The 139,504-nt window shown below is 41.7% G+C and overlaps 13 protein-coding genes across 16 annotated transcripts; 6 read left to right on the top strand and 7 right to left on the bottom strand.

The window, feature by feature from the left end:
* Window positions 1-3,094: 3,094 nt before the first annotated feature.
* phex (phosphate regulating endopeptidase homolog, X-linked) lies at window positions 3,095-20,169 on the top strand. The gene is made up of 22 exons (XM_087789402.1): window positions 3,095-3,457; window positions 6,437-6,493; window positions 6,566-6,727; window positions 8,898-8,981; window positions 9,057-9,283; window positions 9,900-9,968; window positions 10,550-10,666; window positions 10,727-10,810; window positions 11,970-12,112; window positions 12,303-12,396; window positions 15,878-16,006; window positions 16,095-16,196; window positions 16,516-16,593; window positions 16,675-16,778; window positions 16,849-16,907; window positions 17,089-17,143; window positions 17,223-17,290; window positions 18,019-18,149; window positions 18,226-18,291; window positions 18,373-18,477; window positions 18,768-18,844; window positions 18,938-20,169. Exons 1-22 carry the CDS (start codon window positions 3,334-3,336, stop codon window positions 19,038-19,040), a joined length of 2,238 nt encoding a protein of 745 aa, XP_087645528.1. The 5' UTR covers window positions 3,095-3,333; the 3' UTR covers window positions 19,041-20,169.
* A 9,673-nt stretch (window positions 20,170-29,842) lies between these two features.
* ptchd1 (patched domain containing 1) lies at window positions 29,843-43,546 on the top strand. The gene is made up of 4 exons (XM_087789401.1): window positions 29,843-30,279; window positions 33,281-33,995; window positions 38,934-39,607; window positions 41,774-43,546. Exons 1-4 carry the CDS (start codon window positions 29,866-29,868, stop codon window positions 42,872-42,874), a joined length of 2,904 nt encoding a protein of 967 aa, XP_087645527.1. The 5' UTR covers window positions 29,843-29,865; the 3' UTR covers window positions 42,875-43,546.
* Window positions 43,547-47,296: 3,750 nt separating this feature from the next.
* adgrg2a (adhesion G protein-coupled receptor G2a) lies at window positions 47,297-72,831 on the top strand. The gene is made up of 38 exons (XM_087790198.1): window positions 47,297-47,406; window positions 51,030-51,127; window positions 52,601-52,603; window positions 53,329-53,651; window positions 56,431-56,689; window positions 57,155-57,202; window positions 57,332-57,373; window positions 57,456-57,506; window positions 58,981-59,280; window positions 59,367-59,414; window positions 59,477-59,550; window positions 59,913-59,993; window positions 60,070-60,098; window positions 60,163-60,302; window positions 60,986-61,097; window positions 61,870-61,922; window positions 61,992-62,039; window positions 62,490-62,557; window positions 62,955-62,983; window positions 63,360-63,396; window positions 63,472-63,506; window positions 64,349-64,476; window positions 64,550-64,667; window positions 64,739-66,525; window positions 67,373-67,494; window positions 67,566-67,702; window positions 67,769-67,925; window positions 68,216-68,371; window positions 68,450-68,572; window positions 68,632-68,677; window positions 68,738-68,841; window positions 69,119-69,243; window positions 69,486-69,754; window positions 69,819-69,918; window positions 71,071-71,357; window positions 71,425-71,520; window positions 72,461-72,580; window positions 72,645-72,831. The coding sequence occupies exons 2-38, from the start codon at window positions 51,034-51,036 to the stop codon at window positions 72,743-72,745; spliced, it is 5,850 nt and encodes a 1,949-aa protein (XP_087646324.1). The 5' UTR covers window positions 47,297-47,406; window positions 51,030-51,033; the 3' UTR covers window positions 72,746-72,831.
* Window positions 72,832-75,432: 2,601 nt separating this feature from the next.
* On the bottom strand, window positions 75,433-78,656 carry LOC148082258 (uncharacterized). The gene is made up of 6 exons (XM_087790197.1): window positions 78,580-78,656; window positions 78,449-78,483; window positions 78,088-78,381; window positions 75,735-77,570; window positions 75,531-75,623; window positions 75,433-75,461 (listed from the first exon to the last, which is right to left on the bottom strand). Exons 1-6 carry the CDS (start codon window positions 78,654-78,656, stop codon window positions 75,433-75,435), a joined length of 2,364 nt encoding a protein of 787 aa, XP_087646323.1.
* Window positions 78,657-79,492: 836 nt separating this feature from the next.
* LOC148082257 (bucky ball-like) lies at window positions 79,493-82,124 on the bottom strand. Its single transcript, XM_087790196.1, has 6 exons — window positions 82,118-82,124; window positions 81,906-82,070; window positions 80,438-81,799; window positions 80,269-80,365; window positions 79,579-79,658; window positions 79,493-79,521 (listed from the first exon to the last, which is right to left on the bottom strand). Exons 1-6 carry the CDS (start codon window positions 82,122-82,124, stop codon window positions 79,493-79,495), a joined length of 1,740 nt encoding a protein of 579 aa, XP_087646322.1.
* Window positions 82,125-82,651: 527 nt separating this feature from the next.
* Window positions 82,652-90,787, top strand: kbtbd2 (kelch repeat and BTB (POZ) domain containing 2). Of its 3 annotated transcripts, none has more exons than XM_087789390.1 (4): window positions 82,652-82,807; window positions 84,412-84,900; window positions 87,571-87,736; window positions 87,797-90,787. In XM_087789390.1, exons 2-4 carry the CDS (start codon window positions 84,728-84,730, stop codon window positions 89,354-89,356), a joined length of 1,899 nt encoding a protein of 632 aa, XP_087645516.1. In that variant the 5' UTR covers window positions 82,652-82,807; window positions 84,412-84,727; the 3' UTR covers window positions 89,357-90,787. The 3 variants fall into 3 exon arrangements, with proteins under 3 accessions (XP_087645516.1, XP_087645517.1, XP_087645518.1); XM_087789391.1 differs by having other exon boundaries at window positions 82,652-82,834; XM_087789392.1 differs by lacking the exon at window positions 82,652-82,807 and adding an exon at window positions 83,309-83,521.
* Window positions 90,788-91,466: 679 nt separating this feature from the next.
* Window positions 91,467-98,131, bottom strand: avl9 (AVL9 cell migration associated). The gene is made up of 16 exons (XM_087789393.1): window positions 97,919-98,131; window positions 96,467-96,587; window positions 96,311-96,396; window positions 96,121-96,192; window positions 95,360-95,449; window positions 95,212-95,278; window positions 95,046-95,086; window positions 94,942-94,980; window positions 94,808-94,877; window positions 94,327-94,739; window positions 94,119-94,253; window positions 93,833-94,052; window positions 93,638-93,755; window positions 93,453-93,506; window positions 93,015-93,103; window positions 91,467-92,927 (listed from the first exon to the last, which is right to left on the bottom strand). Exons 1-16 carry the CDS (start codon window positions 98,000-98,002, stop codon window positions 92,764-92,766), a joined length of 1,863 nt encoding a protein of 620 aa, XP_087645519.1. The 5' UTR covers window positions 98,003-98,131; the 3' UTR covers window positions 91,467-92,763.
* A 429-nt stretch (window positions 98,132-98,560) lies between these two features.
* Window positions 98,561-101,365, top strand: lsm5 (LSM5 homolog, U6 small nuclear RNA and mRNA degradation associated). Its single transcript, XM_087789400.1, has 5 exons — window positions 98,561-98,647; window positions 99,011-99,106; window positions 99,186-99,213; window positions 100,887-100,959; window positions 101,228-101,365. Exons 1-5 carry the CDS (start codon window positions 98,605-98,607, stop codon window positions 101,258-101,260), a joined length of 273 nt encoding a protein of 90 aa, XP_087645526.1. The 5' UTR covers window positions 98,561-98,604; the 3' UTR covers window positions 101,261-101,365.
* Window positions 101,358-103,946, bottom strand: psme2 (proteasome activator subunit 2). The gene is made up of 11 exons (XM_087789398.1): window positions 103,762-103,946; window positions 103,241-103,273; window positions 103,091-103,153; window positions 102,936-103,016; window positions 102,825-102,870; window positions 102,655-102,752; window positions 102,135-102,203; window positions 102,004-102,071; window positions 101,778-101,832; window positions 101,603-101,689; window positions 101,358-101,507 (listed from the first exon to the last, which is right to left on the bottom strand). The coding sequence occupies exons 1-11, from the start codon at window positions 103,804-103,806 to the stop codon at window positions 101,427-101,429; spliced, it is 726 nt and encodes a 241-aa protein (XP_087645524.1). The 5' UTR covers window positions 103,807-103,946; the 3' UTR covers window positions 101,358-101,426.
* Window positions 103,947-104,930: 984 nt separating this feature from the next.
* LOC148082252 (neutral cholesterol ester hydrolase 1-like) lies at window positions 104,931-110,776 on the bottom strand. Its single transcript, XM_087789396.1, has 5 exons — window positions 110,568-110,776; window positions 109,090-109,312; window positions 108,068-108,137; window positions 107,642-107,813; window positions 104,931-106,941 (listed from the first exon to the last, which is right to left on the bottom strand). Exons 1-5 carry the CDS (start codon window positions 110,700-110,702, stop codon window positions 106,330-106,332), a joined length of 1,212 nt encoding a protein of 403 aa, XP_087645522.1. The 5' UTR covers window positions 110,703-110,776; the 3' UTR covers window positions 104,931-106,329.
* Window positions 110,777-112,445: 1,669 nt separating this feature from the next.
* emc9 (ER membrane protein complex subunit 9) lies at window positions 112,446-114,460 on the top strand. Its single transcript, XM_087789399.1, has 6 exons — window positions 112,446-112,596; window positions 112,703-112,908; window positions 113,273-113,349; window positions 113,467-113,536; window positions 113,629-113,723; window positions 113,974-114,460. Exons 2-6 carry the CDS (start codon window positions 112,714-112,716, stop codon window positions 114,152-114,154), a joined length of 618 nt encoding a protein of 205 aa, XP_087645525.1. The 5' UTR covers window positions 112,446-112,596; window positions 112,703-112,713; the 3' UTR covers window positions 114,155-114,460.
* Window positions 114,461-114,932: 472 nt separating this feature from the next.
* irf9 (interferon regulatory factor 9) lies at window positions 114,933-118,231 on the bottom strand. Of its 2 annotated transcripts, XM_087789395.1 has the most exons (10): window positions 118,072-118,231; window positions 117,935-117,996; window positions 117,401-117,523; window positions 116,983-117,166; window positions 116,771-116,895; window positions 116,632-116,707; window positions 116,512-116,571; window positions 116,058-116,447; window positions 115,863-115,984; window positions 114,933-115,535 (listed from the first exon to the last, which is right to left on the bottom strand). In XM_087789395.1, the coding sequence occupies exons 2-10, from the start codon at window positions 117,989-117,991 to the stop codon at window positions 115,344-115,346; spliced, it is 1,329 nt and encodes a 442-aa protein (XP_087645521.1). In that variant the 5' UTR covers window positions 117,992-117,996; window positions 118,072-118,231; the 3' UTR covers window positions 114,933-115,343. The 2 variants fall into 2 exon arrangements, with proteins under 2 accessions (XP_087645521.1, XP_087645520.1); XM_087789394.1 differs by having other exon boundaries at window positions 116,512-116,707.
* A 5,751-nt stretch (window positions 118,232-123,982) lies between these two features.
* LOC148082249 (E3 ubiquitin-protein ligase RNF31-like) lies at window positions 123,983-135,653 on the bottom strand. Its single transcript, XM_087789389.1, has 24 exons — window positions 135,522-135,653; window positions 134,499-134,698; window positions 134,260-134,400; window positions 133,941-134,096; window positions 133,828-133,875; window positions 133,605-133,689; window positions 133,340-133,501; window positions 132,120-132,258; window positions 131,923-132,062; window positions 131,605-131,750; window positions 131,173-131,385; window positions 130,821-131,114; window positions 128,945-129,130; window positions 128,680-128,886; window positions 128,113-128,280; window positions 127,954-128,052; window positions 127,810-127,899; window positions 127,614-127,728; window positions 127,266-127,378; window positions 127,083-127,196; window positions 126,072-126,120; window positions 124,611-124,704; window positions 124,385-124,550; window positions 123,983-124,322 (listed from the first exon to the last, which is right to left on the bottom strand). The coding sequence occupies exons 2-24, from the start codon at window positions 134,694-134,696 to the stop codon at window positions 124,275-124,277; spliced, it is 3,171 nt and encodes a 1,056-aa protein (XP_087645515.1). The 5' UTR covers window positions 134,697-134,698; window positions 135,522-135,653; the 3' UTR covers window positions 123,983-124,274.
* Between the last annotated feature and the right edge of the window lie 3,851 nt (window positions 135,654-139,504).

The following is a 139,504-nucleotide window of genomic DNA, read 5'->3' as shown; positions in this document are numbered from 1 at the left end:
TTAGACTTCTTACACTGAAACCACTTGAAGCAAAGTTACCTCCTTTATCTGTAACACATGCCCTTAATGTCCTAAATCTCAGTAGCAATTTTATCATATACATGAAAAACCTTCAGGCTTAACAGGAAGTAAAGATTTGTTGTACTTTTCTTCCTCCCTAGCTACTTTCACATCGGAAATTTGTATATAAGAAAAAGTTGCCATACACCACAGCTCAAGGTATTGCATTACTTTAAGTTACTTGCCCAACACGGGTTGCATGCAATAAACTCTTATGAGATGAAAGCGGGTCATGTGACATGTTTGTTGCAGCAGAGTCACATATCTTTTCTAGAAAGTATGTTTCAGGCAACAAGACGGTCAAGATTGAAGAGTCATCCGTATAATTATTTTTTCATGCCTCCACGATAAAGATAAATCTGCGTCGCAGCTTTACCATTTTGACTTTCTAGGAACTATAGAGCCAACATAAGATTAAGCCACTTCTTCAGATGAATGTGAAACGGGGTGAGAATTTGTTTTGGAAACCAACGACCACACGTGCATGAGTAGCACGAGTGCTGCCATAACACGTTGGGTGTAAACGCTCATCACTAGACGGTCAATTTTCAGCTGGTGATCTTCTTACAGACACATAATTTCAATTTTCAAAACGTTTATTATTCAGCATTTTACCAACAATTCAACTTTGATGACCTTGACAACACTACCAGCGCAACTGGGACTTGAAAGGTTGCTAGTCTGTTGCTAGTTGGGGGATGGGAGGGCGGGTGGGTCTAATGTCAGTGGAGAGTTTTTGTGGATCAAAGCGGCAGGATTGTAAGTCTTATTTTGAAATATGAAAAATATCTTCGATCTATCCATCGATCAATCTGTCCCTCTACTCATCCATCCATCCATCCATATTGACTTTACATGGATATCAGTGGTTTGTTTTGAACACGAGCAGATTCCTGATCAGCTTAAGTTTGAGGGAGAGCATGTGGAAAAGATGAATGACAAAAATAAAACTCAGTTAAAGAGTAAATAGCTGTCTTTTTAGCTGACTACCATAAGTGTACCAAAGGCATATATTGGTAATCCCAAAACTAACGCTGTGTCTCAAATCACATACTAGCATACTTAAAGTTAGTATTTTTAGTACGTTAGTGCATCTCAATTCTTACTATGCGAAATTTAGTGCGCCATTGACTGGTGCCTGGAAAACCACCTCCAGATCAACTCCAGCAAAACTAAGGAGTTGATTGTGGATTTCCGGCGGTGTCAGGACATTGAGATTGTCACGTCTTACAAGTTCCTGGGTGTTCACCTCAACAACCGCCTGGACTGGGTGGATAACACTGCTGCTCTTTATAAAAAAGGGCGGAGTAGACTCTACCTGCTCCAGAGGTTGAGGTCGTTTGGTGTCCAGGGGCCACTCCTGAAGTCATTCTATGACTCAGTAGTGGCCTCTGCCATCTTCAACGGTGTGGTCTGCTGGGGGAGCAGCATGACAGCAAAGGATAGGGCTAAACTGGACAGCCTTATTAAGAAGGCCGGTTACGTCCTAGGGCGCCCCCTGGATCCTGTGGAGGAAGTGTTTGGGAGGAGGATACAGAGCAAGCTGGCCTCCATGAGGAAGAACTTATCTTACCCTCTCCAGCACACACTGAGGGCATTGAGGAGCTCCATCAGTGATAGGATGCTCCATTCCAGGTGTGTGAGGGAGAGGTACCGCAGGTCCTTCCTCTCTGCTGCCATCAGACTCCACAACAAGAACACAGCCAGATAATATTTAACAGCACCTCTTCTTGTTATTTTTGTAAATATGTTGTATATATAATATGGTGCAGAATTATATTTTATTCTATTTAGTTTTTTTTCATTTTATTATTTTATTTCTGGGTGTTTTGTATTTGTTTGTATATTGCTGTTTAAACCGAATTTCCCCTCGCGGGAGAAATAAAGGATTCTGATTCTGATTCTGATTCTGATGCACACTAAATTGGCGTACTAAAACGCCCACAAATGGTGCGATGGACACTAACCACCCTAAACGGCTGCCATCTTAATGACGTTTTAAACGGAAGTTACGTCATATATTTATGCATGTATATGCATATACTTACAGGTGCATTTTCAGCAGCAGTAGGAGGATGAGACATCTTCGCTGCTGATACCAGCATAAATATTTAGATTCTCATATTTTTTCTTTATTTCTTTTTCCAAACTTGCAAAACGTGCTGCCAGCAGGTGTCGATAGCGTTCAAACAGCTGGTTGCAACCATCGTTAAATAGAAGTAGAAGAAGAAGCTGTCACCTTAATTCTGGTTAGTGCGTAGCAGCAGTGTTTGATTTGAGACATACTATCTGTGGAGAATTTGCGTACTAGTTAGTATGTACACTATCCTGATGCATACTAACTTCTAGTATACTAAGAGAAGTATTTGAGACACAGCATAATTCTACCTTTTGAGTTCTCCAGTGTGTAGATGGGAAACATCAGCCTAATATTGGAATAGAAAAACAGCAATTATGACTACACATGTTGTTTTTTTTATGTTTTAACTTTCTTCACCTCACAATTCCAAGTGGATCATAACAGAACCAACTTTCCTGCCCCTGCTATTGTTGTCCATGAGGTTTTACTCTCCCACTTCCTCCCCGCGAGCAATTAGCGGCAATGTCGCAATGACCCCCCAAAAAAAAGTCCCTTAAAATCACAACAGGAAGGTTGAGACACATGAGCGCGAACAATAGCCGTGCAGTTGAAGCGTCGGTGGCGATGTTTGTTTTCCCACCCGAGACTCCCAGGCTTACACCCCAAACTCTAATGAGCGTGTGCAGACAAGTGTGCGGGCCCGTCAATCCAGTTTGATGCGTTGTGACTTGTTTTCAGAGCCATCACCGTCATTCCATTAATCGATTGTTCAATGTGATTTGACTGCGGTCCACTGATCGTCTGATCTGGTCCTCACCTCCAGCGGATTACAGCCACGGCTCACACTCTGGGGCTCAGAGCGGCGTCATACCGACGCCACACTTGTTTAATCGCACCGGTGTCACTGATAAGACTGAAGTGTCATTAAGACCCCTTGTTTTCTGGAGCGAGCAGGAGGAGGAGGAAGAGGAGGAGGAGGAGGAGGAGTGTCATGGGGAGGAAAAGTGATGAGGGCGGGAGGAAGGAACAGTTTGAAGAGCCAAGAGGAAGTTAGTGGAGCAGCAGATGGATTAGTCAGTGGGGGATTTGGGAAGTGAGTGGTTTTTGCAGTGAGTTTTCCCTTTATTTTGTTAAATTTAAATTAGATTTTTTTTTTTTTTTTTTTTAGAGATTTATTGTGATCAGAGAGAGTCATGGAGCTGGAGCGTTTGGGGTGCACCGGGGTCAAACCGGAGCAGGGAAACAGCCGAGTGCTCAAGATCGCCCTGGCCATGTGTGTGTGCGTGTGCGCCGCTCTGCTGCTCGCTCTCATCCTGGGTAAGTCCAGACAGTACTTTGACATATTTTTTTACATCATGTTATAATTTGCTCTGCAGAAATACATCCCACAGAGGACGCCTCAGATTATAGTACATGCCGAGAGTAAATGACACACTTGTGAGGAGTAAAAAGGTCTGTTCTCCGGCGGGTGACTCGTGTGAGACTATTTTTGGTTCATATAAGGTTTCATGTTCGCCCACATGCACATGCAGAACTTCCCCACTCTGCCTTCGGGTCAGACTCTGGGACGCAGGGCTGAGAGTGACAGTATGGAATGATAAAGCTTGTGAAGCTACAGACGCTTTTGAAAGTCAGGTGACTTGGAGGAATTAAAATACTGCACATTATTTCTCTTTCTTTTTTTTCTCCAAATATATAAATGTTTTCTTCATATGAACATGTGAGGCCAATTCATGTCCCCAAAGTCATTTGATGTAAGGTATGTTCATTTGGCTCAAAATACTGACCCATGTGACCTACAAGTGCTTAAACATTTGACAGGTTAACAGGCTAGATTATGTCCATCGACAAAAAGTTGTGAAAAACAATGTTTAATGGAGGAAAACATAGTGTATGTGTTGCTGTCGGAAAAACACAAATTTATTGATGCTTCAATTAACCTCCAATAATTTAAAGACAGACTCATGTCACTTTATTTCCTTTGATAGACTAAAAAAATTTACATTTTTGTGTAGACCAGCGTGATTAACTAATTTTGATACCTCAATAAAGACTTATTATATCATAATAAAACTCAACAAAAGTATAGAATGACTTCAGGGAGTTGGTGAGATAAACATCTATTTGATATTGAAGATATAAATTCAATGTTTTATGTGTAAAGGCAAAAAGGTAAAGAGAAGAAGGGATTAATCACTTTTTTTCTACAAGCATTACTCTTGAAGGTTGGTCATTTTTCGCGGTAGAAGAAGTACATCTGTTTTCTTGTAAGACATTTCATCTCTGAACTATAGTGCTGCAACGATGTTGTTTCACCAGTTCCGCCCACTCCACCTTTAAAGTGGTCTGCTGTGATTGTAGCGGGAGTGACCGTGGTCGGACACTCTTGAGCAAAAATATTTTGGGTACACCCAAGAGTCTGTTTTATGTTTGTGAGTATTTTTAACCTGCACTTTTGAAAAAATGAGAACCAAGTCGATCCTTATAGGACTGTGTTGTTGAGGTAAGAGGAGACCCCATAAGGATCTGAACAAAAAAGTGAGGAAGACTTTTTCATTTCAGAATCGTTATTAGGGATCCCACCTTCCATACACCATTAAAAGATAATCTGCATGGTAAACAAGATTTTAGCTTGAGGAAAAACTAAGTGTTTTCAGTTAATGAATCAACTTCAGTTAAACTCAACTGAAAGTAAACATGCTGATGAGTCCAATAGAGGTCCAAGATCAATTTAAGATACATTAAGTTAAGATTTTCTTGAAATCTGGATTTTTCTTCCATTTCTTGTATGTTTTATCGCACATTCTGCTCTTCTATAACCAGTTTGTGTCTGTTTTGTGGAGTCACGTCATTCTAGCATGCACTTTAGAAAGTCTATGGCCATCTCAAGCTCATGGAACTCGCTGGAATAGGATTTGAACACATGGCCTCCAGCGTCTCTGATGTTCTACAGCTCATTCCAGTTAGTGAGGATCAACTCCCTGGAATCGTTCTTTCTCAACGGTTCTGTTTATACCTTTCTGGATGAGGGGTTTGGATGGATGGCTTCAGGATCTTATCTCAGCTGGAGGTGCCGTTGATGTTCCTCCATGTTCAGTTGGATGAAGCCAAACAAAGCTGCAAATGTTGCGGGGTACGCTGCAACTCAGGAGGGGCCCCCGGGCAGACGGGGATACACTGGAGAGGTTAATCACCCAGTCGGGGTGTGAGCACAGCTGGCAGATTTTCAATATGTTGTTCATGATCGTAGCACGCTGTTCAAGTTAATGTAGCTTAGCAAACAACAGCTAGCCCGCTGTGCACGATGAAGTGCAGGAGAACATCAGGGGAACAAGAGATTGAAAAGAAGGCAGATGTTGTCCAAACTTTCACTTGCAAACTTTTTGATTTAGTGTTGTCTCAGCAGTTTCCTGGATTGATAACATGATTTAAAAGGGAAAGTAAAGGCTGGGAGGAGTACGGGGTGCGGGGTGGGGTATTTTTTTCATTATTTAAAGAAACCAAGAATCTTGTGGTTGCATTGAAGTGTAATTATGTTATGTGCGTATGTATGGCTCGCCCACACCCACTCAAATGGAAACTCGCTCGTCTCCACAGAATCTTTCCCCAAAACTTTCCAGCTCATATGTTTGTGCTAATGCACAGTTTCACATGACACTTGAACCCCAGACATGTGTGTGTGTGTGTGTGTGTGTGTGTGTGTGTGTGTGTGTGTGTGTGTGTGTGTGTGTGTGTGTGTGTGTGTGTGTGTGTGTGTGTGTGTGTGTGTGTGTGTGTGTGTGTGTGTGTGTGTGTGTGTGTGTGTTCAGACTTGCGCGTTCAAGTCTGTACGTTGAACAAGAAGTGACACAACAAGGACACACGTCTGTGCCGCTCACAATAGAGTCGTGTTCTGCACCGAAACCACATCGTGTCGCCGCAGCTCGCCAGACTCCTCATTATTTTCTAGGAAAGGAAGTGAGTAAAACTGTGGTCGAACACGGAGAACTGCGAGGCTTCTTTCAGTCGCCCTGCGGCCGTGAGTCAGCGTGATATGAAGGTGTGCACTCTGTTCATTTCTGCGGGTGGTCAAGTGAGGGTCAGTGTTTATGGAATGGGGGATTTCGAACAGGTCAAGGTCACAAGAGTTCACAGTGAGGAATCATATGGCCTTCTCAATAGAAACCTTCTCAAAGCTCTTCTAGAAGGAATCCCAAAATGTTCCCAGCACTGGTGATGGGAATTATCTCTGAAAAAATGTTAAATGTAAATGTTTATTAAACGACTCCTGTGTGTGTTTTGGATTATTTGTGGCAGTTTCACAGAAATCCAACCAGGAGGAGTTCTGCTTGACTCCAGAGTGCATCGAGGCCGGTACGTTGACGCCGACCCTCAGCAGTCAGCCATGTTTTCATGTTCCTTAAAGTCGGTTCCTCTCCCCTCCAGCTGGTGCCATCCTGAGTAAGATTGACGATTCCGTCCAACCCTGCGAGGACTTCTACGGTTTCGCCTGCGGGGGTTGGCTGAAGGAGAACCAGATTCCTGAAGAGTCCTCATCGTACGGCATCTACCCTTGGTTACGTCAGAATGTCGACATCCGTCTCAAAGGTTAGCTTTTCCCAAGATTTACACTACTATACGCTGCAACTACTCTGCAATTATAATATTATTATTTTATCTTTGTACAAATGTAAAATTTTAGAATAGAAATAGAGTAGAAAAGCTTTATTCATCCCCAGAGGGGAAACACACTTTCACAACAGTGCAGTTTAAAAAATAAAGTGCAAGGAAAAATAAATAATAAAAGAGATAATACAAAATAAAATAAAAACGATCTTAAGAATATACAATTATTTACAAAAATTAGAAATTTAACACTATTAACAAAATAAAATAGAATAAAATAAAATAAAATAGAAAAAAAACGGGAAAAATAATAAAATAGAAAAAACACTCGAGAAGAAACACACTACGGATTAGCATCAGGATATTTAAAGTAGAGAGTTAAAATTTAACAATAGCTGGTTACATAACACAACTTAACTATATATATATATTTGTTTATTTATTTATTTATTAGTTGTTATATGTTAAAAAGCTATAGTGAAGTTTGTAACTAAAAAGTTTGTAACTAAAGAATCATATTACAATTGCAGAGTAGTTGCAGAATACAATAGTAAAGTAAAGCAAAGCATAACCTTTAATAAAATAAATACATTCTAAGTAGAAGACTTTTAAGACATTGATAAAACATGAACAACTGAAAATAAACAGCCCACATAACTATTCTAATGAAAATAACCCCAGACTTAAGTCAATTAATTTATTATTATTATTATTATTATTTATGTGTAAAAGTGTTTTCGAAATATATTATATTATATTACACACATTATGTGTGATCTCTTGTCAACATTTAAAATGAACTCCAGTTTTTAAAATGTATAATTTATGTATAAACGTCATATATTGTGCACATACTGTATGTTTGAAAGTATATTAAATACTACTTCAAAATTGTGGTAAATATAGACTCAAAACTGTAATGCAGGGACAAATATTTGTAAATGTGACATCAAGTAATAATATTATAAATTCTATATTTCTATAATATAAAAATACTTATTCTATTGAAAGTTAGGTCTCAGGCATTGTTGAGATTTTTCACTGACAAAATCAAGTTGATCAATGAGAAAATTCCCCCCCCTTATCTGTGGAACCCTGCTGTCAGTGACCCTCTCTCTAGTTTGTGGTCCTCATTTAACACTGTGACTTTTGCTGATATATCGGCACTGGTGAGCAATATAAAAACCCTCCACTTACTCCTCCGATGTCCTTTCTTGGAGGCTAAGTGTTTGATGTAATTGGCCCCTGGGTTACCAAAATCGTAAAGCTCTACCTTTCCACTGGTGTTTTTCCCAATGCATTTAAGCAGGCCATTGTGGAGGCTTTACTAAAAAGAAAACAGGTTTAGACTTTCAGATCTTGGACATTCTTCTCAAAGGTCTTAGGTAAGTTAGTGCCTGAGTAAGTAAAAGATCAAGATAACACCGAGAACAACACAGGAGTCTCAGAAAATCAGGTAAAAGCCTGTACGAATAAAAGTGTCTTAAGATGTTTCTTAAACGAGTCAGTAGATCCATCAAACACGGAGAGAGAGGAAGATCGTTCCAAGGCTTAGGAGCAACCGCCTGGAAGGATTTCTCTCCTCTGGTCCTGAACCGTTTGCGAGGAACCATAAACATGGTCAGGCTCCTCCTTACATCAGGGATCTGATCTAGCCTTACACCCCAGCTCGGGCTCTGAGGTCTGTGGATCAGAATCTACTGATGGTTCCTGAACACAATTCCGGACCAGAGGAGAGAAATACTTCCAGACTCCTTAGCTTTGGAACGATCTTCCTCTCTCTCTGCGTTTAAGAGGGCTCCATCTACTGACTCCTTCAAGAAACATCTTAAGATAATTTTATTTGTGTAGGCTTTTCCCTGATTCTTCGTGTTTGTTTCTATGTTATCTTGACCTTTTAAAGCATTATTATTATTATGCAAGTTTATTATTGTTTTTGATTGTTAAAGCGCTTTGTGACCCTGGTCTAGAAAGAGACTTTACAAATAATTACTTACTTACTTTTATATAAAGGTAAATATACAAATCTAACAAAAATAAACGATAATGTTGTGAGAATATGATTCTCCTGGTTAAGACAGAATTGGCAGAAAAATTAGAAACAACATTTAAAAATGTTTTCATCACTTAGTGTTTGTTTCACTGTCTTCAGAGCTGCTGGAAGCTCCGACTGGCCCCAGTGAGCTGGAGGCTGTGACCAAATCCAAGATAATGTACAGGTCGTGCATGAATGAGAGTGAGTCACACGTCAGTTATTTAGCCTGAGTCATGCTTATCGATCAAATAACGCAAGTCATGTTGGGATCCTAAGCTCTCCTGGAGCAGCTGGACAGCAAGCCGATGCTGAAGACCTTGAGGCAGCCCGAGTTCCGCTGGCCCGTGGTCGGCGATGGGCTCGAGGGAGAGTACAAGTGGTCCGAAGACGAGTGGAGCCTCCTGAAGACTGTGGCTGAGATGAGAAACCAGCACAGCAAGAGTGTTCTGGTCCGACTCTACGTGTCTCCGGATGACAAGAACTCGTCTAACTACGTCATCAAGGTGACCGACATCATGAATGATACCTATTATGACTTTTCCATGTTTCCATTCATTGTACTTATAACTCATATAAGAAACTCTAGTGAGGTTTTAATGATATATTCTTTTACTCTCAATTAAATACATTATTTCGACAAAAATAAATAGAATGTTTGTCATTTAATTGTTGTATTTTGTTTCATTAGAATTTTTTGATTGATTAATTCATTTTAAATCCTAATAAATATTATAAAATAAAATAAAATAAATATTTGTCCCATTATTTACTTATTTTGGTTATATTGTATAAAGAAAAATATTTCAAATCAATCTTTGATGTCATGATGATTTTCTTTTTACTTTCAAAAATTAAATTTTCCTTCCATATTATAAATTATATTATGGTATAATGAGCTGCTTTAATTATTTTGGTCATAAAACATTAAATTAATTAACCGTGCTTTTATGAGGTTCAACTGAGCATCAGCTGGTTGTAAATAATCTTTCTTTTAGATTATTGGGTTTTTTTTATGGCTGCGGGCAAACAAGCAGCAGACGGTAACCTCTGTGTGTGTGTGTGTGTGTGTGTGTGTGCGGCTGTGTGTGTGTGTGTGTGCGTGTATATGTGTGTGTGCAGCTGGACCAGGCCTCCTTGTCTCTGCCCTCCAGAGAAGACTACATCAGCAACAGCTCGTCTGCAGAGGCGGTGAGTCGCGGCAGCTCCAGGCTTCATCTATCTCTGGCTAAAAAAAGGGGGTTTTGGACAGAAACACTTTTTTCCTGTTTCGCACATTAATCATATAGTTGCGGCAGGTTCTGCACCCAAAGTTGATTTTTTTTTTTCAGTTCAGTCATTTCAAAGATACAGAAATAGAACATCCGAATTAATAATAGAACAGGCAAGACTTTTGCGGACTTAAAATCATAATTCTGTAAATATCTTTATTTTTTTGTGTGTGAATGAGAGTAAATAAATTATGAAGATGCAATTGTCTTCTCTCTAAACACCTTTTTTTTCCACATGATTCTGGAGTGTCAGCAACGGTTTAGAGCCGCGAGGAGTCAAATGTCAATTACCCATCGTGCGAGAGTTAAGGTCATGGGATTGTTGCGACTCAGCAGGAGTCATGTCTCGAGCAAATATCAGGGTGATCGATGGAACAGATCCTGGAGGGTTTCGGAGTTCAATGAGAAAAATGTCCTCCGAAGCAGCTAAAAACAACACTACAATTTACCTCTGGAGGTTCTTAAAGCCCTCATCCTCTGTTCCTCCTGCTCTCTCCTCAGTACCGCGCTGCCCTGCTGAGTCTGATGGTGGACACAGCCGTCATGCTGGGAGCTCCAGAGAAGGCAGCGCAGACCCAGATGGAAAAGGCTCTTGCCTTGGAGACCAAAATCGCTCATGTAAATAACCTTCCGCCAGATCCGACTTGGTGATCCACAACCTTCTGTTTGTTGTTGCAGATTATAGTTCCGTACGAGAACCGCACCAGTGAGAACATGTACAACAGCTATACTCTGTCCCGTCTGCAGCGCTCCATACCTCAGGTGATGACGCCCAAATATGTCTTCAATGTTGCACTGACCAGCCTCAAAAAAAAAAGTAATGAGTGTAGTAAGAGGATATGGAGGACCTTTATAATTTACATAAATATGGTGACCATCTTAGTTGTAATCAAGCAGTTATTACAAAAGGTTCATGAAATATTGCTTGACAATATAGATTTCAAAGAGAAATTTTAAAAAGTATTGAATGTAGTGGCATGATATGGTTTCATATAAGTGACATACATGTGGTGCCCATCAGTGTTGTATTTAATTAGTTATTACAATATATTTATGAAATATTGCATGGAAATTTTCCTTGAAAAAAACAACTAAGAATTTAGTGAAACGTGTACCTTTGAAACTATATTAATATTCTTCAGTAGTTAAAATCAGTCAATATTTTATTACATATAAATAATAATATATATTTTTGTCATTATATGGAATTTGTAGACGGTCCCTTATGTGATGTCTTCTGTGGAGAATCTTTGACATTGCTGCTCAAGTGCAACCGGGACATTTTTTCTTTTAAAACAAGGTTGAATTTCATAGTTAGTGTAACAGTGATTAGAATATATTGATTTGTTATTTTAAATTATTTGTATAAAAATGTATTAAAGCAGTTAGAAGACACGATTGTGTTTACTTTAGCTATCACTTTCAGTGCTACTATTGCTTACTACTACAACTACTCCATGCAAACTCTAGCTTTGCTTGTGGCTGACATTCTCAGGTTAAATTGACCGACCTCAACATTAGTGATTTTTAATTTAGGATTACATATAATAATATTATTAGTTTTCTTAAATAAATCAATTTCTATATTGCTTCCTTGATACTGTCACCGATTCCTTATGTTTTATAAATGCAACAGTTCCATCTTTTTGAACATTTACTGATTCCAAAAAGTGTTTGAAGAGTAATTCATAATATAATATTTAACATAAAGCAGGCCCACCATGGCTCTGTCTGCTGTAATACTGGTGATATTTTTGATCCAACTGTCGCTGCTGCTATTTCTGACTTTCTTTCACTACCTGAACTTCTGAAGATGTTTTCACTTGAACAATTAGAAAAACAATGACGTTCCTTGTTTCTGTCAGCATATTTGTTTGGCACACCACTGAACAATCATCTGGAATGTATTTGTGCGCGACAGTTTGACTGGCTGGGTTTCGTGAAGACTGTGGTGGAGTCACAAAGTGACGCCGCACGCTCCATCTCCTCCTCTGAAGTCGTCATCGTCCGAGTACCGCAGTACTTCAAAGAGCTCTTCAAGCTTATTAACGTCACAGAGCCCAGGTACTGGAACACAACATATGCGAAAGGAACACACACACACACACACACACATGCACACACACTCAAGCAAACACTCTGATGAGCCTGGTCTCCTCCAGGCTCCTGTCTCTCATTATAAGTGTATTATAGAGTATAATACGATTACACTGGCTGGTTTAATTAGTCTCCTCCCGTCTCACTCTCCCTGCAGGACTGTTGCCAACTACGTCCAGTGGAGAACTGTCTTCTCCAGGATCACCACTCTGAGTCGCCGCTTCCTCTACAGATATCTGGACTTTGCTCGGGTTGGTACTAAATACACACAAAAGAAGTTAAGAGTCTGAGTATATAAGTATGAGTGTTTGAGTGTTGGAGCGTCGCATCATTGGACTTCCAGAATGTAGGTTGTTTGATAAAATCTTGAAATGTTTTGTACAATGAGCGGACAACATTGAACAAGATTGTTGATCAGTTCAGGCCAGTGGTCCCCAACCTTTTCAACTCAGGGCCCACTTTAAGTCTCGAAAACCTTTGCGGCCCCCCCTTCAACCTCATAAATATTAAGGCATTGAAATGTGTCCTTAGAGCACTTTTTTTAATTGAAGATTGAACATTAATGACTGAAATCAATAGATTGAGCCGATTACAACAAAAGTTCTTATCTCTCATTCCCTTGTCACATGTATAATACTCGAAGGAAAAACAATATAATGAAAATAATATTTGAAAATGTTTAATATACTTTTAAACTTAACAAGTTTTACCATTTAAAAACATTATTATGTGTGTTTTTATTTTTACATAATTACATCCACCCTCCCACAAAAAAATGATACCATTTTGGAAACGATTTTGTGGCCAACTTGCAATACCTTCGCAGCCCACCAGGGGGTCGCTTGGCTAGGCCAATGCATTCTGAAACAAACATTCTAGTAACTTAAACCTCACCCACCCAACCCATTTCCTGGATAAAAAACAATCATGCATCCGTTCTTCCATCCATCCTCTGCTGCTTTTCCGAGGTAAGGAGTCAGCGGCCTGAGCAAAGAATCAGAATCAGAATCAGAAACCTTTATTTGTCCCGCGAGGGGAAATTCGGTTTAACAACAGCAAGAGCAATATACCAAAAAAAATAAAACACCCAGAAATAAAATAATAAAAAGAAAAAGAAAATCTAAATAGAATAGAAAATAAATCTGCACTATATTATATATACACAATCATATTCACAAAAATAACAAGAAAGGTGCAGTTATATAATTATCTTGGTGTGTTCTTGTTGTGGAGTCTGATGGCAGCAGGGAGGAAGGACCTGCGGTACCTCTCCCTCACACACCGGGGATGGAGCATCCTATCATTGATGGAGCTCCTCAGTGCCCTCAGTGTGTGCTGGAGAGGGTGAGATAAGTTCTTCCTCATGGAGGCCAGCTTGCTCTGTATCCTCCTCCCAGACACTTCCTCCACAGTATCCAGGGGGCGCCCTAGGACATAACCGGCCCTCTTAATAAGGCTGTCCAGCCCTATCCTTTGCTGTCATGCTGCTCCCCCAGCAGACCAGACCGTTGAAGATGGTAGAGGCCACTACTCAGTCATAGATTGACTTCAGGAGTGGCCCCCGGACACCAAACGACCTCAACCTCCGGAGCAGGTAGAGTCTACTCCGCCCTTTTTTATAAAGAGCAGCAGTGTTATCCACCCAGTCCAGGCGGTTGTTGAGGTGAACACCCAGGAACTTGTAAGACGTGAAAATCTCAATGTCCTGTCCCCGGATGTTCAGTGTTGAACATCCGGCCAAAGAGGCTCAGACTTTACCAGTTGGAGATGAGTCTCATCCCATTTGACCTGCTAAACCATCTAGGGTGACCACAGGACCTAGTTTGAGGGAGCGAACACATCGTCTGCTTCAAATGTCACCAAACTGAAAACCCTCTCCGGCCTGGTTGCCCAGAAGTGATAAAGGGTGGTCCCACCCTCACAGAATCCGACTTATTTATAGAAGTGTGTACCAGACTGGTCGCAGGTCATACCAGACCAGAAAGCCCAAGTCCAGTAACCCATTCTGCCGAGGACATCCACTCACCACCCAGAACATACACACAAGAAACGTTGTTTTCCATGAACACTCAAAGACCCTGCTGGAGGTGAAGAGCTGGTGTGCTGTACCTAGACCTTAAAAAAAACAGTTCTCCTAATCTAACGTTCGACAATCGACTGAAACATTCTCTGCATTAGATCTAAATAGACATAACATTGAGGCTAAAGGCCTTGACATGTGTCTGGCGCCGTCGGCGTGTCTGATTGGTCGAGTGCTAATTTTAGCTAGCGAATCAGCGCAGGACAATGAAACAGAAGTGACTATTGTAAACACTAGATAAGCAGCGATGGATGAAACTACAATTTTATCGAAAACTTCACTCTAATATTATCATGTGAATGAAGCAGATCAATGCGGCGCAGTCTAGACATGGTAATCTGGTCCATTCACATGCATCCAGCGAACATTATCATAACATTGAACACATCTCATCACCTCCTGCTCCATGTACTCATTCATTTACGTTAATGTATTGAATTTTTGTCCTATTCACATGTGAGTCACCTTCATCTGAACATTTGTACATTATCACCGCGTCTGATTCATTTTCATTTTGTGCTAATAATGATACAGAAGGATAATATTATTGAAATGACTTAAATGATCATCTGAGCTGCCGCTGTGAGATCCAGGACTTCACCCACTTAATGCGTTTTTTTCTGCGACGTCTTTCTTCCACAACAAGAAGACCCAGGGCTGACAATGCCGGTCTCTTCATATTCGTGTCGTTATCAATCGTTTTTTTTATTTAATATTTCTTTCAACGGGTGAAAACTCCGTCCGTTCTCGACTAGTCTCAAAGCATTTCCGGTTTTCACTTCTCTCCGGCGTCAACATAGATGAGCGCGGCTGCAGTCGCCCGACGGCGTCAGACGCCCGACAGTCCCTGCGGTGCGACCAGGTCTTAAGGAGTGTCATCACTCACTTATTCAGTCTGGTGCTTCCTCAACAGGTGAACAAGCAGAGCAAGAGCCTTAAGATAAACCGGGCTATTATACATGGACATCAGGGACAAAAATCACAGGTTGCTGATGCCTCAACAATCTAGATAGTAGGTCCTTGAATTTGAATCCCTTCCATCATTCAGAGGTGGTCTCTGGTTGAAGTCAAAATGATTATGTCTTTAGATTTAACTGATCTGCCACAGCTTCCAACAGCTTAGTCCTCAAATGGTTTTACAGATTCTCTTCTAAGACCAACATAAAGTCCTTTTCCATAGTCTCACAGAACTCATCCCTGATCGGGGGTTTTGGTCACTACGTTGCCTGTGTGATACCTGTCGAGGTGAACGACCTGGCTTCCATAAACAGACATGCCTTGGTGGAGGTTGTTCCTCTTCATCCGAAGCCAACGCAAGGGTTAACAGGAAATGTGTTTCTATTTCAGTCTGCCTTTCACTTTTTTGTGGATATTTCAATCAGGGTTTCCTCAAAGGACATTCTGTCAGCTTGTTCTGTTCTTTGAATTCTATTCTCACTTTTGACCAGTCTTTGATATCAACCTTTCTTCTATAATTTAACAATCTTGACAAAGATGTAGGCTAACCAAGATAGTATTATTAAACCAGATTAAAGCTGTTAGAATGCCCTTCATCTATTGTTCAGGTATATCCAGTGAAGTCGTAAGATCATAGCTGAGGGGTCACGTGACCGAGGTAACCTTACCTTTCATCTCTCCAACACCTATTGCAGGTTACCACGGGAACCACCTCTCTCACCCCTCGCTGGGACAAGTGTGTGAACTATGTGGAGAACTCACTGATGTATGCCACCGGTCGACTTTTCGTGGACACGCACTTCCAGGAGGACAAGAAGCACATGGTGTGTCAGCGGTCCGGTTACCAGTCGATCATAAGAAACACCGTCCGAGGCGACAAGCCAGCGCGTTATTCTTGTGTTCCTCTCTCAGATGGAGGAGCTGATCCAGGGCGTCCGCTGGGCTTTCATCGACATGCTGGAGAAAGAGAATGAGTGGATGGATGAACCCACAAAAAAGAGAGCTGTAGAAAAGGTGAGAAGTGCTGAGTCATCACTAAATGCTGTTTTCATTGCGCCTCCACGTCGTTGGTGAAACGAATGATCAGTTCTGTCAGTTATATCTTCTGTGCTCTAAATGATGCTGCAAGAACATTTGGTTGATGTTCACAAATATTTAAGAATTCATCTTTGTGGGGTTTTTTTAGTTTTTAAATGTTTGTTTCCTATTTAACCAGTGTTTAAAAAGTACCACCGGTGAAAGTTCTTATTGTAAATAAGTCGACCCTTACATACAAGACCTCAGATGACGGTTTAACTATAACCTTCTCTAAATGTAAGCCTGGTCTCTTCAGGCTCATGCTGTCCTTCCCAAAGTAGGATACCCAGAGTTCATTCTCAATGACACCTTCCTCAACGAAAACCTGAAGCAGGTTCGTGACCAGCTGATCCCCAGTGTTGTCCCTGGACTCACTTATGCGAGTTGACGTTCTGACACGTTTTCTCCGTTGTAGCTGCAGTTCACTGAAAACGACTACTTCGGGAACGTGATGCAGACTTTAAAGTTTATCGCGCAGTCGGACATTTCCTCGCTCAGGACTACTGTTCCACGTACTGAGTGAGTCTGAAAATCCTCTTCATCTGGTCCTTTTTTTTTTTTAACAACGATGTTCTCATCCGGTGTTTAGGTGGTTCACAAACCCCACAACCGTCAATGCCTTCTACAGCTCGTCAACCAATCAGATTCGTAAGATTGATTTTGTTCATTTCTTCCATACTTGTTGCTTAGTTACGGCAGGAGTCAAACCCACGTTCAGAGGGCTAAATCAAGCCCGCAAAGTAGATTTTTGTTGCCTAGTTGTGTGGTGGTGCTTACATAAATCACACTAGATGGCGCTGCATTTAATTCAATAAAACATTCTTTGTAGGATTCCCTGCAGGAGAGCTTCAAAAACCCTTCTTCTGGGGGAAAGCATATCCAAGGTAAACACTCGTTGGACATTGAAGAAACAAGCTAAATATACAAAGATTGGTCATAAAGTTTATTTTTGTTTGAATCCAGGTCTTTGAGCTACGGCGCCATCGGGGTGATCGTTGGCCACGAGTTGACGCATGGCTTTGATAATAATGGTGAGCTGTGTGACTGTCAATGTCTTTTTGTCCAAAGCTCTCCACGTCCAATTTTTGCTAAGATACTGTAAAAGAAATACTGTAAAAAATGTATTGTGTGATTGAACTGTGTGCAGATTGATGCAGGTAGAAGTGAACTACAGGGAAAAGGAAGTGCGATTCAGTCATTAACGTAATTCGTCGTGAAACACATGAATTCTTGATGCTATATTTAGCCTCCGGTGACTGATTCTGTTTCCACTTTCATTTCCGTTAAAGTAGCAGTGCAGGAGATTTAACAAAGTTGTTTCTGACACTTCCCGGTGTGAGAACCGTGCTGCACTCCCGCATCGCTGACACACTCCTCGGATTTGTCTTCCCGGACACTTCGAAAAGTCCTCTCAGTGCTATAGCCATTAGGGTAATGAATGCAACTGGCGTCTCCGACCCACTGCCATAAAGTGGTCACATGGTCGCCCAGACAAAGTTGCGCGGTGAAGCGCATCGATAAATGAATATCTAGATAGGAATGATGATGATGTGGCAGAAAAAAAGGTCTAAATGTTGGACAAGTTTCATCCATACCATCTTGTTTTCTGCCTCTTTCCACCCTGTCTGCACTCTCTTCCTCACCTCCCGCTCATCACTATTACATGTCTCTCCTGCCTCAATTAATTATCACATTCCCTCTCACTTCTGCTGACTTTCTTTTATTTTCTTTCAACATCCATTTTATATTTTGTAAACAGGCCGCAAGTATGACAAGGACGGCAACCTTGGCCCGTGGTGGAGCAACGCCTCTGTCACCGCCTTCAACGACAAAGCTCAGTGCATCATCGACCAGTACAACAACTACCACTGGGACAAGGCGGGACTGAACGTAGGAGCTGAATGCATCACGTTACGGTACTGATAAAACCTCAGAAGTCAAGGTGAACATGCTGGTTGTGTCACAGGTGAGAGGTAAGAGGACGCTCGCAGAAAACATCGCAGACAACGGAGGCGTGCGCGAGGCTTTCAGGGTGAGAATAGGTGTTTTAGATTCTGCTTAAATGATACACCTGTGAGAATATAACACATGTTTTCTCTGACGTTGTGTTTAGGCGTACAGGAAGTGGGTGGAGGAGAGCAGAGGGGGGGTGGAGGAGCCTCTGCTGCCTGGAGTCGGACTCAACAACAACCAGCTTTTTTTCTTAAGCTACGCACACGTAAGAACTAAAATAAACCTTCATTAAAAACATGGAAGAACACCTAGCGAATGACATGGTGTCAACAACCTTATCACACAACTGTCTTCTCTGTCACATGCTTTTTTGTAGCAAATGAACCAACATGTGTTTCTATTTTTTTTTTGCTGCTCTCCATCACCGCTCTCACTCCCTATCAGTGAACTCATCGTTGCAGCTACATGCTGTTAGCTGCACCACAGAAATCGAATTTTCCACGATTCCTCTGCTCTGTCAGAGCGTTTCTAATGTTCCAGCTGTTTGTCCTGCAGGTGAGGTGTAACGCCTACAGACCTGAAGCAGCCCGGGACCAGATACAGAGCGGAGCCCACAGCCCTCCGAAATACAGGTGACACAAGACAACAACTTTAAGCATTGCTATTTTTTCTTTCTTTTAATCTTCCTCCAACACTTGAAAACCGACATCTAAAAATCTCTGCAGAGTCATCGGAGCTATGAGTAACTACGAGGAGTTCAGCAAAGTCTTCAGCTGTCCGGGGTCGTCTCTGATGAACAGAGGTTCACAGTCCTGCCGGGTGTGGTGATGTGCAGACGTCAGCAACTTTCCAAACCTGACAGGGGCTCGTCACCGTCCGTTAAAGTCTGAGCCGGATGATTCTGATGGGCTTTGAATGACGTTGGAGGCTGTTGTGTCTGCACATGTCCGTGTGAAAGCGGCCGACTGTGAGGACCAACAGCTCACAACTCTGCAGCCTGTCAAAGCTGCTCTGAAACTGATGATGAAAGATTTGAGTTCAACCACCAGAGTGAACTTGTGAATCCTTTCTGTGTTTTGTAAAGAAAAACATCTGGTAATGGGACGTTAGCGCTGATTTACATTTGCACCATCAAGCTACCTTTGATCTTTGAGATTCTGTTCACAGTCAAATATTCATGGGATCGTGAGCACAGCTCGACCCTCCAGCTAACTGTTATTGACATGCTGACCTGCAGTTTCTTTGATGTTACAGCAAAGAGGCTGAAAATAACCTTTGTACGTTCTCCCCATTGTGTAGGTTTCCTATGAGCACTCTGATTTCCTGCCACAGACATACAGGTCTCCAGGTGTGTGTATCTCTGAGCAGCTTGTTGTCACCTGTTCAGCCAGGATTGTTTTCGATAATGGCTACATTCAAACTTATTTGTTTGTGGTCAAAAGAATGTCAGTGTGTGTTAAATATAAACTTGTACTTGTGTGTTTAACTATAGACATGTTGCTTGCATGAATTGATCGCTATTTGCATTTATAATGAGAAGATTGTCAATGATTTTATGATGAAATGAAGGTGCTAAAAACACTTATTGAATGTAGCCATTAGCATGATGATCCTACTAAGCTACTTGCAATATTAGCTGTTGATAAGAAAGATACAGATTGGTAAAGATAGATTGATATGTGTTCCCCCACCAAAAGTGTTTCTTTGTTCATTGTTTCTGGCTTTTTTTGTTGACAAACCTTAGTCGCCTTCCGTTGTGCCGTAGTAATAAAATATTTTGAAGTGAACAAAACACAAAGTAAAAATACCTAACTGGGTTTAATTGTTTTGCATACAGTACTCTACTGCATGTTCAAAATTAAAATGATGTGTTTAAAGCCTACTGTATAAGTCAGCCCACTGGGGGTTGTATCTTGATCGGGTCAGTGTGTTTGATTGTCCAAGAGACTGGTAAATAAAAAAAAGAGTAAAATAAACTGCAGGAATAAAATTAAGTCACAGATGAAAGTGGGATGAAGAAGGAGAAGTCTTCCTCGACCACCAATGATGGAGGAAGTTGTGACCTAATGTACAGCCCTACTGGCCTGAGGGTTGGTGAAATGGTGTTGGTTCGCTCTCCTCATGATTCCATCCACTGCTGTCAACACCACTTCATAAATTGTCAATAAACACAGCAGTCTTTGTAGCAGTCCCTGTAGGAAGAGCCAGGCTATACTTGCAGTGTAGGCCACAAGTTAGTGCAAGAGACATTACTGAAGACAAGTGCAGTAGTTCGATGGTAAGATAACACCATGTTCAAGCATAAGGGTATCCATATGTAGCTCGATGACCATCTTTGTAGTCACTGGTCACATGACACTTGGATGAAAAACGTCAACGGATCTAGTGGTGGGTTGGCTTTGATGGTGTGGATGGATAGCGGTCAGACTGATGGTAAAGATCAGTTAACAGTGAAACAGCAGGGTTGAAAATCAGCACCTTTAAATCTGAGTCCATGGTTCTCAGTCAGAACTGAGTGGAACCTTCTAAAGTACTATGGGGTCTTGTTCACGAGTGAGAGAAGAATGAAGCGTGAAGATGAAGAATGAGATTAACTTCATCAGTTTTGATTAAAGAAAACTCTGCCTTTGAAATCGTAGACTGTTTGATTTAAATATGACTTACTTATCAGGTTTTAAAATAATTTGCTCAAGCTAAAAAATCAGAGAATAAATGCTCAGATTTTCATTTTATTCCTCTTTGTTGTGAGCAGGCAACTAGTTCAACTAGTTGCCTATTTTTGGCATGTCCCACTTTGTCCATGCTCCTTGTCATTTGAATATCACGGTCCTGATCCCTTCCTCCTCAAGCTGCCAGATCTTGGCTAGGATCATCTCTCTCCACTGCCTAGAATTTGATTTCCCTGCACTGTTGAAAGAAGTTAGTGCCTAGTCCCTGCCACCCCAAGCTAATGTGCTCTCATGAGGAATCTCACGTTGTTTGCTGTTTAAATAGACGACATAAATCAGTGACTTCATATTCACCAGAAGTGAGTTGTTTGTTGCTGAATGGTTGACTATTAGCTTGCCTCTGCAGCAGAGGGCCCTCTACTGGGATATAATATCACTACACATATAGAGATACAATAACAGTGGATTATTCCATTGTCATGTTAACATAATTTTTTATCATATTAACATGAAAGTTCATTTATTTCTCTAATTCTCTAGTATCCTGTGTTTTATTAATGCAAGTGTTCTGGTTTAAGGTGGACACACTGCATGTAGTTTACAATTAACATTAATACTGTACACACACCTCCAAAATGTAGAAGTACCTTCATCCGTGAGTCCTCGTGGTGACGGACCAACCACAGATGAACCACCATTCACAGATGTGTAGCCCCTTAACCCAGGACATTAATGTGGCTTAATCCATCGTCATGAAATGAATCCATTACGGGCAAAGAACAACTCACCGAGGCACTAATTCTGTTGTCCTGCACAGTAAATAATCGTCTAAGGCACTCTGCAGAAGGCAAGAGAGCAAAAGGAATATATAAAGAGATATAAAGAAGTATCTAGAAAATCTCAGTTTCTTCGTAGTGATTCATTAATACAAGGAAGTGATCAGGTCTAAGAAAGAGAGAAGTGCAAATTTACAGGTGCGTTAGATTTAAATTAATATTCTTTAATCAGGATTTATTTCTTAATTGTTTCATTTTATCAGTTTGATATAATAAGAAGCAGTTGATGGATGGATGGATGGATGGATGGATGGAATGAGCTTCATAAAGATTCATTTGTCACCATTGTTTAAGAGGTGGTTGGTTTACAACATCTGCCTCTTTGAAAGTGACTTGAAATTAGCGAATGAATTCCTAGATGGTTCAAATACCGTGTAACGCCTTCGTCTCTCCTTCGTCTGATCCAAGAATTCCGTTCTTCACCTCGGTGCCTGTTCCTGATGGATGAGGTGAAGTAGCAGTGCGTGTTAGACGTCTGCTATCTCTTATTGATTTCTTTGTACCTGCTATTACACACCAATCATATAACTTGTATTAATGTCACCGGTTACCATGGTGACTCCGTCCTTTCCTTGAATCAAGTCTTTAACTTTGTCTCGCGGGGCCTGGTCGGGGGTCACATTAATGATTTGCATCTCTGGAACACCAGTGGCTCCTTCATTGACTTACACTCATTAGAGTTCAGTGTCTATTCTAGCGTGTGTGTGTTCGCGGCTTCACAACATGTGTAAGCAACAGCATGAGTCCTGACCGCCACCTGTCAATCACGTTCATTATCAATGGCAGCTGCGATGTTCTCAGGAACTCGGAGACCGATCACCAACAAGACCATCATGAGCTGTACAACTTCTTAAACTGCTCATGGTTTGTTCTGAATGTTAGTTTGTAAAGGACTTTGAACACATTTGTAAAAACTAGTTTAAAACTGATTTAAAACTCAACAGGTGTGTCAATCTCCTGATGGCTTTCAGCCGATAGCAGACCGTGCATTTCACAATAAACCCACAATAGTGCCCTAGGTAGGGCCTCTATAATAACCTTGTGCAATCACAATATTATGTTGGGGGACAAAAACACCTCCACCGTAATAGAGACAAAGGGTGCGTTTTTAACTAACTCCTCTAAAAAACATGAGTAGGTACTTTTCCACGACAAAGCTCATATTTATCGAGAATGAAATGAGTGTGAAAACAGGTGGACTCTCGACAGGTTTTAAGGTATCATACATATTTACTGATCAGATTCATGTGTGTTTATCGCAGACACATTAACGATCAATATTGATCCAAGATTAACACACGAACATGTGCATGGTTACATGAGAGGATTTAAAATGATTTCGCATTTGATTGGCTGAAGAAAGTGTTGGATCAACACTAACATTATGCCACCAGGTAGTTTGTGACCCTTGATGGCTGAACTCTGATTGGTTAGATTTAATATGGCAAAACTACCAATGTAGAAGAAACGCAACGGGAGGACAGCTACGAAAGGAAGAGGGAAAACTATTTTGAATAATGTAACAAGCGTTCATAGACAAAATATAATTGACATCAGTCTGTATTTTTTAGACAAGCGGAGAAGGCCTCGACTGACCTCCACTGCTATAAGCCGAAGCTTTTAGTAGCAATTTAACTAACATCGTGGATCACCGTAATAACTTGTATTCAACTCTTCAATAATCCAAGTTAACAAGGTCTACTGTCACTGCCGAGGACTGAGATGAGACTCTGTTAACCACACCATATGAAATGGGGCATAAAGAATTCAAAAATGTCTCGGCTAACTTCAAACCCTTGAGCCCCTCGCGTGCCTCCACATAAGAGTGCACAACTGCTTGATTTGGGATTCAGCCAAACACCATCCCTCTTTCTTTGAACCAGCTTCACTTCACTGCAACAATGTCACCAAACCAGTTTTTGGTGATGACATCATTATGTGGCTGTGCTCGTGACTAGTCTATAATCCGTTAAGAATGTAAACATAACATGCTAAAATGAACTGTCTCAACCAACCTTGCTTTTTTTCTGAAGACGGTCTTATCGCTGCGTGTTCTTGCTGAGAACCCTCAGAGAAAAGCAACCACATCTGCTACAACCCACATCTTCTATGACCCGTTTAGCTTTACATGCCCGTCCCCATACCCGTTTATATTTAGCCGCGTTGCTCTGTTGCATCATCATGTTGATAAATCCACTTTAATAGTCGATGTCAAAACGCTAAAGTGATTCAACCATTGATTTGTCAGCTGGACTCGGCGTGACTAAAAACCTGCAGAGTTAAAGCCATTCGACTGACGGCTGACATGAGCATTACCCAGAGGTGCCTGAGGTGTTTGGTTGAAGGTTCGAATCTGTAGAAGCGTTCGGTATCTCAAAGTAGTTAGTTTGATCAGGTGTTTGCACAGAAAAGACAATGTAAAAGTTTCCATAGGTCTGTGACACAGTAGGATTCTCAATTGTTTTGCTAAAACTGACTGGACCCCATTCAAAAGCTTGTCTGTGTTTTAGGGGAAAGATTGTTGTCTTTTCCAAAGCACTCAATTTTCTCAAAGGTGAAAAATGATGTCTGTGACCTTGACAAATCTATTTTCCCTTATTCTTGACTCTCTATCAGCCATTATCAATCTCCATGTTCGGATCCATTTGAAAGTAGAGGAAACGTGATGTGCTGTAAGCCAATTACTGTCTTCCGAATACATTCGTCTTTTCTGTTTATGCCCTCTCACTCTAATCCAATCAGGCCCTGGTAGTCCACGGAGATTGTTCCTCCTACATGGCTCCCCACTTACAACATCCGTCCTGGCCTTGTTAGCAAATGACATTTAGAGATAATGAATGTGGCTGACCACGAAGACTCTGACGATACATTAAAAGAGGCAAAAGCATACTGACAGAACATGTTGAACTAAATAGAATAAATAGAGTAGTTTCACAACTTTGAAACTACCTTGGATAACCCGGGGATTACTATGGTATATTTGGTCATCTGTGAAGCAGGAATTATATTGTTTGAATTCAATTAATGGTTCATTCCTCGGTAGTCGCTCACAGACAAATTAATAAATGAACAATATTCAGCTGCCACGACAAGACCACTTCCTGTCGTCTTTCAAGTAGGATCTAAAAAGAAGCTCAATCTGCTCAATCAAAGTGAGTGCAAAGTCAAGATTAAACCCCACAAACTCTGGCTCCATCAGGTCCCTTTAGAGTTATCTTCTAATAAATGTCATCCTTTTTCTTCTCAAATAATGTTCCCTCACTGCTTAGTCAACGTAAAAATCTGATTGATCATCACTTTCTTGTCACTGTTAAGACTTTCTAAACTTCATCGTTCAATGCAAACTGACGAGTGTTCTAACACGTCAGTTTTCATTAGAATACCGCTACACTTACTTTACATTTGAGTCGTTTCCAACACATACGTCAGCTTTACCTCTGCCTTTGTTCTTATCTTCAGTGTCTAATTGGACATTATAAATCACTGTCTGAGGAGGCAGATTCACCAATACGTTGACTGGCTCAGAGTCGAGACACAGTTTCATCAATACATCGATCAATACTCGTTTCTGAAACAAACAATTTGTTTGACAAAACTGTCTTTAATGACCTTTACATTGAATACATTTAACTTTTATTCTTTTGTCTAGACCCCTTTGCGCGAATGACACCTGCAAAAATGATGTGTTGATTTAAGTATCTCTTAAATTGATCTTAAACCTCTATTGTAATCATCAGTATGTGTCTGTTTGTACAAAACTCACTTTTAACTGAAATATTTGCTTTAAAAAATATATGCATAAGCTCGGCCCAATGAAAACGATTCTGGAGATAAATCTTGTTTACCATAACCAAACCCACTCGGGTTTGTCCCAGCTGGCTGCGGGCGGAGTGAAGACCATTATTGTGTCATAATGGGCTCCGCTCTCGTAACCCCTCGTTCACGAGATGGTTTCAACTTTATGAAGTAATAACTTCAAAACCTCTTCATTATGAGAGACTTGCATCTTGGAGGGGAAGACTTCAACATTGACAACATGTAATTGAGTCAGGAGAGTTGGGTTTCGCATTAGTTGCCATTCAAAGCAACAAACAAAGGTCATGATGATACTTAAATACTAAAGATTATCACAATATAACAATAACAACTGAGAAACATTCTACTTCTCACCCACTGCCACCAAATTCAAGTGTCCAAATGAATGACTTTGGGAGGTTGGCCAGACTCTTTCTGACAAAGGAAATTCAAGATTTTGTGTACATTTACATCATAAACCAGACCAATTAATGTCCATTTTAGGAAGTGACTGACCATTGTTTTCACAAACAAAAGGCCATTTATCCTTGCTAAAGTATTTTATAGCCTTTTTTTGGGTAGATAAATGCCTTGTTTGTCTAAACGTCCATGGTTTCATTTATCAACTGACATCAACTTGTTGAACCATCATTACTATTCCCGTGTTTTCCAAACATCGTGAAGAATAGAGGTGGTTGAGTTGATCTACTTTGCGTCTGGAGGAGGAGATCGATTGGTCCTCGTGCTCATCTAAATACAAGCTGCCATCATATGGAGAAGATCCTACTTACGATCTGAACGTGGACATGGATGGGTAGGTAAATAATACAAGAGGCAGGAGATGAAGTGGACAAGATTTTATTAATGGATGAACTCCTCTATGTGACGCATTGAGGGAAAGCAAGGAGTGGAGAGGCCATAGCTTCTAAATTTACCTCTTTAATAATAGACGGACAATGTTGTGTAGAAGGCTGGTCAAGTGTGTAAACTGCAGTGTAGATTTGTTTTGTCGGGCCACTTGTTTCGCTTCATATTAGACCAAAATGGGCTTAAATGTCTCCGCCGTCCTTCTTCCACACCAACTCAGAACTTTTCATCTTGTTATGAATCATTTAGTGACATTCATTAGTACTTTTGTTATCAGAAACGGCCGCCGGCGACGAGGGATTTCAAATTCTCCCCTTCCTTCCTCCCCGAGGAAATACATGCTCGTTCGTTTCCTCACCTCTGCTCCCTAACCGCTCTGGAAATGAGCTTTAAAGGGTAATTGAGGATTAATTGAATAATGGATCTGAACAGGGTTTATTCCAGCACTTTCCTTGACTATTGAATTATATTTCTTGATGCTTTCTTTTTCAGGAACCGGCATTCTGAATTTTTGCTTTTGGTTTTCCTAATTACATTTTTTTTTAACTGTAGCCGGGAACTGTTTTAAGTACCAGTTTGACACTGATATCAGATTAAATAGAAAAGATCCCACAACTCACAAGTCCACGTACACCCAGACTATGGATTCTCTGTTTTGAAAAATAACCCAGTTGGACACTTTTTAATTATAGGGAAACCTGTTTTATCTTGAACTTAACTGAAAAAACATTTTCAAAAAGACCAACTGAGAAAGATCTCTAAACTTAGGAAAATGATGTCACAACACGATCTGAAGCTTGTCATCCATGTGTTTGTGTCTTTTCGTTTAGACTATTGTAGCAGTTTATTTTCATGTAGAAACAAGAAGGAGCTGTCTCGTCTGCAGTTAATACAGAACTCTGCAGCGAGAATTCTGACCCGTTCTCCCCTAAAACTCTTCACTGGCTGCCAGTTTCTTTCAGGATCAACTTTAAAATTCTGGTTCTTACTTTCAGAGCTATTCATGGTCAGGCTCCTCCTTACATTACTGATCTGATCCAGCCTTACATCCCAGCTTGGGCTCTGAGGTCTGTGGATCAGAATCTACTGATGGTTCCTCGCACACGGTTCAGGACCAGAGGAGATAAATCCTTCCATGCTGTTGCTCCTAAGCTTTGGAACGATCTTCCTCTCCTTCTGCGTTTGATGGATCTACTGACTCCTTCAAAGAAACATCTTTTTATTTGTCCAAAATCTTTCTGATTTTCTGGGACTCCTGTGTTTGTCTTATGTGTCTTGGCCTATTAAACATTTATTTTAACTGTATATTGTTTTTGATTGTTAAAGCGCTTTGTGACCGTGGTCTAGAAAGGCGCTTTAGAAATAACCTTTACTTACTTACTAAATACTTACTTAATACTGTATGTGTCTTACCAGAAATCTCCTTCTGCTCCTGTTATTACCTCTACAGTTCCCGACGCCTACATTAAACACTTTAAGACTCAAGACCAGAAGCAGATTGAGAAACAGCAGGTGTGTGAATCAGGGTGTGTAGTTAACACTTGCTTTTTTGGAGGAGAGTTGGGAGGATGGGCAGCATCGCTATAGAAACTAAGGGTAGTCTTTAGTGCGACATATTCACAATTTTTTTTCTGAGGCTTAGAACCAGTGGGATTGTGATTATCAGTAATTAAAATAAAAAGTTACAAAAATGTATAAATGTAGATGTTATTGTTCAATATCGCTGAATCTTGGAGAAGATAAACATCAGAAAAGATAACATATACCCGACCATACGTACCACAGCATAGGTTGTCAGACCCAGCACAAACACATAACCAGTGTTAATAAAATAACATTTATTTAAAACACTGCATCAGGAAGCAGGAGAGATTATTGAGAGTTGGTGATGTTCTGAGTCATCATTTCGATCCATGAATCATTTGAAGAGACAGAACACATTTCTAACATTCCTTTTACTAAAAGTTTAATTAAACATTGAATTATTTAAACTCGGCCAAAGGTTGTCTTCTCTCTAACAGTCGCCCACTTTTCTTGCAACCGTATGCATAGATTAAGCGACCCTCAAAGGTGATTTGTTTTTGCCATCATATTTTCATGTCATGAGTCATAAGTTTCCATGTTACTTCCAATGATTAGGTGTGATTTGTTTCCCAAAGACTTGTTTTTTTTTTAGATTTATTGTATTTAGTAATAAATGGTATGTAAAAATGACAACAACAAAAAATGGCTGCACTTTTTTCTATTCAATATCTGTACGGTTGGCCAGCTACACCTTTATACACTATAAGCAACTTATCAATGACTCATAAATAAGTGTCCTCTTTTCTTTCCTTTATGACAACCTTCAAATTCATATTGCAACACACACCAGACCCAAATACAAATGTAGATGCCACTTATTCTAACCTTATTCATGATGATTTTTAAGAAATACACTTTTCAGTTGCAGACCACTTATATTTGCAGATGCATTTCTGTCCTGTCTAACCGGGGTGAACTCACACTGGGGAGTTGGAGTGACAGCCGGTATGACCAATCACGTGTCAACCTGAGAGCAATATTTAATTCAGAAGTTAGCTGCTAGCAAAGACATTAAACTCTAGGTCAATTTTTATGACAACCTCCATCGTCTGGAAAGTCCCACATTGATTGAATGTTCATTAAAAATATCATTTTTAAATAAAATCTTAAAAATGTATTCAAGATGTTTTCTTGTGACGCCCTCAATACAATATAATATGATTTAAAAACAAATATTATTCTTATTTATTTCAGGTCTATAAAACAATGAAGGTTTGAGAAATGTATTTATTTATTAATAAAGTATAGTACTTCATTTTGATAGAAAATAAAATGACAGCATTTGGGCCCTTGTTTTCATCCTCCAGAACTGTGGGAGCAACTGTTGGGCTTCACTGCATTGTTGAAAAGCGGCTGAGGAGGGGCAGAGGCGAGGGGGCTCGGCGTGCATCGTGAGGGCGGTGTACGAGAAGCAGGGATGGAGAGAGAGAGAGAGAAAGAAAGAAAAAGATCCGCTGGAAGCTGGTGGGCAGAGACGAGGCGGCGTGAGAGTGACGATGCTGCCGACTGGGGATCCAGTGACGCCGGAGCGAGCACAGATCCATCTGCCGCAGGCTCCTGTGACGTCTCCCGTGAGCCTCCTGTAGCCCACTCAGCCACCGCGACCACCCAGAGAGAAGAAGATGATGATGATGATGATGATGATGGTGGGGATCTCGTGTGATGCAGGGCGGAGCTGGACGAGCTAGAGCCCGGCTTTTTTGGACGCTCACTGGGTCAGCGCTGGTCCATCAGCACTTCTGTTGGCGCAACAGTGTCCCCCCCGCGGATGAGAACACGCCGGGTGACTTGGCAACAGCGTGACCGGAGAGAGGTCCGAACCCCCCGCGGCTGGAGACCCTCGACCCGTCGGTGGCACGTGTCGTCCCCCGGAGAAGACCCGGCGGAGGTCCCCGGCCACTGATGCTCGGCGGAGCTTCGGGTGTTTCCGGTCGGTGGGAGAGGCTCGAGCCGCGACCGCGCGCTAGGATGCTGCGCCAGGTGTTGCACGCGGGACTGCGGAGCTTCTTCCACACGATGGGCCGGTTCGTGGCGGGTCACCCGGTGTTCTTCGCCTCGGCGCCGGTCCTCCTCTCCATCCTGCTCGGGGCCAGCTTCAGTCGGTACCAGGTGGAGGAGGACGTGGAGGGTCTCCTGGCGCCCAAGCACAGCTTGGCCAAGATAGAAGGGAACCTGGTGGACAGTCTGTTCCCCATGAACCGGTCCAAACACGCGCTGTACTCCGACCTGCAGACGCCAGGTAGATACGGGCGCGTCATCGTCACGGCACGGAAGGGAAGCGTGCTGGACCCGGTCCACCTGGATACCGTTCTGAAGGTACGGATGTGGAAAACCTCTAGTTGGTTTCAATAACTAAATAATAAAGTTAGATTGTCCATCAAAAATGAGTCAACAGAAACAGCATCAATTTGTATAAATAGCCATCAACCTCAATATATATATAATTATAAATAATGTGTTTATTCATATGTTTCAGGTTTAGTCAGGTGGGAAATAAGGAAAATGTGGGCGATAACATGGAGCTTTTATCACTGATATGAAAGCTGTTTGCCCTGTACAAATAAACATGACTCAGTTTTTATTAAATCTTATCAGTTTTCAATACTGAAAATGACTTCACTGTTAGTTTATTAAATGGAAAAATGAAGCGGCTGCCAAGCAGCAGTTTTAATATCATAGATCACGTCTTCAAACTTTATTAAGTATAAATTTAAAGTGCACCGAAGGTAGATCAGAATCCTAAACTTTAATTGCTAGCGTTGTAAGCAAAACATAGGATTTTATTGTGATGGCTTTAAAGAATAAAATAATGAAATAAGATAACACAAAACAAGATCAACCCAAATCCATCATCCCCCTCAACAGTCATAGAGCTTTTTTCCTATAAGCAGGGATAATAAATGTCAATCCTATATCTTCAACATTCATTCACTCAGATCTTTGTGTCCTTTGGAAGAAAACAAGTCTTTTGCTTTGAAGTAAAGGTGAACAGAAAACTAAATATATCCTGCAGTAATAAAGAAAATGGCCCGGATGTAATAGTTTGTCAAGCCATTTCCTGCTGTAAACTTTTATTAACATGTAATTCATTTAGTTTTTGATAAAGGTACATCTGCTCTAGATATACGAGAAAACCAATACATTTTTATTTAATTTGTTTCAAGCCCATCTTGTCCTTCACATCAGTTCCGGTACAACTGTAAGATTTAAAAAACTGTACACTTAGAGTTTGTTTAATTTACATCATATATGAACAATCAATTTATGCTCTATATTTTTCACCCGTTGTCAACCAAATTACCTAAACCTAAAATGAAACAGTTTCCATCTGTGTTCACGCAGTTTTGAACTAAAGTTTCACCTTAGCGATTCCTTTAGCGATGGAAAAGAATCAGAGAGTTTTTACTATTTCATTGAACAGATTATTTTATACTTTAGTTGATGTTTTTATCATTATAATTATTTTTAATGTTACATAATGCTGTCTTCTATGTCTTATGATCATTTAAGTGATTATTGATTTATTCATGTGAGCATCATTTACCTCCTTGGAGTAATCTCGAAGTTTTACTTTCAAATTTCTTAGACTACTTTCACACTGGTTATGGTTTTAATTTCAGTAGGTAACGTGTCACACATCTCTGTTAATTCACCTTTTAAGACATTTGTCCTTGGTTTCCTCACAAACGAACATGTGTAATGGTTTGTGGGTGCTTTACAACCGCTAAATGTCAAAAAAATGATCCTTCACTCCATTAACTGATTGAAAAACAAGTCGATTTTTTCTTGCAGAAAGGCACGGAGGTCAATATCCACTGCCCAGCACGTAAACAAACTGTTCTCTACCCTCATTCTCTTTGATTGATGCTCAGTTAGTTGAACAGCGCAGCTCAATTCCAAGTAACACTCATCAACCCGACATTCACAAGGCAAATTGTCTGAGATACATGTGTTTACCTTAGAGACCTCTTAGCGTCATTTGTTTTTTCATATGTAATTATGAGATTATTTGAGGCATGTAGTACAACGTTACAATGTTTCTTCCCCAAACATTTGATGGCCCTTGGAATATTATGGATTGAAGTCAAGATCAGGAAGACAATACAGTAGACTTAAAGGAAAGTAGATGGTAAAGCAGCAAATCTAGATGCTGTCAAAATTTGTCAGTGATGGTTCAGCAGGGGTGGGGGGGCACCATATGGAAAGAGATTTTTTAAACAACAAATTGGCCCTTTGACTGTATTCATGTGCAAGAAAGTCTATCATGATCTGAGCCAAATAACCATTTTTGTATTTTTTTTTCCTCACAAAATAAGATGGTTCTCTACAGGTCACTCCTTAGTGTGTGGTTTCTTCTTGAAAGAGTTGATTGACAGCTGTAAAAAGAGTAAGGGTCTAGAGCAGGGGTGTTACATTTGCTAGAGGGCTACATTACATATATACTGGGACTGTTGTGAGGGGCCATCAAACAAAAAGAGACAAGTAATAACCACTTCCACATCAAGCACCCATTATATGGAAAATAAATTCTTTCAAGGATCATTTCTGTCCTTCCACTGACTAGGACTGGAGAATAATGAGTTACTGAGGCCCAGTGAGAGAGTGATAAAACAAAACATAAGCATCATAAAGTGTGAATATTCATTAACCTGCTTGCAGGAAGTAACAATACAATATGTGATAGATGGTGTGTCTACAGAGAAGGACCAATGTCCACCAGTCTGACAGTTAAGTCAATAGTTAGAGTCCATTTTCTATTTCATCTCGGTGAAATAATTATGTACAAAAACCTAATTAAAACCTATAAACGTTTATTATATATTAATTATAATAAAAACGATATAAATGAATACCAGTTCATCGATGGTATGTTACTAAACTTGACTGATTGTGATCACTAGATTAAAATAAGATAACCAGACATTATTATGTGTATAGTGCAGCAAACTGAGGTAGAATTTAGGTCTGCCAGTATAACGTTGTGGCAGGTACTAGCATCAGACTTGTTGCTAAGTAACCAGCTCACTGGATGTTGGCACAGACGTTGTCCTCTTGCCTTACTGTAGATAGGAAGAATTTTGTGATTATTGTTGTTGCTCTGTGAGGAACCACAAGGTGCTTTGTCTTTTTCAAACCAAACAAAAAATATGGAGGCACTTAAAAGTAGCTGGTGATCTTGATGCTTTCTGCCTCTCTGCACAACAAGAGCTTTTAGAGCTTCTTCTGTTCTGACTGCGGTTAAGTCAGCACAAAAATCTCCCAACGGAAAACAAATCCCTGTTTCTTTTTTTTTCTTTTTTTTGTATCTTCTTTGCAGCTGCACAGGAGGATCTATCAGATGCAAGTGACGGTCCCAGAAACCGGAATCAACAGCTTCAATTATTCCTTCTCCTACCTCTGTCTCCCCGATGACAAGAATGTCTGTATCATTGATGACATCATCCGTGCCATGGAGGAGATCCAGGCTGCCAGGACAGCGAACCGCACCATCCCGGCCTTGCGTTACCCTATAACACAGCTGGCAGACGGTCGACAGGCCTACATCGGACACCAGCTAGGGGGCGTCCAGGGTTGGGGTCCCAACGGGGGAGCACGTGCTCCAGAGACCGGGGCGAGGGTGGAAGGCGTACGTTCTGCCCGGGCGCTACAGCTCACCTACTACCTCCAGGCGCGCGGCGGACTGATGGACAGAGTGGCAGGCCACTGGGAAAGAGCATTTTGCTCTGAACTACAACACTTTGCAGATTTGCATCCAAAGCTCACCCTGTACCCGTCCACGTCTTCTTCTCTGAGGACAGATTTTCAATTCTCCTCAGTTCTTGCTCGGCGCCCTCTGTTGGCCAGCTTAGGTGTCTGCGGTGTCCTGGCTGTCTTCTGCTGCTCCATGAGAGACTGTGTGAGGTCCAAGCCGTGGCTCGGGTTGTTAGCCTTGCTGTCCGTCACACTGTCAGGCCTCACCGCTGCTGGGATTCTCAACTTAACTGGGACCACCTACAACTCCACCTACCTGGGCATCCCCTTTGTCATGCTTGGTAAGTCTGCTGTGGTTTCTTTACTAAAAATCAAACTTGTGTTTAAAATATTATGTATTTATTCTATTTATACCAAATTTGCACTATTGTTAACTTATTTGTATTTATACTTTATATAAATTAATTATTATATGTAATATTTATAATGTTAGTTATTTATTCTGTTTATACTATATTGCACAATTTTTCACTTATTAATATTTATATATATACTTTTATATATACATCTCTCTGCTGTGTTTTTTAACGGTTGCCAAGCAACGAAATTTCGTAGCTAGTTCCACTGCTTTCACCATTTCTTTGCATTGGCAATGAAAGAAAGTCTAAAGTCTAAATTAACTTTGGATAAGAGCAGCACTGCAGAAGATGGAGCATATTTGTTTATGGCTCCACCCACTGTTTTAACAGTGGAAATGCATTATAATTTAGAAAAGTAGTCTATCCATCCCCGCCTCTACTGTTAGCGTGTGCATTTGTAGTGTTGATTTTGTCTTCCTGGAACTTTGAAAACTCCTGTCAGTACTAAGGAAATGAATGAAACTGCTGCTCCTACACACTGCTGTAAATCAGCTGGGCGGCAACCATGTACCAGGCCAAGTTGTGTAGTAAAGAGGTCCATGACTGTTTAAAACCAAACCAATCATAGGAGATATGGAAAAGTCAAAATGTAATGTATTGCAGCATTTCCCGAAGGAGATCTATCTATCCATCCATCCATCCATCTATCCATCCATCCATCCACCCCCCCCCCCCCCTCTCTCTCTCTCTCTCTCTCTGTCTCTCTCTCTACCTATCTATCTGTCTGTCTACTCCATTATGTGAGGGGCCATCAAAAAATTGTTTATTTTAAATGTAATTATTTGTTGTAGAGAGAAGAAGTCATAGAAAAAAATAAAGGCTGGATCAGATCACTGATGTAAGGAGGAGCCTGACCATGAATAGCTCTGAAAGTAAGAAATAGAATTTTAGAGTTTTGTATCAACTGCAGGCGAGACAGCTCCTTCTTTTTAAGACATGAAAATAAACTGTTGAAATAGTCCAGACGAGAAGACACAAACGCATAGATTATGAGATCAAGATTGTGTTGTGTCATCATTTTCATAAATTCAGAAATGTTTCTCTTTTTTTGTCTTCTAAAATGTATCATTAAGCCTGATTCAAAATGAAGAAATTCACATTTATCATAAATGTTTTTTAATATTAACATAAGTGTTATCTCAGGGACCCTTACAAGGGATACCACAGACACATTTGTTTTCGGGCCTTCCTGTCACCTTGACCCGGGTTGAAAAGATATCAATTGACGTAGTATGAAAGTATTTCTGAGAAATTAAATGATGAATCGTAAACGGTCAGTCTATAAGCATAGGTTAGAGGGTCAGCTAAACACAGGCAGAAGACACATGTTCACATGTGTGTTAAGTGTGCTCTTGTTCTTTCACACACACCAGAATATATGAACAGCTCCATATTGAAATACATATTCATGGCGAGTCTTTCATTACTTGGAATTGTCTTCACTCCATCTTATATTATATCTCTCCATCAAGTTTCGTCAAATTAATTTTGCTCCATCAGCAATTCCTTATCTAAGGTCATCACAGAAAATCTAATCTGAAGCCACTGCCTCCATATCACAGGCTTTTTCCAGCACCTGTGATGAGTTCTGAAGTCGGTAGCCTCACTGTCATTTCAAAGTAGACAGAACGTCAGATGATTGACAGCTGGGGAAGAGCCGACTTGACTTGTCTGAGGGGGAGTGTGGCAGCACATGAAACACATTTCCTCTCAGTTTAGGAAATACTCTGGTTAGAAGGGATTCATCTGTTGTTGTTGTTTTTTTATATTACGAAACATAGAATGTTTTCAAATATAGAGAAATATTTATGTTCACCAAATCCAACAGGGGACGAGTGAAGCAAAATGTACAAATAATCCTAGGCAATGAAAAGTTAACTGTCTATTTCTTAGTTTATTTTATCAAATTTTCTTAGATTTTTGACTCACCCTCCCCTTATCCTGAGGCATGTGACTCTAATGGGGAGGTCACACCAAATGCGACTTAGCAACAGGACCTGCCCTACTGAGACCCAAGTGTTTGCTGATGTCTGATGGCAGAACAAGCAGGTCCAGGGATGGTCTTTTATCAGTGGAGGGTTAAAATGTCGGATCTGAGAAGGAAGTATTGCAGTTCTTTATCTAATGTGGAAAAACAAACATAAACTGACATCTCTGGGTCCATCAGATCCTACAATCCATCCTCGATATTATACCACAATTGTTTGTCATACTAACCAGTGGCTTCTCATGTTTGGTGCGAACACCTGCACAGGAGCCTAATCTTAATTAAGAGTTTAATATTTTCCTTATGACACCCATTGCTGTTGACTATAATCTTAAATCTACAGGAGACCTTGTTTTCTAGTGTATGCTAGGATGGTTAGGGGGTTTTGTGTTAGAGGCAATATTTTGACCTTTGCCGTATATTTGTGATGTTTAAAAAAATGTATTTTAATTAACATTCATTTTTAAGTACAATAAAATAAGTTACACAAATTAATAAATGGCATAGAAAGTATTAACCTTGACAAAAATATCTTGAGTACATTTGAGACATAGTCAAAATCCATAAGTGGAAAGTCTGTGAAAAATGTAGCGTTAATGTAGTATTCTGGAACCAACATTCAGATAAACACTGAGCAGGTGTGTGAGAAGAACGCAAGTATCTGCCTCCAAAAAATGTGTAATAGAAACCGTGGTAATGGTCACACAATCACACAGAGATGCACAATCCTGTGGACACACACGTGTGATCTCTCCAGTAATTACACTGTATTATTGAGGAGGGTCTGCAGCTTAAAATAGCTTCCTCAAGGATTGCAGGGGAATACAGGCGCATGAAACATCAGTCCAGATGAAGCTCAGTAAATTAAGTTAGATTGCAGCTGTGGAGGGAAGAAGAGGAGGAGGCTGCATTTTATAATGTTAGTTGGCAGGTGCAGGAGAGCAGGAGAGGAGGAGGGAAGAGATGTATAAAAAAGAGGAGAGCTGTGAGAAGATTCAGCTTCCAAAGGTTTTTGTTTATCATTAGTCTTAACTTGCTCATTTGCATTGAAGGATCTACACGGAATTAAAGTGCCTGTGACAAGACTTGCAGCCAAGTCATCATATGAAATAAGAAAATAAGAACACTTGTGTATTAGTCCTTTCAAATGAAAATGCTTTCATTTACAAACGTTGAAGCCACATTTGGACATAATGAGCAGAACCAAAGATGTAATAAACAGTAGAGATACTAAACATATATTTTAGTGATTTAAAAAAATAAAGCAAGATCGAGGGAAAAGCTATAAAACGGCCAAGAGCCCAAAATATAGTACGTATGTTTAAAGATCTTGCATACATCTTGAACTTGCTTAATATTTTCATGAAATTGATCGACTTGTCACACAACCTGCATTTGTGATCTGTAAGATGAACTTTCGTTGACATGAAAATGGATGATGAAAGGACTTCTTGTCATTACGTCTCAGAATATCAGGTAGTGCAACACGGAAAATCATTTTAATTCACTGCTGAATACGTTTACACGCATTTATCATTTAAATACAGACTTTGTGGATGATATAAAATCATTTCATACTAAATAGTCATGCATGGTTCCAACATTGTGTCACTGATAGAACAAGAGAATGTAAAGGATGTTACAATTGGGTTCAATTATGACCAGTTTCAATTGTGGCATCATGGTGTATTCGTGGTGAATCCTTAACCATGTTTCTTGGCTCGTTCAGAAGTCTTTTCTCACTCATCACATGTAAAACTATATCGTTAATATTGGTTGACACAACATGTAATCCTCTAGCACTTGTTGAAATCCTGGGGCATGTGCTCATCTCCCCTCGTCCGTCTTCTGCAACATCCAACTCCCTCTGCCTGCACCTCCATCACACTCTCGCGAGCACCAGAGGCTCAAGTGTTGGTTTGCTCAGCTTCTTCTTAGGTGTTAAGTGGTCCTGAGGTGGGGAGGGGGCAGACTTGTGTCAGTGGTGACGCACTGGTACCATGGAAACCAAGTCATTAAACGGCGTTTGCTTCATATATCTGTACATACAATGAGAGGCACCAGGGGACGACTTTGTATATCAATAAATCATGATCAATACTTTCTTTATATACATCTTTTACGTCTTTTCCTTTAAATTGAATCTTTTCCAACTGAAGCTAGCACCCATCCAGCAACCATCTCACGTTCCCAGCTCTCCGAGTACATACACTGTCAAACTCTGATAACATTTCTAAATGGCTTTTAACACTTGAGTTGATCATTTCCCAAATATTTATAGGGATTTGTTTTCCCCTTGATGTTTTCAATTCCAGAGGCTACTAGGGTATGCAAGTGAATATCCAAATAATTGTATAAATAAATTAAATAGTGTTGGCATAATGATGAACATAACTAGTATAAATTAGACATATCTTAGTGAGTACCTCTTTCTTGGAGGAAAGTGATTGTCTGTGTTTGTTATAACTCAATAAAAAAGTGTTTATTATGTTTGAAATTGGTCTGGCAAAAGTTTGAGTTCAAAAACTGTAAGAGCTCTCCCAAAAATAACGGTAGGTTTTATCTAGACTTTATTTGCATTTTTTCCCCTGAGATAAAACTTTTTTTTTTTATCAAACACAGCATTGGTTCAGAGATATTTCACCCTTTTGGGATTAGTTTTTATGTGTCAGTTTTTGAAAGCATCTCTTTGTTGTCCTCCCAAAGGCAGCTGTGTTTCCTGGTCAGTCTGTGAGCTGCCACATTATTTCGTCCGGAACAGCTCAGAGTCTCAATAAACGATGAACTAAACGTTTACGAGCTGCTAAACCCTTCAAGGAGAATGACCATCAACGTTCGACCCCAAAATCTCATTTCTCTTTGTCTCTGATCAGGTCATGGGCTTTTTGGTTCCTTTGAGATGCTGTCGTCATGGCGACGGACTCGAGAGGACCAGCATGTGAAAGAGCGCGTGGCGAGCATGTTTGAGGATGTGATGCTGCGATTCTCCGGCTCCACCCTGCTGCATCTGATGACCCTCGGCCTGGCCGCGTCCCCGCTGACCAACATGGAGGCCGTCCGGCTTTTCTGCCGGACCGCGGCGCTGTCCGTCACCATCAGCTACATCTACATGCTCTCTTTCTACAGTTCCTGTCTGGTGTTCACCGGGTATTTGGAGACTGGATACAGGCACGGCTGCTTCTGCAGGCGCGTTCCTAAACCCGAACGTTTGGACTCCAAACCAGCTTGGTACAGGTGCCTTATGTACACGCGGTACCAGGAAGAAACCCAGACCTCAACACACGGGGTCGGCCACAGTCACGCGCAGACACTAACGCACACACACCCGCTTCAGACGAACACCACAACACACGGGCATCCCAGTAGCTCAACACACCCACACGCTCATTCATCAGCAAACAACGACCCTCATCCTCAGGATTCTCATCTTCTGCTGGGATGTGTTAGACGTTGCTATGGAGACTGGATCACAAACACTTACGTCAAACCCTTTGTGGTTCTGCTCTATCTGGTTTACATCTCCTTTGGACTCATGGGATTTCTGCAGGTGAGATATTAATCCGTCACACCGATAGCTTCTATAACACGTTTCAAAAAAAACAATTGATAAAATAGATCTCAACAGAACAGTGTATATTATCAGCATTATTTAAATGTTATATTTATTTATTGGTTTTAACATATTTATGAATCATAAAACCATATAATGAGTTTTGACTGTAATAACAGTTTAGATGTAAAATAATAAAATAAAAATAATAAAAATAACAGCATTTTACACATTGATCTTAACAAAATCCTACCAGTTGACCGTTAATATCCAGGTGTTTTTGGTTGCTGTAGAAGTAGAGCTGAACAGATATGAAGTCAAAAAGAACAGATATATTTCTTTAAGTATTGATTTGAGTCTAACAAACCTGCCATACTAGACTAATATTATTTCAGTTCTTGACTCACAACTCAACAAACTACTCTTCAACTTATCCTCCAACACTGTGTATGTTTCTGCCATCATAGAACATCATTGGCAAGCTCTCTTTTTCTGCGATGGGGAACTGTTTTAATACATGTTTCAAGAGCTATAAAGAAACTTCCCACAGAAATAGCTTTGAAACCCAATTTCAGATTTGAGCCAAATAACCAATTGTAAAGTTAGCTTTATGAGACATACCCATTATACCCAAAATAATCTACAGGGCATAAAGCCTAGAAAACCCACAACATGAGAATCCACAACACAAAATCAGTATTAATAATAGTTCCTGGTAAAAAAAAAAAACACTCAAATAAAAAACAATCATATTATCTCAGGGAAAAAGCCAAAACTCGGATTCATCCAGAACTTTGGCCACATGACAAGCAAACCTGTCTCAGTCCACTTGAGTTAACTACAGTCCTCCCCGGTCCATGATTGTGTAGTAAACCATAGCGTCTTGTTGTAGTACAGCTGCAGCATACTGTTGCAGAGCGGCTTTAGAAGCATCCCAGATCATAAATAATTAGCTCATAATATCACGAACACTTGTTGTCAGATGGCTCTCTGCATAATCACCGGACGTATTTTCTTCCTGCGACAATGTTGTCAAACATTTGCAAAAGATAAAAAGAAAAAACGTTTGCTGCTGACATATAACTGGAATTAATAAAGGCCATGAAATTCGTTCTGGTAGGAACCTATTCAAAATGTTGGTGTGTCTTGTTTTGACGGGTAAAGCTTGATTGCATTTGATGGGGAAATTGTTTCTTAACCTTTCATTTGAAGAGAAGGCTGCTTTGAAATTCCTATGTAGATTTTGATTTTCGATTAGAAAATGCCAGAAAATTATAACAATTCTATTCAATCAGAGCAAGATTATTTTCCTAAACTTTCAAATATTTGGGATGAGTTGATGAGGCCTCATGAAGCAGCTGATGATGTATCATGATACAGTTTAAAAGCCCACTAGATGGCACCATCAGTGAAAATGATGTCAGGTTTCATTGAATTAGTCAATCAGAGCCAAAGATTATAAAGCAGAGATCACCATCTAGTGGCCTTTTAAAATAAAAACAGTGTATCATTAGGCCTCATCAACCCATCACTGTCGAATATTAATTATATATGATATTGACCTGGACCAACATATGAAGTAGTAGGATACAGATCCAGGTGTCTGATCCATGTTGTCACTACCCAACATAAACAAGGGCACATCGTTCATTTATTCCCTGGTCGTTGTTAATATTATGTCTCGGAAATTAAAACTTTGGTTATCTATGTCTATGCTTGAAAAATTGTTCCAAAATATTTACTCTGGTTTTAAAAGCACCTTTTAAAGTGACATAATATTGCTGTTTTGTGTGTTAAAATCGTACAAAAATATCATTTCAGTAGATGCTACATGTAGACATACAAATAAAAATGACTGACTTACATACTCACAACAGTATGGTCACTGACAGGTATTGTAGTGTCCTCAGGCTTAGGATTCCTCACATAAAAGTCAAGTTTGCTATTGAATCCACTTTTCCCCAGCAATCATGCCTCAACTTTGTGTGTGTTTTCATCCTCAATGTCTTAGCAAATTGGGCTTTTACCTGAGCCTTAGTTGTTAGTGGACAATTTGTTAGCCACATATGTGGCCATTTGATCAGTGATATGCCACAAAGCTGCACTTTCTCTCTGTAAGTTTAGGATTTGTTTTTAAACTTGTGTTTATTTTGTCGTGGACAGGTGACCCAGGGTTCTGATCCGAGTGCGCTGGTTGCCATGGATACAGCGACAGTGTTGTACACCCGTGCCCAACATCGATACTTCAGCTCTTATTCACCTGTGATTGGATTCTACATCTATGAAAGCGCCCCCTACTGGAATGTGACGGTACAGCGGGATTTACTGGAGTACGCCAAGGGCTTTCAGCGAATCAGCTGGCTGGAAGCTTACTTGAACTACTTGGCGGAGCGCAACGAGTCCACCAGCCAACCGCGAGAAAACTTCACGAACACTCTGAGAAATTCATTCCTGCGCGAGCAGCAGTACGCTCACTTCGCAGACGACATCATATTCGCGGAGCGAGGTCAAGGCGAGGAGCCGGACGTGGCCGCATCACGCATCTTTCTGGTGGCCAAGACGACGGAGAACAAGCGGGAGGAGATGTCAGTGCTGCTGGATACTCTGAGACGTCTCTCGCTGACGTCCAGGGTGCGCTTCCTGATCTTCAATCCTTCTTTCGTCTACCTGGACCGCTACGCTGCAGCGGTCAGCTCGCCGCTCAGACACTCACTGCTAGCCGTGGTCTTCCTGTTGGGTCTATCTTCTCTGGCGGTCGTGGAGCCGCTGGTGTCTGTGTGGCTGGGTCTCACCATGCTCTCGGTCCAGTTCGGCGTGGTGGGTTTCATGACCTTATGGGGCGTCGAGCTGGACTGCGTGTCCATCCTGTGTCTGATCTCCGCTCTGGGACACTCGGCCGATTGCAGCGGACCCCTGCTCTGTGGCTTTGCATCGGGCCGCGGCGACAGCCGGACTCGCTGGGTGAGGGTGGCCCTGGAGAGACACGGGGTCCCCGCCCTGCAGACGCTCATCTGCTACTGCGCTGCTCTAGTGCCTGTGGGCTCCGTACGCTCCAACCTGACACACACTTTGTTTCGATGCCTCACACTGACTGCTGGATGCTCAGCGCTGCACACGTTGGCCTTCTTGCCCACCCTCCTCACCTTCCTGCCCCCCTCCAAGAGTCGGGACGACCACTCCGGCGGGGACGGACTGAGACAAGAAGTGGAGTGCGTTGAGATGAACGATAGCACTCGAGTGGTTGACCAGATAACAACTGTCTGACTTCTTCCCAACCTCGTCGGTGGTCCACATGTATGTGTGTCTAAGACTGGAGGGTCCATTTTCAGATTCAATGGCCTTTTTATTACATATCAGTAAGGAAGACGGTTTAATAATGAGTTTAATACATATCTGATAGCAAAAAAACTTCAGCCTATTTTTAACCTAGATTATACACATTTTAACATTTTCCCCCCATTTTCAACTTCAGTCTGATTATAACCACCACTTATTTAATCATCATTAAAAAACATGAAAGGTCCTTGACATGGTTTTCAAACGATACATCATCAGATTTCTGTGCCAAACTGAGATTGAGTGGATGCGATTCAGCAAGACTGAGGGGTCTAGTCTGCTGTGAGGTTCTGCCGGGACGTTTTGCTGCAGAGGTTGTGGGTTTGATTCTGATGTGAGGGGAGAAGAGACAACAAACACTAGCTAAGAGACAACCAACACTAGCTAAGAGACAACCAACACTAATATGAAGCAGGAAACAACTCTGTACAGCTGGTTGACCAACTGGTTTTATGTGGACGTCTTCAACTCTGTGGTCAGCTCCCAGCTTTCCTTTTGACTTCATCTAAAGCACGCTGTTGAGTAACGATGTACATGTGGACCAGGTCTTAGTGTGCGCCATGAAATGGAAGAGAGGATTGGTGTAAAGTAAAATAGAGGTTGGGGGGGTCGAGGGAACACGAATTGTTAGTCAAAGAATTTACAGAAGAGACGAAATGTGTGTTGTTGTAGAAAAGCTGAGGTCGGAACATGTTGCTTCAGCTCTGATGACAGTTTTTAGCTACTCTCTGTCAAGCATATGATGTGGCACAAAAACTGCTGCCATCACCTGTATCACCAAACCATTTTTACTTTGACGCTGTTCAATAAAGACAGAATGAAAGTGCATGGATTTGATGGATGTTATTAACAATGTGAAATACATTTGGTATGTTAGCCTCCACAGTTCATGTTAATTATTGAGTAAATCAACTCAATAATGAGTTAATTATTAGTGATATTAGCATTTTGATTTTGATTGATTTTCTATTTAGACGCCTCACTGATGACGAGTCAGTGATGAGTATCTATCTGTCACATGTAAACGGCTGTGGTCATACATGTGCCATGAGTATGATGAGACCAGGAAGCACTTCGTACCTACACCTGTTGCACTGAATTCCAGCGTTCTTTTTAGGGGTTTGGAGAGATGATAGAGACACCCAATTCCTCTATTTACTGCTGTGGAGAGGTAAGAAAACAAAGTATGTTAAAAGATTATTGGTGACCATTGTCACCCCTAATTAAGGCATATCCTAAATAAACCAGTATTTATTTATTTATTTACATTTTTGGTTGTCAGGAGTATTTACCGAAGGTATTTTAAATTTGCAGTGACCTTTAAAAAGAACCTGTTTAAGGTCAGGGTGGGTGTAGGGTTGTAGGATTATTACATGACATCATGAATCTTCATTTTGTCTGTTGTTTTGTTACCACCTTGAAAATGTATGATCAATCTAATGCTTCACAACATATATTTACGTCATACATCAACTGTAGGGATGCAGTTGGATTTGATCAAATACCAGCTTCTTCTTTAATTCACATTAACATCTAATGAATTACCTTTTTTAACAATCAAAAAATGTGAGACGTCTGTAAAAGTCTTCATATCTATGCTCAGGTGAATCAGATGTTTGTCAGACGTCAGTCCGGGTGACGTGTGAACAGTTTCAGAATGACAGTGTGTGAAGCTAGCACAGGAGCCGTCTCTCTGGTGCCTCTGTCATTGTGAGAGGAGGTGTTGTGCTTCTCTTATCTCCTGTCGAAACCTCTCTTCTCTTTCTTTCATCCGTGAGTCTGCGCTTGAAGGCCTGTGTGTGGGAGTCCTCCTCGCTGTTGTCTCTCCAGGTAGCTCCCTGACTGTGTTGTTCGTACAATGTGCATGTGACAAGGGTCCTTCGCCGGCTGCTGCTCGACCATGTGACCGAATACGTATCAGTAAGTAAAGCTGTCTCACAACAATTAATTACATTTTCTCTACTTGAGTTTGATTTGACAACCAGAATGTAATATTGACCATGTGTGTGAGACATGTTTAATCATCCGAGATCCATTTCCAAGATCAATTAAATTAACATTGTCGGGTTTTTTCACCACCAACATAAATACAGGAATAAATACATTTTTGTGTTCTAAAACAGTCAAGTTCATGTCAACATTTTTCAAGAAGGCAAACACATTGGGCATGAATGTTTTTTAACCCTTGTGCGGCCTACGGGTGAAGTTGAACCGGTGGCTGGGAAGAAATGGGTTTGTGGTATCCCTTGTGTGGTCTCTGGGTGAAGGTGAACGACCTCCACCACTGCTTATGTATTTCTGGAAGCAAGGGAGGTCTTTCACCTTGACCCAGAGACAAAACTAATGGAGCCATATTTAACAAACAACTTAAATGCATGCAGTCAGGTTTCCTTATCTCTAAATGACATTGATCAATATGCGTGCGTAGGACTACTAATTATTATATAATAACTAATTAAGTCCTAGTCTAAGGGAATTGGAATGCTCCAGAGAAATGTAGCAGAACAAAGGTACAAATCATTCAGGTCATTTGAGTTCCTGCAGAATAATCTACTGGTGTCAAGTATAGATCCTTGGAAAATGTAACTATCGTAATGAGGGTTGTGCATTTTGTAATTCACTTGTTCCACCCTGCCTGCACCTACCTCTTCAGATCTCCTGAGTTACTATATAAAGACCCCAGACCCATCTGAACTTCAACAAAGAGCTTGTCTCACAGACCACAGACTGCTGCAGACGTTCCACCTTTAGTTGTTGTGTAGCGACAGAGACCAGGAGGCAGGTGAAGAAGACTCAGGCTGGAGAAGTTACCTTGTAGAGGAGGTGATGGAGAACTGAACTTCAATTTCTACAACAACGAGTCACCTGCACCAGTGAATGACTGCTCAATGACCACTGATGGTTAACACTGTAGACCAGAGGTCCCAACCCCTGGTCCGGGTACCTGTACCAGTTAGGGAGACAATTGTTACCAGGCTGCAAAGAAAAAAAAATAAAGTTATATGTATTAACTCTGGAAACTTAACTTTTGTTTCAGACTCCTCATTCCATATATATAAAGCTTAAACAAACATTCTCTAGTCTCTGAAAGCTAGGAGACACACATAAAGAACATCATCGTCAGCATACGATTAATATACATTCATGTTAATTCACATACATGTAGTTTTAACCAGTCCAGAGCTCTTGCTGATTCAGCGTTATGGTGAGATGTTTTTCAGGTCATGCTATTGTATTTTTTACTTTTCTCTATCTGAACAGCGGCCCACGATTATAGTCCTGACATTTAACCGTTCCGCGGTACAAAAAGGGTTGCAGACCCCCTGCTGTCTTTTTCTCATTAGAGTTGAAGAAACCCCGTTGAGTAACACGTGTGGTCGTTTTTTCCTGTTGTTGTCTGCTGCTCCATTTCATCAAAACACATCACATTCATTTCAGCGTTGACGTCAAGACGCCATTCCTCAAACGAGCCGCCGGTTCAGCTGCGAGGCTCTTGTCTGTCCTCTTACGTCTGTGTCGTTCTGCGCTGCTTTTTGCAATTTGCTTGTTCAGTCGGCATTTTTAAACACACACACACACACACACCGAATACCAAACACTGTCCAGGAAGCGTCTGATCCTGCATCCTGTGATACCAGCTGTTGCCCTCCAGACACAGTGAGAGAGAAAGTGATGGAGAGGCAGACGGATGAAGTAAAGACTGTACTTATACATTGTATTGATAAAATGGACAGAAATATCTGTGGAGTAATTTAAAGAATGAAACAAAATGAAGGGTGAGTAAGTGAGAAAATGGTTGAATGAAAAGGGCAGGAATTCACTGACAAATGGACGAGGCTCCCGATGGTCTAATGACTAATGTCAGGTGAGATCTGACTGATGAGACATGAGTCAGGGGATGATTGATTGTTTACAAGGACGATGATTTGATTCAGGTTGATAGCTGTCATTATCAAGAGTCAGACGTATAGGTGAGGGAGACAGGTCGGTCAAAAGAGAGAGACAGCTACATATGACTGGACGACATTAGTGGTCAAGCACTCGTGTCTGGATGAGAGGTGATGGTAGGACGGGTGAGTAATGAGAGACCGGTTAAACAGAAACAAATGATGGTGAGACAATATTTGAGACACAGATGTGAGTGTGAGACAGCGAGGCTGCCTGATGTACTGTAAGACAGTGAGTCAGAGACAAAGACACGCCTCTCCTTGAGGGTGTGCTAAAAACACTTCAGCCTCCCACAACCTGATCCAGTACTTTTTGATTTCACCTCCACACACACACACCTGCTCACACGTCAGCAGAAAATTCTGAGACCAGTGGATGTTTGAGGATCTATGGTGACGGAGGAAAGTTGAGAAAACTTCAATTGGACCAGGGAAGTTGATGGAGCATCTGGCTGGTCGTGAAATGAGGGGGATGAAGACAAGGCAGACAGACGGGTGATTTAAAAGCACCAGGTGAGTCATTCAAGGAACTTTCATGTCACTTTAATTTGGAGTGGCCCACATAGTTCAAACGTCTCTGTCATAGTTCTAAGTGGAAGCAGTAGGAGAGTGAGACAGACAGCAGCTTCTACATAGCCTCGGGTGAAATAGAATTGTTTTTTTTGCTTGACTCTTAGAGTCATACCGAACATTCTGATGCTAGAGCACTCCCTGCTGCTTTTTAATCCAGTTTCATTAAAGTTGACACATAGTTTTGCCAATGCTTCACAATACTGCGTAACAAAGGTGGACTGAGAATGGATTGGCATTTTTGAGCGATCGCTCTGCACAGTGTTTTCTTCACCGCTGATTGTTTTGTAAAGGTCACTGATAATCTGTTTTAAGGCGTTACAGTATAATAATAATATTATTTTAGTTCTCACATAGATTTTGAGAAATGTGCCTACTTTGATGAATTCATATATTTAGGTGTCTTTGTATGTTATTGATTTAATCTTTGGTTAATATTGGTTGAGATTCTAGTGGAGGAACATGGTTCACATAGAGACCAGTTTTCTTTCAGTCTTGAAGCATAGTTTTTTTATATACGGAAATCTTTTTGTCATAAACCATTAGAATGAGCACATGAACAATTCAGCATACACAGTTAAGTGTAAAGTTAAGAGGCTTATTTCATTATCAGAGACAATGTATAAATGGCAACTAATGTGTTGATTTAAGTGGATCTTAAATTGATCTTCGACCTCTATTGTACTCGTCAGTATTTGTCTGTTTGAAAATATTCGTTTGACTGTTAAAAAATCTTGCGTACCATAACTACACCCACTGTGCTGTAATTGGTCAAGCATCAAGGTTTGTAACTGCATCATCAATCCAGGAAGTATCTACCTCCAAGGGACTCGTTGTATAAACAAAGCGGGCGTGATTACAGCTGGCTGGATTAGCAGCAAAGACCGTTACTACATCATAATGGGCTCTGCACTCGCAACTTTTTTTTCGCGACAGGGGGAGCACTTTATAAAGTAATAAGTTCAAAACCTCGTCATGATGAAGCACTTACTGCATCTCGGAGAGGAAGACTTCAACATTTGAAAGATGTGAGTGAGTCAGGAGAGTTGTTTGTGACCCTGGTCTTGAAAAGCGCTCTATAAATACTAATTACATACTTACATTAGTTGTACTTTAGGCTATACAGGTGAGTAAAAGAGAGCTAAGATGAATGTGATGAGTGGGTTATCAATTAAAAAGGTTTAAGGAATAGCTGTGGAGGAGGCTGACTTGATGTTTTACACCGAATGATTAAGCTAACAACCTTGCCATTTTCCAAAAGGTGTTTAATAAGCCATTACTTTAATGACTTTTAATTTGTCAAAGATAAAAGAAAATTATTGTATAAAGAACACGGACTGGCTCTGATGGAACAACTGACTGCCAGTTGTCGTCAAATATTGTTTTGTTGAACATTGCGTCTCTCTTTTGGTTTTGCTTTGACATATGAACATGACATATGAAAGAGTTTAATAACGTACCTATTACAACTGGGACAAACCTTTCGTTTAAGATATTGAAGTTTAAAGAAAAAGTGCAGACCTATGCTCATTTAACATATTTTGATACATTTTCCAACATTTGAAATATCATTACCAGCATCATCGAAGGGATAGCAGGAGGTAGTAGTTCTCCAAGAACTGCTTGGACGACACAAAAATGCACAGTAGACCAGAGCAAGAAGGGAAAAAAGTGCTGTAAAATAGTCAAATGGATCCAGATAGATATTTGAATGACCAGCAAAATGTAATCATTTGTTATCTGTCTATATCAACATTAACTGAAAATGACTTTGAGGTCCGTTTTTGAGTTATTTTGCCAGCAGAAAGACAAACAGGTGAATACTGTCTAACATAGATCAGAAGTTTATGGGAAACTGTTGAAGTATTCTGTTAATATCATATAAAACTTTACTGAATAAAATACTGCAAAAACATTTTTTGTCTCAATGTTTCAGCATCAGGGTTTGGCCAAGAGAAACAAATACAGAAGCACATTTTGTGACACAAAGTCTGATGAAATGATTCCATCATTTTCTTTTGATTAAAGATCATAATCTTGTTGACCATCAACGCTCACGTTTTCTTTCACCCTTATGTTAGAAAATGTGGGATGTCATGTGAGCCAGTGATGTCCTCGGGCCTTTTTCATAGACAGAGGTGGAGTTTAGAACCGAACCTGTGGATAAAGTGTAACTTCATCTGAGTGGACCATCCTTGTCCCGCGGTTACTGCGGCGCAGCAGACAAAGCCACTGATACCAGAGTAATGGTTTAACTTTCTCACCGTAGTTGGGGAATTCTGAAATCAAAAAGCTGAGACAATGAGGTTTTTAGACACGAGCTCCATGTTGGCACGAAGGGAAGATGATTTCATAAATTTGGGAAGAGGAAACCAGGAAAGAATTGTTTTCATGATTTCACCTCACACCTTTTCTTAAAAGACTACAGATTGTGTTTCATCATATTGAGGACATCATTCATAAAGCCTGACCTTGTAAAAAAAATGTTGAGGCAGTTGTTTAGATAAAATCTTGAGACCCACCCCTTGAATGTAAACACACTCTTTACTCTCTTACACTCAATGACTCAGCACATATGGATGCTTTATGTGTACTACATGATCAGTGGTTTATGTAAAAGAAGATCATTGTGAAAAAGTCAATCAATTTCTGCAAATTAAAAATATATGTTTATATATATATCGGATCTATTGTTGTACTAAGTCCCATGTTTTCTTTGAGCCTAAATATAGTTCAGTTTAGCCAACAAAAATTTGACATGGATGGATGGATGGATGGATGGATGGATGGATGGATGGATGGATGGATGGATGGATGGATGGATGGATGGATGGATGGATGGATGGATGGATGGATGGATGGGTGGGTGGGTGGGTGGGTGGGTGGGTGGGTGGGTGGGTGGGTGGGTGGGTGGGTGGGTGGGTGGGTGGGTGGATGGATGGATGGATGGATGGATGGATGGATGGATGGATGGATGGATGGATGGATGGATGGATGGATGGATGGATGGATGGATGGATGGATGGATGGATGGATGGATGGATGGATGGATGGATGGATGGATGGATGGATGGATGGATGGATGGATGGATGGATGGATGGATGGATGGATGGATGGATGGATGGATGGATGGATGGATGGATGGATGGATGGATGGATGGATGGATGGATGGATGGATGGATGGATGGATGGATGGATGGATGGATGGATGGATGGATGGATGGATGGATGGATGGATGGATGGATGGATGGATGGATGGATGGATGGATGGATGGATGGATGGATGGATGGATGGATGGATGGATGGATGGATGGATGGATGGATGGATGGATGGATGGATGGATGGATGGATGGATGGATGGATGAGATACGGTCCAGGCCACACTAGCAGCCTCCCTAACAAGATCACATAAGCAAAACTTTTTAAACAAATAAAGGATGAATATAATCTCAAGAATCGGTCACTATAGGTCTAGCATTAAAAATAGAAATGTTTGATAAAATAAAGGCTGCTGGATGTTTTGTGTGATCAGGCCTGAACACCTTCACCTTGTCATTTCAGGAGGATGTCTGGCCTTCACGGTAGACCAAAGTGGAGATGGACCCAAGGCCTTCTCTCGGTCGTATCTATTTGGCTCCTAGTATCTACTGTACCCACAGGTGAGCACATGTGCAGGAGTCATGATGGACGGTTTCACAGGAAGTTTAACATCTCGTATCAAGTTTCAGTCTACGACGAATTCCTTGAGTCAATTGTTCTTAAGTCACATCTTGAACTTGAATAATAAGTCATATAATGTCTAAAAATAAAAGGTTCATTTTTGCACAGATAAAATAATACATTATATAATATCATTTATACCTTTGGGAGGACATTATAGTTTTTTTGTTTTTTTTATCCTGTTTAATATGTCTCTCTTTTCGTCTTGTTAAATTGTAAAACAAAACATGAATTTTAAAAATACATGAAGATGTGAATGTTGTTTCAGGTATTATATGTAGAGCAAAAAACTGAATTCAAGGTTTAAATTCCAAACGTTGCATCAATATAATAATGAAAAACTATTTAATTCACTTGGAAAACAAAATGATTTATAACCATGACGACTTCACATTAGCATAAAACACTCCATATAACCATGTCTCGCTGGTCTGTGGGCAGAAGCTGGCACTAAGGACCGGAATTGGATACATAATGGTTAATTTCTTAAATGAAGTTTCTTGTGAAAGATTGAAAGCGCTGCTGAAAGTCTTTTCTGTTCTCCCAGTTATCAGAAAGACACAGATGTGTAAAGTAGCCGCAAAAAGCCTGTGTTGTTTTACCTTTGCACTTGATAACAGTTAAGACGCCAGGTTTCCTTGTGTACTGTAGAGGGGACCGATAAGACCGTCTGGTCACTCCAGCACTTTATGTCTGAAGTTGAACTTTTACAACTTATTAAGTTGAAACCATGCAAGGATCCTGAAGTCCACACGTTCTGCAGCAGTGAAGGAACAGCTGATGGCAGGAGTGAAGTCTTGAAGATTGCTGTAGAAAGAATGTCTACGACCTGTGGTGCTCAACTCCAGCAAGGGTCACCAACATGGGGTACCAATGTGCCCGCCGGTACTAAAGGAGTATCCCATTGGCATGTTCAAAGCAATATTTTGTCATGCATTTACCATCCTATTACATTTGCTTTATTGGTAATTATTGAAGAATGATAGATGTGTTAAGTGTATTGGAGGAATATCATTTATCGTCCTTAATAATGGCAGTTATTCCAGAAGTGTGTAAAGAACTGACACTGGGCCTTCAGGTCGCAAGGTGCGCTTAGAGTAGCTCACACAAAAAGTTGGTGACCCCTGGTGATCGAGGATGTCATCCTCCATCTCCTACATGGGACCTGCTCCCACTTGGATAAGAAAATTGGCTCATAATAATAATATTGTTCCTGGATTACTCAAGTGCATTTACCAACCAGCCCCTTCTGACAAGGCAATGCTACTTGGACTCCTGGATCTCGCACTACCTCGCTGATAGACCCCAGTATGTAAGGCTGAAGGAAGCTATTAGCTAAGTCACATGCAGAATTCGCTGATGACACGCCCATTGTAAAATGCATCAAGGCTAACAACCTAAAGACCAAAGAGCTGGTTTTGGAATCCGGGACGTCCAGACCACACCAACACCCAGTGTTAATCAAAGGTGATTACGTGGAGATTGCGGATAACTACAAGTACCTCAGAGTATGAGAGCAATTAGCATTCTCTGAGGAGGCTATTTAACAATCAGCAGGAATGTTTAATGAGTCTGTGGTTGCCGGTGTTCTTTGTCTGCCGGGGTGGCAAAAAATGATAATTGTAACTACACTGATTTTAAGTGTAGGATAAGGAAGTGTTTTCTGTTAATCCTTATATTCTCATTTCTACTTTTCTTTATCTGTGACTTCTAATTTCACAAGATTCACAGGATTATTCAAGTTTTAACTGTCTATCGGTCTCTCAATCTATTTATAGAATAAATGGTACTTTTTTAAAATAATAAAAATAGTGTGTAGTATCAAGGATGCCATTTTATCAGTAGAAATGTGGTTAAAAATGAAAGGTTTGTATGGCTATGTTAGGTGATATCTTGATGTGTGAAAATAGTCCATATAAATAAATAGAAGGGTAGATTTACATCAGATGTTAATCACAACACTTTAATCAACAGTTTTAACCCACATTGAGAGTGAATGGACTGGATTGTTTATTACTAGATTTGTGTTTATAGAAAGCGAGAATGACACACAGCCCTGTAATGCATTCATGTTAAATACAGTTTAATACTAAATCTTCATTATGAAACAAAGCGGGTGATTGATGACGTCTCTTTGCAGTCGGCTACTTCCTGGGCGACACCAAAGCAGTGTTGAATGGCTGCAATGACTACTGGACCCTGCAGAACAGGGCCTCAATGCCCCTGCTCTACCACATGACCATGTGTGTGGACATCCGCGTGGTCGTACCTGGATCCTGGGTGGCCTTCTCCTACAGCACGGTCCACGCCCCGAGACCGGAACTAGGATTGGAAGGAGACGGCAAGGCACTATATGCTTGGCTTCTGAGGGTTCGACACCGATTCCCAGTGAGTCTCTCTCCATTCCAGTGGCACCGGGTGTGTCTGGAGAGAGACGTACATGGCAACACCTTCAGCCTGCAGGTAATACCTCTATGACGCTGAACACAATAGGTTACTGGAAGTCATGAAGCTACTCTCTATTTTTCTGACAATGACCTTTCATTGTAGTAAACATAAATCTATTTATAGCCTCAAATGATTAAAAGAATTACACAAGAAACTAAATTTTTTCCTGATCAAACACAACCTTCAAAGAAATTACTCAATTCCATGAAATGACTATTGTTGTCCATTTTCTACAAATATGTTTGTAGTTTGGAATGTAGAATCAAAGTGATAAATATCTGCCAAAGTAAAAGTGAAAGTTCCATGGAACTGAAGTATGTGATCTCCATTTAAACAAGTTTCTATATAAAACCGTGCTTATTATTGTTTACAAACATAAAAGGGAAGTTCCATTATTATTCATTATTATTCAGAAAAATATCAAAAGTTCCCAACAAAATCAAAAAGTCTTCCTGAAGAAAAACACTGATCTTATATTTGTTTGTTTTTTAAATTAGAGGGAATCCGCTAAAATTGTATTTTCTATAAATAAAAATGATCTCTAATTATCAAAGCATTTGAATTTATTGTCTATCATCAGCTAATTTAAACAAAATTGAATTCTATTTGATTAGCTTTTTAGCTTGTTCTCGAATGCTACTGTCCATTTTTATTGTTCCTAAATTAGCACGTCTTGGTGTTTGACTCCCTCCTATTCTTTCGACTGACTTTGCTGCCCATGACAATCTAAGCACAATACGAAGGCTCACTTGTGTGAAGAGTAGTAGTGTAGCTAGTGAGTAGACATGGTTGTTTGTAACATTTTAAAGTGGAGACAAAAGCAAACTCTTCACGTTGGATTTGACACGTGAGTTAACATCTGGGGAAGGAAGACGTGTTTATTGCCAGTGGCAACATTTTGTTGGGAACTTTTGCTTCCTGCCATTCATGCGGATGCTACCTGTGATATGTGATACCAGGGTTGAGTATTCTTGTGGACCATGTTCTGCCTTTTGTGGAGCCGTGTTCTCTGATGACAGTGGCCTCTTTAGAAGATAATACTTTGGATAATGACCCAGAAGGAAGGGATATTTTGTGGATCACAACAATGACTTCATGGTGTCGCTACTCTTTAAATCAGGATCTTTTTTAGAGCAGTTGTTGTTGTTAAATATTTTTTAGGTTAAAGATGACATACACAAATGAAATAGTCACTTGTACACAGACAATGGTATTACTGTATTTGTATTAATTTTTCTAATATTCACTTGTTAATGTTATTATAGTATGATAAATTATAACAGCACATATTTACACCGTTTATTAGATGGCTAACATGATGTTAGGACTTATTGGAATACTATTTTGACTGTTGCTTTGTAATGTTTGGTTTATGGTAGATTAAGAGTATGTGATCAACCTGTGTGTGTTCTTAGGCTGTGGGAGGAAGGTTCTGCCATGTTGGAAAATAAATGATAAGATAATATATACCTTTATTCACATTGGTTACATTTGAGTTGTCAGAGTAGCTCAGAAAAAGATTAACTTAGATACACGTTAAAACTTAAATATAATTATAAAGAGAAAAAACTTCAAATTCATATTAAACTCATATTAAAAACACAATTTATGAAATAAATTATAAATAATAATGAAAATAAAAATCATAAAATACGAACAATAAAATGAGATAAACGCAATAATAAAAACAATTTTAAATCTATCAATAACAATAAGAATTAGTACACAAAGTGGGGGAAGGTAGTTTTAAACAATATTTAAAAACATTAATGTATCAAAGAGATTGACAGCAGTGGACAGGAAGGAGCTTCATAATCTCTCCTTTCAACACGATGGTTGATGCCACAACAGAGTCATTGAATGTTGCTGTGTGAGGTGATCAGAACTGCTATCAGCAGGAGTGGATTTGTTAAAATGGGTTCTTTTGTGTGTGCGGACTAAACCTCACAACAGGTTGCTTCTATGCCAGTGACTTGAACTACATCAATATAGCATGTCTGGAATGCCATAATCGTCAATGACAGAAGCTGTTAAACAGGTTGCATGCGATAAACGGGACAATGAAAAGGTCATTTGGTTTAACTTATATGCAAGACTCGGCGTCTATAGGTTCATAGAAGCTTCATGTTGTTCAACTGCACCTCTTTGTCCTAATTGTCTTGTTCATCTGTGTCCTCTTTGTCTTTTTCTTCTTGTCCATCTGTGTCCTCTTTGTCTTTTTCTTCTTGTTCATCTGTGTCCTCTTTGTCTTTTTCTTCTTGTCCATCTGTGTCCTCTTTGTCTTTTTCTTCTTGTTCATCTGTGTCCTCTTTGTCTTTTTCTTCTTGTCCATCTGTGTCCTCTCTGTCTTCTTCTTCTTGTTTATCTGTGTTCTCTTTGTCTTCTTCTTGTTCATCTGTGTCCTCTTTGTCTTCTTCTTCCTCTTGTTCATCTGTGTCCTTTTAGTCTTCTTCCATTTGTTCATCCGTGTCCTCTTAGTCTTCTTGTTCATCTGTGTCCTCTTTGTCTTCTTCTTCATTTTCATCTGTGTCCTCTTTGTCTTCTTGATCCTTTTCATCTGTGTCCTCTTTGTCTTCTTCTTCTTGTTCATCTGTTTTCTCTTTGTCCTCTTAGTCTTCTTCTTCCTTTCATCTGTGTCCTATTTGTCCTCTTTGTCTCTTCTTGTGTTTTTTTCTGTGCAAAACTTTTTCTCCACAGATCTAGAAGTGAAAATACTAAAGTTGTTGTGAAAGTGAAAACATTAGATCATGTTCGTGTCCATGAAAAATGCTTCTCCACTCTTCAAATGTCTCAGGTTGACGAGGTCTTGGTTGCTAAGAGAACGGTGATCGCTCATGCCATCCCTCCCTCTGGCTCGCTGTGGCTCGGCTGTGGTCCCAGAGACAGGCTTCGTGGTCTCGTGCCGGGGAAAGTGGAGGTGTACATGTTCCGTATGTGGCCCGACCTGAGGGACCACGGCCTGTGCGAGGACGGCTCCGTGATCAGCTGGAACGCTAATCACTGGGGTGTGACGAGTCCCGGGGCCCGACAGATGGATCCCCAACTTATGTGTGGTGAGGAAGCTGGTCACAGATACAACTTGTGCTTCGATCTATTAGTCAGTGTTAGTGTTGCCTTTTCCCTGCATCAACTTTTAAACCATAAATCCTCCCCAACATTTACATGCTTCTGTTAATGTAATCTGTTTTATAAGGATTGCATTGAACATGACATTTATACAGAGCAAAGCTATCCATACAGATGTAGATTAAGATCCTGATATCGTTCATAGCTTCAGTTTGATCAATGTTCATTAAATGTTTGCAATCTGTCATCTGAGACAACTTGTCAAGGTAGCTTGGCTAGTTTCAAAAGGAGGATCCAGATAAAGGACATTATGGCCTTGAGCATAAAATGTGAATATTTTTAAAGCTCTGTATGTTTCATTCTGTTTTAAAATGTAGCTGCATGTTTTTAGTGCATGTTTTTAGTGCATGTTTTTAGTGCATGTTCAATGTTGCATGTTTTTGTCCTTGTAGACCAGAGGAGGTTGAAACGACATGTCCGTGGTAAAAGAAGCGTCACTGGTGTGTGTTCACAAAACTAATACTTGTCATGTTCTGCACAATACGGGGTGATGGTTAGCCTTTCATTTAAGAGCAGATTCAACCAATCTCACGATTTTCTTTTTAATAACATTCAGTTTCTTCTTTCAGCATTTCCAATTGGAATAGGGCGATTATTTTCTCCTCCACCAAGTAGGTATTAATTTCACTGCAGACTATACTTGAATTCATGACAGCAGCATGATTGAACATCATCATACGTTTCATTTTTAAGTGCCCCCCGTCACCACTACTTTAACTCCTGCCAGTAGAACTCAGACAGCAGGTGAGTTTCATTTTCTAAATCTAAAATCGGGACGATGATCTTAATGTAAAAGGGATTTCTATATAGATTGTGATACATTTTCCACTTCCATTCATGTAATTACTCTTACACTTTACTGTGTGACACAAATATATTTGAGGGTTAGCTAAATAACATTCAAGACTGTATTTTGTGTAATATTCTACACCTACTTTTGTTTGCTCTTGTTTTGAAAGACAGTATTTTGGGGCCTAAAATCTTATCTTGGAGCATTATTTGGTTATTGTGAATTTCATATATAGTATTTTTTATTTCCTGACTTTTCTGTAAAGAACCAAGAAAAGGTTATTTGGTTAATGCTCCTAATATACCTTCATAGCAATTTTTTCACACTTTTTCTGTTACAAACTGACCCCAACCCCTCACCAGAGAAAAGTTGTGTGGCCCTCACAGGAAAAAGTTTAGGGACCCCTGATGTAATCACCAGGAAAAAGGATTATACAAATATATATATATATATATATATATATATTTGATGATAGGTGTTTCATGATGGATCAAGATAGGTTGGGGTTTATAACTTTCTAAGGCAAACCTGAGAGGAAGAAGATGTCTATTTGCTATAATGACCCAAGTGTTTGAAGGCCACCTCCCAACGACTGAAAAAAAAGGTTTTTAATTGCAAGTTGCCGATATAAACTAGGCGGAACGCAAGTGCAGGTGAGACTAACCAGCACACGACTCTTTCAATTTCAACAAACACATTTAATAAACATCAAGTCCAAACAATACCACAATACTAAACAAAGAAGACCAGAGTCCTAAATCTTTAAATGTCCAAAAGTCCAAAAACAATAACCTCCACTGAACCGGGGATAAAACACAGAAACAGAAAATCAAACAAGGAGGTCAAAACACTAAAAAGAACAAACTAAAGCACTCAGGCACACGGGTAAGAAGGCGAAACATGCAAGAAATCCAATAAGAATAATCCACAGGAGGGAACAAGAAAAAACAACTAGAAACCAGTGCATGAAATCATTGATCTGGCAAACAGGTCTGGACTCAGGTGGTTCAAGTAGACATCATGATTGCTCATGAGGTCCAGCTGTGGGCCATTTGTTGACTGTGAGAGAACAAAATAAAAGTGAAAACATAGCATATGTCATGCTTTTTTAGTCAATATTTAATATTTATTATTTCATGGCAGTCTTCCAAACAAACTTTTTATGCAAAAATATAATATTGATATTCTTATAAACTACTATAATGAATATTAATCCAACCCAAATATTTGCCGGGGAAATAGAATTGCGAATCCACCAGAGACTCAAAGAAGAAGTTATTCTGCAAGCTCTGCTGAATTTTGATTGATTTGCAATTGGTTTGTTCATCAAGTAAATCAGTGATAAAAGTGCAACCGGTAAAGTTTGAACCTGCACAGGAAACAAATCGAGTATGTGACTTTGATTTTATGGCATGTCCTCCATCAAAGGAAGAACAAACCCACACAGTTCACCGTCATCTAAAAGCACAAACACAATGCAACACAGAGAGTCGACCCTCTCGCCATCCGGACCCACCTACCCCTACTACACACTACTCGGCCTCCGGGCTATGATGACCACCTCTGGCAGACGCCTGTTCCCGACCACCCGGGCTTCCACTGCTGATTTTACTGAGGTCAGCAAGTATTCCGAGGCAAGCCAGCCTGTCGCTATGGTGACAGCTGATAATCACCCAATCACAACCCTGTCTGCCATGTTGACCACACCCGCCGGCAGACACACGTCAGGTGAGTACAAACAACTGGAACATATTTGTGAGGGAGTGCCAGCAGAGCCTTTGTTTTCACCATCAATGTTGTGCTTCTTCTCTCAGAGCCGCCGCTCTCAAAGTGTGACTTCAGCCAGCTCTGCTCCGGCGAGGGTGAGAGAAAAGCACATTTCCTTGTGTATTCAAGATGGTCACTAGTCTGTTTGTGCCTCCAGATGCTTATTTTTGGATGGCAATCAGAGTCAGTGCTCAACAAGACGGAACAACTGAGCAACAAGTCGACGAAATGGTATTTTTGAGAGCTTGTATGTTGGAAGAATTCAAGAATAAGAATAAGAATAAATAAATAAGTAAATAAAAGCTTTATATATAAATAAAGAACTCATCATAAACTAGAAAAGCACTCAGACAGGGCAGCTCTCTGTCAAGCAGCTCTTATACATCATTATTTTACCCTGCACTATTGCCTATAGTCATTTTACTATGTTTAAAATTAAATACCTTTTAGCATGTTTCATGGTTGGCAGTTTGGCAGTTATCTACCTACCCGTTTAAACAACACTTACTTTACATTTAAATGTAACTACTTCCTAAGAATAACGTTTAAATCCTTTGCTTCTTCTTGTGGACATAAATCTCTTCATCCTTCAGGTGTCTGAAGCCCTCAGGTGCGATGAAAAGACTGCTGATTCAGAACTCTGTACAGGAAACATACAGCTCCAGGTACGTCTGGTTTAGGAACAGCATGTGGGTCTACACTTCTACACAAGCTTCAAATGATTGTTTTATACCCTTCCAGGTGATAGAGCTGACCTGCAACCACAAGACCAACATCAGGTGATTCAAATCTTAGATTTCTTGTCTTGGTAAAAAAGTGTTGACTGATGTTTTCTATTTGTAGTCAAACCAACTGTAACGTGCTGCTGCAGCTCAGTCAAGTGGTGTCGGTGTGTGAGCTGCAGAGGTTTGCAGCATCCGTCCTCCAGCAGGCAGGAAGTGAAGGATTACAAGCAACGATACTCGGAGAGGTGGAGCGAGTCGGTGAGTGAAATATGGAGGCCTTGTTCATGGTGCTACTTCATTAGGGTCACATATTACTATAATAATGTCGTGGTTGTTGCTATTAGGAGGTTTTTCGAATATAGATATTTTGTATTTTAAATATGAAGGACAATTATGGGTGAAAAATAGATGTATTACTTATTGATAGAGGCAAAGTAATACCAAAAACTCGAACTCTCCTGACTCACTGACATGTTTCAAATGTTGAAGTCTTCCTCTCCCCGTCGAAAATCTCAGCGAACGAGAGGTTACGAGAGGGGAGTCCATTATGACATAATTATAGCTTCACTCCTCCAGCCAGCTGTAATAACTTTGTTTACACAACGAGGCCCTGTGAGTTGGAGACTTCTGGAATTTAAGACATGCGGTGACAACTCTTATTGCTTAATCAATCACAACAGAGTGACTGTGGTTATGGTAAACAAGATTTCATCTTCAGATAAACAAATAGTTTTCATTTGGCGGGACTCAAGATCATTTTCTAATGTAAAGATTTCAATGAAACAAGAGTTTTGTACAAACAGACACATACTGATGATACAATAGAGGTCCAAGATCAACTTAAGACACACTTAAATCAACACATTAGTGTAAATATGTTTGTTTTTTTGCTCAAGCTTACAAAGTATTATTCATAATAATCATGATATCTTCTACACTAGGTCGAAGTCAATGTCAGGGTTCTGAGTCTCAAAGTGGCAGATTTGTGAGATGCACGTCTTCATCTCCCCTGGACGAGGTTTGTCAAGGGAACGAGTACAACAGCCTCTCCTGGTGAGTCCCATTCATGTTAACTCTTATCTTAGGGTCAAGGTGACCCGAAAGCCCCAAAAAATGTAGTTGTTTTATTCTTTGTTTCCATAAACATATATACACGGTGGTGGAGGTCGTTCACCTGAGATAACACATGGGTTAATAAGTCAAACTGTGTTTGAATCACCTCAAACTCTCTCTGAAAAATATGTATCCAAATATATAGTATTGCAATTTTTACACTTCTCAATTACAACAGTAAACTATAACTTTGTTTATTATTATTTCTATGAGGAATATTAAACTGGATATTCAATATGTATATAGTTTTAGTTGTCATAGTTGTATTAATGGGTAAAATGGTAGTTTATATACTGTAGGTTGAATTCATTAAATCGAAACCATCTTGGGAACTTTTTTATCTGCATTACAACCTCATTTGAATGGTTTGTTCCATTAGTGCTCATAATCGTTAGAATCTGAGATGTTTCTTTCATCTGCAATAGGAAGAGAAGTTGATTTACAATTTAAATTCATTTAAATAGCCTGAAATCCACTTAACAGAAATGGAAAATGGAAGGAAGCGGTCGACAAATGTTTCCGTTATTAGGATTTGTTCATTTCATCAATGTGAAGTCAACCTCTCACCATCATAACATGATACTTATTTGAAAACATCATCACTAGAATTCAACTTCTGCAAGAAGATGACACTGAGACCCTCGAACATGTTGAACCACAGGTTTGCAGACGCATTGACATGAAGTCTAATACCAACATGATTCAATTACAGCTCTCGCGTCGATCCAAACCTCATCACTGAGACCAAAACACAGTCCTGCAGCAGTGAGTGTCAATCACTTCTGCCATCTTTGTGTAATTCTCTTTTATCTGAGCAAGTTTGTGTTTATTTAGGTGAAACATTTCAGTCTTGTGACTGCACAGCTTTCTGCGACTCCAACAGTAAGTAACAGATCATTTTCATTCAAAATCATACGTAATACGTATAGTAACGAAATAAAAACAACTACAAGGAGAAAAATAACGAACATTCCATTTTGTGATGAATAAAGTATATGTAAAAAAAATACATGTGTAAATATTTAAACAAGATTTACTTGTTTAGATGGATGCATGTTTAATTTTTATATAAATGAGTTAGGAGATGTAATTGATCTATTAGCTACATAGAAACCTACTAAAAAACAAAGTCGACTCGCTTTATAAAAGTTAGTTTTTCAATCCATTTTATACTCAATTAACCGCACGCACTTGCTTTTGCACCTGAATCCATGAGCTCTGATTGGACGGTCCATTGTCCAATCAGAGCAGCTGACTTGGAAAGTAAATGTGACACATTGAAAGTGAAGAAGATGTGGATTTTGGGAAAAATGTGTTTGTCTCTCTTTTCAGAACAGTTTTACGCCACACGCCTCAAGATTAGCAGCGCCACCGTGAACGTTAGCATTCTCCAGGCTCTGGTATGTGAAGCTTTTAATGTAGTCATGTTGACAAAGCGTTATCAAACAGTGTCCTCAACTTCTGAGGTCAATAGATGGCGCTCTGGGTTAAAGAGTGACCAGATGCTTCACTATAACAGTTGTCAAAAGCCAAATATTATAGAGTAGACACAAATAATGACTTGTTTCAAGACCCTTTTCAGTTCTAGATGTTTAAATATATTTTTTAGTGTTTGATGAATTGTTGTGTTGCCTTTTTTACTCTATCACTGTTTCTAGTTGCAGAGAAATCATATTTTTGTGTCTATTATTTGATATGAAGGATTGACAAACTGAAGCTAATTCCATGAACAACCAAGACTTTCCAATCAAATGTATTTAAATTGTAATCATCACTATGATTTATGTTCCTCTACAGTTCTCAAGACTTCCATGTGAAACATCTGAGTAAGTTTCTTTAAACAAACCGAGCATGTCATGTGTGTGTCTGCTAGTATCTAGTGCCTGTATCTAGCGTAATAAGCCTCATTAAAACTAGTGGCTTCTGGTTATTATTCCTTCAATCACCTGCACTTATAACCTAGGGGTCACCAACCTCTTGTGTGACCCGAAGGGCTATCGTCCCTTTTAACACAATTCTGAAATAGCTTAATATATATGATAATAGGATGGTAAATTATATTCCTATAATACTGGCACAACCTTGGTGACCCCTGTTTTAACACAAAAGTTAAACTAAGAATGTCAGTTTTAGGTTCGAACCAACACTGAGCTATTGAATTACATTCTACAATTATATTCTGTACTATTTCTTTACTTCCAGATGCCAAAAGTATCTCGACATTTATACATTCTACAAGGTATTTTATTGATTAATTCACCACTTCAGTGATAAAGATGATTACTGGTTAATTGTTTGTTTGTTTTTCTCCAAGGATGTTCATCTAGAATGCCATGGAACAAGTGAGAGGTACAGAGCTTTTTTTTGTTCAATTGAGCAGGAGAAGACAGTCTTCAATCTTAGTTCAAAACCTCAAATGGAGACATATTTTATTCTAGGTGTTAAATCACAAATATACCTATCCAAGTCAGTTCTGATGTAATAGTATCAAACAGACCTAAATGAAAGCTTTTTGTGGTGCTTCATTATGTTTCGTTTTCTTGTTTTCCTTTATTTCAAATACAGACATTTAACATGTATTCTAAAATTAAAGAGTGATCAGAATCAATGATTCACAACACACGTTCTCTCTGCACCTGAACTTACCTTCTGAAGCCCCTCATGCACAATTTAGTTTCTAAATATGTCTGACCTGAGCGGTTTAACTCCCAAATAATATGGAAAGAACATAAAACCATCAAGTCTGACACAGTAAAAAATATTTTAGAAATGTTGCTGTTTTTCACCAAAATAAAAAAAGGTTTTTGCATGGTTTCAAATACTTATATTTTTGGACACTTTTAGGTATGAGATTACACCTAAAGGATCCCTGGTGATCCAGACTTCTTCTCAGATTGTAATTTGTTTTTATCTAACAGGAATAAAAAGCTACATTTAAGAGAAAAAAAAGTATTTTAACTTTCAACTTTTTTGGTTTGTAGTATAATAATGAGATTATTCCACACTCTTTGAATTCAGGTACAAATACTGACAAACAGTTTTACACACACTTCCTTTTTTTAGTGTCCTAAGTTTGTACCATTTAAAATAAAAACAGAGGATGCCATATTAGTTTATTGTAATTAAATCCCATCTTTTTGTAACATCAACCTCACTTTCCTTGGACGATGATGACTGTCTGTCCCCTGTAGGTTGACCAGCTGCATGGTCATCACTGAGATGTCAGGAGCAGTGGATGGATGTCTTCTCAGTGAACTGGTGCAGCGACTAGTCGACAGTCAAGAGGACGTGTCAACTGAGTTTCCGCTCACAAGAATGGGTTCGGCTTCTACTCTGACCTTATCCACGACAGGTTTCATAAAGCTGAACATTTTTGTGATGTGTGTTCACAGTGGTCTGTGGTTCTTCTGAGTTGACTGTTGATGCTGGCCTGGCTTCCAATTTGACCTGGTCTGTCAGCGACCAGCTGATCTCTGACGTCTGTCCTCCCACACCCATTCAGTTTAACTGGTGAGAGAACAATAAGAAGCTTGAGTTTTTATCCTTTTGAATTCATCTTCATCCTCTCTGGTCTTTCATAGCAATGCCAATCAAACTTTGGCGGTGCTACTGAGTCAAAGTTGCTCTTCAACACCTGCATCAACAGCTTCTACCACAGTGACAACTTGGACCAATGGGAACATGTCAGGACCTACTACCTCTAGAGCCTCACCACCGACTGATTCCACTCAAACCAAAACCACTGAAGACAAGACTTCACAAGGCACAACAAATAGACTTGATTTTCAAGATGACAACCAAAATTCCACTACGAGCACATCCACCATTTCTCCTGCAAACCAAATAAATACAACAACTGCCGCACACATTTCCAGCAACACAACAAAGTCCCAAATGATGGCAACCAAAATGTTCACATCCAACACAACTTTGTTGAAGACAATAAAAACTTCTGCACCAATTCAAAATATCACAACAATAAACCACACAAGTACAATATTGCTAAATTCAAATATCACTGATGGAAAAAAAATGAGCTCAACCACATCATATTCAGGTATTACAAAGGTTCATCCCTCGACTACACCTACAGTAACAACATCAGCTTTGAAAACAGTATCTAGTGTATCTGAAGCTACTATTGCTACAAGTGAAAGTGCAATGGCTGCCCCAACGTTAAATACAGCTACTGCTAGTGTTACTACTACAGGTCCCGCTAGCACCACAGCTACAGCTATGGCTGCTGTTACGACTTCTGCGACACCCTTTGCTTCGAGTACATCCACTACAAGGACATCTGTTACAACTACTGCCAAAATGTTAACTACAGTTACTGCTACAACTAATGCTATGAGTATTGCTACAGGTGGTTTAAAGGATTCAGATACTGTGGCCAATGAAACTACATCTAACCCCAGTTACACAACAGAAAACATGACAATAAATAATGCCATCTTTGTAAATTCGTCACACGGAAATGAAACTGCAGCCAGAGGCTTCACAGCTTACCTAAATAATGAAACAAAGACAATAACAGATACGACTGTTGCAACCACGATGCAATCCAATTTTACAAGCAGCAGTCCTCCCACCATGACTTCCCCTGATAAATTAACAGAATACACACTCGCCACACGGATCAATAGTACAACAGGAAACACCTTGACATCTTCTGCATACAACGTAACAACGTTTAATGCAACAAGTCATGCAAGAACAGCTGGTTTAAACACCACAACTTACAATGTGACTGGTTTAACCACAGAAAATAGCACACAAGTGTATAATCTAACATTGATTAATAACACAACAACCCAACCACATGTCAACACAACTCTGTTTAATATAACAACAACAACAGTTGTGAACACATCCATCGCCAATGAAAACCGGACAAGTAGCAATGTAACAACTATGCCACCGACAACATATCACACAAAAGGGTTTAATAATCTCACAACCATAGAAGCTACGATGTCTGTCCGCCCTTCTCTAAACACAACTATCGTTACGGCCTTGACCAGCAACAAAACACAACAGAGCACTACACCATTTTCGAACAACATGACAAATACAACACATTCAAATGAGAAGTTAAACGAAACTGCAAACCCAACTGATATCCCTCTGACCAACCGTACAACAACACACAGTACTGGGGCCGTAGACAAGAAAGCTACCACACAGGTTACCATGGAAATGAACACAATCTCGACCACGGCTGCATCTGGCTTCACTGTGAACACAACCAGAAGCTCATTGACAAGAAACACAACCACAAAGGGTAATTCCGCAGCTAATTTGACCGTGGCTAGTCAGAAAACTACAGGTCAAGCTGGCACACCCATCCACGGCAACACCACAACAGGTGTGTACTTCTCAGCAAATTTAAGCTTTGTTTTCACTGTATTTTGCATTTTTGTGTGAGTTTCTAGCTCCGCGTCCTTCCGTCTCTAGCTTCATGACATATTAATGTGACATAACTCAATGAGTATAGCTTGACATTCAAACAAAACAATTGCCTGAGAACAATGTTAAACATTCACATATCAACCGACTATCGTGAGATGGACGGCTGCTTCAAAAAGAAAGCTTACGTACAAGAATACCATGTGAATAACATGTTATATCTCTTCTTGAATGGAGAACAATGGAGGGTGTGGAGCTTGTCACCGGTTATAAATGTCACATCGTTGAGTTAAACTGCGTTTTCGATGCTAGCCAATATCTCCATCGCCTCGACTGACATCGATGTTTGACGTAGTATGAATCAAAGTGGAGAGACTTGTTTGATTCTATACAAAAGGCAGATTTACATTGTGAGTGTGACAGTTTGTTGGCAAGTCATTTTTTATTGGCTGTATAATGTGAAATATTCAATATGTAAATTGTTCATTTCATACTGCAGCAGTGTAATTAAGGAAAATGTATTGTCAAGTGGGCGTCGCTGGTAAAATCTTGGTGTAATAAAATAAATGTTTAAATAATTTCAATAATAATACATTTTATTTAAAAGCGCCTTCAGAAAACTCAGGTCGTTTCATTTTTTTACGGTTAGAACAGCAACTTATTTTGATACTTTATAAAATGAGGCCAGCTTGATCCTGTTCTCAGGCCGTAAGTTTGACCCTCCTGGTAGACGGTTTTATACTCCAGTATTGTTCTTTTTGTCAGATATACAGAAGACTAAGCAAAATAAATAAATTGTCTTTCAGGTTCTGGATTCAGCGTCACTGCAGTGTCAGCGACTCAAACCCCAAACAATGAGTCCAAAGAGCAACAAGCAGACGAGCTTCTGGGTCAAACTCAGGATGCATCGCAGCTCAACTCCTCACAGGTCAATTTCACAGCCACATTGAGAAGACTAAAATATGTGGTGAGAGTACATACTGAAATGTAATCCTGTAGATCGAGCTGTTGGTCAGCCAACTGGAGAAGATCCTGGAGGGTCCAACTGTCTCTAAAGAAGTGGGACAGAAGGCGATCAACATCATCAGCAACATGATGAAGGCAGATGAAGCATCTCTATCTACATCTGCCACTCGGTACCAACCCCATCCCCACACCCACCACATATGACAGTTCAGCTAACTTTTCCTACCTCCTGACAGGATCCTCAAAGTCGTGGACAAACTGGGGGTTGGGCTGACTTTGTCGGGCAATGACCAGATCCTCCCCTCTGATTCACTGGTTCTTGTGGTGACGCAGGCCGACGGCTCCAATTTTGCGGAGACCTCTGTAGACATCATCGACACTAATAATGTTCAGGTAGTTCTTTTTGTTGCAAAATGCTCATTTAAGATTTGAAAGGAAAGTGTATTATTTCCCAATAAGTAATGGGAGGTTCCTAATTGGCTATACTACTTTTTTTTCAAACGTACCAAATTATTCAATTAATATTCTATACAATCATGTAAGTATTATTCTATATGCTTATTGGAGATTGGTTTAAATAAATAAATAAAAGACAAAAACTAAACGTGGACAACTTCACTTTCACTAACTAGCTTCCTTTGGTTATTTTGAGTCTTCACGGTAAAATATCTTCTTGTCTCCAGGTCCGCGACCTCAGCAGATCCCACCTCAGAACTCTGGACTCCCCGGCAGGATCTGTGTTTCTGCCCTCATCTCTCACAGACGCTCTGACTCCTGAGCAGCAGTTGATGGCCAACAGGCTCCAGTTCACGTTCTACACAGCACCTGTTCTCTTCCCGGTAGCCGTCGTAAAAAAAAATCCACTGCAACATCAGAAGATTTGTGGTGATGAGAAAAATGTCACCTCAACATTACAGGACCAGGCGTTGAAGAACCAGACGGTGGTCAGTCCGGTTCTGGCCTGCAGTGTTTCCAACTTGTCCATCAGCAACCTGAAGGAGGACATCCAGTTCACCATTAGACACACTGAACCAATACAGGTGAGTGGTCCCAAATGTTCATGTAAAAAAAATGGCTAATCAGTGAATCTTCTTTACAGACAAACTTTGAGGCTTCCTGTGTTTTCTGGGACTTCAGCCTTCACGGTGAGAGTCTCAGTTGCTGACACTTGTTTCTACACAACAACTGAACCCTTTTTTTTCCAGGAGGTTCTGGAGGCTGGAGTTCTGACGGCTGCTCTGTGGTCAACAGTACAGCTGAGGATACCATCTGCAGCTGCAGCCACCTCACATCATTCGCCATCCTGCTGGTCAGTGTGTCCGAGTTCAAGTTCAAGTTAGTTCTGCAAGTAGTGTAGCAGAGACAATCCAAGTATTTGGTCCCAATGGTCCAAATAATGGGGTGAAGATGAAAGTGCAGGCAGTTGAACAACTCGAGACTACTCTGACAATTGAAAGCATTGACTCTTTGATATAAACTGTCTAATTGGAAAATAATCTGTGAAAATGAATTGGGTTAAAATAAACACAAATATGCCCTTTTTTTCTAAGGAATAAAGTGTTGTATGTGTGTGTTCTCTCCTACAGGATTTGTCTCGAGGTGGAATCACAGATAAGCAGCAGGCTCTGATTCTCACCTTCATCACCTACATCGGTTGTGGAATCTCCGCCATCTTTCTGTCCGTCACGCTGTTGACGTATCTGGCATTTGAGTAAGATCTATTTTTGGCTTAATATACCGAAACCTCACACCAGTGTTAGTCTGGCAATGCTGTCAAGAGCGGTGCAATAAGATTCTTTGAAACCGAAATCTAATGGGATGGTTTTTCCAGGCAAAGGCAAAGTTATGATTGTTTCAAATACCTAGAATTATTTGTATTTGATCAGAGAGGGATGAGAAGTCGGGTCATATTTGGTCACGTTTGTAATGAAGTTGGTGCATTCTTCTGTTCAGTAAGCTTCTGCGTGACATCCCCGCCAAGATCCTGGTGCAACTCTGCACGGCCCTCTTCTTCCTCAACATGGTCTACCTGCTGGACGGCTGGCTGGCTCTCTACACCGCCCCAGGCTTGTGCATCAGCACCGGCTTCTTCCTGCACTATTTCCTCCTGTCTGCCTTCACTTGGACCGGGCTGGAGGCACTGCACATGTACCTCAGCATCGTCCAGGTGTTCACCCCGTACCTCAGCAGATACATGCTCAAGTTCTCACTCATGGGCTGGGGTAGGTGGTTTTTGGGGACCTTATTCTTTGGGGACAATGAAGTGATGGTCTTGTTGTTGAACAGGTTTGCCTCTGATCGTGGTCGTCATCATCATCGCGGTGGACAAAGACAACTACGGCCTGGTCACGTACGGGCGATTCAACGATGGGACAACAAATGACTTGTGCGTACATTCACATTAATTGTTGTGAATTCTGTAAATGTAATCTTCTCCAGCTCAATCAGTAACGGTCCCTTTTTTGGTCTAGTCTCGTCAGTAGTGATGGGTTGATGAGGTCTCATGAAGCAGCTGATGCTATATCATGATACAGTTTGAAAGACCACTAGATGAAACCCTCAGTGAAAATGATACCAGGTTTCATTGAATTAGTAGATCAGAGTAAAATTATAAAGCAGAGAGCGCCCTCTAGTGGCCTTTTAAACATAAGCTACAGTATCATTTAACAACTGATGCAGTATCATGACGCTTCATCAACACATCACTAGTTCTCAGTATTCCTTTGAGAATTTTCATTTGTGTTACAACATGCAGAAAGATTGCACTGCGAAGACTCTACATCATTAAGAAACGTACTAGGAATGTGCTAGAAATGTGGTTAGATATTGAAAAAGTTCCAGAGAAATATTCTTCTTTGTGGGTTTTATTTAAAAATTTAGATGCAAAGAGAGGAAAGCAACAAGCATTCAGCCAGCAGAGTTGAAGTTCTCAATGGGTTCATCATCTTCAACACACACTTTGAAAACATAGTACATTCATGGCACAACACTTGGACCAAACAACAACAAAACATGTTATTTCACCAAGTCAAGTACGGACACAGTTGATAATTGTAGTCGCAACATGCAAATCTTTTCCTTTATGAATGCGTCTAATATTTCATATAAACATGCTACACAGACCAAATTACTTTCATCAAACCGCTTCCATGTCATTCTGAGGCCTCATAAACCAGTCATTAATGCATGAGCAGTTTTACTTCCTTCAAGGTCATTTTTCAACACATGCCTTACCCTGAAATTTAAGATGTTACATGGGTTTAAAAAAAGAGTAAAAAACTCCTGAACAATTTGTCAGATGAAAGAAATGCAATTTTTGAAAGGAAATAAAGTTTGCACATGTATGACAATAACAGCTACAGTTAACTGGAAAAGTCATCTTGAATAACAGCAAATATACTTCATTTGAGAAATAACAGGAGGGAGGACTGATTCATTGTACATTTAAACAATTAATGCCCAAGACATTCTACATTATTCATGTTTGGAAACTTCTGGATTAAAGTCATCCACTGTATAATTCACTGTGTCTCCTCAGCTGTTGGCTTCGGAACGACATTGCGTTCTATGTGGGCGTGGTCGCCTACTTCCTCCTCATCTTCGTTCTGTGCCTGATCGTCTTCACTGTGGTGATGGTCCAACTGTCCCGGATCAAGAGACAGAACCCCCAAAATCAGTCGCCCAATAGAGGCGTAATGGCCGACGTACGCAGCATCGCTGGACTAGTCGTGCTGCTTGGCCTGACTTGGGGTTTTGCCCTCTTCGCCTGGGGTCCTTTGTATCTGCCCTTCGTCTACCTCTTCTCCATCTTCAACTCACTACAAGGTCGCAACTACTCAACAAAAACAAGGCTTGGTGTTGTTATCTGCCTGCGTAACCATCTGTTCCACAGGTTTCTTCATCTTTGTATTCCACTGTGCCTACAAGGAGAACGTGCGCCGACAGTGGAGGACTTACCTGTGCTGTGGGCGCCTGGCTGAAAATTCAGGTGAAGAATATACTGATTGCAACATGATTCATGTCTCTGGTCAAATCAGTCCCCATTAAGACAACTGTTGAACACTCTTGCCACCCCAACACAGGAGCACACACACACTCCACCCTAACACAAGAACACACGTACACCAACCCAACTCAGGAACACACATAAATATTACCACAACACAGGAACCCACATATACCACCCCAACACAGGAACACACATATACCAACCCAACTCAGGGATACACAACCACAACACCCCAACTCAGAAACACACAAACACACCACCACACCACAAGAACACACATATACCACCCCAACACAGGAACACACATATACCACCCCAACTCAGAAACACACAAACACACCACCCCACCACAGGAACACACATATACCACCCCAACTCAGAAACACACAAACACACCACCCCACCACAGGAACACACATATACCACCCCAACTCAGAAACACACAAACACACCACCCCACCACAGGAACACACATATACCACCCCAACTCAGGGATACACAACCACACCACCCCAACACAAAAACACACATATACCACCCCATCACAGGAACACACATACAACCCCAACTCAAGAACACACATATACCACCCCAACACAGGAACACACACACTTCACCCTAACACAAGAACACACGCACAACAACCCAACTCAGGAACACACAAACACACCATCCCAAGACAGGAACACACAAACACGTCACCCTAACACAGAAACACACTACTCCAACACAAGAACACAAACACACCACCCCAAAACAGTAACACAAACACACCACCCTCACACATGGTCACACAAACGCGCCACCCTCACACAGGAACAAACTTACACAAACATAACACGAACGCACACAACACCTAAATATCTCCTGAAAAGTTACCATCATTCAAACTCACGGAAATTACTCTTGTTTCCTCCAGAGTGGAGCCGAACTCAAACTTCAAACACGAGACATTTATCCACAGGCACGGCAACCACCTCGCTCAACCACCTGACTTCACGCAGCCCCTCGGTCAACAGTGACAGCACCAACAGCAGTGGTCAGTAAGAAAGTCTCCGACATACAAACTCAAACGTGTAATGTTTCACTCTCTCGCTTCACAGGATCAGTATTTGGCGACAGTGGCATTTCAGAGACTTTGCACAGCGACGTTGTCCTCAATGAGATTCACAGACGGAATCTGACACAACAATTTCAAGTCTGAGAAGAGTCATCACATGACATGAAATGATCTGAGTGTGTCAGACCCGGAGACAAATGTAGGATCTATGACTGAAGAAAGCACTTATTCCTGCTCTGACTGAAGGTTATATTTTTTATACTTTTTTGTGTGTTCTGATTTGATCCCTGTCACAAAACATTTAAACATGCATGGCCTTCTTTAACAATATTGAAGTTCAGATAATATCAGTATTTTTATAGTTGTAGATGTAAAAGTGAATATGTGGACAGATGGTAAAATGAAGGATGTTTTAATTCAATGATAATAAACTTGTTGACAATTGTTTGTGTCTATTTGGATTTGAGTTTAATATGTGCAGCAATGGAGAGAGCACAAAAGTTGGCCTCTTTTAAGTAAGTGGCAATTCCCCAGCTCCAAGTGACTCATTGTATAAACAAAGTCGGGCATGATTACAGCTGACTGGAGGAGGAGTGAAGACATTGTTACGTCATAATGGGAGCCGCTCTCGTAACCTCTCATTCGCCGAGATTTCAGACGGGGAGAACTAAGCTATAACTTCAAAACATGGTCACGATGAGGGACTTACTGCATCTTGGAGAGGAAGACTAACATTTGAAACATGCGAGTCAGGAGAGTTGGGTTTTTCCTATCAGTTGGACTTTGACTACTATTCAACAAAGTACCATCATTTATTTATCCGATGTACACCTTTGATTTTGGGGCTTAGTTAAACATGTCATTGTCCAACTTGGCCAGAGCTTATGACAGCCTTTCTTATATAGCCATATATAGGGAGTAACTAAAGACTACTTTAGATCGGTTCAGCAAAACAATCTACGATTCTATAAAAAGTGACTATTCTTAGTCACCAGTGGAGGTTCATGAAGTCATATAGTCCTACTTGGTTGCTACATCGCTGGTCAGTTGAAATGCTACACACTATTTGATGAAAAGTTTGCTTTCAAAAACATATTTCTGACAAAAAGTTAATTTAAAAATACATTTTGTCTGGCCAGAGCTGAGGTGATTAACACAGGCGGTATTCTTTCGAAGCCTTATATTTTGTAGTACTCAGAAATGAAGCAGCAGTTGTTGTAATAAAATCCAGTTTTAATCGTTGAATAAAATAAATCAACCTGCGCAGAAGTACAAGGACCAAAATCTAAATTCCCTTCATACAGACGATGACAGACCCGTTTAAAAATGTTTGTAAATTACCCAATAAGAGCTCGAGATAAAATACTTAAAAAAATCATATTGGTTTATGTACATTATACCACAATACACATTGTCCCTGGCATGATGATTTTATCATGGAGAAAATCCATGCAAATGATTCACATGCATTAAGATGAAGCGTTTTGCAATGTGCAACTCTCTCCCACTTAAATTTTAATTAAAATTCACCCCTTCAGTAAACATTTTGTTCAAAACACAAATATGGTTTAGTTAAAACAGCAACTAGCTATCATACAACGTCAAATCTTGCATTATTATAGATTCTTACCATTAATTTCAGAAACCCTTCCATGTCATGCTAACTAGCTAGCTACAAGCACTGAATTGCATGCTCAATGCATACATTTTATATTAGATCATGTTTTTTCTTCCCTTGCCTCCAATTTTCTGAGACCTCCCCTCTGGCAACCTCCACTTGAAAATCCACTGATTTGGGGTTGATGAGCCATTTGATAGGTTACCCCTGATTACTCCTAAAGTTTATTCTAAGAATGCACAACTTGCAAAAATGTTTTTCCAAGCTTGTGTAAATTCATCCACCATATTTAACACCGAGTCATTTCTGGCAAGACAATCTGCGCTGCCTTATGGGTCTGGTCTGACGACTTTAAGAGAATTCAAAATGTATAAACGCATTCACTACCTTCCAAGTGATACATTTCTTTATACTCAATCGAACTTGTGCTTCTCCCTGTACTCAACCAATGGACAAGACTGTTTGCCAAAAGTAAAGCTTAGCTTGATCTTGCATATTTGGAACACAATAGATAATTTTAATACAATTATTGAATGTAGCTAAACTTAAAGACCGTTACTTCGTTTCGTTTTTCTGTTCCCCATGCATTAACCACAACAGTGGTGGCATGCCCAGTAAGGACTCCAGACACCCGCCTCTTTGGAATGATCTTGCCCAGTGTTAGAGTTAAGATTTTCTTCAGCATTCTAGCCAGTGGTTAGCAGACTACCCACCTGGAGGATTTCCTCATCCTGGCTTGGGATTTAGACCATGCTGAACTAGAGAGATTTCAAAAATTCACTTAAATACTCACTATGCAACACCGGGGAAGGAAAGAAAATTAAAAATAAAAAACCCTCAACCAACCCTACTGCAGAGCAGGTAAGATGTTCAGAGTAAAATCACCCATTTTTTGTCTATCAATAACCCTGAATTGACTTTGCCAAGACACATTTACCGGTTCATTATACAAGTCTCTGCTAGCAAGGAGGTTCCAGTCAGGTCAAGTAAAGCAATAGACAAAAAGATGGACAGTTCTGTAAAAGATCATATTACATTGATTTAAATATTTTTTTTAAAAACTTTGAGACGAATAATTTGAAAGAATTGTGTTTATTTGTTGGTCAATAAATAGTGAAGATTGTGTTTGATAGAGTGATGTGGAATAATTTAAGTGTTTCATCTTTTTTAGTTAAAAAAGTGTTTTGTCACTTGTTTTGTGCTCATGTGCAGATCAACACCGTGTATCCTTCCTCTGAACTCCTGTGAGGGGAAAAAAAAAGTCATATGATACTGATGTTAGTTGACAAGCTTCACGCAGGGTTGACAGACCTTGTGACTGTGATGATGTGCTTTTTTTTGTGGGTTGTGCTTGACATCTCTGGAAACTGATGCCATTCGGAGCCACCGTCTTGCAGGATCTCTCTGCCAGACAAAAAGAAAACATCAAGTGTTTTACAGCATTGGCGCTGCCTGGTTTTTGATGAATCATTTTAAATAACCAAGACGAACAAGATCAGCGTCTCAAACACCCACCCGTCTGCCAGCACGGCCTCATGTGGATCTGGTCCAGGTTTCTCCACTGATCTTGGGGCGCCCTAATGAAGTTCTCGTCCATCTCCCCGACGGTCTTGCCATGGGGGCAGCACCGCAACTTTTTCCAGACCCCAGGTGGACACTGCAGCTCACTGCACCAGCAGTTTTTCTTCCTCAGTTTGGCTTTTACAGGAGATTGCTGCAGGTTCTGCTTGGGTGCAAGGGGTCTCTTGAGGGGGTCCCTTGGAGCAAAACTCCACTTAAGACAGGCACTGTTCTCAGAAGACTCCCCTTCTGTGTCATGAACCCTAAGGTCTGGTTTGGACGTGGATTGCACCTGCATCCCTGTGTGAGACAAACATTTCTCACATGTGGGGAGGATGGAATTCAATTGTTGGAATGTTTTCCTTTTTAAGGTCTGACCTTCTAGTCCTGTTGCTGCTATAGAGCGGACCCTTTGCTTGTTCAAACAGCGCATGCACAGCCGCTCCATTTTGGTGTCGCATTTATCAAACATCTTCTGATGGGAGCGTCCAAGACAGCACTCGTGGTCAGAGAGACTTCGCCGCTCAACTTTTCCCTTCATTTTGTAACGTTCCTTTGGTTTACGCATGGTGGAAATGTCCCTGTACTCCAAATTTAGGTTCCGCCGTCTGTCTGGAACGTCAAGACCCCCTCTAGTGGAAGGTTCACTCTGCTTCAAGGGCATCAGTGGCTGCTTGCAGTAGTGGAGGCCGTCAAAGTCGGACAGCCAGCTAGTTGATGGCAGGTAGGTGGGCAGGGACTCAAACGAGGTGTCCTGGGATTTTTGGTTACCGTCAACCATCTGTGGCGTTTTTTCTTCCAGAGTCAAACTAGACTGAAGATATGGCCCTGGCTGCTGGCTTGCTTTCAAGTGAGTAAATTCCGCAGCCTTCGGGAGGTCCATCAAGATAGATGTAACATCTTGAGGTTCTTCCAATGGTGGCTCCTCACTCTCCGGTAGTCCCTCGTCTGGAGTCAGAGTCTGATCCCCTTTAGGTATTTGACACTCAAACTCAGAATTTAGGTTCTGGATCAGGGAACATGGCGAGGCCATCAGGGTTTCATCCGTTGACCAGACACTTGACTCGATTTTCTGAAGCTCTTCCAGATACTTTGGGTCGAAAGGAAGATGAACAACATTGAACTGTAAATCATCCTCGGCTACTTTTCTGTTCTCGTAGTTCCTCACTTTTTTTAGCATTCCATCCCCACTGCCCGAACCCACCAGGAGGATGTCTGGGCAAACCTGTGGTGCTTGTTCCAGCTGAACCAATGAACTAACTGGTCCCTCCTCTGGGCTAATGTGACCCTGGACCACCGAGCTGCACTGAACCACATCCTTAGAGAACTGGTGGGAGACCTCAGCGGTCTGAGAGTGTAGAAGCTGCAGTCCCACAGGCGTGGTGCAGCATTCAATGTGGACCTCTTCGGTTTGTATCATAAATCCTCTGTTTTGAGGCGTCCTTAGCTCATTAAGGCCTTGAGATCGATCCACTTTCTGCACAGTTGAAGTCTGCTGCTGGGTGCCACAGACACTGGTCGGTGGCACGCATGGACGAGCTGGGACTTCTGTGCTTGTGCCCAGTGAAGCAGAAAGAGGTTCCGTTTGGACCTCAGAACTGGCGACTTCCCGGTTTGGACCGTTTTGTTGATAGCGGAACCGGCGGGAATGGTAGGCCATGGTCTGGTAGTACTGGGGGGTCAGCATGCGCCTGTAGTCCATTAGGTGCATGTTCGAGTGTGGCATGATGAACGTAGGAGGCTCCATGTAAGGGTTTGACTGATAGTGCGGCATCATCGGCATCCCATAACCTTCAGGAAAAGACGGGTAAACAGTTAAACATTTTGTTAAACAATCAAAAAAAGTCTTTGATACATTTTATTTTGAATCAACCATTAAATGTTTTTCAGAAAGTGTAAATGAAAACATTGAGGGTCTATGTGTTAAACAGTTCATTTACAGAAACAGTGTCATTGTAATAGCCATTAAATGTGTTTTGAGGTGTCATGAAAAAAACCTCAGACTTTTTTTTTCTTCAATTAACAGTTTTACAGAATTCAACTCTATATGGGACTTTAGTATACCTTGAACATTTACATTCTTCAGCACTTCAGTTTATAGTTTTTATCCTTGAAAATCAATTGTGATACATTTTAAGAGTTGAAGAAACAGTCACAACGAAAGATAAAAAGGTAGAAGAATAATTTTACACATTTTAAGTCATTTTAAGAACATTAGCCTTAAAAGGAAGAAATGCTTAAAAAGAAGCTAAAACAATTACTTAGCTTTAATCATCCAAGAGGTCTGAGCTGAAATTTCTGTACTCACCTGGACCTGGGTAGCTGTAGTACGGGTTGTAGCCCATGGGTAGGTGGAGTGGCAATGGCCACTGCATGGGCATGAACTGCTGCGGAGGTTGGACGTAGAAAAACGGCTTTTGGTGCGGTTCATCCACACGCTGAGGTCCCGGCTGCCCAGTACCCCCTAGGCCCGCCGGTGGCTCCTGAGAACTCTGGTGGGCCTGCTGATGAGGCTCATGGGCCTGTTGCTGCTGAACACCATGTGGACTCGGACCACGGGGACAATTGGAGCGGTGAAAATGAGAAGCTACAGCAGCCATATCTGAAAGCAGTCAATGAGGTTAGCTTAGCAGGTTAAACGTCCGAGCAGAACCTGCCAGCACACGTACCAAACATCTTCTGGGTGAGCAGCTCCACTTGCACTCTGAAGTTAAAGTAAGACGTTTCAGTCGCTCAGCTGTTGATCCCCCTGCGGCTCGGTCCAATCAGAGTGTCAGTCTCCTACAGCGACCAATCACACCTGAGGATGTGGCTCACCTGGTGCCCCTTGACCTCGACGTGGAACTGATTCTGCACAGAGCTGCGTATCGTTAACATCGTCAGCCGAGTGTGAGACACTGACGTGTTATTTTGTGGGACAGTGCACTTCTTGTGTGCTGCATGCAACCTATTCATTCGCCAGAACAATTGACGACTTCGGCACCATGTCCTGTTCATCTATATGTGCATCATCTCCCTAATGTATGAAACACCACAAAAATACACTCAGATTTATACTTTATTACAACTTAAAATGACTTCCAGGCCCATGAATGCAGCATCAGTTTTCACTGAAACAATCATGCTGAAACATCCTTTGACCTATGTTCTTTGTCGTTATCTTTAGACTTAGATTGTGTCATCTTGTTCTTTCTCTTTATGTTCTTATTTTATTTTTTATGTATTATTTTTTATTGTTTATGAAAAATTGCTGGCTATTGGAAAAAAAAACAATTTCCCGAAGGCGACCTCCTGAGGGATCAATAAAGTTTTACCTTACCTTACGCCTGATCTTAGGGCTTCATTTCTGATGCCTCAGTGCGAGGACAGAACAGGCAATATGAAAAGAAAACAAAGAAAGGCTGATGATAATGAATAAAGAGACGGACTAATAACATAAGTTCAGTATTTTATTGGACTGACCAATAGTGACCATACTGTGAACCAGGCCCTTCAATCTGTGAACTAATGAGTGTGACAGCTTATTCGCTGAAATCTTCTTTTTTTTTATACAATTTTATTAACGAAAAACATTGTGCGGTGATGTTCACCCAGTGCTTCAAACATCCTCAACTTCTTATTCAAAGTGTGAGGACCTGCGGAGCAGAAGGACAGGTGAGGACGCCGCAGCACAGCATCAGGGTTATAAATCTTCTCACCTACAGTCCAAAACCTTAACATCTGGGCTCTCTGGGTTTGGAGGCTAAAAAAGGAGGGCAAGTTTACAAACTGTAGATGTTTTCAAATGTCAATTCGTCACCTCTGTCCCAGTGAGCCGGGTCAATGGCGTCATCCTCTTCTCTGCCTCTATTGTATATCCTCTGAGAGCCCATGTCTGTGGTCAAGACAGAAGCTAGTTAACCAGGTTTTTACATCTCAACTCTTCTGACAGTTGAAAGGAGGTTTTGTGACTTTTGAAAACAATCAAACAAGACAAACTTTGTTCATATTTCAGTGGGCGGAGATTAAGTACATTTTCTAATGTAAATATTTCAATGAAAAGCAAGTTTTGTACAAACAGAAACATACTCATGAGTACAACAGAGGTCCAAGACATATTTAAGTGACACTTAAAGTGTTAGTTCATCCGAAGTTCAAGGTGTCTTCGTCTTTATCTTCCTCCAAAAAGACACTTACCATCATCCATCCATCCATATACCTCCAAGGTGCTTGTGTAACAAACGCAATGATTTTAAGTGTCTTTTCGGAGGAAGACTAAGACCAAGGAGCTCCAGTCGCTTCATTCAAATGGAAATACATTTTTTGTTTATGAGGGCGAGAAGAAAATGAGTCAAGTTTGAATTTTGGTTTAACTAACCCTTTAAATCAACACATTAGTTGCCCTTTAAACAAGTTAATCCATTGTTGTCATTTTGTGTAAAATACAATGGCATAACCTTCTTGGTGGCGGTAAGGACCCTGTTTTTGTAAAAACCCTTCATCTCCTGGTCGCGACAGAGGGGTCACGGTTCTCCGCCGAGTTATTAACTCCGTGTCTCCCCACCTCTTCTTGTCAGTTGGCATGACATCCTCTCTGCAGCCACCATCTGTTGATCATTTTTACAATCAGAGGAAAAAATAAAATAAAATAAAAATCACACCAGCATTGAGAGACATACCCAGGCAGGAACCGCACTGCATCTGCAGAGAAGGTGCAGCAGCTCCAGCGGGGAGCGCCCCCTCCCTTTCAGCCTCCAGCTTAGAGGCCTTTCCAGTGTCCTCCTGGTCGACCGCGTCCTGGTACGGAGCTTTCTTATACCAGGGTTTGCTGCTGTGTCTTGGGAACACCGAGTAATTCTTCTTGGGGGCCAAGTGCTTCCTCACAACAACTCTCATTTGAGGATTGCTCACATGTCCGTATCGTTCGTCCTCAGAGTCGGCAACTTCCTCCCTGTGCATCTTGGTGTGGAGACCTTTACTCCTGCTGGATCCCTTTGTCAGGTTTTTCCCGCAGCAGGCGCACATGAAGCACTTGGACCTCGGCAGCAACACTTCGTCCGAGTCAGCTGGCAGCTCGCTGACCGCCTCTGCAAACCTGCGCCCCGTGTACATTTGTTTAGGGAAGAGGTCAACATCGTCCAGATCTGTGGAGAACATCTCATCTCGTGAGGACAGCTCGTCCAGGGAGGGGCTGAGGACGCTCATGCGTTCATGAGTGGTCTGCAGGGAGAGATAGTTGTAGTAGTAAGGGGAGGCCGGTGAGGAGATCCGACTTGCTACAGTGGCCCCCGAAACGCCATCAAAAGGCAGTTTGAGAATCTGAAAGTTTGAGTCGGCAGCAGGCCGTGTTCTGTAGGAGGCTTTGCCTCCATCTGTAGTGGCCGTTGGGACTGTGGTGGACGGGCAGGTCGCGACTACATGGTCGCACGTTTGAGGGTTCCTTTCTGTTGCACAAACGTCCGTCTGGACGTCCGCAACCACCTCCTGCGTTCGAAAGTGGTCTTCGACTGCGGGCAGTAGGTCTTCGTGAACAGACGAGCTGTCGAGAGGCAGCTCCTCCTCCAGACCTCCAGACCAACACTCCCGAGGGCTCATCATGTCCAAGCTTCGGTGACTCGACTCGCCATCGTACACGGCCGTGGTGGAGATACTGAAGACCACAGCGGGAGACTCCAGACAACTCTCACTGAGATTCTGGTCAAGTCTCTTGCTTACATCTTCTGGCGAAGAGATGGCGGAGGACTGAGATGCCACACCCGAGTCCAGCTCCCTCTCCGGTGCCCGCCCCGCATCGGTCTGCATCTTGTCCAGGCACTCGATGAGTTTGGTGATGGCTTCGTTCGGATCCGTCTGGGCTTCAGAGCTGGCCATCTCGCGGCGTGGCTGATTCTGCTGGCGAGGTGCTTCGTTCCAGTTTTGGAAACGAGGTTCAAACATCCGCCTGCAGTCGATGGGGTACATGGGACTTTGTGGGAAAACAAAGCCTGGGTACTGCATGTAGGGCTGGTATGGAGGCATGCAGGGCCGGGCGTAGTTGAACCCTGGATAAAGAGAGGCATATAGCTAGCGTTAGGCAATACTTACCATCATTACAGTAACATGAAGTTAAAGTCCACTTGTGTTTTGAGCACAAGGGTGTATTTGCACCTGCAGGTAAACCATACTGTCCGTATGGATTGTTGAGCTGCCAGGGTTGGTACAGGTAATACGGCTGCGTCGGTGGCTGCACGTAGAAAAAGGGTCTCGGGTGTTGGTTCCTCTGTTGACCCCCGAATGCTTGAGACGATTTGTTTCCATCTACAACACAAGAAACTCGTGAGCGCCCCAATTTTTTTTATTCCACAGTCGTTGGACGTTACCTTCCATCTTGAAGCCAAACAACGAGAATAAACACTTAAATTTATTTCTAAACACAGACAAGCTTGACCTTCACGTTACGCCAGCAAACAAAAGACCAAACTTGTGAGACAATTAACCAAATAAGATAAACCTGCCGAGCCTGGCGAGGCGTTCAGGGACAGTTGGAAAAAGGCCCTTCGTTTGATCCTTTGATTATAATTGACACTGTGTTCTATTAATGTCGGTGTTTAACCCCGTTATCGTATTTTATCATCTGTAGGGAACTTTAAAAACAAGCATAATAGTGGGCGTATTATGGGGAGACGCCGTTTATTTCAATATACTACGTGTTTAGTTCCTATATGATTTTGAACGTAAATAAATCCATCCCTTCCCACATCTCCACTGTTGCGCTTTAAAACAAAATACAACTTCTTTTTTTTTTTTTTTTTTAGCAAATCGCGACTAGGCTTGTCGTGCCCCGTTCTGGCCAGCAGGTGTCGCTGTTTGTCTTTCCCTCTGCTGCGGACGACTGGCTCCAGCGTATGCGCAGTGTCGCCGCTTGGCCTCCGCTCTTCCAGGCGCTTAAGATGCGCTGAAAAGGTTGTTGGTTCAAGTCTGCTGGATCGAGGCGTTTTTTCCTGGACTCTTTATTATCAGGGACAAGTCCACGGAGGCGGCCGTGGGAGTGGAGTCCACCCGCTGTGACGGTGAATCAGCGTGTTTGTGTTGTTGAAGTGAGCAACTTGGATGCTAACTAGCCCCTCGGCTAACTGTGTAACATTACATCGTCTTTTACTCCCATGTGTTTGACAAAATTTGAAGAAGTAATCCTGGTTTTACACAAATGATTGAATGTGCGACATGGGGGGCGACCGTGCGAGCTGCTCTCTTCGGTACTGACACATCTATATCGTGTTCTGGTTCAGCAGGTTTGTTTTGGGCATGGTGGGTAACGGTAGCTACAGCGCTAAGCTAACTAGCAGGTCAGACATCGGCACTTTTCTTAAACTGTTCAATTTGACTCGTGTTTCATTCTATAAACGTCATTGTGTTTTTCACGCAGGTGGACGATAACCCACTGTTGTAAAAACAATGCCATTTTAGTTTATTTTATATAAAGTTGGTGTTAAGTTAGGACCAATTAGTAGTTAGCAAGCGTGCGAGTTCATGATGGTGTGACGTCACATTCAACGTTCAGATGAAGGATGATGTCACACTCACGATGTCGTAGTTCCTGATAAAGAACATCTGCACTGATAATGATATTTTACCAGGAAGAAGTTCGGAGACAAACGGCCAGTCTTACGGACACAATATAACCAATATGTTTGCAATCGACTCAAGTGTTTTAAGAGAAGCACCACGAGGGTCTCTGGGCACACGACCCTAGCTCTCTTCCTGGATGTGTGGAGAACCTTCTAGTGAGTTGGAGTAATATGCCATATAAACCTACTAGATGGTGAAGTGATGGCTCCTCTTTGAGTCTCAAGTGCGTGACTAAGATAGTAACGGTTTTCTTTTTAGCAGAAGTTAAATGATCGTTTGTTGTCCTAAACTGTTTTTGGTCTTTGCCTGGGTTTGACAATTGGGACTACACAATTTAAACACTTTAGTTGAGTTACATAGAATATAGGTTGGTCTGAACTGAATTGTATATATTTATATATATTAATAAAACAATAAAGATCATCAGCAAAATTCAATGATTTCAATAATTCTTACTGGATACCACCTCTTCCAGCAGAGAGTTGAAAGGGTTAATTTACCTAAAAATAAAACAAGGAGCTCTATATCATAATGGGGTTTGCTCTTATTCCCCTAGATTTCAGACGGAGGAGAATTTTATGAAGTAATAACTTCAAAACACCGTAATGATGAGAGACTTACTGCATCTTGGAGTGTAAGACTTCAACGTTTGAAACGAGTGAGAAAGTCTGGAGAGTTGGGTTTCCACATTAGTTGCCCTTTAAGTCTGTCAATTTGGACGAAGATGAAGGTGAGGGCCACTAAGGTCTAGCCCCTAGTGTACATCATGTAGTTGTAATTTCTATTCGTAGCTGCGTGACACTGTGTTTTAGACCCAGCAGCTGTTGTGTTCACAGCAGTGGCGTTAAGGTGCAAATATGTCCCACAACGGCACGTCATCTGGTGCGGAATCTAGCATATGAGGTGGCGTGCTGGTAAGAAGTAGTTCAGAACAACTTTCCATTGACAGATTGTTGTGATTTGGCAGATCAGTCAAATTTCCGTGTGGTGTGGGTCAGTGGGAGTATCCTGGTGTGAGGCTTACTGTGTTATCTTTTGTTTCCAGACTGGTGCTGATGTCATAGTCCTGCTCCTCTCTACCTCTCCTGGACCTGCATGTTCTCAAGCAAAAAGACAACACGCTCCAAACCCTCGCCTGGTTCCCTCGATCTCTTCCGTCATCTGACGTCTTGTCACGTTCTGCTAAGACGGCCTTCCTACGCTAGAATTGAACCATCCTGTGGTTTCGTTGGACGAGCAGAGGTTCTGCTCAGCCAATTTATCAAAGAACTCATTCTGACATTTTCTTCTGGTGGTCTCGAGTCCGGTTCTGCCGGCCAATTGACTGATCAAAACTGGGGCGCGATTCATGGGATGCAACCATGTCGGATCTCAGTGAGCGCAGGCCGGTTAATACGGACTATGCTGTCTCCCTGTTGGAGCAGCTCAAGTTCTTCTACGAGCAGAAACTGCTGACGGACGTGGTTCTGCTGGTGGAGGAAACAGAGTTCCCGTGCCACAAGATGGTGCTGGCCACGTGTAGCTCGTACTTCAGGTAAGGCCTTTTGAATTTGTCATGAAGTTATGGTTAAAATAAATCTGTTAATATATTGGTATCAACTCACTCTTCCTTATCGTCGTCTTGTTTCTCAAAAACTATCCACACAATTGTTTTGATGATATCTCTTAAAGCTCATGAGCTTTAGTGTACTAAAACATAGATGTGGAATTTATTATGGGAAATTAAAAGCCTTAATTTTATCTCTCGCAAACTACAAGAGTAACCTTGAATTTAATAGAATTGAAACGTGAAAAACATAATAATCTTGTCCTAGGAAGAAAGTGGATGACGTGTTTGTTTTTCAGTGAGAAGCTAACATGTGATGAACCAGCAGTCACTTATGGTGACAGCTGTCACTCGTGTTACTGTCAGTACTCCGTCTTCTGATGCAATCCTTGTCTTTAACCAGGTTTTGTCTTGTACTTCTGTACTCTTGGCCCCAGTGAACACAATTTAGGGGACACAAGATTGTTTATAGTTTAATTTCTTGTTGTGACTGTTGAGTAGCTCACATGAAATATTTCTTGACTTGCCTGCAGAAATAGCCAATCATCTATGACTGGATTCCTTGTTGGTCGTTGAGCACTTTATAACTCTATCTATGTCCGTGAAGGTTCTCATTTATCTAGGTCCTGGTTATCTTAGTAGTTCAAAAGCGAGTCAACTGGACTGTGAGTGAGTTTTAGGAGGACATTTTGCCTCTCATCTGAGTCTTTTTCGATTAACTTGATGTTGTTACATTTATGCACAGTTGCTCTTTGTACTATTCTTCAATTCAGTGCCTGAAACCGGGGTTTAATTGTTAACTGTAGGCACAGAAGGCATAATGACAGATTTTTAATAGTGACAAATTAATTGCAACACAAAAATAAACAATGTGAATATTTGCATGTTAATTGTTGATAAGAAAATCGATACAATGCTATTAAATAACAATACACTATCATGAAGATAAATATCTGTTTAAGTATATGAATATTTTCTACACCTCTAGTACCATATCAACTTTAATCAGGATTGTCACGATTTATTCTCTGTTGATGTTTGACACTTGTTAAAGGGGATTTAAATTATCTAGCTATTAACAGAGAAATTACAAATGATCAAAAATGATTTTGGCTTGTCAAATATGTTCCGGTTAAAGTGTAGATAGTTGAAAAAGTCTTCCACAAAGTTCCCTGTCAACCTGATGTGTGGAGGCATGTCTCCTTAAGTTACAATAAATAATGCAGTGTTGTTCAAGACCGATACAGTGGAAAACGGGAAAGGTTATGTTTCCTTTAAAAAGGCAGAACTTTTTCGTTTCCTCCTGGGAGCAAAATGAATAAAAACCTCAAATAGGAGTCCACTGTGTCCCACACAATGAAAATGTTATCCTCCATTGTATTTCGAAGAAAGCAAATCAGCCTGTGAACATTTTTTCTCTCTCACTGAGTCGCGGTCCTTTTATAAAGGTCTGGTCCACCTGAGAGTAACTGGTGTAAACATGTAGAGTATTAATCAACCCTTAGGGGGGGCTAAAGCCTCCGGCTGGATACCTGCATTTAACCCAGGACTCGCATCATGAGATCAGTGGATAAATGAAGATTTTAAAAACATAGCACTATTTGCAGGCGTTAAATAGCATTTTACACGTTGTAAATATCTGAAAACTAGCTCTTAAGGAGCCCTTTTAGTTGATTGCTCGTTGATCCAATAAATGTTTCAGCGCTCCTGCTTACTTTATTACAAATGATGGACTATGTTGTTCAATTTTATAATAGGGCTGATTAGGGCTGGGTATCGAGTATTTTCGATTTCGATGTATTCTAACAAAAATAAATCCAACATTACACATAATAATGTTGATTTAACCTTTAGAGTGATTTTATAAATATTTAAACATATCGGTTAACATTTTAGATGTCTAACTATAGCCGACACAATAAACCCATAAAATAAAGCTTCACAATAATATCAGTATAAGATAAGTTGGCGTCACATTGATCCCTGTTTCACTCACAAAACTAATGCAACTAAATACATGCAATGCTCTTAGTACATTTATCTGTTGATATTCCAGATATATGCCATTGTTTGTACTCTCAGGCGATGGGGAGTCTGGTGGTGGAGACTTTAAATCAGGCTGTAAAGTTCATGGGCGGACTTCAATGCTGAATACTCGCTAAGAGTCTTGGCAACGCTTAGGATCTTGTGACATTTTTAGCCAGTTTGGCAAAGTTATGTAGTGATTTTTTTTAATCGTGAGATTACATGAGCTGTTCAAAATGATACCAAGCATTCAAAAATAGTAAGAAAAGACAAACCAAACACAAGTAAATATTTGGATTCAACTTTATTATTCCCAAACTAGAATCCCGTTTTAGAATCCAGTTTACGGGTGACTCTATGTCGTCTTCTTCACCAGTTCTGAGCGTGTGACGCCGCCACAAACGGTGTATCAAATCGTGTTCAGTGGATCAGTGTGGACAGCTGGCTTGCTGCTGACGACTGTGTATCGCTTTTAATTGCTTTTTATTTTAACCCAATACAACCTGCAGTATGTGTAGAGATCTGCACACGGCCCTAATCCAGTCCTGTGGTTGTTTTGATCCATTGATCTTGAATCTAGTTTTCTCTTGTTCACTGTGTCCACAAACTTACTCAGTTGTGTCTCTCTTCCAGGGCGATGTTCATGAGCGGCCTCAGTGAAAGCAAGCAGACTCATGTCCACCTGAAGAACGTGGACCCAGCAACACTGCAGATCATCATCACGTATGCCTACACGGGCAACTTGACCATCAGCGACAGCACGGTGGAGCCGCTGTATGAGACGGCCTGCTTCCTGCAGGTGTGTGTGCTTGCATACACCCACACACACAACATCCTCTAACCTGTGTTCTTCTTCCAGGTGGACGACGTGTTGCTGCAGTGCAGGGACTACCTGGTGAAGAAGATCAACGCTGAGAACTGCGTCCGTATGTTGAGCATCGGCGACATGTTCAGCTGCAGCGAGCTGAAGCAGAGCGCCAAGCGCATGGTGGAGCACAAGTTCCCGTCGGTCTATCGCCAGGAGGCGTTCCTGCAGCTGTCCCACGAACTCCTCATCGACGTCCTCAGCAGCGACAACCTCAACGTCGAGAAGGAGGAGACGGTGCGCGAGGCGGCCATGTTGTGGCTGGAGTACAACATGGAGGCGCGGTCTCAGCATCTCTCGTCCGTGCTCAGCCAGATCCGCATCGACGCACTTTCGGAGGTGACGCAGCGCGCCTGGTTCCAGGGTCTCCCTCCGAACGACAAGTCCGTGGTGGTTCAGGGTCTCTACAAATCCATGCCAAAGTTCTTCAAACCCCGATTAGGAATGACGAAGGAGGAGATGCTAATCTTCACAGAGGCTCTGTCCGAGTCTCACGGTGAGGCCCACATCATGCCCTGCTCCGCTCCCACCACTGTGGTCTGCTACAGTCCGCAGGCTGAGAAGGTCTACAAACTCTGCAACCCCCCAGGGGACCTGCAGAAGGTAGGAACCCTCGTCACCCCTGACAATGACGTTTTCATCGCGGGTGGTCAGATCCCGCTCAAGAACTCTATCAACAACCATGGCAAGAGCAGCCGGTTCCAAGTGGTCTTCCACTCGGTGGACAGCTTCTTCTGGTTCGATGCGCAGCAGAACGCGTGGGTCCAGAAGACCCCCATGTTGTGTTCTCGCATCAAGCCCTCGCTAGTCTACTGTGAAGGCTACATCTATGCAATAGGTGGCGATAATGTTGGCGGGGAGCTGAACAAACGGACGGTGGAGCGTTATGACTGCGAGAAGGACGAGTGGACCATGATGAGTCCGCTGCCCTTCGCGTGGAACTGGAGCACATCGGTGGTGGCACACGACTGCATCTACGTGATGACCCACGACCTGATGTACTGCTACTTCCCCCGGGCTGACACTTGGGTGGAGATGGCCATGCGCCAAACCAGTCGCTGCTTTGCCTCCGCCGTGGCCTTTGGAGACTTGATCTTCTACATCGGTGGCCTCCACGTGGTCAGCAACTCGGGGACTCGTCTGCAGACCAGCAGCATCGAAGGGTCGTCGGTTACCGTGGAGATCTACGACGTGAACAAGAACGAGTGGCGCATGGCCGCCAACATCCCCGCTAAGAGATACTCGGACCCGTGTGTGCGCGCCGTGGTCCTGCTCAACTCCCTGTGCATCTTCATCCGGGAGACGCACATGAACGAGCGCGCCAAGTACGCCATCTACCAGTACAACATGGAATTGGACAGTTGGTACCTGCGGCAGCCGGTGCCCGAGCGTGTTCTGTGGGACCTGGGCAGAGACTTTCGCTGCACCGTGGGGAAGCTGTACCCCTCCTGCCTGGAAGAATCCCCCTGGAAGCCGCCGACCTACCTCTTCTCCTCGGACGGAGCCGAGGAGTTTGATGTGGATGGAGAGCTGGTGTCCCTCCCCCACGTATAGCTTTGCACCGCCCGCCCCCCCCCCCCACCACCTTGCCGAACTCACTCTGTACGAGGGGCAGGCTACGGGGCAGGCACCTGGGTGCGATGGGGGGGCTGAGGCGGGTGGAGTCTGAACTCCAACATTCTAGTAACCTGGAAATTTCTTTTGTTAACCGAAACATGTTCAGGTTCTTACAGCCTGTTTCTACCATGTGATGATGATGATGATGACAATGAGGCACTTTCCTGGTTAACCTTCCTGGAGCAGCATCTGTACTTAAAATCCTCCTTGAGGTGTCCAAATGGTCCACTCCCTTACCCCCTTTTTCTACCGCTGTTACACTTAGAATTAGTCTCCCAACCGGGTTCAGGTGGCTGCTGGGTGTTGCACGTTTTCTCATTCAGAAAAGCTTTTGAGTCTTAACAGTAGCTGATCATCTGACAAAAAAAGTGATCCATAATCTTAGCTCATGTGACTCAAACCATCAGAACTCTGGATCTGTAACAACCATTTATGTAAGTAACATTTCCTGACTGACAGACCATAGTCTTGTTCGAGTAAAAAAAAAAAAAAAGGACAACCTGTTGGATTGAATCGTTGCTAACAAAGCCCAAATAATAAGACCATTTTACCACCGTTGTGATAAAGCGCTTTATCAAAGTGAATATGTAACTGTTACCATTAGCTACTGTTAAAAGCAAACGGAATGGACTCGATCTTAAGTCTGTAAAACCTCAAAGAAGTTATGTGTTCAAGATCTTTCTGGTTTTGCCAAATCTGATCTTCCAATGTTATTGGTTTTCGTTACCTAGTAAGAACACAGAACTATCTGGCAGCCATCTTCCCGACCTGGTAGTTTAAGGGGATCCGACGACCGGTCTGGAGATTGTGTTTTCCGGGAAGCGGGTTTGAAGAAGGACTGCAGGTTCAGTCTTTCATAAACTGCTGCTCCACCTGTCACTTTAGCTATAGCTCCCCCTCCTGGCCACTAGCTTCTACACGGCTCTCGTTTTCACCTACATCACCGAAAACTCCAGACTCTTGTTCAAACTCATTCCCACGCTGCTAACGACGTAACCATCTATGTTTCTGAGAGAGGGAGACCAAGTGTCTTTTGTATTAGACTTTTTTTTTTTTATTTAATACCAGACTTTACTGTAGTGTGACTTGTTCTTCTGTCGAACCGAAGTTTCCTGAGAGTTCGGGTTTATCTTGCTGCTGGTTGTTTGTGAGCAGAGAGGGCTGGCCCAGGCTGTTGCTACGGAATCTGTCCTGGCAACCACTAGCAGTAGTGGGGAGGGGGGTGTTCGGTCAGGTTGGCCTTTATAAGAAAACAGGATCATGAGCACGGGTGCTTCATGACATACTCGCATGTTTGGCTGCATCATATTCCTTTGGCACTGTATTTTGAATGAACGTTAATTTATTAAAAAACATACCAAAACGTTCCGACAGACTCACAAGTGTCTTTTTGTCGCCTTTATCAGGTGAGCAGAGCATCGATCACATTCAATGATCTGCTTTACATCGACCAGAAGAAAACATCATTCAAAACTTTCAATGGTCTTATGTACAATGCATTACAGACGCACTCATAAGACACTATGAAGGTTTATCATAATGTATATGATCTTAGAACAATGTTTATAAAGTGGTGGAATTTAATTTGATAACGTTGTTTTGTAATTACAAACGACATTTCAAGATGGCTGTCCTGGTGCTTGGTTCCATTTTAATTTTTTGACGGTCTTAATTTATTTATGAAGTAAAATGTATGTGTGAGCAAATCTGTGTCTTGAAAATTAGAATTTCTTTCAAAGACAGTCACTGTGTCATGAATGTCTATTACCTAAAATATGTTATAAACCTTATAATTCTAAAGTATTATAAATGCATTATGTCTTGTGATTGAGGATTTCTAATGCGTTATAAACAAGAAAGTGTTACCAAAATAAATTTGTGTTCAACACATTTTACAAGATTTAATGTCAAGTCCTGACTCAAGTTCAATATCGACTGCTCAAGGTGTTGACACCTTAAACTTGAGTTCATTGTTAAGTCATTTATTAATTTTGACCTTAGATCTGTATCATTGTAGGTGAAACTTCTGCCAAGATGACACAAATGATCTTATTTGGATTTTTTATTACAGCAATAGAATGTCACTCCTGCAGAAGGAAATATTCAGAGTGTAGTTTAAGACACTCGACTCATAAATACAAAGTAAAAAAAAAAACAGAAGGGTCACGGCTGAAGTGCGGACCGAGCATGCTCATTGGACCATCCTGGAGTAGAGAGTCTGGTCGGGACAAGGGGGGGTGAAGCAGTGACGCCACGACAACCATGACTCACGACAAATAAATACATTTCTTTTTTTAAAGTCACTAAATATACATCTGAAAGAGGCAAAAGATCGGGGCTCTGGGACCTTCAAAGAGGACACAAGGGACACGTTTGGAAAACATGTTGGATGTTTGGTAACGACGCGGAGATCTTAGGGATCAGGTGACCGTGGGACATCTGTGAGGTCACACACACACCCGTTGGGGCCAAAGTAAAAAGGCATAGATCACCAAAAGATAAAGTAAAAATTGAGCATGTCTTTGTATTGCTGGGTTGAATAATTAACTCGTTTATGTGTTTATTTAGATACATGAACAATTTTAGAGAACTTAATAAAAGCTAAATCCTCGCAGCAGGGGACAGACTTCAAAATCAGACCAGAGAATGTGGAAATGTGACACAACAGAAGAATTGCAACGTAAATTAATTGATTGTGAAAATCACAGTTCACTGATATGATCAGTTACTCAAGTAAATTGGCCAATTTATTTATTGTGCTACAATTTAACTTTCAGATTTTCCATTTAAAAACAGCAGCTGCTGATTTCTTTTTTTTTTTTAATAAAGAACAGATTATTTGTGACTTTGATTCTGTAAAATAGTTTTATAGTGCAAATATACAAGTATACTAATTACTAAAAGTAAAACATTTAAATTACGTTTATAAAGTATATAAAATAAAACGTTACCAAGGTCATGGTTGATAAATAAATGCTCCCAGTTAAAATTGTGAAAAGCTAGAGTGCCCCCTGTTGACAACATCGGTAATTACAGGTTGGGAATCTACGTCGTTACCACAACAACCACCGTGTTCTCATTTAGACTGTTGTCAGCGCCATTTTCCCATACAGTCCATGCAGCATCAGCATTCTCTGTACCTAAATTAAAAGTCTTTATAGAGCGCCGACTTCACGAACACACCAGCCGCGAGTTGGTGTCTTGCGCATCACGTCCAGCATGAGAAGAACTGGCAGGAGGTTACGGGTTTGATCTCGACAGCGCCTCACAGTGGGTTGACTTGGTTCTGGTCCGGGACGGCAACCAGCCGATGGAAAAATCCGAAATGTCCAGGTGTCGTCTCCTCAGCAGGTGCGCTTGTCCGGGTCGTCGGACGTGGAGGGGCCCGGTTCTGGACCGGTCGGGCTGTAGGAGGGGGAAGATTCTGGAGCGGTCGGCTGCGACAAAGTGGAAAACCAGGAAGACATGGCGGACTTGGCGCTGGTTAAGGCTCCGCCCACCGACTGACCTGCGGAGAGAAAGGAGTTATATTGTGTTGTTGTTACACAAGTCACTAGAGGATTTTGAGTAAGCTCTTAGCCACATGCTAACTCACCGACGATCTTTCCCGTCTGCACCATGCTGCGGCTCGTGGTGATCATGGCGTTCCCGATCTTTTTCCCACGCTCGCTGTTCTGAACCGAGCTGCGACGGGAAACATCGTGGTCACACACAAGCAGCAGTAAACGACGACAACAGCACGAGACAAGAAAGCATCTTCAGAGAAATGTAAATATCACTTTAGGCCAACATTAGTTTGCAGAGTAGAGTCGAGTTACTCTAGACTCCAGGATGAAACGTGAGCCGCCGCCGCGCTACCAAACAACTCCTGGTTCATATTTTATTTACACGTAGACTTTTTGATGTTATCACAGCATCATTATAGATTCTTCTTGAACCATCTTTCTATTATTGATCACATGTTTTAACCGATTCTCTTCTCTAGATGTCTTTCTAACCACGAAACAATTCACAGGGAAGAAAAGAAACTCACTGAGAAAGTCGCAGTTTGACGTCAGCTACACTGTAGTGACCCTGGAACAGATGACTGACACACACACACACGTTATTACTCATGTCATGAGACACGTGAGAGCACAAAGTGACTGAAGACTTCAGCTTCTCTCGACCACAAGGTGGCGCCAGCAGGTTCTCTGATAAACGGTGTGTGTGACTCACCCGGGCGTGACGGTCGTCATGGCAACATGCTTGTTGCTGAACCAGACCCTGAAGTTGTGCGTGATCTTCCAGGCACTGATGAAGGTGGCGCCGTAGTCGGCCAGCAGGCGCTCATTGTCTGCAGCACCACGGAGAAGCAGGGGTTCCACATGTCAGTCTTAAGGTACTCGTCGGTGTGGACCGGGTCGGTCTTACCGGGCTGCAGGACGGTGGACAGCATCGAGTGCAGGTAGAGTGAGAACTGGGCCCGGATCCATTCGTCTCCGCCCTCCCAGCCTGTCCCGTCCAGAAAGACGTCCTCTCTGTTTTCCGTCACGTGTTTCACCAGGTAGTCGGCGAACCTCAGGTCGGCCGTGGTCAGACTCAGGACCTTCCTCAGCTCGGGGTCATGGATCTGGACCGTCGCATCCTCCACCTGAAGATCAACCACAGGGTCACCACAAAAATCGTGTCTGCCGGGAAGGTTCAGAGTCGGTCGTACCTCCACGATGGCGTCGCTCAGGTGTCTCTGCTGTCGGAAAAGGATGTTGGTCGCCCCGGCAACGAACCCTCGGACCGTCACGTCCGACAGCAGGTGGTGCTGCTGCAGCGCCATGTAGGGGAGACACAGGTATCCCTGGAGGAGGAGGGAGACGGGTCAGTGCGACGGGTCTGGTGCGAGAGCCCAGCGAGAGGAGATGGTGGATGACCTTGGTGAAGATGGCCAGCGGGAGACCGTACTGGTCCTCCTCCAGTCCGGACACCAGGCCCTGGATCACGGCTCCCTGGCAGCTTCCAGCCTGCGGCTGCATCGTGATCGGAGCTCCCGTCTCCGTGTCGAACTTAGCCGTCGGCTCCTTCGGGCCCTCGGCCTCTTTGGGGAGGTCTTCCAGTACACTCGGGTCCAGTGTCTCCCAGTCGCTCTCCGATGACTCCGGCGAGGTTCTGGACGGGGGTTTGAGGAGGTTATTCTCAGGTGACTCCCCGGCGTAGACCTCCGGCGGCGTGCTGGCGATATCAGTGACAGACACCGACACGAACTCCTCCGTCAGACCGCCGTCGTCCGAGACGCTGGACCTCGGACGATAGTGGGACGAGTCCACCAGGCCGTGTTCCATCATGCCTGCGCAGAAACACAGGTCAGCAGGATAAAAGTCTCTGCAGGTCAAAGAGTGGATGTCAGGCACGGACCGGGGAAGAGCGACAGGGTGGTCATCAGAGCCCCCACCAGCCGACTGACCGGAGACACGTAGAAAAGCACCTGCGAACACAACCTGGACATGAGTGTCTGGACTGGGGGTCCGGGGCGACGTGAACCCTCAAACCTTTTTCTCCAGCAGGATGAGTTTGAAGAGGATCAGCACCTGACAAGAGAGAGACAAGAGTTACTGTTGTCGCGACAACCACGGGTCCAGACGTCATCACATACTTTGTGTCGAAATTGAAGAATCAAGTCTCGCGCGGACAGACCTGCAGGACAACAACAGCTTTACAAACAATATATTAACAGCAGGAAGTATCTGTTGAACTCAACAGCACCTCCACGAGTACAGACGGACCAACAAGTGAATATTTGTGCGTGTGAGGGAGAATACCGAGGTAGACTTGAGACCCCTCCAGGCTGGATCCTCCCAGTGACCCGTTCATATGCTCGTAGAGCTCCTGTGGAGAGACAAACGGGTTCAGCCAGAATCACCCTGAACAGGATCACCACGACAAATGTCCGTGACATTAGAGTCTCACCTGCAGGATGGAGATCTGAGAGAAGTCTTTCTCCTCAAAGTAGGCATGAGTGATGAGCTGCAGCTTCGCCTGCAGGAGGCCGAAGAGAGGCTGCGCAACACACACACATTTCAGGTGACAGAGTTCTCTCTTGCTGTGCCTCAAATCGCATACTAGTGTACTCAAAGTTAGTATTTTTAGTGCGTAAGTGCATCTCAATTCTTAGTATGAGAAAATTAAGGGCGCCATGCACACTAAAACGCCCACAAAACTGAGTATTGTTTGACGGACACTAACCACCCTAAACGGCTTCCATCTTCGTGAAGTTTTAAACGGAAGTTACGTCATATATATATGCATATATATTCATATACTTACAGGTGCATTTTCAGCAGCAGTAGAAGGATGAGACATCTTCGGTGCTGATACCAGCTTAAATATCTCGCGAATATTTCGATTCTCATATTTTTCTTTATTTCTTTTTCCAAACTTGCAAAACGTGCTGCCAGCAGGTGTCGATAGCGTTCAAACAGCTGGTTGAAACCATTGTTAAATAGAAGTAGAAGAAGAAGCTGTCGCTTCATTTCCTGTTAAATATATTTGAATCATTACTGGCTTCGCATTTGACAATGAGCAAGGTAAAAGGTCAACAGGACCTCATTATGTTCTGCAGGTCAGACATGAACCCAAGCAGTCCTAACGTTAAACAACTTGTTCACGTTCCTTAAATAATCATTTGAATCAACACACAGAGCGATACTGGGATGAGAAAGAAGACTCACCACTCGACTGAGGACACATACACTCTTCTGAACCGTCTCTCGAGTCACATCAGCCTGTCGGACCTTCAGCATCTGATGGTGGAAATAATTTCTCGTCAGCGGATTAGATATAGAGGTGGTATTAGAGTATTGTGTCACGGACAGCTCAACAGTGACCTTGACTCAAAGGGGTCTTTAGACAGGTTGTTACCTTGGCTTCTATTTGGCGATAGCATGAAACCCCGTAAACACATTTCATATCGCCGCCAAGTGGTGGAAGGTGGAAGTACACCGTGTCTGCAACACAAACACTGTCTGAGTTTTGTACATAAAACGAAAAAAGCAAGCACTGGTGTGTGTTTCTCACCCTCCTGGAAGTTGTGTGCACCGTCAGGCAGGGCCAGGAAGGGCAAATACTTCCACTCCTCTGGCACCAGGTTACTGTCGTGACCTTCGTCCGGAAGCAGCGGCGGGTATGAAAACTCCACCTGGCAATGAACCTTAGGTTAGGTTAGGTAGAACTTTCATGAAATAGTTGTTTTCCAATTAGCCACAGCAAATACAGCAATTTTAAATAAAAAATAAATAAAAATAAAATAAGAACAAAGAGAAATAAAGAGAAAGAACAAGATGATACAATCCAAGTCTAAGATAAAGAACATAAGATTAAAAAAAATAACAAAGACAAAGGATACAAAGACTAACATAGAACAGACCATCATGATACTTTTACTCCACTCCTCCCCCGTACTCAGAATTGTACAATTTAATAGCCCGAGGAATGAATGAGTCCTTCATTCTATTAGTGTTGCATCATGGGAGGAGCATTGGTGCTCAATCTGTTTCTCTGCTCACTGATGACAGTGTTCAGAGGATGACTTTCATCATCCATGATGGACAGTAGTTTGTTCAGTGATCTCCTCTCAGCTCTTATTAATGTAAACACTCAAAGTGTATTTGTCGTAAACACTATAGACGAGAGAACTATGCCTGAGAACCAACATATCACGCTGGGCTGAGAAACTTCTAGAAAACCACAGAAATGTCATAAATAAGCAGCTTCATCAAAACAAAACACCACAATGACAAAAGGTGTATACTTGATCAGAGCTAGACACATCCAGACACACACACAAACCACCACTAAAACACTCGTTGCATAGGAAATAAAAAGAAGTCAAACACCCACATGGGCTCATGTTGCTCATTACCTCCTGCCAGGCACAGCAGGGACAGGTAAAGTGGGCGGGGCAACGATGTCTGCTGACCCCCTAAGGGGGGTCTTTTGTGTGGTCTTCTTGGAGAGTCTTTGTTGAGCTGTCGCTCCCGGGCCAACAGCAACAGCAGTGAATAATTCACAGTGAGTAGGACAGATGTCTCACACACACACACCTTCGTCGTGCAGGTTCAAATATCACGTGACAGCTAAACTGCCACTCTTGGTAGAACAGGTTCACTGAACTCAGTAACCACAAGATACTTTTTACAGCAGGTTTTTAATGGGGGACGAGTTAAGAGACAGTTCCATGTCATGATATTAACTAAAACCTGTTCTGCTACTCCTGGTTTACTTCTTAACCTCTGACCTTCTTGACTGGTGATGTTCGGCTGGACAATAGTCTCGTAAGAACCAGCGCAGATGTTATATAACAACAGAGGTCAGCTGACTGCTGCTGCAGGAAGCGAGCTTCCACCCGGACACCAGAACACTTCATCAGATCGATGTCACGGTCTGTCTCTAAACCCCACGTACGTTCCGCAGATAGCTCGCCTGGTAGCAGCTGTTAGCATGTGTTAGTTAGCATGTGATAGCATGTACCTGGCAGCCCTTCTTATGGTGAAATCCCACCACGACGATGTGCAGCACCGGCCCCCGCGAGTCGTCCCTGCCGTGGGAGTCCATGGCCCGGCCCGTTTATCAGGCGGTTCCGGACGGGGAGAGTGAAGCCAGAGAGCAGCGACAGCGTCTGTCCGCAAACAAGAAACACAACAGAAACACAACACGAGCACTGCCTGGGGTTCCTGACAAAGATTACCCAGGAAGAGAGAGGTATCCTCCCAACACTTCCGGTGTCTTCAGCATGTCACTTGTTCGCAGCACTTATGTTTACTTATCATTCTGAACTCGTGGAAACATAATTCAATACATATTAAAATATCGGTTATCGGTTGTTCAACATAGAACGTTCTTAATATATCAGAGAAGTTGGAAACTGTCCTGGACATGAGTTGTTCTCGCCTCCTGCAACAGAGGATGGAAGCATCTCAACTATTTCGTCTTTGGCCCCGGAGGCTATGACGTCATGATTTTGCCAACATTTCTGAATCAGAAATGATTAAAGTTATATATTTTTAAATTCAAGAATCCCACGTTCGGCGGCAATAAATGTTCCGCGATTATTTTTATAACAAAGATTCGGTTTTGTATTTTAAACAAATCGATTGCTCTTGTCTGAGATCGGCGCTCTTCTGTCGATTGCTCGTGACTCGCACACTTATTCAAATATGGCGACTCCAGCAACAAACCCTTCTCAGTTGCTCCCTTTGGGTCAGTAAACTATTTTTTTAAATATTTTTTCGGTTTAAATTAATGTATTTATAAGTTAAACATAACGTGGTGCCTTATTTTTTGCTTTTCGAAGGTTATTTCATAGTCGCTTCCAGACCATGCTTGTCCTCTCATCCTCAGACGCTTTTTTCGAATTATATTCATTTCTCTTTAATATGTAATGGTTTGTTATGGCGAGGTGCAAGAGTGTCCAGCTTTAATCACAAACAGTTTAAATAACCGTTTTGTTTTTTAAATGTGCTGCAAAAATGACGTGTGGTTTTATTCGGAACAACCTAAAGTATTGGCTCGGTTTAATAAACATTACACAAAAAATGCCATTGTTTTTGGGATTCATTTCAGAACTGGTGGACAAATGTATCGGCTCCAGAATTCACATTGTGATGAAGACGGACAAAGAGATCGTCGGAACACTTCTGGGCTTTGACGACTTCGTCAGTATCCTTGAGGAGTCTGTGGTGATGATGATGATGATGATGATGATGTTCAATTGTTGCGCCCTTTACTCTGATGTCAGACATGGTTCTGGAGGATGTCACTGAATTGTGAGTATTGGCGTTCAAACATTATTGACCGTTCTTGAATGAGAAAACCTCCGGATCTTTCAGTTAATGTGCTAATGTGACACCATCGGAACATGACCTACAACTCCCACTGAAACCATGTGTAGATGAGATCATGATCAGCTCCTCTCATTAAAAAAAGACCATGCTTCTCAGTTGAAACAAGGTGGAGATTCAATCCTCTACAGGGGGATCAAGTCTGTCTTAATGGGCAACTAATGTGTTTATTTAAGTGTCTTATTAGATCTTGGACCTCTATTGTACGCATCAGTACATTTACATTAGAAAATGTGCTTAATCCTCCGCTTTCTGGAGATTAAATCTTGTTTACCAAAACCAATGCTCTCATTGGTTACCACGCGTCATTAATCCCGGAAGTTTCCAACTCCAGGGGACTTTATATTCTAATAACTTCAAAACACCGTAATAATGAGGGACTTACTGCATATTGGACAGTAAGACTTTTATTTTTAACATGTGAGTGAGTTCGGAGAGTTGGAGTTTAAGATTAGTTGCACTTAAAGTTGTATTCACACTAACCATCATAAGGACTTTATGCAGCTTTATTCACCCGTACACATTGGTATACATACATGGAATTTTCTGTGGTTGTGGATGACTCCGGAATTAGAAACAAAAATTAGAATGGGGAAGATAAACAATATGTACAAAATATACAAGAGAAATAATAATTATACTTATAAACACGGTGCAAACAGTGCAATGAAAGAAGTTAAATGGGGGGGATTGACTGTTCAAGAGTGAGATGGTGCAGAAGAGGGAGGACACTTGTTGTTCAACTCTGTCACAAACTCAGGATCAGGTTTACGCGACAAAAACTAATTCCCACCATCTTGCAACAAGTTCATCTTAATCCTTGTTATTATTACTTATCTCTTGGTCAAAAGTGACGAAGGCCCGAAAGAAAATGCATTTTAGATATCCCTTGTGTTATCTATCAGTCGAGATAAACGACTTTCACCACTGCATATCTATTTATGGAAGCCAGGGAGATCGTTCACCTTGATCCAGAGACGACACGAGGGATACAACTACGAGTCACCTTGACCTTTAGATAACACAAGCGTTAAAAGGTAAATCATTGTACACCATAATGGTACGTTTCATAAAACTTTTTAGCCTTTTTAAAGTGGGAGGATATTTTTCCTTTAAACATTTGAACATAATTATGGTCTGTTGTATCCTACAGAGGAGCCATCATCTCAAAAAGTGTCATTCTTTATTAATTTTCCCAATTGCATCACTGTAAAATCTGGGCTCTGATTGGTCAAATGTGCCACAAATTATAGCCAAGGTTCAAATATTTTGTGTTTTTACTACAAATGTCACTAGAACAAGGTTGAAGGTGAAAGCTCAGAATAAAATACTGCTCCAATAAGGGAGGCCGGTACCCTGCAATAGTGACAGGAAGGAGGCCTCTGGGGAGAACCGGTGATGAAGTCTCTCAGTAGAAAACCTCAGCAAAAAGCTGCTGGAGTCTAAAGGCATTTTATGACTTTGGATAGATAAAATAAAACTGCCTCCAAAATCAAATAATTTCATAATATTATTATGTGACTTGAAGTCTTGTTGCTTGGTTTATTTTTAACAACTTGTGACTTCAAGCGTGTTTGAGCCCGACTCTTGTGTTGCAGTGAAATCACACCTGAAGGACGCAGGATCACCAAACTGGACCAGATTCTGCTAAACGGAAACAACATTACCATGGTAACGGAATTATCACACACCAAAGGTTTCCGTGGTTCAGGGTCAATGCAGTGGACAGTGACTGATCTTCATCATTAGTGTTGACATGATTTCTTAAGTGGTAAATCTGGAGATCCACTGACCAAACAAGTGTTAGCTGTTAGCTTTGCTACGACACAACTGTTCCACCTCAAACTTTGTATTTTAACTCTGCGGTCTCTTTTACACCAACAGGATTTCAGTGACTTCCCCATAAATGAAAGTTAAAAATGATTCTCTTGTGTTGCAGCTGATTCCTGGAGGTGAAGGTCCTGAAGTGTAGACGTCTCTCACCATCTATTTTTATGATGCTCCCGAGGAGAGTGTTTTTGTTTGTGCCACAGAAGAATCACCATTTTGTTTTTTTTTTAATAAAATGATTCACAATCGATTCTTTTTATTGGTTCTTTGTGGTAAAGTGAAAACTCAAGCCAGCAGATGGCAACGCTTCAGTACATGGATGACTTCTCCTCTCCTTTTGGGTTGGTCACCTTCTCGAAGTTCTTTGACACGATGTCGTAGAGTTCAGTCTAAAACAAGACAAGAGGTCAGCCGTGGTTGTCCTCCAGCGTCTCCTGTTGCTAGTTTGCAGTACAGGAAGACAGAAGACGGCTCACAAACTCACATAGTAGCCTCTGATGTCCATGAGGATGATGAAGAGGTCGCTGCGGATGGTCTCGTCCTTCTCGTGCACCAGAGAGCGATAGTCCATCTGCAGGAGAAAGACAGTTCTGACCGAGATCCAGGATGGAATTCTGATGCACAACTTATGTGAGATGTCACTGTAATCCAAGACTCACCACGTGGGTTTCTTTAGAGGCTTTGGCCACAGCGTCACCTCGCTCAGTGAAGTACCTGTCAGGGCCAGAACCAACAGTCAGATACTAAATATTCAGACTTAAAGGAGTCACCACTTAGACCCACAGCTGCTGCACACAACAGTTGTAACCAACAAGATGGAAAAAAACAAAACAATCAACATTCAGACCCAGAACTGCCTGGTACTTCAGAAATGGGTGGTCGTACTTGTTGAGGTTGGTCTGGAAAGTCTCAGCTTTGGTTTTGACTGCTGTGATCCGCTCCAAAATCTTCTCCTGTGGAGAATCCAGTCCAGATGTTCAGTTGCTGACACAAACTCATCGAGCACAAAAACCAACCTGGACAGCCACGCCAAAGTCATTGCCGTCTTCGATCTTCGGGATCAGGTGAAGAATCCAGCAGCTCACCTGCAAAGGAAAGGTCAGAAGGTCAAGCACTTCTTTGTCCTATGACACACTTTAATTAAACATACTTCATGTGTGTGTGTGTTCTGTCACAACTGTTTTTTTTGTGTTTTTGTTATACTTGGCTTGAGTGATTGTCCACCATTATCAGTGTATGTTTTCTTGCTTGTCTACTGTCAGATTCTCTAGCATCATGATTGTACCAGCATGTTGTGCCTGTTGGTTCAGTTTGTCTGCAATTTTCTGTGATTGTGTGTCAATTTCAGCGAATCTGTGTAATTTAAAGTTTGACCTTTTGATTGAAGGTCTGTTTTCATATTCCTTTTTCCATGTGGTTACACACATACAACAAAACTTCACATTCAGATTCATAATTTAAACTGTAATAGTTTTTACGGGTGAATGAATGTAATGATGATGATGATGAAGATGCACACTGCGACTGAGGACTCACGGTGACAATTGTCTCTCTCAGGTCGACGATCTCTGGCTTTACTTTATCCAGCAACAACTGAATCGCCTCGTTTGATTTGATGAATCCGCACTTAGGGGCTGCAGACAAAAAAATCATAACCTGCTGTCACAAGCTGGATTCTTTCGGGGGGTAGGGGGGGGGCACCTCACCTTTCTTCTTCTTCTTCTCAGCACCACTTTCATCTGTTTCCATTTCCTGTGACATCACACAACAATTAAGGACCTCCATTTAGGGTCGACCTCCAATGGGTGAGGGCTCACCTCGTCTTCGGTTGGCGGTTCTGGGATAGGGATGTCCAGTGGGGCTCTCAGGTCTGCACTTGAGGATTTAAAGGCTTCATCCTGAAAACCAAAAATACAGTTCATAATTAAAAGTATTTCCAACCTCAGGTTTATCAATAATTTTATATGCAGACCTTCAGCAGCTCGTCCAGCTTCAAAATCTTTGAAGGAATAAGACGTGAGAACAGATCATCTGCCTGTATCAACGACACGTGTGTTATAAAGAAGCAGCTCAACAGTGATTGTTGTTTTTCAGAAGCAGTTTATTTATAATACCCACTGACCTCCTTATACAGTGTCTGGCGAAAGTCCTTAACCTGAAATAAAACAGAAGTATGATTGTATTTTTTAAAACTATATGTCACTCAGCTGCTCAGACATAGTCATATTTCTGTTACACGCAAAGATTAATACGTTTATTTAATAATAACCTGATGACTTCATGAACCATTAAATGAAACCACTGTTTCACATAAAATAGAATGTTCAGTTTTATTTTATTTTTTTAACCCAACAATAAAGCGGGCTCCAGTTATTTGGACGTTGCAATCGTAAACTAACATTTTATATGAAGTTGTAAAGAAAGAAAGTGGCGAAAGTGCAGATTCGTGCCTGAATTGCTGACTCACGCCTTGATTAACTTCCTCTTTCGTTTTTACAAACTAAGCTAAGCTAAGTTATTTAAATTATTTCAAAATGTATCCGTTTAACTAGTTCATCCATTAGAAAGGAAAACATAAATATGTGAATATATTCTAATTACCATAAAGGAGAAGCATTTTAGTTGATACTCGTATAAACTTACCTGGACTTCACTTTGGCTGCTGATCAAAATGGAGGCTTTCGGCATGACTCAGCAACTGTTGCAGGTTCACCTGTATCAAAAAGAATTAAATCTAAAGTAAAGGGGAAAAGAGTTTTCCCTTTCAAGAGCAGGAGGTGAGATTGACGCTGTGAGGTGAGTTTGAACTTCCCGACGAGTTTACTTTCGATTTCAGGGCCCCGCCCCCCCTCCATGTTGAAGCTTTAGATTCGTCCTTTTTTTTCTGTTTTCCTCAACGTTTAAGGGTTTAATCCTAAAAAAATTTTTTAAACGTATTACATGTTTTAAGAAAATTTGAAAATAAGGCCAATCTCTCTATTTTCCGGTGGATGTGACGTTCCGCCTGCGGAGTGCGAACATGGATTTAAAAATGAATCATAAAATCGTCAGCACAGTTTAAAAAGACGTCATAACTCTAAATAAAAAATATCATTATGAATGTCATATTTGTTTGAATGATTTCTCGTATTTTATTAGTATTTACTTACCTATTCAAATTATTTATTGAGTTAACAAATAACAATACGATAACATTTCTGAGACATATCTGCTCTGATTTGTACTAGAACGATGTTGGAAAAACATGCATTATTTTTAAATTATTATTGTCCATTATTGTAAATGTTTAAATACCTTTGGTTTACTTTTACTTGTACACGTTTCTAGTGAAAACATACAAGGTAATGGAGATGGAAAGGGAACAGAAAAGATGAAGCTCAGGCTCCTCCATGTGCCACAAGCTGTGCTAACCCTGAACACATGAGGTCTGAAGGCCAGGGTTGGTCAAAGAGGGCCAGGGATAGCAGGGTCAAAAATATGGAAAAATGTTTCTTGAAGGGTACAAACAAGTTGATGAGGTTTTATGAAACACTGTCCTTGTTTTCAAAGACCACTAGATGGCACAGTACTTTGGCTCTGAACCCCTAATCTTGCATCTTTTTTTTAAAACAAGTGATGTTGTTTCTATTAAAGCATTGTTTCAATGTAAGCAGTCAAATAAAAGATATTCAATTTTATTAGGATGAGACATTCTAATTAGAGCACATCAACATATCTCTTCTGATGAAATGTGTATTTTCATAATATTCTTTTCACGGTTAAAATAATTTCTTATGTTGAGTTTGCAGATTTACTCAAAAACATTTGAATGGTTGTTTTAATAATTTCCAACTCTTTAATTCAGAACTCACAGATACACAAATAAGAAGTATTAACACAGTATTTGTTCCACACACACTCATACATTCTCGAAGAATCACATGCATCACAGCAGCAGGTAGTAAATGTCTTCAACAAAACTATCGTTTTCAGTGCAACAAACTAAAGCTGGAACAAGTGAAGCGCTTCAAAGTATGATTTCAGCTCCACAAAAAACATTTAGGATATAAAGGTTTTTATAATGTGTGTTTAGAGATAATTCACTGAACCAATTTTATATTGTTCAATTGTACTGTGGAATTTAGAATTATATAAATACATTGGTCACTTAGATTCATAGGATACAGGTATGAAATGAAAGTGTTAAAGTGTAAAAAGGCATTTAATTAATATATTCCATCATAAAAGGTCTAAAATCAAAATTCAGAATAGTGGTTAGCTGTCGTTCTGGTTTCCCTTGGATAAGCATGAATACAAAATCCAAGTTTTAAAAAAGTTCCATGATTACAAAATTAGAAAAAAGATCATGTTTTTCATGATTATAGATCCCAAATCAACATCTTATATCTAAATCAGTGATCTGTTTTCTCCAGATGTCAATGACATGCTTGACTTTTCTCAAACAATTTGGCCTTTAAATCTGAATAATTTCAATTTGCTCAGGACCAGGACTGTGGTAATATTTTTTCTTCAATATGCTTGTTCAAACAAAAACCCAGTCACTGTTGAAAGGGGAACTTCTGGTGCCCAAAATAGGGCATAATTAAACAGTAGACATGGACCCTCAAGCAGACCATCTGATCTCACCAGATGTCAGGATCACAGCAGGGGCTTGTGGGTGTCAGAGCAGGTAGACACAAGTGTAAAAACTACACCTAAAGCTCCACCTAATGTGGTGGACAAATCAAGCTACCCTGTGTGTCAACAGAATACACTGCACTGAACAAACAAATGTGGATAAATGATGGAGATTCTTCAATTGTCAAATCTCAGATCAATACAATGACTAACCCAAGTAGTTGACCATTTTTATGAGCTCGTAGATTGAAAACTATATTTTGACTTTTAACTCAAACTCCATAATTGTAACTTTACTTTACCCAACCCCCCCCCCCCCATGACCTCAGGAAAAAGACAAGGGATGTTTTAAGTTTTATATTTTCAATCCTAATGTTTTAACTACGTAAATCTGCTCCTTGTCTTTGAATAATAACTTTGTAAACTTGATTGTGTTTCATCTTCTATGAAGCTGAGCAGTTCCCTGAGTTTACGTCCAGTGGCACAAACATAAGAATCTCACATGTCTTTGGTAAATGATACGGTGCAATAGAGGGTCCAGTGATTTTTACATTCTAGCTGGTTTGCGTCCACGCCAACCTTAAGGATTGTTCTCTACAAGTTTTGATCTAACCAGTGGATGTAGTTGTTCATGCTCCTGAAGCCGACCTTGGACATCATGGGCAGGTAAGCAAAGACCATGCAGCCATGGAAACCATCTTCATAGTGGTCGCTAGTCACCTGCACACCAGCCTCCTGCAGCCGCCGCACGTACATCAACCCGTCATCCCTCAGAACATCAAACTCGCAGGTCATCACGTATGCTTTCGGAGTTTGGCCCAGAACCTCCCGCTCCGCCAGCAGTGGCGCCGCCCTCACATCCACCAATGCAGGCAGCATGGACTTCAGCGACCCAGTCTCCCTCAGGACTGGACGAAAGTTCTTTTTGCGCTCTTCCGAGAGCAAAGCGGTCCAGTTCAGCTTGGAGCGAGTCGCAGCGCTTATCGACGCCTGGTCCAGTGAGCTGTGGTTGTTGGCCAGAAGATCTTGCTCCAGGGAAGCATCGGCGCCCAAGTACTGCAGCCAGAACTGAGCCATGTAGGGCCTGTACAGGATGGGAACCGCCTGGTTCTGCTGGTAGGACGGGGTGTAGAAGTCCAGAGCCTGGAGGACCGGGTAGATCAGCGCCTGCAGCTTGAACCTCCTGATCCCTTCTTCTGACCCGAGCTGATAAAGAAACCAGAATGTCAGATAAATTGTGGGAAACAACAACTGACCCCAATGACAAGAAACACACATGGACACAACAAAAGCACACAGGTACACAATGACCAGACCTACAGACACAACAAAAAACAAGGGACAAAACAAAATTACACTTCCATACATTTTTATTGAGAGTGTCAAACCGTAACAGAGTACACTTCATAGTATAAATAACGCTTTATAAGAAAGCTGAAAAACTGATCCCAGCCAATAGTTTGGCACGTTTGTCCACACGGGGACATAACAAACATACTGCAATCCAAAAACAAACACACACAAGTACACAACATATTGACAGAACAAACGCACACTTGGACCCAACTAACACACAAGAAGAATACACACGAGCACATGAAAAATAAACACATTGACATGTCAAATTCACATTGAGATAACAAAGAAACACAAGGACAAAATGAACACTCAAACATCAACACAACAAATACACATACGGACCAGACAATAGAAAGCGAGTCAGTCACTGGGTTAATCAACATTGACAAGTCCAACACAACCACAGAACGTCTTGTCCCAGGACTTTGTGGTTGTGCACTAATACAACACGTGAGTGTCAGGAGGTGACACAGAAGACCAAGTAAATATTGTTCCTCCACTATCCTCCAACATGTCTAGTCATCTTGTGTGTGTCTGTATTTTGTACCTGTTGTGCGACAGCAGCAGCCAGGTTTCCTCCAGCGCTGTCTCCAGACACACACAGTCTCTCAGGGTCCACTTCGTAGTGCTCCAGAGCTTCGTCCGACAAGAAGGCCCGCGATGCAGCCAGGGCGTCATGGTACTGGTCCGGGAACACCGCCTCCGGAGCCAGGCGGTAACTATGGCAACAGAAGGACTGAATTAGAGGAATTAGGCAATTAGCGGAGGCTAATAGATTAACAGGATTCTGAGGGTTGCAAAGCGAGTCAAGTGGAATGATAGTATATCCACAGTGTTTAAGTGTCTATGATCAGATGATTATATTATTACTGCTGCTCTGTGTGTTTGTGTGTGTATGAATTGAGTTTAACCTCGCCACAGCATGAGAGACTTCATATGACGAAAAAGATATTAATGACATCACCAAACTCACTCAACGGACATGACGACGGCGTCCAGGTGCTCCGCCATCTTGCGACACAAACGGTCGTACGATCTCATCCCTGAAACACAAATAAAGCCGTCAGCACACTTGCTGCAGCGAACTGGCTCCCGTGAGTGCTTCTGGGAGCTTGGCTATGGTTTACAGTAGTGGGGTTAAAAAATATTGATTATGGAAATATTTCACGATACAATTTTCCAAAATACTGTATTGATATTCGATAATACTGTATCGATTATTATATATATACATTTTTTTTAAACATAGATTGGAGCAGTCATTATGTCCTCCGCAACTAAATTAACTTTGAAATCCCGTGGATCTAGCGATGACTGAGGACGAGAGGATACATTCAACTTCAGCAGCTATTATAGCTGATAATTGGACATATTTTGGTTTCGAAACAAATTAAAGCAGTTACGACCTCATCAATAGTCATGTGGCCAGTCTGGTATGATTTATGTTTATATATACCAGTGCCAAACCAGCTAAATTGTGTTCTGTCATTATTATTTTTTATCTATCATATCCTGCACAAGTGCCGTTGCCTGGCAGGTTCAGATAGGAAGTGAAAGCTCTGTGAATGCCTGTCATGAATTTATTTTGAAATACATGATAGACAAACATATTCATCTGGAATGACATCGAAAACGAAGTGAACTTCACAAACATGGGTCTGAAATTCTACATTTATTTTTGGTCTGGATAACGTGGCTTACGTCAGAATCAGCTGATTATTGCAGAGTCAATATCCATTTCTTCTTAGCTTCTTCTTTAGATATACATCACAGATTAGGTTAAGAGATCCATGTGTTAACCTAAGGATTTCAACTGCAACACCTTGCTGTGTTTTAGGGTCTCATGAGTACATGTGCACTACTGAGACACTGCTGAAGCAAAGGTATTGGCTCCGCATGTAGCCATTAGTGGAATTGTGCTGTGCAACACATTTTTTAAATAACAAATGGAATCAAAAAAAACAAAACATATTTTGGAGCTGGGTGTGGACTCACGCGCACTAGCGAGGGCCCATCCCCCGCCGTGGAAGTAGATCACCCCTCTCTTGGGTCGCCTCCCCCCTCTTGGCTGGAAGACCCGGGTCGGAACGCCCCCTAGCATGGAGTCGGAGACGTGCACGGCAGGACAGTCTCTGGCCTCGATCACCTCCACCAGAGACACCACCCGGTTTAGCAGGTGGACCCGGTGACAGATGCCCAAGGAGTGGACCACGTCACTCTGCAAAACACAGAACCAGGTCAGGCCATCAGTCCTAAGTCTGCAGCAGTCACAGTACTTCCATGTTTGTACTGACTGAAGCTCAGGATGTGAGGATAATGTTTACAACAGTGAATATAAGAAGTGGTCCAGGTCAGTATTTGATGTTCGACAACTAATAATAACAATGGCAATAAAAATAATTCTGATTCTGACTGTAACCAAACTCTGCCCCTCAAAGAATCTGAGATGGTTCTGGTCTGGGCGAGTCTTTGGTTGCCAGCTCTCACAGGGAGAAAGAACAAAGAGGTTATCGGGGTGTGAAAACCGGTCCACAATCTTGTCAGAACCAGTTCACCTGCATTTAATGTCAAACGGTCAAACGCGTTCACACGAGGTTGATGGAGGTCAAAGTTCGTCTGTGAGCCGGGTTAAGGGTCAACAAGCTCCAGCCCTTCCTCATTACATGAGATATGACAGACACATCAGTGGCGCCAGAACCAAAGTTCAACCGTTTCTCCGTGTAATCTCCGTTCTGTCACCTAGTCTATGTTTGACTGTTTTAGTTGGTCCAAAATTAATGAAAAAAAAATATGAATTAATAGTTTTTTTTTAAATAAGGGGGTGGGGCTTAAAAGACAAACAAATGGCAATTAAAAACCCCTGATCAGGAGTGCAGGAGGGAGACTGAAAATGGGGTGATGGAGTGAAGACGATGACGACTGTCAATCATCACATTGAAAGAGCTGAAGAAAAGAGCATCATAGTCACTGAGTCAGGACCTTAGTAGAGTCAGTTGTTAGAGTCTTGAAGGATGAGATGAGTCTATCAGAAGACTAGGTAGAGGGTTGGAGACAAGGTCAGGCAGGACAGATGGTTGGACTGAGAACATCAAGGCTGATGATGAAGATGGAACCAGAGAGGATGATGAAGGTGTAGGAATGTCTGTTGGTAACAAGCTCTAACTAGGCACGTTAACGTCTTATTACCAGGTTATGACAGCTGAAAGGCGACCCTAACTTGTTTTTAGATCATCATTTAGTTTTGAAAACAATAGTTTTTCAACGTTTTAAAAACATCTATTAAAGTGCTTTACAGTCTCGTAAATAATTCCACCTGATCATCCCATAAACAGGCGCGATTAATCTACGGTTGAAATGATGACTCGTGTGTTCGCGTCATTAACTGTCACGTTCTAATTGTAAACATAATAAAATCCTAACATCATGAGATGTGTTTATTCTGGTCTGGGGTCAACCTGCCCGGGCGTCCTCACCGCCTGCATGAAGCTCCGGAACAGCGCGTCCAGCAGCATTAGCTTCCAGGGTTCGCTCACTCCGCTCGGCAGCGGCAGATACACGTAGTAGGCGGCCGCCACCAGCAGCACCGCCGCGGACACACGGAGCCTCATCACGGATCTCCTCGCTCGGTCCGGTGGTCGGTTCTCTGGTGGATCCGTGGAGTCAACGAAACTCCGAGGATTGACCCTGATTTCACAATAAAAGCCCTCGACAGCTGCACAACAGGACACCACTTTATATTGTCTTATTAGGTTTTTACTTAACGGACTTGGACAAATAAAGATTTAAAAAAAAAAATGGAATCAATAATTGATGTAAAATAACTCACCGTTTATTTTAAAGTAATTATCACGTTATTAATCAGAGAAGCGAACTATTTTACTTCTTTGAATACATATTTAATTTTTATATTCACTAGGGTTATTAGACGTGGAACCTAAATCAAGATTTATATTTGAGCTAAATAAATTTACTTTATAAAAAAAATAGTTTAATTTAAATCGGCAAAAACTTAACTTCAAATAGTACTTGTGTCGTCCCTTGATGACAAAACCATTCCCTGCGTTATGGTGCAGCGTCACCAGGATGTGTCGTTTAGGTTTTTTTTGTTCGAGCAAAAATATTCAATAAAAATGTTTTTCCCTTTACTATATTTATTAAATTATAATAATTGGTTTAACAGACGGTCGGTCACATAAGGAGAACGACGTAGAAGCGCGTGCTCTTATTTTGAACTCATATATAACGGAAGTTACACGGCGTTTGCGTAACGACGCTGCTGTAGGGAGATGTAGTTCTACATCATTGAGCAAGCTCACGTAACTCGAATAAACTACGCAGGTTTACTCTTTCCACATCGCAGACTCATGTTACCTAGATTCCGAGGCCTCACTGCGGGCCATCAGATTATAAATGTTGTAATTATTATGTACATGATGTTTCTACAAGTCTGGTCTCACATATAATTTACTTCATGCAAATATATTAATTTCTGACCAAATTATCGTATTTATGTTTAATCAAGCTCTTAATGCGACATTAAATGTTTTTCGAATTAAAAATAAATAAACATAAATATTTTTGTCCAGCCTCACATACCATCCGGTAACGTTTTCAAGTTATGCCTATGATAAATGGCATCACTCAAACCCTTTCAGGAGCCAAGGTCTCAAGCAGACAAGTTGTTAACTTCACTTTACCAGCCTGTTACTCCTGAACGATATTTTAAAGAACGGTTATATTATAACTATATTATAACTTTATTTATATAACGGTTATATTTAAGTTTAATACAGAGTGGATACCATTTTAAACTGAATACATGTATGCAAGCTAGCTTAGCTAGGAAAGACCAGTGATTGTGTATTTACCAACCTGTAACCTGAAGATTGGAAAACTTGGTTAAAATAACAAGAAATACCAACAATATTTGTACGATATAAAATGTAGGTCATTTTATGCAATGTACACATTGAATGTTGTGAATAATTTGATGCATTTTTTCAAGAGAATCTTGTTAATAACACTGACTATTCTGCAATGAAATTGATTTCACCTACCTTTAGTTTGAATCACTCTAAATCCAGATATAAGTCAAAATTAATAAAAAAGTATTTTAGCTTTGATACTTTATAAATGATAGTATCTCTGTTCTAAAGACGCCCCTTTAATTGGAATTTATGTTGTTTCCTCTTCTTAAACCTCCAGTCCGCTAGAGGGAGATCTGCTCCCGACTACAGTTGTGTAAATGAGTGACACCATGTTGTTCCAATCAGATAAGAGTATGTTACTCTGACAACCAATGAGATGAAGTTATTGTCAAATGATGGGCGGTACCTGACACCCCCATCTAGCGTTCCTGCCTTGGTTCTTAGAGAAGAGACACTGTTATGTTGATGTCTCGCGAATTATAAACATAAACAGATTATTTAACTCGTAATACGTTTCCGTTTTTAATGCTGCGGTGAATCTGTCAATATTTATTTAACCTATACGTCTATTAAGGTGAGAATTGAGTCGGTTTGGCGTGGATGCTAATGCTAACACAGCTTCCGGCTAACTGAAGATGCTCTACGAATGTGGATGTTTTAAAAAAGCTTCTTCTCTCCAGAGTCGGCCATCATGGTGGAAGTGGAGCTGTCGTGTCGGGCGTACGTGAAGATGTACCTGCACGCTTGTCTTTTTCCCCGCTGCAGTATCAACGGATTGCTGTTGTCGTCGAGTCCGACAGGCGGCGCTGTTAGCGTGACCGACTGTGTTCCACTGCTGCACTCGCACCTGCCGCTCGCGCCTGTCACTCAGCTGGCGCTCACGCAGGTAGAGACCCGGGGGGGCTTCTCACCTGGAAGCTAATATAATACCTAATATATACCTGTGTAGCAAATACAAGGTTTGAGTTGCATTGAATTAAAACGTGTAAGTCATCATATAAAACATAAGTAAGTTAGTGTCAGGATGAAAGTGTGAAGAATATAGTAATAATAACACCTTTATTTCTACAACACAAAGGGAAAGAATTTAGAAAATACTTATTTAGGAGGAAGGACTTTTTGTAAAGATGAAACATCAACACATTTACTTTTATTATTTAACTGAAAGAAGACAAAAAGTAAATCTAATTAAATGTGCAGTTCAGAGGTCATCTTTTCTGAAGGTCCCAAACTGACTGAATGTGTTGCAGGTGGACGTCTGGTGCTCACAGACGAAGCAGAGGATTGTGGGATATTATCAAGCCAATGCCTGGGCGACAGACAGCAGGTGAGTCCAGAGCGAGTCAGAAAAGTTGTGAAGAGCAGCCTGAGATGTTGTGATTTTTTTTTTTATGAATCGTCGTGACAATTTGCTTCAAGTGAACTCCGATTTCCTCTCCCCTAGCCCGACTCCTGTTGCTTTCAAGATCGCAGATAAAATCGCGGAGCAGTTCGACTCAGCAGTTTTACTCATGGTGAGTAATGCGTCTTCTTCTGCCGGAACTTGACAAAGTACATTTTATACTCGTGAGATGACATCCTTCTTCTCACCTCACATCATCTACAGGTAGATGGCAGTAAGATGACTCCTGACTATCGGGTTCCTCCCATCGTCGTGTACGAGCGCAAAGACTCAAAATGGACGCCGAAAGATAAGCACACGTGAGTCTGACCTGGTCACTTATCAGACCAGGGGATTAGTCCAGAGTTCAGTTTTGTTTTTGTACGATTTATTATCTATTAATGTTTTCAAGGTCCTTTGTGAACATGTAGAAACATTAATTCATTCATTGTCTACCGCTTTTATGCCAGGGTCGGGGGGAGACTGGAGCCTATCCCAGTATCATTTAAACCCTTCCAAATCACCCGTCATCCTCTCGAAATAAAAAATAAAAAAATCTTTTTCCTGCAGGATCATGCTGTGTCAGTGGGAGGAGACCCGGGCTCTGGCCGGACAGCTGCTCGATTCTGGTGATCACACGATGCTGGTGGACTTCGACAGTCACCTTGACGACATCACCAAAGACTGGACCAACCAGAAGCTCAACAGCCGGATCGAGGAGCTCACGTCGCCGGCCAACGGGAACATATGAGTTCAGGCATTTCCTCTGACCTAACTTAAACTGACGTTCTTAAGCAGCCTAGGAAGAAAACTAACAAGTGTCGGGTCTTCTTTAAGACTCCACAGACATGCCCGAGAACCTGGTCCAGGTTCTACGCTGTAGATTAGAAACTTGACTTCCATCTGAGAACACGTTTGTGTTTTTCAGGGATTAACTTCCTGTCATGCTCAGAATAAACAAACAAGTTTGGGGAAAGTTGTATTGTTTTTAAGGAGAGAAAACGTTGTTTTCTAAAATGTTTATTTCAATGTCAACTATTAAAATACAGTAACATTTTCCTGCTGTTCCGACTTGTTTGTTGTGTTGGGTGAGTTGTTTCCTCGAGACTCGTTTTGTGGGTTCAAAAATGGTTTCTTTGTCATTTTTTAGAAACAAATTTCAAGAGGTTATGTTGCTCAGACCGATCATCGCAGAGCTTGTGATGGACAGGTCACAGAGGAGCCAGCGAAACACAATATCCCTGGACTGAGGTCAAAGGTTATTTGTGACCAATGGAAAGTGAATATTTGAGTGAAATATTGAGTTTGAGTTCAATGTCTCTTTTAAATATCTCTTCTGACAGGCTCAAAATGGTTGCTTGACACTCTGACATAAAATTGAGCATCGAAACACTCACACAACCACAAGCCAAGTCAGAGAACTGATTCGCTATTTAATGGATCAAAGTGACCCATAACTATTGTAAGACAAACACATGATAACAAACACAACAAGGAGCAAAGACACTTAAAAAAGAACAAGTGAAGAATCAACTTAACACAATCAAACTTTATAAAGTGTTTTAACAAGCGCTCAGTCATTTGAGACTCAGAGTAGAGCAGCCAGTGCTACACTCTGGCTATGTGAATGTCTAGGAATACGCTCTGACTCACACCTAGAACTTCTGAATTGCTCTTTCCCACATCCAACTGTATGAATCAGTAGGTTTTGGTTCTCACTGGACATGTTACTGAGTCAATGTCTTTCATTCCACAAATCTTCTAACTAAAAATGGTCAATTAGTGTTTACATGGTTGAGTTCTTAGTTTAAATGGGTGAAAATATGCCGAGTATCAAAACGAAGAATGAATAAGTGCTATGGATTTACTGTAGAAGGTTCTGGAATGTGAGAATGAAAACATTAGTTTGGTCAGTCCGCTGCATGCAAACAACACGATCTTCAGGAGGAGCTGGGCTCTGTCTTGGTCTCTGTCGTGGTCTCGTCTACGGTACAGGACTCGGGCGTCACACTGACCAGGTTCAGAGTGACCTGCCCCTGTGGAGACTGCTGAGCCAGATTCTGCAGGATGTTGATGGTTCCGATAACGGAACTCATGTTCTGAAGCTGCTGCTCGGCCCACAAAACAACGACCTGCCAGAGAGGACAGACGGTTGAGGACGAGACAGTTAGGTTGGATTGGATATAACTTAACTGTGAGTGAAAGGTAAAGACAGACGACGGGTTCTGGTTGCCTTAGCAACCTTATAAAATGTAAATACTCTATCATCATAAATATAAATCCCTTTGTTGTAAAAGTTTGGTTTGATAGTTATTTGTGTCTCTGTATTTGTCTTTATTTATCATAAAAATCAAAATATAATTTACACAAATCAAACATTTTCTTCCAAACTTGCAGGCCTTAGCCTCGGTTCTGTTTGGGACTGGTTCTGTCTAGTTCAGGTTTTGTTTTGGACTCACTTGGACGACGATCAGCTTCTCTGAAACGTTGTCGGCGCTCCTGAGTTCTTCCCCGAAACACAGCCTGATGCTATAGCACGGAGGATCCGTGACTCCGCCACTGGAACAGAACCTCTCCAGTTCTGACGAACCAAGAGTCCAAAATGTTGACACAACAGAATCTCTCTGGTGAGATTAAGAAGCGTGTTTCCTCACCCTCCTTGAACGCCTTCTTGCTGAACAGCAGCACCGACTTGGATTTTCGTTCCAGCTTGTGCGGTTCTGGTGTAGACGTGTGTGGCCCGGCCCAAAAGACTCGCCCGTGGCAGGACCGGCTGCCGTACACGCCCTGGTCCGTGCTGGTCAGCATCACACCTTTGTCCAGGAAGGGCAGGAGGTCCTGGAGCGCTTGTATCTCCGGGCCCAGCTGCAGCTCGGGCGGTGGTTCTGGGAACGGGACCAGTGTGAAGCGGTCCCTGACGGCGGGCAGCGTTGGCGGGATGCGCGACGTGGGCGGGTAAAGGATCCGAGCGTTGCCGCCGTGGATCATGGTCTCCAGGACTTTCTGTCCGGCATAGTAGATCCTTACTTTCAGCAGGTCCAGGTCTGCAGCACAGTCGGGTCAGAACCGTCCAGGACACAGTTCAAGTCTAATAAGAATAAAAATCACCTCCTGGTGTCGCCGCCACACTCCCCTGGATCTGCAGGTCCACTTGGATCCCCTCCAGCTCTGAAGGAGGATCGTCAGACCTGGCTGGCAGGAGAGTGCTCGTTGCAGGTTTGAACTCACTCGGACTCTGGTCCAGAAACGAGTCGAGATCTTCAATCTGGACCAAATCTTCTCTCAGTGACAGCTCCACACAACTCTGAGTGTGAAGAACAATTCAACAGAGCTTCATGTGACCACACACACATCCACAAGAACTCACCTGGTCAGGTTCAGCAAACTCCTTCTCTGTCTTGATCTTCTTGACCCCAGTGACCTCTGACCTATGATGCCTTCTTTTAGACCTCCTCAGCGGTTTCTCTTGGACCTGTTTAATGGGCAGCAGACCTGGACAAGACACACCACAGCGTGAGTTCGTTCCTCTCTGTGTCTATTTATGTATTTCGTGATCTAACGAATGAGTGAAGTCCTGACCCTGCTCATCGAGTGGGACCAGCTTGTAGACCTTGTAGGGGTCCGAGATGTCCAGCTGTGCCCGGTCCACGACCTCGGAGAACTCTGGACTCTTGTTGAGGGCGCAGCGCAGGCGGGTCTTCCAGCTGGCAGCGTTGTGCAGCGCGTTCTCGTCCGTCAGCTTCCCCTTGAACTTGGCCCAGGCCTGCAGCAGGGGGCGACATAGAGCAGGGGGGCTCACATCATCACAACTTTTATTCATCAAAACTCAATGGGGGGTGTGAGGGTGCATCGATGCGTGACGTCACAACAACACGGTGATGATGAAACGACAGATGGATATAAATAAATATTCAACAGTCAATCCCAGGGGCCGACATATTTCAACTCTCGGTGGAGGAGATTGGAGTACTAGGAGAAGACTAGGAACACGCTCCACCTTGAAGAGAGCTGCATCCTCGTCCTGCCGGAAGTCTTGTTTTCCAGCGTGTTTCCACGGGATACGGAACATTGTCTTGTCCTCATCCTCCCACACCACACCTGGGAACCGGCCACTGTTCACCTGCACGCACGCAGACACAAGCGCACGCACATCAAACACAGACAAACACACGGATGAACAGGTGAGACACACATAGAAACACACACATATAGTAATACACACAGGTAAACTCTCACGGAGAGAGGGATGCATGGCATGGCTTTGTGACCCTGGTCTAGAAAGGCGCTTTACAAATAGACATTATTATTATTATTGTTATTATTATTGTTATTATTACTACTATTATTATTATTATTATTATGATTGTCATTATCATCACACCAACATCACTCATGTGTTATCACCTCTCTACACGTCATTCTAAAACCGAAAGTACACTCGCCATCTCCCACACAAAAATATAATGTACATCCCGCAATTTCCTTTTTTTACCCACCCACAGAAGTTTCCATAACACACATTTTTACACACCTGCTCGACGATCCAGGAGCGCAGTCTCCGCGTGGACCTGATCCTGCCAGAGCCCATCGCTCCTGAGACCAACATTATCAGAGATGACGACACTTAAGACGCGAGAAAAAGTAACGATAATAAATAAATGAACAAACCGGAAGTTGTGGGTTTTGAAGTAAGTGATGTCACGAGCCAAGGGTGAGTCGAGGGCAAGAGGGAAAGTTTCGGTACCGAGTTTTTCCCTTCCTTCGACACCGATTGATCGAGCGGAGTTCTGAGCGATTCCCAGAAATCACGTGATTTTCAGGAAGTGGTGAATTGCGGCCGGCAGAGGGCGCCAAACGCCGCAAGTGGTTGATGTTTATCTGCTTAACTTCACACCCAGAACCAGAGAATGTTTTGTTGGGTCAGGAATGATCGGGAGTGTTGTGTTTAGTTTAAAAGCTAAAATAAAGAACAACATTAAATGTGAACCATAGATAATAAGTCGAACTTTAATATTTCTCGTCTGGACTATTGTAACAGTTTGTTTTCATGTCTTAACAAGAAGGATGTGTCTCGTCTGCAGTTGATTCAGAACTCTGCAGCGAGAATTCTGACTCGCTCAAGTAGGAGAACTCACATTTCTCCGATCCTTAATACTCTTCACTGGCTTCCAGTTTCTTTCAGGATCAACTTTAAAATTCTGGTTCTTACTTTCAGAGCTATTCATGGTCAGGCTCCTCCTTACATCACTGATCTGATCCAGCCTTACACCCCAGCTCGGTCTCTGAGGTCTGTGGATCAGAATCTACTTATGGTTCCACGCACACGGCTCAGGACCGTTGCTCCTAAGCTTTGGAACAATCTTCCTCTCTCTTTGCGCTTGATGGAGTCTACTGACTCCTTTAAGAAACATGTTAAGACGTTTCTATTTGTTCAGGCTTTTCCTTGAATTTCTCGAACTCCTGTGTTGTTCTCGGTGTTATCTTGATCTTTGAAGTATGTACTGTTTTGAGTATTGTTTTGATTGTTAAAGCGCTTTGTGACCCTGGTCTCGAAAAGCGCTATATAAATAAATATTACTTACTTACTTACTTACTTACTTCTTAACCCTTGTGTTATGTTAGATAAAAAAAATATTATACACTATACGTATACACCATACTTAAATTAACGCTAAAAGATAATCAAAATATAAAGTATAAATTACTCGCTTCATCTAAGAGCTTAAACGTTTGAATACACATTCACAATCAACATTCCACTCAGACTGATACACTGTTTTCAAGACGTGCTTGGAACAGAATTAGAGACATGACACCGGTTATTTAAAATGTCTGTTTGTCTGCCCTTTCACACCTTGGGTAGTGGATCAAAGAACGAAGCGGGACACATCCAGGAGGGGGGGACTGAAAGACAGAGGCCCCCACCCAAGAACATTTGAATCTTGAGGGCAAGTTAGGATGTTTTCTCAGCGGGTGGTCGGTGACACAGGCAACATGAAAGAACCATTTGCCGATAGGGGGAGGACCTCCCGTCCTGGAAATTTGCCTTAAATATAGCGATGTTTCTACAGATCGGGACCTTTTCTACCGGGGCTATTGACCTGTAAAGTCGCCGGGAGAAAGTGCGCCCGATCGATCGTAAAGTTTGTATTTTGTTTGACTTGAAGCGGCGAATCAACGACCCGTGACACTCTGCATTGACCATTTCTCTCCACAAAGCAAAGAATTAAGACCCGGTGACAGGAAGTGACGGCGTGTTGGAGCGACAGGAACGGACTCCAGTTTTGACGGTTTTGATTATCTCTTTGGCTTTGGCTAGACCTGTTTCCTGAAAAACCTTATCTAAACCGTAACTCTCCATAAGTTTTCACTTCACTGCAGTGGCTTATTTTCCAATTTAGAATTGACTTTAAAGTAATAGTTTAAAAAAAATTGTTTTGTTTTCACCCTAAGGATTGGGATTATTTTAGTAATCCGTTCGCCTTCATCTGCTATTCATCAGAAAACACACACTTAAAAACATCCAAATGCGTCCATGGTGCTGGCCTGTAGTGGCTCCAAGCAGAGCAGGACTTGTGCCTATCATCAACCCAGTACAGGTCTGCCAGTGGTAGGGACAAGCCGAAGCTGGTGCAGTCCTCAGAGGAACAAATTCTTAGTCCAAGGTGTCTACGATGTCCTCCTACACAAATCTTACCTGTGCAACTGGGATGAAATAGAAACACAGCATTCACCCTGTGTTCAATGACAGAAAAAAAAACAGAGAAAATCCTAAGCAGCTGTTCCAAGGCACTGAGTAAGAGCTAGTATCAATGGAGACATAAACAAGTCCTTAAATCCATTAGTGAGGCAACCAGTGACCAAGTTACTGCCAATCCAACCAGTTTGTTAAGCAAGGACAGAAGCCAGGGAGGACACAATATTAGCTCAGCTGGATTTCTCTCCACAGCCCGAGAGTCGGAGATTATGGTTGAGTCATAGTCTCAGCCACTCTTGCCGACAGCCTGGGGAGGCACAGGAGAGATAGAGGGAGAAATACCAGGGTCTGGTGGAGGAATGTCGGGAGAACTCCTGGAGGACCAGATGCCAGTGGAGATGGGCAGCTGATTTGTCAGCCACTCCCTGAACAAACCCTACAATACCCTATGAAAGGGGCAAACAGGATGAGAGGCATGGACAATAATACTGAGGCCGATTGCTCTGGTGGAGGAGGGGAGAGTGGTGTATGCAGTAAATACTTGTACACATACCAGGGTCTCATCATCCTAGGCCGGGGCATCTGGAAGAGTTCGTCTGTGGTGAAATATGAATCACCCAATGACTTCAGGAAATGATGCGGTGTTAAAAATGTAATGTATCAGAGGATGTTTGGAAAACTGGAAATCAACAACACTCTTCGTAACGTTTACCTGAGATTATACCCTCAACAGCTCCCATGATGCTTTGCTGCCCAGCTAACCAATCACAACTGTACATCAATACAGTAGCGTCACACCTGAAACACAGAAACAGGGACCAGAAACAATTTTTTATTTGTTAAAAATAAACACGTTCACAGTTCTAAAAAGGCTGCACAAGATGACGTTTTGCAGCTCTGCTAATTCAGGGTTAAGGCTCATTAGAGCAAAGGTCATTGAGACTGTTTAGGGCAGTGTTTGCATTCATGCAGCATAAACATGCATTCTTAACACTGAACGTCACATCATCCTCCAATGTTATTTATTTTGTGATGGTTTTCCTGTCAAGCTCAATGTAAACAGTATTCCCACTGACACTGTGAGTCAGTGGTCCAGTGCAGAGGAGACCAAATCTCTGTGTGGCACGAACTTTTACATTCTTAAGTCACTCCCTCCTGGTGACCTTCGGTCCGCATCTCCAAGATCGCCTCCCTTTTTTTCCCAGGCAGATAAGCATGTTTTTCTTACTGCTCTATCGTTTTCTTTGACTCTAAACTGATTTGAGCTGGTCTCAACCCACGCAGGAGTCCAGGTGTGTAGTGCACGTTGTGTATTTGTGCAATCTTGTATTTATGTATGCATTGTTTGTGTAAGCATCCAATTTAACATATACTTTATGTTATAAACTTTGGCTGCCCCAGCAAGTTCATAACCATGGGGCGGAGTCAAGCAAGGCTGTGGTGCTTGCTTTTCAGCATGTTGTTCACAGCCTTGCTATTGAATGGCTTTAGTGAGAATGATGACACAAGCATTAAAGTCAGATTCCGATCCAATGGCAGGATCTTTAACCTGCAGAGGCTCAAGGCCAAGACGAAGCTGAATGAGGCATCAGTGCGAGACTTCCTATTTGCAGGCGCACATGCTACCACAGAGGTGAAGATGCAGCAGAGTATGAACCGTTTTTTCCAACGCCTCAGAGAACTTAAAACTGACAATGCATACCATTAGATTAAACATTATTATACACTATACGTATACGCCATACTTAAATTAATGTTAAAAGATAATCAAAATATAAAGTATAAATTACTTGCTTCATCTAAGAAAACGTTTGAATACACATTTATAATCAACATTTCACTCCAGACTGACACACCGTTTCAAGACAAGCTTGGAACAGAATTAGAGATACGACACTGGTTATTTAAAACATATGTTTATCTGCCAATCACATCTTAAATGGTAGATCAAAGAACGAAGCAAGACACAACTGGAAAGGGGGGCTAAAAGACAGAAACCCCCACCCAAGGAACATTTGAATGATTGGATTACAAGGAAACAAATTAGGAAGTTCTCTCCACAGGGGCGAAAAAACTATTTGGCCCGGAAAAGACGACCCCCTAGGCGGGAAATTTGCCTTAAATATAGCGATGTTTCTACAGATCAGGACCTTTACTGACGAGGTTATTGACCTGTACAGCTGTCGGGAGAAAGTGTCCGATCGATCATAAAGCTTGTATTTTGTTTGACTTGAAGCGCCGAATAAACGACCCGTGACCCTCTGCATTGACCATCTTACTCCACAAAGCGAAGCATTAAGAACCGGGATGGGAAGTGACGTCGTATTGGAGCGACGGAACGGACTCCTGTTTTGAACGTTTTAATACGAAGAAGAAAGAGGTCCGGTACCAACCTGCATCACATAAACCATACATGGAACCGGTCTTCACTGTCAATGGAGAAACTCTGAAGGCAGTTGAGAAGTTCAAGTTATCTCGGCAGCAAACTCTCCAGATTTTCTAACATAGACATTGAAGTCAATCCAAGAAGAAGAAGGAGATGCATCAGAACGTCCACGAGCTCACATGCCAACCATTCAAACCCTTTTAAGGAGAGCCCAAGTGAGATGAGCGGGCCACTGTGAACTGGCAGGGTGGACAGAAAGAGCGCTTCAAGGACGCACTGAAAGCCACTTTGAAGAGCTTCAACATAGACTTACAGCCCTTGACCGCTCTGCCTTGCGTAGCCAGATCAACAACGGTGCCACCTTTCAGGAACAAAACCGAACCGCTGAGGCTGTGAGAAAACATGCATCTAGAGTTGCTCCTGCACCCCACTACCACCTCACCTCTGCCTTTACGAACTTTGAAGAACTAGTTATTAAATCTGTTAAGATTCATGATGCTAGATAATTCCTGAAAAACTGGTGCCATAAAACATGTCGTAATGGCTTCACTCGTCCTCCAGCCAGCTGTAATCACTCTGGCTTTGTTTATAACGTTTCCCATGGAGGTGGAGACTTCTGGGATTGATGCTTGAATCTCAGCCGAGTGGGTGAGGTTAAGCTGAACGAGATTTCATCTCCAGACCAAAAAAAGTGGGCGGGGCTTAAGCAAATTTTCTAATGTAAATATTTGAATTAAAAAAAAGAGTTCCGTATAAACAGAAACACACTGATGAGTACAATAGAGGTCCAAGATCAATTTAAGGCACACTTAACACATTAGTTACTTGAATCAACTCTTAGAGGGCCTTGCAAGGATCAACAAAAGCAAGTTCCTTGTAAAGTACAAATTGTGGCGTGGACCAAAGGGTGATGTAGATTCCATCCTCAACAACCGATGGGTTGGACAAACTAGCCAACTAACTACATCCAGAATTGGCTGGGCGTACCAGCCATCACTCTAGGCTATAGGCAGGAAAAGGCATGGCTGGTTTTGGAACTAAGAGAATGGTTTGGCACGGTTTCCAAACAGCTCCCTGTCAGGTTTTTTGAGGCCAGGGAAAGGCAAAGGTGACACCAGCCTATGAGGCCCTAGCAGTGCCATTTCTTTAGCAAGGAACTGAAACATGAGGAGTTATGTTGTCAAACAGCTGCAGTTCCCCAACAAGATTATCACTGCTCCACTCTTTGGTCTGCTGCTGCCAAGTCATGCCCATATGGCTCACTATCTCTGTGAGGAGGAAATCCAAGCCGCTAACAGGCGTAGAGAAGTCAAATACTGTACGAGCCACATTCAGATCTGCCTGCTGAGAGCAGATAGGCTGTTCCACTACCATCCACTGTGTTGAAGTGGGCTGTAGGCTGGATGGGAACCTCTGCCACCGCTACCCGGAGGCGTTTAGGGGTTATGACCCAGCAGCTGACCAGAAAAAATGATCCGTACAATCAATAATTAACATCTTTACATTTTATTCCAATAGATTATTGATTTATTTCCTTCAGTTCTGATCCTGTTGAGAATTGATTGATTGATTTAAAAGAAAAAAAAAATCTTAGCCCAAGCTTTCCAAAAAAATAGAAGAAGGAAGACAAATTCTTAGTTGAGGAACAGTTCTCGGCTAAAAATCAAAAACATATTAATAATAAATTGCGATATTAACCAGTGACATGTCAGCGAACAAGTCGTCAACAGATAGGAAGAAACGGAAGATCCTTCATTGACACCTTCTCTTGATCACAGCTCCCTGCCACTACTTGTTCCGAGGAACTTTGTCTCCAAGTGGAACCGCCATAAGTGCCTGTGAAAATTAAACAGATTAAATCTCAACAGGGTCTCCTGAGCCTCATCAGCCTCACTAACCTGCATCAGACGGTTGAGGTAGGCGTCGGTTTCCTCGCCCTCTCCTCTCGTCAGGTCCACCATGTGGCGCTCACACACTCGTATCAGCTCGTTGTGGTCATAGAGAGGCACCGGGTCCAGAGAGTGGGCGTTAATCAGGCTCACCAGATACTCACGGTAGTGCTTCCTGTCAATCACACACACACACGTCACATGCTCTTCATCATTTATCTGGACAAAAACTCACTCGCAGAGTCCAGCATGACCCAGCTGAGTCTCTGCACCACACGGAGAGTCGACCGGTACCCCCGTCTCTTCATTCTGCACCATCACCCCACATTCTTCAGAGACGTGGAAGAACAGAAGTTAGAGTAAAACACACACAAGGAAGAGCACTAGGTGGCGCTATCTTCAGCACGTTAAAACTCTCTCTTCTGTTATTTTACCCTTTGATTGTTTTTTTTCTCCAGCGTTTGGTTCGAGGGGAGATTACTTCACCTGGTTTTAAGTGAGGGTGAATCTGTGAATTCAACTTTAATCCAATCATTATGACTGCACTATGGTGTAGTATTTTTAATTGCAATCCTCTTCAATCCTTAGTTATAGTTCATAAAACGCTAAAATTGCTGCTATAAACGCTGCTTTTCATATCCCCCCGAAGTTTAATAAAACATTCTCTGTTTAGCCGTCACTGTCACCCCCCACTGAGGATTTTGGCTGATAAATACAAATATTAAAATCCACCAAAATTTGATTATAACATTTACTTCCATAACAACGATCCAAAACTAAAGTATATTACATTTTATTTTGAGTCAATAAATGACTCAAAAAGTAGTTAAAAAAAAGTTAAGCACCAAGTTATTGAGAAGTTGGAAGTCAGGAAGGCCTGAAATGTTATACATAAGGTAAGACAACACAACACGAACCACACAACAAGAATATGGATGACAGAAATAAATAAATAAATACACAAGTTAAATGCAATCATTTTGATGGAGAATCTCCAGCAGTCCTCTAAGTTAATGTCAGTGGACAGAGCCAAGTGGCTGAAAAAAAGGACAATCAAACAAACTGATTAGCGTTTATTCACACCAGATGTTTGAGAGAAAACTAGGTGACACACAAGGCGACACACAAGGCGACACACAAGGCGACACACAAGGCGACACACAAGGCGACACACAAGGCGACACACAAGGCGACACACAGGCTCAGAGCACCTCCCATACCAGGTTTGTAGGTTATTCAGCCCTAGAGGTAACATTAACTACATCAGGGTAAGTAACCATCACTAATGTCTCCCTATTTGACCCATTTACTAGGTTTGAGGGTTAGCCAGATAAATCCTATCCAAGTCCAGAGCTAAAAGGTTAATATGGCAATTTAGATTTTGTTTTTTTGGTCACCAATTTTGGTGTATTAGTTAACTAGTTGAAAACGGTGAAGCATTGATCGTCACTTGTAACTCAGACAGAAACTATAGTCTGCAGATGTATGGACGTCCTGGTGTGTTCAGTTCCTCACAGAGGCCAGCTGCAGAACAAATGTTGCCGCTTTTGAATTTAGGATTTTATGGTGCAGATGACGGAAGGAGATATAGCGTGGTTTGTCTGATAAAGTGGATGTGCTGATGATGTCATCAAAATGAGACAGAAAAAGATATATTTTATATTTTGACAGTCAGAGAGACACAAGGAGGATTTACCTGGCTGTGCTCCGTCAGTGACATCTGTGTTGAACTGCACTCCGTTTTCCTGAGGAGAGATATATGTCACAGGTCAGAACACATATGTCACCAGTCAGAACACATGTGTCACCGGTCAGAACACATGTGTCACAGGTCAGAATACATGTGTCACCGGTCAGAACACATGTGTCACTGGTCAGAACACATATGTCACCGGTCATAACAACACTTACAGTTTAACTGAAAAGCTTTTCCCAGAAAAAAAACAGAATAAAACTCATGAAGTGATTAAACACATCATGATCAATATCGTCAGTGACTTGATAAGTAAACGACAATAAAATAAACCAGAAATTAGTGAAAGAGAATTTATTGAACCATTAACCATTTTCTTTTAACCATTTTTATGCAATATTCTACATAAATGTATCTCGTCTATTCTTTCACTTGTTTATGGTGTCAAAGCATCATTTGTTCACCACAGAAGTAGTTCATGTTTTAATGTTTGAGGTGATGAACGATCCATGTTAATATACATTTTTTAAATATTAAAATGGTTTAAATCATTGTGTGGAATAATGATAAGTGACATATGTGCAATTTGTATTATTACTGGAACTCTTATTTTTGATAAAACATGGTCCCAGTAGTTAGTTATTCATTGACAAAGTTTGGATCAAAGGTCCTGGTGGCTCTCAGACCACTTTACTACACATGAAGTAACTCTCATTTATAAAATGTTTGGTGACCGCTGCTCTAGAGAAATGAACAAAGGCAGAATGTGTGCTTCGGTAGTAATATTTCTAAGATCAGTCAACGAAAATCAAGAAAACTATTAGTGCCATGCATTTCTTGACAATTATTCCAACACGATGATTTCATTTCTCAAAAAACATTCAATCAATATTTAACATTGGTCATTCAATTGTTTTTTGACTAGTTGTATATCAGATAGTTAGATTTGCGAAATCATTTCATATCAATATAGTGACATCACTGACGCACACATTGTGACAGGAAGTGACTAACCTGCAGCAGCTTCTGCAGCCTCTCTGGCTCCCAGTCCCTCAGGTAGTAGAGACAGTCTCTGGGGTGGTGAGCGTGCAGACCGGTGCTGAGGCACTGAGGCGTCTTACACTTGGTCTGTCATTGACAAAAGAAAAGGCTCAGCAAGAAGGGTCAGCATGGATCATAGGAGTGCCTCGGACTCACCTTGTGGAACGGGTTGTTGCAGCCGCTGCAGAACTCATGTCTGCACTGATTGCAGATGAAGTGAATGCAACCGCCTTTTGTCAACGCATACTGGAACCTGCAGTTAGGACACACTGACACACACACACACAAGGATAGATCAATTGTTCGTGCGTGCGCATGAGAGTTGTGTATGCATGTGTAAGGGGTAAACAGTTTATCAGCGTGTGGATGACATGAGTTTATGCGTTTTTGTGAATGTGTATGTAGATGTGTGTCTTGTAGACAGTTGTTAGTTATGAGAAGCTTGTAAAACTTGTGAATAATTTTTTTTTGTGTTGCTATGTTAATAGTGGGAACAGTTCTTACTGATGCCGTTCTCTCTCAGGTATCCCGCAAGACCCTGTTTCTGGTACTCTGGGTCATTGTCTCGCTTCCACTGATTGAACTGATCACATGACAGGTCCTTGTGCTGAGCCTCCCACTGTCTCACACACATGCACAAACGTACACTTAGCAAAATAAGTTAAACAAATAAAAAAATCTAAAACCAGACTCGACTCACCAGTTTCTTGCACTTGGCACAGAAGCTCATGTGACACGAGGAACATGTGACTCTGAGCTGGTCGCCCTCGTTGATGAAGCCGAACATGCACTGGGGAGCGATAGGTCAGTGATAGAACCGAGCGGAGGTCGGGAGCAGACTCACATGGCAGCACCACAGGAACTTGGGGTCCTTCATCAGCGTGTGTTCCGTCAGCTTCTTGTGAAACAGCTCGTAGACGCTCGGCTCCAGACAGTTTCTCAGCTGAACGGAGACAAGACGGGTTCAGCGGCCGCAGAGGCGTCAGGCGCTGGTCTGGCTCACCTGGACATCCAGCGTGGAGAAGTAGTTGTCGAGCTGCTCCGGGTCCTCCGGCCCACCACACACAGGACACACCATGTCCCTGATGTGTCGGTCTCTCACCGCCACCGTGAAGTGTCTCCCAAAACACTCCTGACACACGGAGCACTGGCAGGACGTCAGCGACTGCATCTGTGAGGGACATGGACATGAAGTCTGACATTAGTGTCCAAGTCGCTTATCTGTGATGATTTTAGATCACACCACACGCTCACACCTACATTGTCCCACATTCCTCAAACATGCACAATCTCCATCCGTGTCATCACTATAGCAGGTGCAATGGGCCAAACAAGAAGCCCTGGCTCAAAAGCAAAAACTAGAGGTTCCAAAAAAGACTGCAGTGTGGATGAGGTCAGAACTTATAAAACTCTTCATGTAGAACTTTATACTCAGTATATATACACAAAAATGTTTTCATTATATTGAAGGTAGGGAAGATGTCCAAGAAATTGGTGTGACTAAGATTTATGCATAATTAAGAAGAGTCTGTGTTTTAAGACACGGAGAATCAAAGTAAAAGTGTGTCACCTTGCTGCGGGGGAAGCTGTAGAAGCAAACGGGACACTCGTTTTTCAACAGACGTCTGATGAAGCCTTTGTCGTGAGACTCTTTAACGGCCTGTACGACGTCCTCCAGCGAGTATGTGACGTCTGGCTCTTGCAGCAGCGACAGGGTCAACTCGCAGCGCCCCCAGCTGGGCAGGTTGTAGAGTGCCAGCAGGCGGCGGCATGTCCTCTGTGAACTCAAGGGTTCAGTGACTCACGGACGCACAGATGTGCTGCGACTTAATCACCTCCTTGTCGTGATGATGGGGGTCAATGGGCGGCTCCGGCTGTTCGTTCTTGATGCGCTGAAGGAAGGGTTCCAGCAGGGGTCGCTGCAAGACAGACATTGCCTCCCTTAGGTCGCCGCTGCTCTGTTGCAGTGCCTCCTGACATTGGAACACGTCTCTGAAGCCTAGAGAGTGAAGCTCCTTCATCTGCAAAAACACACATTTCACATGAGACCAACAACGGTGATTTATGATACCATAAAAATCAGACACACAACACGACAAAATGAAGTGACAAAACACAACATGTTAAAAGTTTACAGTCAACTAATGTGCGTCTTAAATTGATCCCGGACGCCTATGTGGTTTCAGTGAAAAAATATTTGACAAATGACACAATCTGACACCATTAGATAGGACGGAACACACTTTCACAACCAAATCTACTCTAATTTAAAACAATAATTCAATATCAAGAGAAGAGCACAAAACAAACCTTAAGCTGTCAACACTGGACGCAGACAAAGACAAAACACAACAAGAAGTGCAAAAACATGAAGCATAGCATAAAAACGCAAGATCAATTCTAGAACCAAACACTCAAGGGATTTTTCTTGTAGTACAATATTTGTGCAGGATTCTTTGGAGACACCCACACACAGTGGATGCACTCCCACACACTCCAACATTCCACAAAGAGTTTGTATTAGTCATCTTTCAAGGTGTCACCCTAGTTTAGGTCACAACCTACCAACTAAAAAATAGTAAAGGAAAGGAAAAAGACCAATACACCGAATTAATGTTACGCATGTCCCCAGTAGACTTGCACTCAAGATAGTTGGTGTAAGGGAATTTTGCTGAGTGTAAAATAGAAATCATGCAAATCCATCTTGGAACTTATATTAAAAATGGACTGAATCACGCTAGTTATGATTAGGACTAGATGAAAAAATCCCTTATTTAGAATACTGAGATTTAAGTTTCAATACAGTGATGGTGGCAGGTAGCCATTGAGTGCTCATGCTTCATTGCGGTCAATAGGAGGGCACCCTTCTTCTCTGGAGTTTCGATGAAAGGCCCACAACACCTCCAAAGGGCTCATCACCAACACTCCAAATGTCCCAGGTGTGTCCCCCTCAGCGTTTAACCATTTAACCAGCTGCTCTGCAGCAGTCCAGGTTCTAGCACGGGTATAACTATCAACACAACTATGGTGACCAAATTTGTTGCTCTGCTTCTCGATTGGATGTACGCAAGAAAAAGACTTTTAAGACTTAGACTCAACATCACTGGGAATCCGGTGTAGGTACATTTTTGGTCCCCCCCACTTCCTACGTGATGACGTCACACGCTGCATATGCGAACGTCTCTTTGAAATATTTTTTATTAAAGAAAGGTTTAAAGAAACGTCAACAGAACGTTAACATGATACTTTTTTCCACATATAAAACATTTATATTGACAAAAAGACAATCTTCATCAACCTAATCACTTCTTTCATTTCCTGGTCTGACGATACATGTGACTTTAACACCAACGGAAGTGTCCGCACTACATGTGACGAAGCCGCTGATTGGCTGAAGCTGTTTTACTAATAAAAACGCACAACCGTACAATACCATACAAACATTTGAGTTCGGAAATAATTCGCTTTAGGTCGACATAGATCGTCCTTTTGTCAATATAAATGTTTTATGTGTGGTAAAACTATCATGCAAACGTTCTGTTGACGTTTCTTTAACCCATAAAAAATATTTTAAATAGAATATGCAGTGTGTGACGTCATCACGTAGGAAGTGGAGGAACCGAAATTATTGGGGGGACCAAAATTGTACCTTCACCGGCCTCTCTCTCTTAACATGTTTAAAGGCAGTGAGACAAGGAAAAATCAACTCACCTTCCTCTGTCGCTCTCTCAGTACTTGTTGTGCTGCTTGCTCGCTGTCGCCCCCTGCTGCCACCCACGCCAGCTTGGCCTCTGCCTGAGACAGTCTCAGCTCCGAGCCCAGCAGATCTCCTGCAGGCGTCTCACCCTCGACCTTTTGACTGAGCACCATGGACTCCGCCATGGCACAGATTTCATTAAGTAGGTGCGGCAGCTCCGAGTTCAACCAATCACAGGGGTTGCTGCCGCCGCACATGCTCAACGCTGCACACACTTCCTCAGGGCTGAAACCAACTTTCTCTGCATCCTGAAACAGACACGAAACGTAAGGCTCTGTCCAGCAGTGGACTCGTCATGTGACTCACTCGTATTTGCCTCATCAGATTAAGGCCGTCTTCCTTCATGCGTTCCTGCCTCTGTAGGTCTACGCCGACCTGGTTCCTCGGTCCAAACTGGGGCGGCCTTGGTAGAGTCTGACTCGTCTGCTGGCGAGCTCCACTTACATCTTTGGGTGAATGACACACCTCACAGACTGCTGCAGGTTTGGTGTTGAGGAAGGTGCAGACCAAACACATCCACTGTGACACAATAGAGCAACATCAGGACCGACCAAAGATGGGCCCTTGTTTAATAAATTAGAAGCTTCGTTTGGAAGAATAATTGCGCTTTTTAACATGTTTCCACTGTATCCAATTATGTTCGTTCATTCATTATGATTTTGCCAGCAGTTCACATCCGTTTTGCTGATTTATGACTAAGGAGTTGGGAAGTTTGTCGTTAAAAAGGTCGAAACAAACCTCTGTTCCAGAAGCCTCTGGAACTTCCGGGGTAAGTTCCGGCAACAGAGATACGGGTGGGCGGGTGGCCAGACGGGGTCGCTCACACGCTACACACAGAATGCTGCAGCCCGAGTTGACCATAGTGCAGGTTTTGCACGCCCAGTCTGAAGGAACACACACACGAATCATGTATACATCTGAGGTGTTGTGCCATCATTTGGTCTCGTGTGTGTGTGTATGTGTGTGCATATTTGTGTGCAACCTCTTCAACGCTGTGGGTTAATGTGCAACTGCTGTTCATGTGGAATCTTCAAATATGTATAACCAACTTCTAACCTGATTTGCTCGATGCTGGGTCTTCCTGGATGACGTTGGCAGCGGCAGCGAGTCGAGGTCGGTCACAGGTGGAACAGATGGCGGCAGGTGAGCTGTTGATAGTGGTGCAGAAGGTACACGGCCACTGGGACAGTGGCGCTCTGTGGACAGATGGACTTGATTATCTCCCTCCTGCGCCAGGGAATTCAGTTTCTTACAAGGCTGTGGCTCCACTTCTATTGTGGTTCCTGCGCTCCGGGTGCAAGTGGAAGGCCTCGTCACATTCAACGCACAACCTCTGCTCACATGTGGAACACTGAGCCTGCCTTGCTGCCTTGCCACATATGCTGCAGGTTTCTGTAGACGACAGGTCACAGGATCAGTCTGAGACAATGTAATGGACACAAAACAGTTTTTCTTTAACAACAAATGTTTTAAGTGTCTTTAAATAGGTCTTGGACTTCTATTGTACTCATCAGTATGTGTCTGTTTGTACAAAAGTCTCTTTTAATAAAGATATTTAAATTGAAAAATGTGATTAAGCCCCGCCCACTGTTTTTCTTGAGATCAACTCCCACTCTGCTGTGATGGTTCAACATCAGTGTTTATAACTGGACAAGATCAATCCTGGAAGTCTCCACCTCCAAGGGAATTTTTGTATAAACAAAGCAGGTTGTGATCACAGCCGGCTGGTGGAGAAGTGAAGACCATTATTATTAGTCATAATGGACTAGGCTACTGTAACCTCTCGTTCGCTGAGATTTCAAACAAGGAAGAACTTTATGAAGTCTTCACTTCAAAAGTGAGCGTCATCGTGATCAGGGACGTCGGAGAGGATGACTTCAACTTTTCAAACATGTGAGCAAGACAGGAGAGTTGGGTTTTCACATTAGTTATCCTTTAACATAAGCAGATCAGGAGATGTCAGTCACCTGAGGTTAGACGATGGAAGTTTGTCAAAAGCTGCCAGATACTTGATGAATGACAATTTTAGTCTTTGATTCTTGGTCTTCATTTCCAGACTATTGAGGGAAGTGCATGGTCTTTAGTTGTAACAGGGCACAGTAAGAAGATGGAATATTGGGGGTAGATGCCAATGGCACGTTGTTGAGGACTACAGATGGAAAGTAGCATTGTGATAAATCTGGTGAAGCCATCTTTTTTTAAAGTAACTGCACATTGTCCTTTTAAATAAACTGAACTGAACTGAACGTGTCAGATGCTTGGCGCTAGGTATAAGTCGCTTGAGATTATGGGGAAAAGACGGTGTTTGACACTCAATCATAGGGATTTGTTGGATCCAGAAAGTATTAGATGCTCTAAGATAGTTTTTGGGTCACTTGAGGCATACAGTACGCGTTTTGAAGGTATGGTAGCACTCTAGTATTTCGGTGAAGCCAAAACAACGGTCATGAACTGGACCGGAATAATACTATACCTGGTCTCATCGATGGAAATTTCACTCTCCTGTGGGTGGCCCTGGCGGGATGCTGGTGGTACTTTTGATCACAGGTGTCACAGAAAGTTTTATTTTCACACGAAGAGCAGATCAGTGTCACAGCCCCCCCACACACACTGCATTGTTGATGAGGTGATGGGTCTAAATAGGAGCAAGGGAGGTTTAAGTTCAAAAAAGGTCACCTGAACCTTAGACTCTATGATGACATTGTTTCATCTACAACATAAGGTAAGAACCAGCTTACTTGGCAAGCGGGATCTTGGTGCAGGAATTGGTGCAGGTACAGAGGGGACTGGACGGGGGTCTGCCTGAGGTACGGTCAGCACACCCTTAAACACAGTGAGGAAGATGACAAACTGAGTTGTGAAGAGTCAGACAGGAAAAAAAAGATTTTCTTTTGTTGGGGGGATCACTTGACTTCATGAAGATAAAGTATGAAGATAAAACACTACTGTGAGTCCACTCACCTGCTGACGGAGAACTTGGGAGAAAACTTCAGGGTCTGGATGAGAGTCCTGTTGACGATGACAACCATGTTCATGAATCAGGTCAGAGTGTTGCCCTTGTGTGGCGAACAAACCTTCATCAGCAACTCCAGCTCCAGACGTAAAGTCATGACCTCCACCGTTACCGAGGCAACCGCGTTACGGTTCGGCTCCGATACATTGTCAGGGAAACTGAGGCCATCATCCTGCTGGTGGGTGTAACCGTAGAGGTGGAGTATATCTCGACCCCCCTGGTGGAAGAAGAGAGTAATACAATAATACACAACAACTTTACGTATGTGTGTGTGTGTGTGTGTGAAATTGAGTGAGTCTGTGTGTATTTGTGAGTTTGTGTCGTGCATGTGTCTTGAGTGCATCTGTCTGTTGTAGTGTTTGGTTCAGAGTGTTACTCACTTTCATGGCATCCACTGTGGTTTTGAAAACCGGATTGTTGAACTTGACGTTTCTCCAGTATTTGGGTCGGGCTGGGTTGGTGAGGTTGCAGCCATACTTCTCCAGAATGTTCAGCCCTTTGATCAGCTGGCTCAGCGACTCCTGGCGGCCCAGAAGACGAGAGTTACCGAGGACCTGTTTCTGATCCACACTGGACCACCGGGGCCTCGGGTCTTACCCCGTCAGTGGTCAGAACTCACCTGGCGCCTGCTGCTGCCAGCCACGTTCTCTCTCAGAATGGACTCTGCAGGAATGTGCTGGTACTTCTGCCTCAGAGGCAGTATGATGGCAGCCATCTTCTCCACCTCCAACCTCAAATCCAGCGGTGTGCCGGAGGAGACGAGAACCTGCTCCGCTCGCTCCCTTGCCTCCTTCATCTGAGCGTTACAGTCGCTCATTACTGCAAACAGTTGAAGATGGCAATCCAATCAGAAGACTCCTCAAGACCTTTGACCCGACACATCTAGAACTTAACATTACTTGAATGTATGCGTTTTAATGTTATTTAGTCACTAAAAGCTTCTGCACACACGTGACAGCCTTTGCCATCTAGAATTGTTGCATTATTAAATTCGCCGAATCTATACAAAGAATTTCACTGGTTATAAGTAAGTAAGTAAGTAAGTCATTTTTATTTGTATAGCGCTTTTCCAGACCAGGGTCACAAAGCGCTTAAACAATCAAAACAATATTCAATAAAGTATATATTTTAAAATTCAAGATAAAAATGATAACACAGAAGAGGAAATATTAAAGATTGTCTTGTTGTATATTGTGATAAATATAGATATCAATAATTAGGGAAACCTTGACTATTGGATTATTATTTCCCAATTTGTTTATTTGTTTTTTTTAAATGTACAGTAATTTACAGCCTACAACATGATACATAACTTTATTCACCAGCACTTATCTCTCCATCATTTGATATGTATTTCAAATACATTTAATTTTTTTCTACTGAAGTTGTCATGGGGAGAATGCCAATAGTGACGTCACTGAGTGAACTCGGAACCAGGAAACTCAATAAAGATACATTTAAATAACCCCTTTGACGGGGATCAAGTTAATATATAGAAGTAAAATAAAACAACATTAAACAGCTTAATGTTGGGCGGGTGTGTTGAGGAGCGAGTCTGTGTCAGAAGTGAAAGTGAAGCTAGCTGAGAACAAACAACACGAGCAGCGTAAAGTTGACGAGGGAGAGCAAACTTCGCACAAACCTGAAGAAGTGGGCTGGTACCGGTGTCTGGTGGTCCTGGGGAAGTTGGCACAAAAAAACGTTATGGTGTTAAGCAAGGTTTTGGACTATTCGTGGACGCAGCTGACAGTACCAATGTCCGTGAATGCAGCGCCACCTGTATTTCCGGTTGTTGTAAAAGTAAGACACGGAAATGACGTTCACGTGATAGACATAGAAAACAAATGTGAAAAATAAAGAGAAAAAGAAAATAATACGTTTGTGGTCAATTTTTCCATGTTTTACCCCACATGTAGTTTTATAACGTCATTAACAAAAATGCGTGTTCTTTAAAAAGAGTAGCGTGTTTTACATAGGTCTTAATGCTTTTTTTTTTTTTTTAATAAAATGTACTTATTTATATTCTTAAGATTTGATTCTTTAAATTCAAAGTTTTGTTTCGTCAAACAACGTTCGTGGTTGTCATTTGCGGATCTACTCGGGACTCTTACCAAGAGAGCCCCGAGCGGTGAAAGTCTGTGTCCGTCCAGCAGGTGGCGTCACTGGCAACCGCTGGAAACATCTGCCTCCAATCTGAGTGTCGGACTATTTGTGTCCTAGATCTAGTTTTATTGAGTTCATAAACGATGATTCACGGACGGTTTCTCACTCCAGAACCTTCCGCCGGTCAGACTGAAAGGTTCAGGATGTTCTGTTGAATGCAATAAAACCACATGAAGGATATTCTCTTCGACATCTGCTGCCCTGCTTCTCTTCAGTCTCGTCCAGGCGTGCTCCAACAGAACCGAGGCGTGTTCTTTGTGGGGGTCACATGACTGCTGAAGACGAGCAGACCTCACCTGACCGAGAGGTTCACCTGGATCAGCCGTTGTCGACAGACTCTGTGGCCTGGTCCACATGTGTCTGAGAAGGTTGTAGATAATCATGTTTTGTTGTGAAACACACACACACAGCTTCTTGTTACTTCATACAACCATGTTGTTTGCGAAGAGACTTGTCGGAGCTGATTCTCACCATCACTCACTAAGTAGGGAAATAAGGAACCAAAAGTCACATGTCATCATAAAAAATGAACGTTGTGAGAAAACTGCCAGAGTCACCAACAATGTGACAAAGATGTCGATAACAAGCGTCACAGCTGCAGCGCACACTACAGATGAAAAGAGGGTCAACTGTAACAGTTATTGTGTGTTGACTGTGGGAACTCACTGTCCTCGAGGTTTTATTGAAACTGAAAACAATGACCAAGTCATCTGTGAACTGAGATGTGAACATTTGAACATGTTGTAAAGATAAGCTGATCCACACACAGACTCATGTGAAAGCTCAGAGGCCACCGAGTGACCTCGAGCAGGACCTGGAGAAGTAATGTTGACGGAGGAAGAAACTTCATCAGAACACTGATGAAAGAAAAACACTGTGTGTGGGTCTGTGTGTGTATGGGTGTGTGTGTGCATATATGTGCGTGTGTGTGTGTGTGGGGGGGGGGGGGTGTTTGTGTGTGTGTGTGTGTGTGTGTGTGTGTGTGTGTGTGTGTGTGTGTGTGTGTGTGTGTGTGTGTGTGTGTGTGTGTGTGTGTGTGTGTGTGTGTGTGCGTGTGTCTTCCTGTCTGACATGAATCAGCGGTCAGAAAAACAAAAGTTAGCAGAGGTTGGTGGGAGAATGGGCAGCAGAAGAATCTTATCTGGAGTCAGATTGTTCACCTTATCCTGAGGCCCAAGACCTGGATCGGACCTGAAGCAGAGAGGGCCTGGATCATTGCCAACCTCATCTTCATCATTGATATTATCATCATTATTATCACCTTCGTTGTCATTATTATAATCTTCATCATCAATGTCGTTAATATCATCTTAATCATCTATTATTATGATCTTCATCATCATCACTGTAATTATTATCATCATCACTGTAATTATTATCATCATCATCATCACTGTAATTATTATCATCATCACTGTAATTATTATCATCATCATCATCACTGTAATTATCATCATCATCTTCACTGTAATTATTATCATCATCACTGTAATTATTATCATGATCATCATCACTGTAATTATTATCATCATCATCATCATCACTGTAATTATTATCATCATCATCACTGTAATTATTATCACCATCCTCACTGTAATTATTAATTTTATCATCATCATCACTGTCATTATTATCATCATCATCATCACTGTACTTATTATCATCATCACTGTAATTATTATCATCATCATCACTGTCATTATTATCATCATCATCATCACTGTAATTATTATCATCATCATCACTGTAATTATTATCATCATCATCATCATCATCACTGTAATTATTATCATCATCATCACTGTAATTATTATCATCATCATCATCATCATCACTGTAATTATTATCATCATCATCATCACTGTAATTATTATCATCATCATCACTGTAATTATCATCATCATCATCATCACTGTAATTATTATCATCATCATCACTGTAATAATTATCATCATCATCATCATCATCATCACTGTAATTATCATCATCATCACTGTAATTATTATCATCATCATCCTCACTGTAATTATTATTTTGATCATCATCATCACTGTAATTATTATCATCATCATCACTGTCATTATTATCATCATCATCATCACTGTAATTATTATCATCATCATCATCATCATCATCATCATCATCATCATCACTGTAATTATTATCATCATCCTCACTGTAATTATTATCTTGATCATCATCATCATCACTGTAATTATTGTCATCATCCTCACTGTAATTATTATCTTGATCATCATCATCACTGTTATTATTATCATTATCATCATCACTGTTATTATTATCATCATCATCATCACTTTAATTATTATCATCATCATCATCATCACTGCAATTATTATCATCATCATCATCATCATCACTGTCATTATTATCAACTTCATCATCACTGTTATTATTATTATCATCATCCTCACTGTAATTATTATCATCATCATCATCATCACTGTCATTATTATCATCATCATCATCACTGCAATTATTATCATCATCATCATCACTGTCATTATTATCAACTTCATCATCACTGTTATTATTGTCATCATCATCATCACTGTCCTTATTATCATCTTCATCATCATCACTGTCATTATATCATCTTTATCATCATCACTGTCATTATTATCATCATCATCATCACTGTCCTTATTATCATCTTCATCATCATCACTGTCATTATATCATCTTTATCATCATCACTGTCATTATTATCATCATCATCATCATCACTGTCATTATTATCATCATCATCACTGTAATTATTATCAGTTTCATCATCATCACTGTCATCATTATCATCTTCATCACTTTAATGATTATCATCATCATCACTGTCATTATTATCATCTTTATCATCATCACTGTAATTATTATCAGCTTCATCATCATCACTGTCATCATTATCATCTTCATCACTTTAATGATTATCATCATCATCACTGTCATTATTATCATCTTCATCATCATCACTGTAATTATTATCAGCTTCATCATCATCACTGTCATCATTATCATCTTCATCACTTTAATGATTATCATCATCATCACTGTAATTATTATCATCTTCATCACTTTAATGATTATCATCATCATCACTGTCATTATTATCATCTTCATCACTTTAATGATTATCATCATCATCACTGTCATTATTATCATCTTCATCATCATCACTGTAATTATTATCAGCTTCATCATCATCACTGTCATCATTATCATCTTCATCACTTTAATGATTATCATCATCATCACTGTCATCATTATCACCTTCATCACTTTAATGATTATCATCACCATCACTGTAATTATTATCATCTTCATCACTTTAATGATTATCATCATCATCACTGTCATTATTATCATCTTCACCATCATCACTGTAATTATTATCATCTTCATCATCATCACTGTCATTATTATCATCTTCATCACTGTAATGATTAT

Source organism: Callionymus lyra, chromosome 4 (genome assembly GCF_982586985.1).
Source record: "Callionymus lyra chromosome 4, fCalLyr1.hap1.1, whole genome shotgun sequence".
NCBI classification, from domain to species: domain Eukaryota; kingdom Metazoa; phylum Chordata; class Actinopteri; order Syngnathiformes; family Callionymidae; genus Callionymus; species Callionymus lyra.
This window is presented reverse-complemented; position numbering and strand designations above follow the sequence as displayed.

What these genes read in the sequence shown, in the direction of transcription:
- psme2 (XM_087789398.1), bottom strand. Translation starts at nt 103,806, where the DNA reads ATGCCGAAAGCCTCCATTTTGATCAGCAGCCAAAGTGAAGTCCAG. An exon ending in AACCGCCAACCGAAGACGAG is followed by an intron (nt 102,871 to 102,935) that starts GTGAGCCCTCAC and finishes GTGATGTCACAG; the next exon opens with GAAATGGAAACAGATGAAAG. An exon ending in TGAGAAGAAGAAGAAGAAAG is followed by an intron (nt 102,753 to 102,824) that starts GTGAGGTGCCCC and finishes TTTTGTCTGCAG; the next exon opens with CCCCTAAGTGCGGATTCATC.
- irf9 (XM_087789394.1), bottom strand. Translation starts at nt 117,991, where the DNA reads ATGGGCTCTGGCAGGATCAGGTCCACGCGGAGACTGCGCTCCTGGATC. An exon ending in GGTCCCACTCGATGAGCAGG is followed by an intron (nt 116,896 to 116,982) that starts GTCAGGACTTCA and finishes TGTCTTGTCCAG; the next exon opens with GTCTGCTGCCCATTAAACAG. An exon ending in TGTGGCGGCGACACCAGGAG is followed by an intron (nt 116,448 to 116,511) that starts GTGATTTTTATT and finishes ACTGTGCTGCAG; the next exon opens with ACCTGGACCTGCTGAAAGTA.
- adgrg2a (XM_087790198.1), top strand. Translation starts at nt 51,034, where the DNA reads ATGTCTGGCCTTCACGGTAGACCAAAGTGGAGATGGACCCAAGGCCTT. An exon ending in CAAAACACAGTCCTGCAGCA is followed by an intron (nt 61,923 to 61,991) that starts GTGAGTGTCAAT and finishes GTGTTTATTTAG; the next exon opens with GTGAAACATTTCAGTCTTGT. An exon ending in CAGCACCTGTTCTCTTCCCG is followed by an intron (nt 68,372 to 68,449) that starts GTAGCCGTCGTA and finishes TCAACATTACAG; the next exon opens with GACCAGGCGTTGAAGAACCA.
- LOC148082257 (XM_087790196.1), bottom strand. An exon ending in ACAGTATGGTTTACCTGCAG is followed by an intron (nt 81,800 to 81,905) that starts GTGCAAATACAC and finishes CTCTTTATCCAG; the next exon opens with GGTTCAACTACGCCCGGCCC. An exon ending in CCCGGCTCACTGGGACAGAG is followed by an intron (nt 79,522 to 79,578) that starts GTGACGAATTGA and finishes CTCCTTTTTTAG; the next exon opens with CCTCCAAACCCAGAGAGCCC.
- LOC148082249 (XM_087789389.1), bottom strand. Translation starts at nt 134,696, where the DNA reads ATGAGCGACTGTAACGCTCAGATGAAGGAGGCAAGGGAGCGAGCGGAG. An exon ending in AGCTGGAGTTGCTGATGAAG is followed by an intron (nt 133,876 to 133,940) that starts GTTTGTTCGCCA and finishes CATCGTCAACAG; the next exon opens with GACTCTCATCCAGACCCTGA. An exon ending in AGAAGTGGAGCCACAGCCTT is followed by an intron (nt 132,063 to 132,119) that starts GTAAGAAACTGA and finishes ATCTGTCCACAG; the next exon opens with AGCGCCACTGTCCCAGTGGC.
- LOC148082258 (XM_087790197.1), bottom strand. Translation starts at nt 78,656, where the DNA reads ATGTTAACGATACGCAGCTCTGTGCAGAATCAGTTCCACGTCGAGGTC. An exon ending in CAGGTGAGCCACATCCTCAG is followed by an intron (nt 78,484 to 78,579) that starts GTGTGATTGGTC and finishes CTTTAACTTCAG; the next exon opens with AGTGCAAGTGGAGCTGCTCA. An exon ending in GAGGCCGTGCTGGCAGACGG is followed by an intron (nt 75,624 to 75,734) that starts GTGGGTGTTTGA and finishes TTTGTCTGGCAG; the next exon opens with AGAGATCCTGCAAGACGGTG.
- avl9 (XM_087789393.1), bottom strand. Translation starts at nt 98,002, where the DNA reads ATGGACTCCCACGGCAGGGACGACTCGCGGGGGCCGGTGCTGCACATC. An exon ending in TATGTGTCCTCAGTCGAGTG is followed by an intron (nt 95,450 to 96,120) that starts GTGAGTCTTCTT and finishes TGTGTTGCGCAG; the next exon opens with CCTCTCTTCGGCCTCCTGCA. An exon ending in CACCCTGTCGCTCTTCCCCG is followed by an intron (nt 94,740 to 94,807) that starts GTCCGTGCCTGA and finishes GTTTCTGCGCAG; the next exon opens with GCATGATGGAACACGGCCTG.
- phex (XM_087789402.1), top strand. Translation starts at nt 3,334, where the DNA reads ATGGAGCTGGAGCGTTTGGGGTGCACCGGGGTCAAACCGGAGCAGGGA. An exon ending in TGTCGACATCCGTCTCAAAG is followed by an intron (nt 6,728 to 8,897) that starts GTTAGCTTTTCC and finishes CACTGTCTTCAG; the next exon opens with AGCTGCTGGAAGCTCCGACT. An exon ending in AGGAGGACAAGAAGCACATG is followed by an intron (nt 16,007 to 16,094) that starts GTGTGTCAGCGG and finishes TTCCTCTCTCAG; the next exon opens with ATGGAGGAGCTGATCCAGGG.
- emc9 (XM_087789399.1), top strand. Translation starts at nt 112,714, where the DNA reads ATGGTGGAAGTGGAGCTGTCGTGTCGGGCGTACGTGAAGATGTACCTG. An exon ending in CTCAGCTGGCGCTCACGCAG is followed by an intron (nt 112,909 to 113,272) that starts GTAGAGACCCGG and finishes AATGTGTTGCAG; the next exon opens with GTGGACGTCTGGTGCTCACA. An exon ending in ACGCCGAAAGATAAGCACAC is followed by an intron (nt 113,724 to 113,973) that starts GTGAGTCTGACC and finishes TTTTTCCTGCAG; the next exon opens with GATCATGCTGTGTCAGTGGG.
- ptchd1 (XM_087789401.1), top strand. Translation starts at nt 29,866, where the DNA reads ATGCTCGGCGGAGCTTCGGGTGTTTCCGGTCGGTGGGAGAGGCTCGAG. An exon ending in CATCCCCTTTGTCATGCTTG is followed by an intron (nt 33,996 to 38,933) that starts GTAAGTCTGCTG and finishes GTCTCTGATCAG; the next exon opens with GTCATGGGCTTTTTGGTTCC. An exon ending in GACTCATGGGATTTCTGCAG is followed by an intron (nt 39,608 to 41,773) that starts GTGAGATATTAA and finishes TGTCGTGGACAG; the next exon opens with GTGACCCAGGGTTCTGATCC.
- LOC148082252 (XM_087789396.1), bottom strand. Translation starts at nt 110,702, where the DNA reads ATGAGGCTCCGTGTGTCCGCGGCGGTGCTGCTGGTGGCGGCCGCCTAC. An exon ending in ATGGGCCCTCGCTAGTGCGC is followed by an intron (nt 108,138 to 109,089) that starts GTGAGTCCACAC and finishes TTTGTGTTTCAG; the next exon opens with GGATGAGATCGTACGACCGT. An exon ending in CTGCTGCTGTCGCACAACAG is followed by an intron (nt 106,942 to 107,641) that starts GTACAAAATACA and finishes TTTCTTTATCAG; the next exon opens with CTCGGGTCAGAAGAAGGGAT.
- lsm5 (XM_087789400.1), top strand. Translation starts at nt 98,605, where the DNA reads ATGGCGACTCCAGCAACAAACCCTTCTCAGTTGCTCCCTTTGG. An exon ending in GGGCTTTGACGACTTCGTCA is followed by an intron (nt 99,107 to 99,185) that starts GTATCCTTGAGG and finishes CTCTGATGTCAG; the next exon opens with ACATGGTTCTGGAGGATGTC. An exon ending in ACGGAAACAACATTACCATG is followed by an intron (nt 100,960 to 101,227) that starts GTAACGGAATTA and finishes CTTGTGTTGCAG; the next exon opens with CTGATTCCTGGAGGTGAAGG.
- kbtbd2 (XM_087789390.1), top strand. Translation starts at nt 84,728, where the DNA reads ATGTCGGATCTCAGTGAGCGCAGGCCGGTTAATACGGACTATGCTGTC. An exon ending in ACGTGTAGCTCGTACTTCAG is followed by an intron (nt 84,901 to 87,570) that starts GTAAGGCCTTTT and finishes TCTCTCTTCCAG; the next exon opens with GGCGATGTTCATGAGCGGCC. An exon ending in AGACGGCCTGCTTCCTGCAG is followed by an intron (nt 87,737 to 87,796) that starts GTGTGTGTGCTT and finishes TTCTTCTTCCAG; the next exon opens with GTGGACGACGTGTTGCTGCA.